Raw genomic sequence first — 144179 nt, 5'->3', positions numbered from 1 at the left:
TGTAGTCCTAACAGGCTAACTTTATTATTGTAGTAGTGAATATTTGTGGGTGTCATCCCCACCCCAGTCTTCACCTTGGAGGGTTTTTAGTTACCAAATATTTTATGTTCTATGTTTACATTTCATGGATGTGATGCATAATTAGATTAATTTCAACATATGATATTTCAAGTTATGTTATGCATAAGTTAGATATGAGATGGTTCATGTGGTGAATGTAGTTAAGTTGTTTTAAAGGATAAAAGTTTTATAGATCCTGATTCACCACCCCCCCTTAGTATCTCAGTTTCCCAATAAACTTCCAACATATTTCTCATGAGTTGTATTATAACATTGTGATAATATTTGATGTAATTATTTAATATTGGGGAAAATAATTAAATGTCCAATATTAAATGTGGGTTCAATTGGTTAGGTAGCACATGGTTTATGTAATAACACTTGGTGATTTTGTGGGATTGTTACTATATAAGTAGCCAAAAGTGTAGTTATAGAGAAAAGACAAATGGAAAAAAGGTAAAAACACAAGAGTTGAGTAGGACAAGGCTTGACACGTTAGCCAAGGGAGCATTTATAAAATTTGGAAGCATGGCATGGGATGTGCAAATTCATGATTTTTCACATGGATTTCTTGGTCGTGGCTATGACTTTGAAGGATTGCAATGGTATTTTGTTGAATAATACATGGTGATGGATGCTTTTGGAAGCTAGTTTTTTTTTCCTCAATGAGAATTTCTTAGAGTATATCTTCTGTCACATTTTTTTGAGTATGTTGTCCATTCTCTTGCATGTTTCCTTACAAAAGGTATCAAAGCCTAGTTTCATTGATGTAACCATAGATTGAAGTCATGGGAATGCATGAAAAAATGAAAGAAAGAGAAATATATGGGTTTCATAGGTTTTTTATTATAGATCTAGGGGTTTTGGATTTTTTGTTATAATGGGATGTTGGTATATTTTGGCATGTGAAATTGTTGTTCAAATACATTTTTTGAATGTTTCATTTAAATGAGGGTTTTTGTGGGGAGCTTGTAGAAATGATCTCTTAGGAAAACATAGACCTCACCGGCATCCGGATTGGTTTTTTAATAAATTTTGATATATGGGAGACAATGAAAAAGGTTTTAAGTTTCAATCCATGACAACCATTAAATTTAATCCCGTCAAAATTTTTGTCACAAAAAAAATTCATAGAGAAAGTGGTAAAAAGATTATTTTCGTAAAATGACCATAAATTTCACTTAGGATAATATATTTTTTACTTCTTATAGTTGTTGTAAAGCTTATTCAGAGCACTAAAACTTCATGGAGGTTTGATTCTAAGATTTGGAGATTTTTTCAAGTTTTAAGAGCCCAAAAGTTAGGTGTTATTAATTTTAAGCATAGATTTGGGCATAACTTGGACGTACGGAGTCAGATTTTGGACTTTAAATAGTCAATGGAAAACTCTTGGAGAGATCTACACATTGGTTTAGATTTGTTGTAGGTTTGGTATGGTTTATTTATTCATATGTTGATTTGAATGGTTTATGATATATATTGACTATGGTAACATTGTGAGTTTATGATATTGTATATTTTGGAGATTTGAGTTTGATGGCATTGTACACTCAGCTTATATTTTCACATTAGTCTCATGATGATATGCTTATTAGTATTTGGTTTAGATATTTATGATGACTTTTTGGGTCTACAAGTTGTGCAATGTTGTAAGTGGTCTATACTTTAGGTTGCATTTATGGCTTGGTTATGGGTTGTCTTTGCCCATTGATCTTTCATTATTGATGCATATTTAGATTAGTGAATTAGATTTTAGTTTTTTGTGCCCTAATTCACATGATTTGTTGATTTTTCTCCATTTAGAAGGGATGAGATGTTGTTACCAAGTACAGTCATGGTGGAGGATTCTAGTTGACTATTTTACGTTGACAAGTTAGAAACTTTGAATGTTAGATGCTTGGTTCATTGTTGTGATCATGGTGCCATGGATTTTGGCATGACATGATTAGATATACAGGTACATCCTTGATGTTCATTGGGTTATATTCCTAATTTGGTTATGGTGGTATATCTTCTTGGTTGAGGAACATGGTAATTTGGTTTCTTTTGAGAAGCTCATGATGTGTACTTTGAGTTATTTGATGGCTTGATGTCTTGGTTGATTCTCATGGTTAGAGGATGGGATTTTCATTATGTTTTCATAAACAGCATGGATACAAATTTTAGTGGGAGCTTTTGATAGTGATGATGTCGCAATGTAATATTAGTTCTAATTGGTTTGGTTTGTACCTTCTTGGTTTTGAGATCTTGGTTTTACTTGGTACCAAAACTTTGGTTGTGTATGTAGACCTAGAGAATCTTCATGTAGGAGGTGGATTTTATGATTCCATGGGAGACTCGATACCATGGCTAAGTGGGAGTTTTATGGTATTGATATATTTATTGAGTGTTTGCATATGTTAGAGGTTTATCTTAGATCCTATTACTGTAGAAGTTTCTTTGACATTTTAATGGTGTGTGAAGATGGTTGGATCTTAAGGACTCATGGGATTATTGGTTATCTTCATGGTGTGTGGAGATGCTTTTTCATGGTGTGTGAAAAAGGTTGCATCTTGAGAACTCATGGGGTTCTTGGTAAACATGTGGTTTATGCTTTCATTTGATATGTTACCCTTGGTGTTAGGAGAGTTTGATTATTATGTCATGGTATACTCTTGATACACATTTAAAATTTTGACTTGTGATGATATGTTCATATGGAGCATGTTATCTTGTTAGTAGAGATGGTTTAGATCATGTTGTCATAATTTTTTTTTCCTAAGGCCATGGTTAGAACTTTGACATTTACCTTTTTTTAGTTTCTTTTTATTGAGTACATTGATCATTTTTTGGATACTTAATGATATTGCTATGTTTCATTTGTAGTTGGGATGGATTGATTGGTTATAGGTGCTCATGGATACTTAGAGATGGTGGTGATGTTGATTTCTCTTAGATTAAAGAATTATATGTTGGAATAGTTGATGGTTATAGTAGGACTTCCAAGGGGCATTCTGTTAGTCTCAAATTGGTTTTGACATTTGAGTGTCAACACACTTAACCAATTCTCTAGTTAATGCCGAGTATAATATAGAAGCCAAGATAAAATGTATGTCAAGCCAGAAAATGCAATAAATGTTGAGTGAACTTTAGGTGCCGAGCAATCTTTAGGTGCCATCCAAAGTTCAAGTGTCAAGAAAAGTATAAATGTTGAGTCACTATAGATGTCGAGTGAAACAAAATTACTATAGGAGCTGAGTGAGCCAGTTTTCCTATATGTGCCAAGCATCAGCAACTAGTATGTGTCGAGTAACACAAAATTGGCATATGAGTTTGTGCCTTTACAAACTCAAATGTAAACTATTTTTAGAGCCAACATGGGATGAATCTCAAAGGATCTCGGAGATAAGATCGAATCTCTTGCATTACCTATGTAATCAACATGCAACCAATAAGAAAAATGCAAAAGGCGTGCAACCAATAGGAAAAGTGCAAGAAATGAGTAGGAAATGAAGATATAATATTGATAGTAGATTCATACCTAACCCTAAGTCTTTGAAATCTTTAAAAGGAGAATGAAACCCCATTATGTGTGCACAGGAGAGGATATGTATGGGTGAAATATAGTAAAGTGTAAAAGAGTTAAAGACTTAGTGAAGAATAGAGTAGTATAGAAGAATCCAGTTGTTGAAGAATAGAGTATCAGAACCTCATAGAGTGACATATCAGGTCAAGCAAGGATCAAATCAGTAAGAGGAGAACAAGGATCTAGAATCAACAATTGAAGATTACAAAGCTATCAAGTCAAAGGCTTTCTAATACTCTATAGTAATTGTATTAGATATGGAAATCCTATGGACTTACGTTGGCCTAGTAGCCATTTGTAAATCTTTTAACAAGGTGGCATTCCAAGTGAATGTACAAAAGTCCTTTAACCAAGCCTACTTTTAGCAGGGTAGTGAAATCCTTTAACCAAGTCACTTTTAATAGAGTGTAAAGTCTTTAACAAGACAGGCCCTTCATAGGGCAAACCATTGGAAGTGGTCAAACATTGTAACCTTGAATAGTTACACATTGTTGTAGTGATAATTTTTGGGTGTCATCCCCACCCCAATTTTACCTTCTCATTTTGGAGGGTTTCTGGGTCACCAAAATTGTGTGTTATCTATTTTCATGTATGTATTTACTTTCATGTTTATTAGATAAATTAGATGCATGTGAATGGTTTCAGTTAAAAGGATTTGAAAATGTTAAAGTTAGTTACTTTTGATTCACCACCCCCCCCCCCCCCCCCACTCCTCTCTCAGAAGTAAACCTTCCCACTTATTAATTCCAACAATTGGTATCAAAGCGAGGTTCTCACAAGGAGAAGCCTTACAACTTGGAAAAAAGATTTGGAAATGGAAGTCTAAAAACTTGGGAATATCATAGAGAATCAGGCAATTGGCATACAACTTGTTTTACATGCTTTGGAAGAAGCTATAGGCGAACTGAAGAAATCCTTAAAAAGAAAAAAGATTGCCATAACTAAGAATGACACACAGTATAAGGAGATTGACACCTCAAATATATTTTCAAATGGAGATTCCAAAGAGTTTGATGTAGAAATAGAAAACTTGATGGAGAAGAATAGAGCTCAAGCTAAAGAAATTAGAACACTCAAGCTTGAACAAGAATCACAAGCCATAATGCTTTGTGAGGTAACTAAATAGAAGAAAAGAGCCATTGAAGAAAAGGCTACGCTAGATGAAGACAAGAGAAACCTTGCCAATAGACTAGAAAAAAAGCCAATTGAGCTTGCAAGAATCTCAAACATGCAGATAAACACCCTAAGTCAGATGATGAATGCACATCATGAACAAAATGTCAAGGACATTGAGATCTCAACACTGAAGATGCAAAATGAAAAACTGCAATATGAATTGAAAAGAGAGAAGGAGATTGAAAAAAGCTTCAACAAACCTAATGAGGCCATCAAGTACTTTGAGCAGCTACTGAAATTACCAAGGGCTAGTAATGATACTTCAGGACTTGGTTACACTAGCATTGAACAAGGAGAGTCCTCCAAGACTACAGAAGAAAGGAGTAAAAAAAGTAAGAACACTAAACCTACTTGTCATTTCTATGATAAAAAGGGACATACTTCTAATGTATGTAGGAGCAAGAATGCCAATCAACATGACAAGCCTAAGAATACAAGTTACTATCATAAGTGCAAAAAGCAAGGATATTAAGCACATAACTATAGAACTAGGACTATCACAACACCAAAATTTGAAGGTCATTGCTACAATTGCAAGAAGTATGGACATAGAGCTTTTGAGTGCAGATCAAAACCTATGTGGACACCAAATCAAGGTACAAGGGAAGGTAACCATGATCATCACTACAATTGGGACTACAACACTAGGTATAGTTTTCATTAGTGTTAGGAATATTGAAACATTCCTAAAAATTGCATAAGGACACATTTTAGAGGGAACTACAATAGATGGTTGAGCCAAACCACATCTTTCAATTGCTTGAAGATTGGTCATATTAGTAGGAATTTCCCAACAAAGTCAAAGGCACCCACCTCAAAGAATGACAAAGGTAAAGAGAAGACAAATGTTGAACACATCAAAGGAGAAATGAACAAGATATGGAAGAAAAAAAATGGGAGTAGCACATCCAATGAAGGGATCACTTCACCTAATAGTTCAAGTGGTCAAACTTCATCAAACTAATTAAAGAAAAGGCATGAGGGACTGATTTACAAAGTTTTATCATACATCAGTTCCTAGAAAAGAAAGTACTAAAAAAGAAAAGATGCAAAGTTGAAAATTCAAAATTTCACAAGTGTTGCCAAGTTGTCCTCAAATGTTGAGTAAATACCTAGTACAAGATGAGTTGATTATCAAAGACTATAGGATCTGAATGATTAGTAGGAGTCAAGTTGGTAGAGGAAACCGAGTGAAGAGGAAATCTCAGTAGATGCCAAGTGAGTAATACTCTAGTGGAAGCTGAGTAATGTAGAATCCTTCAGCAGCTAAGTGGACAATTGTAAATGTACTGAGCATTAAATGCAATGAAAATAGGGTATATTATCATATTTTCAATCATAAGAAAGAGCGCAGAGTGAATCCTAAGCAGAGAATCTAGTGCATAAGAAGATTTCAATAGCATTCCAAGCATGATTCTATCAATTTTCAAGGTATTTACAATTGTGCCGAGCTATTCAATTTTGCATTTTCTTTGTATTAAAACCCTAGATTGTGTAAAATGGCTTCTAGCTCTAGAAAAACTTAGGAGAAGGAATCATTTGAAGTCAACCTAGTGTCCAAAGAGGTCAAGCAACCTGATTTTTGTCCAATTCCAGAGATTGCATACAGAAACGACCAAACTAGAGCCCTACCCATCATACCCCCTAAGGTTGTAATGGTTCAAGATGTAAGGAAATGCTATAATTTCAAGATTGGAGCCATAGGTGACATGTAAATGAGGGAGGCATATGAGAAATTGTGTGAAAATAGAGTGTTGAAGGAAGAATACAAAATTTTTGAGAGGAAGGGTTTAATGCGTGCCCTAGAATTCCCTACAGTATTCAAGATTGAATGGATTAGACTAGTGTTGAGCAAAACGCATGATGGTAGCTTATGGTTGGAGGATGGCCCTATCAAAATCACAAAGAGAATTGTACATAGAGTGATAGGGTACCCAACCCTAGATCAGCCAAAGACCCTTAGGAATGATTCTAAGGAGGCAGTTGAGAAGAACATAGGTGCAAAATGGAATAAGAGAGGGATGATAATTGACACTATTCAAGACCCTCTAGTCGACTTTGTTATTAGGGTCATTGCACAAAAATTCTACCAGTCTAGTAGACTCAACAATGTGCCTTGTATTGCAGTAGATGTAGGATACAAACTGGTGAAGAAGGATCATACATATGATCTTGCAAAGCTGCAACTGCAATAGATCAATGAAAATCTAGCAGCAATCAGGAGAACAAAGGGAGCCTAAAACAAATTTGGTGCCATTTTGATATGTATTTTCTTTTATGTTTAGAATGAATTTCCTTCTTTTGGCAAAGCCACATGGAAAATTGATAGGTCAATCATAGCTCAGGTCAATGAATACATAGAGTAGATGGTAGCTAATTTTGAGACCTTGATGACTAGTTATTTTGAGGATTTTAAGAAGACAATGAAGCAAAGGCTTAGAATTCTAGTTTCCTTAGTAGAGAAACATGTAAATGATGTATGTTTTCTTGTAGATATAGATTATACATACATACAAGCTGCCATACCAAGAGTGAGATGGTTAAGACCTCTTGGGTATGAAATAAACATAGATGAAGCATCAACAGTAATAATGGCATTATTGGCAAAGGAAGTTGACAAGGATGTACCACATTTTGGAACTTATGATGTGATGAGATCAAAAGTGGATATGGAGTTGAAGACTGCCTCTACTTTAAAAAAGAAAGATAAGCTAGTTAAGATGCTAAAAGCTAAAGTTGGGGAAGGCACTGCAGAAGAAGCAAAAGAAGAAGAAGATGAAGATGTTGAGGGTGATGAAGAAGAACAAGTTCAGGGGCCACTTGGCTTAACCCAAGGTATGGGAGAAGATGTAGATGAGGAGGAAGGTTTTGAGCAAGAAGCACCAAAGGCTGAGCCAAAGAAGAGAAAAGCTCAAAAACAACCAACTGCACAGCACAAGGGAAAGAAGAAGGCTATAAAGCCAAGTCTAGCCAAGCCAACTAGAAGGGTTGACACCAAGGCTACAACACAAGGGGCAAAAAAAAGGAGAAAAAGAAGGCAACAGAACAAGATGGACCTGTAGAGAAAAAAAAGAGAAGAAAGTATGTTGCACCTCTACAATCAAATGAGGAAAGGACAAAGTCTAATGAAGATCAATTTAGATTGGTAATTTGTTCTACCACATCCAAACTGGAATACATTTGCAATAATATTAGAGATAATGCAGATTTATCTAGTCTAAAGACTATAGATTTCAATAAGTTGTCAAAGGAACAACAAAACATAGTGGAAGAATCCATCTACACTATGATGGCTAAGTTCAAGACCACCCCACTTCAACTAGATAATTCAATGCCTAAGGAGCTAAGCTCATTAGTTGAGAATAAGTGGAATTAGTGTCTCAAAATGGAGAAAGAAATAAGAGAGTCTACATTGGCTCATGTAATGCTAGACCTTACTAAAGGTCAAATAACAAAGGCTAGTAAGAAGCATGGGAGAAAATTTGCACCCAAATATAGAGCCTTCAAAATTCTGCAGAACCAAATAGAAGATGTTGTCCAAAAGTCCACACAAATGTGGAAACTAATATATGGTTTGACAATAGTGAAAGAAGGGCAGGAAGACCTATTTGAGCATAGAAATGATGAAGAAGAAGAAGAGAATGAGAAAGAGGAAGAAAGAGAGAAAGAAAAAGATGAAGGAGAAAAAGAGATAGTGGAGAAAACACATGGTGAAGAGGAAATAGCTCAAGAGTAGCAGACTGAACAGAGTGTCCAAGGCACCCAACTGCCACCACCAAGTCCCCCACATACAACACCTGCACATAAGGTAATTGTTAAGGATGTTCCTGACACCTCAAGTTAGAACGTCAATCCTTTAACTACATAGGATCTCAAAAAGATCCTTCACCAATCTACATTACAAGCACAACTTTGTACAAATCCAGTTTTGGTTAGTGTTGATGAGTTACAGAAAGTTGTAGCAGAAATAACAAGAGAGAAAGAAAGCACACAAGAACAATCTTCAAAACCTCGCACAACTATAATAGATCAACCCAAAGACCAAGAAGAACAAGACAAAATTTCTAAGGTTGATTCTACAATAAAAGTGACAAAAACTACTGAGAAGCAATCAAAGGAACAAATAGTGCAAGATGTTCCTACTACACAAAGTCAAGGTGCACCTCCACAAATTATCGTTTTTGATCAAGGTAGTGGACAAGAGGAGAAAGATGAAGAGAAAACCCCTAAGGAATAGGAAGCAATACAAACATTGTTGAACTTGCCTACCTCAAGGACTCCTAATAAGAAGTTGAGCACCGATGTAGTACCATTGTAGATTTCAGCACCAGGCTCGAGCTCTACCAAGGTTGCAAGGGTACTCCACTATGGAGACCCTACACTTGATGAAGAAATAGTCATACCCTGTTACAACTCAAGAACCATGAATCTACAATAGATAAATGAAGCACAAGAGGCACTAGAGAGGAGGAAGAAACAAGAAATACTCATAAATGAGTTTAGGCAAAAGCAAGCACAAGTGAAAATCAAAGAAATATTTCTTGATGGATTCAACTTGCAAGTATGTGATGAAAGCCAGCCCATAATGGAGCAATTGTGCAACATTGTGGACCAAGTATAGAATGAGGACCTAGAAACTAATGTTAAATTATTAGAATGGTTAGAGAAGAAGTTTCAGATGAAAGTAAATGAGAAAATATCTAGTGAAATAGCACTTTCACAAGTTGAATTGGCAAAGAAGATTGAAAAACTAAAGAAAGTACTTGAGAATGTATTCTAATTGTACAATAAGTTGTGTGATTCATCATATTTCACATAGAAAACTATCCAAAGGATACTGAGCTTGGAGCAAACTCTAAATATTTCCAGCACTTGGCTACCCAAAGATCTAGCTCAGAGTGAGAAGCATTTTACAACTACAATTACCTGTATTGACAGCAGAAGAGGCCAATATTAAGGCCAAATTGATGCAAATTCAATCTTTCATTACTCCACATCTGGAAGTACTCCATAAGGAACAAGCCTATGCAAAAAATGTGCTAAAGAAAGATCCTAATCTTTCTACTTTAGAAGGCCTTGTTCATCTTGCAACAGAGACAACCATCCAACACAAGTCATTGGAGATAGCTTTAGATAATTGGGATGCTTCTCTCAAGATGATTATGGAGGTAAATAAAGCATTTTTGGCAAAATATTATATTTATCCTTAGGACCCTTTGATATAAGTGTCAAAAAGGGGGAGAATATACCTATGGGGGATATAATTCATTATTTATTGTATCTAATAAGAATGGGGAGATATAATTTTTTGGGGGAGATTTGAATAAGAATGGTTACATTATACATTCTTTGATGGAAGCAATAAAGAATATCCAAAGGGGGAGATATTCAAATTCACAAGGATGCAAAAATGAAAGTAGATGTGAAAAGGGAATAGATACAGAGTACAAGGAGTAGAAATGGGTTATAAACAAATACAAAGTGTAGACAAGGCAAAAAGGTATCAAATTGAGACACATTCAGCACAAGAATTTTGGATACAGGAATGAAAATGGCACATCAACTCGGGGGGAACTACAAGATTTTGAGGTATACAAAATTTTGAATAAGTTTTTGAAGTCTTGTACATATGCCGAATAGAATATGTAGTATACTCATATAGATCATATTCATAATGTTTAGTTAAGTGTTTTTTCCAATCATGTCAAAGGGGGAGATTTTTAGTCTCAAATTGGTTTTGACATTTGAGTGTCAACACACTCAACCAATTCTCAAGTTAATGCCGAGTATAATATAGAAGTTGAGCTATAATGTATGTCAAGCCAAAAAATGCAATAGGTTCTGAGTGAACTTCATGTATCGAGCAATCTTTTGGTGCCAAGAAAAGTTCAAGTGTTGAGCAAAGCATAGATGTCAAGTCACTATAGATGATGAGTGAAACAAAATTGCTATAGGAGCCGAGTGAGCCAATTTTCCTATATGTGTCGAGCATCAGCAACTAGTACATGTCAAGTAACATAGAATTAGCATATGAGTTTGTGCCTTCACAAACTCAAATGTAAACCATTTTTAGAGCCGACATGGGATGAATTGAAAAGGATCTCAAAGATAAGATTGAATCTCTTGCATTACCTATGTAATCGACATGCAACCAATAATAAAAATGTAGAAGGCATGCAACCAATAGGAAAAGTGCAAGAAATGAGCACAAAATGAAGATTTAATATTGATCATAGATTCATACCTAACCCCAAGTCTTTGAAATCTTTAAAAGGAGAATGAATACCCATTATGTGTGTGCAAGAGAGGATATGTATGGGTGAAATATAGCAAAGTGCAGAAGAGTAAAAGACTTAGTGAAGAACAAAGTAGCATAGCAGAATCCAATTGTTGAAGAAGAGAGTATAAGAACCTCCCAGACTGACATATCAGATCAAGAAAGGATCATATTAGTAAGAGTAGAACAAGGATCTAGAATCAACAATTGAAGATTGCAAAGGTATCAGGTCAAAGGCTTTCTAATACTCTCTAGCAATTGTATTAGATATGGAAATCCTATGGACTTAAGTTGGCCTAGCAGCCATGTGTAAATCCTTTAATAGGGTGGCATTCCAAGTGAATGTACATAAGTCCTTTAAGAAAACCTAATTTTAACAAGGTAGTGAAATCCTTTAACCAAGTCACTTTTAACAGAGTGTAAAGTCTTTAATAGGATAGGCCTTTCACAGGGCAAACTATTGGAAGTGGTCAAACATTGTAACCTTGAACAGTTGCACATTGCTACAGTGATAATTTGTGGGTGTCATCCCCACCCCATTTTTACCTTCTCACTTTGGAGGGTTTTTGGGTCACCAAAACTATGTGTTATCTATTTTCATGCATGTCTTTCCTTTCATGTTTATTAGATAAATTAGATGCATGTGAATGGTTTCAGTTAAAAGGATTTTAAAAGATTAAAGTTAGTTACTTCTGATTTACCCCCCTACCCCCACCTCTTAGAAGTAAATCTTCCCACGTGTTAATTCCAACACATTCACCTGATATGGACTTGAGAGGAGCTTTTTCTTAGATGACTTTTGGTTGGAGACTTGGATATCTTAACAAGCATTTTCATTCCCCATTATTGGTCTACTCCTAAGTTTTCTACTTGAGAGGTATAGTCCATTGTTTCTCTCATGTGCATTATGTTTATGTTTGTATTTCATGGATATGGATCTTGAGCTATGGTACATAAGTTAGTTATCAAGGGTTAATTTGTGATATATTTTAGCATTAGTTATCCCCATGTAGATATGTTGTTATGTTGGTTAAGTTTGGGAGATGATTTTATATTGGGCATCTTCCTTAGATTAGGAATGGTTATTCCTTGATTTAGGAATGGTTTATGAGTTTGATCTTCTTGTGAGAGGCTTACATCCATGATTGGTTATATGGTATGGTTTAGGTATTTTCCTAGCTTCTTGGTTGGGGTTTTATGAAGGAGATCTAACTTGGCATAGTTTACATCTAGAGGTGTGTGTAGAAGGACATGATACAGGTTATGATTTGCATGGTTTCTCTTTGGTCTTGGTTATCTTCTTGGATGTTTAATTTCACTTACATTGAATTTTAGATTGGTTAAATACTGTGATCACTAGTTTGTATTCATGTATGTCATGTGAGAGATGGAATGGTTATTCTTTTATCTCTTTTCTTTGTTAGTTGTGGAGAACTTGGGAGAGCATTCGAGACTTGTTATGAGATGTGTTCTTGCACATTATTCATTTATATATTTTGGATTTCCTTGATGCTACATGGATTCACATTTTTTAGATGTTTTGAGTGGATTGGTTATAGATTTGACATTATCTTTTGCAATGGGAGCTTCTTGGTATATATGTAGCAGGTATTTATCTTAAGACTTGTGATTATAGGTTACAGATTGGATATGTTGATGATGTGAGATTCACTTGGGATACTTGTTAGAAATTGGGAATACAAAAGGGGGGTGGTGAACCAATACTCTACAAACTTTATCCCAAAATTGGATATTATTAATTGCTTTATAACTTGCATAACAAAGTAAACTAACAATGTTGTCTAGTAAAAATAACCATATATAAAGACAACTCATAACACCATATTTTGTTAACTAGGGAAACCCTAGCTAAGAGAAAACCTCAGTGGGGATGGTACCTAAAAAATGATCCGCTAAACAGAAGTATCCGGGTTAAGGATATTGACCCTATTACGAATCTATTACATGCATATAGTGTCTTAGTCCTTGTCAAAGGACTGGGCCATGTTAAAAGCCTCAAGCCTATTAGGATTTTTTCCAACCCTATTAGGAGTTGATATATACAATTAAAAAATGTATTCAAGATGAGCCCACTACCCAAACATGCAATATACAATGTAGTTCCTTTATACAAAAGAGATAGATACAAAAACCTCTTTGCATTGCTAATATCTTCAATATCTGATCTTTCTTTTGTTTCTCTTTGCATATCTATGAACATACTGTAGGATTTGAGCAAATAAGCCAATCAAATCCACAAAGCCTTCGAATCCCTGCATGCAAAAACCTGTCACAGAAGAAAAAGACAAGAAGAGGCAAGGGTTTGCTAAAAAATGGAGATAGAAGAAAAGTTGCTCTCAAATGAAAAATGCATAAGAGATAATGAAGAAAGTACAATGCTCATCCTTATAAAGGTGAGATAGAAACCCTAAACTAAAAAGCTAGGTTGCACATTATTAATTAATAATTAATTAATAATGCACCTACAAGATAGCTTAAGCAAAATAGAGTAATAGGCAACTTAATTAATTAAATCAAAGTGATTTAATTAATAAGTGCAAACAAATAATTACTCTAACACCCCCCCTTAAGCGAAGCTCAGGAGGTAAGCTAACCTAGCACAGATATGAAAGCAAGAAAATTGGGTCCCGGCAACAAGGCCTGATCAGGTACCCAATCACAACATAATCTCTATAAAGAGGAGAAATAGAGAAAACCACATGGGAAAAACCCTACTCCAAAAAGAGATAGCAAAGAATGTTCCAGAAGAAGGAACAAAGAGATCAGAAGAGAATCACTGAAGCATGAAGAACCGCAAAACTCTGTCAAAATGCTAATCTGTAGAACCTCCATGGAAATAGAAGGCACGAACCGAGCGTGTCTATATGGTAGATGATCCATCTCACCGAAATGCATAGGTAGCCAGCCACTGCAATCGCCTAGTATGTAGGATCAGGTACTAAATACGTAGCTCACACCAACGAACCATCAACCAAAGAAGCATAGAACAACAATATAACCTCCCCTTAAGGCAGGTGAGGTGACAGGCAACTGAAAAGGTGGGCCAAAAAATCTCCTACAACACAGGAACCAGACACATCAAGAGTGAGGTACAGACACCAATAAAGGCACGTGTCATCGACACTGCATGAGGCAAAAGAGAGAGAGGGCCTATAAGCGGCAAACAACTATCCCCCCCATGGCACTTTATAAAATAGTGCGAGTACAACGAATCACAGTGATGAAAAGGATCCCGAAATGCAAGAGTGGCACTTTATCTCAGTGCGTTGCATAAAGATGCTTACAATGAATATCAACAATGATCAGAAAAAAACATAAGGCTGAAACAATAGAAGGTAGAGCCCAAAATGAAGCAACTGAAGCAACAAAATCGATCCCCAGACCTGAAACAAACAGGATATCCACCAGAATGCTAAAATGCAAAAGACTGAATAGGATGTGCTTGGAATAGAATCTGGAACAAAAACTAGCATCACTGGAAAGAGCACAGAAAGAGCTTTCCAGCGATATAAAGAAGTCCAAAATCGGAGATCGGATGCTCAAGATACGCCTCCCGGAGTGCAAAATAGAACATCCGGCTTTGACTGCCAAAACAGGCAACCAAACTGCATCAAAAACTCAAAAAAGCCTGCACTAATATCTCCGTCTCAGAACCAGATTTCCGGGGCATTTTTTGGATCGAAAAAATACGTCCGTATGCTCAAGTTACGGAGAAAAAAAACCAGGCCCTCTGAAATGCATGAAAAATTATTTTTTTTAATAAAAAAAATTTTAAAAAAATTAAAAACCCCGCACCACCCCCGCACCGCTGGCGGAGCGGCGGCCGGGCGATGGTCGGGCGGAGGGGGGGCGGAGCGCCGTTGCCGAGAGCAGGTGAGCGGCTGAGCGCAGGCGGCCGGCGGAGGTGCAGCGGCCACAGAGCCGCTGGCGGTCTGCAGGACCGCAGGCAGTAACCGCCGGCGGTTTACCGCAGCCGCTAGCGGTTTCGGTGACCGCCAACAGTTTTTCTAAATGCCGCGGCCAAAAATCGTGTTTTTTCTCAAAATTTTTGCGATTTTTTTATTTTCCCGCCTTGATCCGCGTGCCAAGGGCCGTACGGCCCTGTTCAACAAAAAAAATTACCTCCCAGATCAAAGTTGTCCAAATTGGACAAATTTTATATCAAAACGGGGGTTTTGATGCCTTCTGAATCCATTCGTGAGGTCTGTTTGGCCTCAAACTGCTCTGAAAATCAGTGAACCCCCTATTTTCTCAGAAAAAACCTGAAAAAACACCAGATCTGATCCGCCAAACCCTTGTTCTCCCTTTTTCTTGAAACACTGAACAAGCTACAGCAGATCTGGCTCTGATACCATGTAGGATTTGAGCAAATAAGCCAATCAAATCCACAAAGCCTTCGAATCCCTGCATGCAAAAACCTGTCACAGAAGAAAAAGACAAGAAGAGGCAAGGGTTTGCTAAAAAATGGAGATAGAAGAAAAGTTGCTCTCAAATGAAAAATGCATAAGAGATAATGAAGAAAGTACAATGCTCATCCTTATAAAGGTGAGATAGAAACCCTAAACTAAAAAGCTAGGTTGCACATTATTAATTAATAATTAATTAATAATGCACCTACAAGATAGCTTAAGCAAAATAGAGTAATAGGCAACTTAATTAATTAAATCAAAGTGATTTAATTAATAAGTGCAAACAAATAATTACTCTAACACATACATCAGCAGTCACATCACATATTGTTTTCATATCATTCATATGGATTTCTCATAAGTTCACATATCACTTACAACATTCACACAACTTCGCATATTGCTATCTTTCTTTTATACCTTTACAATTTACAAATCTGTCGAGACAGCCTTCAAGCTTTCACACATTTGGAAAAATAAATAAATAAATTCTTCTCTCTTAGATTTATAATATAGGATTTCATTCCTAATTATTCAAGTAATTATTTCATAAACAAAATAATTTCTTAACTCACAATTACCCATTTATTGTTATGTTATGTTCTTGTATACTTCCGTAATTGGTAAAACTGTCATAACTCCTTTCGTACTATATGTATTCTTGCATTCTAACATAAATATTCCTAACATTGTGTACTATTTTTACCTAGTTGTGTACATTTCAATAGTGCCTCTATCAACTATGCATACCAAAATTGTCTCTATTCTACCAGTTAAACTATCTAATACCTAGACAATTTTCACTTCTAATTGTAAAATCATCATCTATAAATAGTATCTTATTTACACAAAATATACGTTTCCATTAATGACAAGACTAACACTATCCAACTTACCATACTTATTTATATTTCCAAAAATATCCCCCTTTGGCATTGATGGAAACATATGGAAAAATTGGCTAAGTCCCAAAAGTTCTTCAAGATCGCCTTCAATCCATTCAAGATCCTTTGTTGCATCTTCCACATTCATTCATCTTCATCTTCTTGATCCAAATTAATTGGCGAAGTGAGCACACTACATTTGATTTGAGAGATCCTACTATTGTAATGTGAATTCATATATTTACTTTACATGTTATTTAAATTATTTCAATTAAAGGTTAATTCCTAAACTAAGGTTTGACCAAGGCAAATTCCCCATAAAAAGAAACCTTTTTTTAATTGAAAGTTATGGATCTTGGATTGATGAATAGGTTGCAAATATGAGTACCACTTTCAATTTTTTTAGAACTACAAAATTAGAATCAGCCTTAGACATAGTCAATTAGGGCCATATTGCACCCATGATGAACTAGTTCTCCCTTGATCAACCATTTTTCCCCTGAAGACTCTAGTTGACCCCTAATTGTTTGATTAGGTTGCATTGCACCCTTGATTTGACTAGGTTGCCCTTGATTTCTTGCGGAAAGATTTATGAGTTTTTTCTACAATGCAATTTTCAATTTGAAAGCATGGGAATCGACCCTATCGAAGGTCTTTTGATAATCTATTTTCTTCATTTTTCACAAGGTATATCATTTCTCCTCTTTAGTTTCAATACACTATGGCATTGCTCAATTATGCACTACACATCTATTGTGTTGATTTTCACAGATCTTTATAAATTAGAATTTTAAGGACCTTTGTATCCTTTCTGCAACCCTATAACTATTAGATATTTTTTAGCATTAATTTTCCTTTATCACTTGGTTGGAATTAATCTTCCTAGATCTAGTTACCTTAGAGTTGGGATTGAAAGGATCAATCTGCTTGACTCCCTCTTTGAGTTGTGTACGCAGGATTTGTGATGAACTTAGGGTTTTGTGTCCTTGTTTCACATTACCTCCTTAACATCTTTGGTGAACCTGAGCACTTTCTCTCCTTTGTTTGATTTTGGATTAAGATTTCTTCTCGGTGCATATTTTTAGTATTTAGATATCCTTGCATTTACATATAGATTGCATTTCATGTATTTGCATTTTGAAAATACAAAAAAAAATTGCATTTAGTCATTGCATTTTATTTCAATGGGATTTCTATCTTTATTTTCCAATTATTTGCTAGACATTTCATTTGATGCATATGATGATTCTTTGGTGTATTCTTTCATTGAGACTCATCTTTTTATAGACAATGTCAATCAACCTTTAGTGATTCATGATGTTCCTACCCTTGTTAATGAAACTATTTGGGATGAATCTCTAGATGATAATGTTGATTACTCACTTCCTCATGAAAAAGATGACATGGTTAACACCTTTCCATTTCAACATGACAAGGACATCTTTCATCTAGTAGAGATGAAGCATCAATGGACATTTAAAATTATTATCCTCCCTCTTCTAGCCAAAACCTTATGAACAATCACAAGATTTATCACATTACAATGGTCAATATTCATCAACCTTTTACTAAGCCTCTCATGAGTGTTAATGGTTTTCCTCAAATAACTATTAAGGGAAAATTTAGTGATCCTTTGGATTATGATGTGGTGTCTCACACCTATCATTCAAGGAACAATCCTCAACCCACTACCTTTCTTCCACCTTTTCAACTGTTTCTCCCTCCTCCACCTCATCCTCTGCACAATCTTGGGTTGGATTATGATTTGGTGTCACAATTATGTAATACTCCACCAATATTTCTCTTTGGGAACTTCTTCAAACATTTCCTTCATACCATGAAACCTTGAAAAAATCTTTATCCAGTCTCTCTATTCCACCTCCTCATCAAGATAACATCAATGCCTTTTTAGAATGCATGCATACTACTCTTTTCCCACCTTCAATTGTGTTTACTCATGAGGATTTTCCTTCTAAAGAGATTCATAATCATCATGGCCCTCTTATAGTTTTCATTTCTATTAATAAAATGATTATATGACAAACTTTGATTGATAATGGCTCTGGTTTGAATATTTTATTTATAGGTATGTTAAAGATGTGAATGTTGATCTTTCTACTATTCAACCAAATAACATTTATATTCAAGGATTTGATAACATTGAGAAAAAAACTTTGGGTATTATAATGCTACCTCTAAAATTGGATCTAGTGATATTGGATACTCTTATACATGTTATGCCCGAAACTCTCAATTATAACCTTCTCTTAGGAAGACTTTGGTTGCATTCTATACATGTTGTTCCTTCAACTCTTCATCGCAAGTTTAGATTTTTTTTACAACAACCATCTATATACTCTTCACATTGATGATGAACCTAACTCTTTTTTAAATGCAAAATATGCTTGGGTTTCTCCTTCTACATAGGAATTGAAGAAACATGAACCTAAAAAAGGCCATATTTCTTCCTCTGTATCCAAAGATGATTGGATTACATTAGATTTTAATCCAACTGCTATTAGATAATGTTAATTCAATGATCTTTCATTCATGATAAATCAAGATGCCCCTCTCTTTAATAATTGTGTTTCTAATTCTAGTCATGATGGAACTATCAAACCTAGTATGTCCTTAGATAGTGGGGGCATAAAATTATTCCAACATCATTTCCGCTCATATATGTGCACATAAAAGTGATTCTTTTTCCAAATCCTCTCCTTTACCATCTTCTTCAAGAACGTTAGACTTAGTGTAGAGGTACTACTACTGGCCAACCATGACCTGAGATTTTAAGAGGTATGTTGAAACATGCATTGTTTGTCAAAATTCCAAGGGAATATCTACAAATGTAGGGCTATACCAACCTCTCCCAATCCCTTATAGGCCTTGGAAATGCCAAAGCATGGATTTTGTGCTTGGACTCCCTAAAAAAAAGTAGGAATATGATAGTATCTATGTAATAGTAAATAGATCTAGTAAGATGGCTCACTTTGTGCCATGCAAAACAACACATAATGCCTATCATATTACCAATCTATTCTTTAAGGAGGTAGTTAGAATTAATGGTTTTCCAACACTAGCATCGTGTTAGATAGGGATTCTAAATTCATGAGCTATTTTTGGAGAACTTTTTGGCACAAGTTAGGTACCAATCTTTCGTATGGGTCTTCTTGTCATCCCAAAAATTGATGGGCAGACTGAAGTGGTGAGAAGGAGTCTAGGTGATCTACTAAGATGCCACACCAAAGAATATGGATAGACATGGGAGAAAATTCTACCATAGGCAGAATATGCCTACAATGACACCACAAATAGGACCATAGGAAAAAGGCCTTCTTAAATTTTTGATGGGATGAACCCAAGCAGAATATGTGAACTCGAAGATTTGGGAAAAGATGTAGAGAAGACTAGAGTTGTTGAAGACTTTTCTCTATCTATGAAAGAGATTCATGACACTATTAAGAAAACTCAATCTAAGAATATCCATAAAATGAAATAAAGAGCTGATGAAAGGAGAGATTTATAGTTCCAAGTAGGTGAATTTCTCATGGTACACCTTAACAAAGCTAGAATTCATAAAGGTGAACCTCACAAGTTGCAGATGAAGAGAGTGGATCCATGTCAAATTCTAGCAGAGTATGTAAACAACTTACAAAGCGGGCTTACATGAGGGTATAGACCTCTCTCCCATATTCAATATTACAGTTCTAGTTGCCTATAAAGTCCCTACACCAACACAAACTCCAAAAGATGTAGACCTCCAAGAAGTAGCTAAGAAATTGTCAAAAATTACTAATTTAATTCCATGGACTAAGAAGGTGTTGAGTTATAGATTGGGAAAGAAGACTAGGCATAAGGTCTACATGGAATACTTGATCAAATGGAAGGGAAAGCTAGATATTGAAGCTACATGGATACCAGTGACTGATTTCAAGAAGAAGGGGATAGATCTCAGCTTGATTTCTCCCACAGTCCCATGAGGACTTCTTTTGTTGGGGAGAATGGTGAAGTAGCACTCTAGGACATGTCAAGGTCCTATTGAAATTTTTTTGTGTTTGGATCTTTGATGGGCCATGGTATCTAATAATACATAAATGAAATCTCAAAGTCATATCCAAGTGCATCTTGGAATGTTTTCCAAGTCAAAATTCAAAAGTTGTGGAAAAAGATGTAAAGTTGCATTCCCTAGGTAAAAAGTTGTCAATGGATCCAATTGTCTCTAGGAGTATAGTATATGATCCAAGGCCTAGAATGGCTTGGAATAGAGTCTAGCCTCATGTGAGATTGGGGAACCATTTGGTAAGGTTCTACACACCTAGGTTGAAAGGAACCAAACATTTCCAAAAGTTGTCAAGAAATTGAAAAGTTGTCAAGTTGCAAGTTTGACAACTTTATGTGAAACTTTTGTAACTTGGTTCAATATTTTACCAGTTAATCACCCACTCCCAGAATTCAGTTTGGAGAAGGTTTAGGAAGGCTATTTAAGCCCATCCAAACTAGTTTGTACTGTTGGATGTTGTGTTTTTCAAGTACAAGCACTTGAATGCTAAGCAATTTTGACTGTAGAGCTATGCGATGGTGAACATCCACGATCATATTGATTAAAGTTTGAGTTATTTTACATTCAGTAGTTAGAGTACGTGGTCTTGATATTCTGTACATAATTGTGTGTATTCTTGATTATTTTTGTTGGGTTAATACTTATTATTTTGTACTCTACCAGTCACTAGACAAACCCAAGCAGTTTCAAAAGAATGGAGTCTAGATTCATTTCTTGTGGCTAAAAATGCATGGAATTATGGGAAATGAAATTAGACTCTATATACATTATGTAATTTTTTATTGGAATGGAGGAGTTGCAGTTTGCTATTGTTACTAGCCATCCCTAGGCGTGTCCTAGAGCAACCTAGCTAGGTGGCTGGCAGAGAAATGTGTTTGGACATTGTAGGAGTGGATTGAACTTCAAGAAATTAATTTGGATTATGTTAGGGGAATGTATAAGGAGTATGTAATATCCTTGGTAGGAATTGATCAAACCATTTGAAGGGGTATTAAAAGCCTAATTCAAGACGAGTTTGTGTAGACCTAGAAACCCTTGGAAACCATCACCTTTGGGTTTGAGCATATGAAAATATGAGTAGAGTGAGAGACTTAGGAAATCTAAAAGACCATCCAAAGAGTATTTTGAATACTAGTTTTTTGTTATGGTTGTTAAGGGATTTGGGAAGGAAAATCCCAAAAACTAGTTTACGAAGCCCAATTAGAGATCTAATAGGCCTAAAGCAGGATTTGAGAATGATGAGATCAATAAGAAAGATACATAAAAATGTGAATCCAAGATGATTAGAGGAGTAAACCAATCCTAAGAAACAAGCCCCCACACTCATGCAAGAGTTTTAGATGATCTTGGAGGCATGAAGCAAGTGAGGAGTGCAAGGAGATTATGATCAAGCAAGCATAGATGATAGGAAACCTCTTGAAGACAGATTGATTTCTTCTCCAAGAGATCTGATGCAGTGCAAGGCAGGAGAATCCCCAAAGGATATGTCCTAGCCCCCAAAAAATAACCACATAGCAAAAACACAATACAAGACACAAGATCTGATATGAAACACAACTCTTTATTCATAAAATTACTAATTACATTCAATGTGCCTTGTTGTAAGGCCTTCTGAGTTTTGGCCAGATACAACAACAATTACAAAAATAGTTCTACAAGATCCCTCAAGATCTAATCCCAATACTAGCTAGTCCATACCCACACTAATAGAAACCTTCAAAGAAGATCTAAACTTTTTCTTGCAAGCCCACCAAACATTCTTCTTATTTCCCAAGCCTCAACTACTAGCCCCTCTCAAAAATCACTTTTCAACCCCATCCTCTTCTCCAAGATGGATGAATCTGACTTAAGACTGTACAAGGCACCCCTATTTATACCCAACTAAGCCATAGGTTGGCCTAGCCCATTACAAATTAAAATAACCCTTACATTAAATATATGCATAAGCCATAAGTTGGTTGCAACACTCATTAAATACCTACAACCCAAATTAAATGCCAAAAGGTCATCTCACAGACAACTCAAGCAACATAGAAAACCAAGACATGATAGAGTGTCATAAACCACCATCAAGCATCAACAAATCCTCAAGCATAATTGAGCCCCTTCATTGATGAAGCCACTTGATCAACATAGCAATCGAACCAACTGAGCTCCTCAGTATATGTTGAGTTCCTCCTTTGGTGATTGAGTCACTTAATGACTAACCTACTCAGTCAACACTACAACCAAGCATCACCAAGTTCCCAGTGCATGTCAAGTGCATTTGAAGATCGAGCACCTTCTCCTTTAACCTACTTAGTCAACACTACAACCAAGCATCACCAAGTTCCCAGTGCATGTCAAGTGCCTTTGAAGATCGAGCACCTTCTCCTTTGACCAAGTCCTATAAGTCTCTCGTAGACTTTTTGGTTCACTACTCCTTTGATATCTTTCATACTAAGATCATTTGTTATGATATATCTTATAGTAGACATATCAATATGATCCTTCCCAAAATTATTATAAAGATCATAAAATTTGTTCATCTAAACAAAGTTTCCCTCATTTGCAATCATTCTATTTAACTTTTCAATCTTCACCTTCCATGGTTGTCGAGCTTTTCATGTTGCTTGTTGTGGAGTCACCTTTTCAACTTGTTTGATTTTTTGTTCCTCAACCTCTTCATCAATACTAGATTCAATTGTCAACAATTCTTTATGCTTCTTTCCAGGTCCTATAACTATCTGTTTGACTCTCTTAGTCTTTGTAGTTATTGCTTCAATTAATCTCTCTAATTTCCTCTTATGTTCACTGGGTTGAACATCGGACACTGCTACATATGGTATGCTTTGTCTCGAAGTTGTCTTGGCAACTCAAACTGAAAAGGGTTGTATATTTAATACACCTTGTTTCATAGTTTGTCTTACGGCCTCATATTCACTCACTAACATTCTGGCCTCAGATAGTGCCTTCTTCATAATTGATTCAACCTTCTTGTGAGATGCCTTCCCCAAAGTTTCTTGATGAGCATGTTGTGTGATTTGATCATACGTGCCAAATCTATATTCAGCTTTATCTTTCTCTGAATTCAAGAATAAATCAATGTAGCCAACTGCAACATCATCACTCAACTCATAGCTCAAAGGATCCAAGAATGTTTCCCGAGGTTCCTCTGCTTGAATGTATGTATAGTTAGTATCAACTAGAATACATATGTTTTCCTTGAACCTATCCAAAATTGCAAGTGAGATCATAAATCTTTGTTTCATCTCATTTTGGAATGTTCTCATAATCAAATTACCACTATCCAATATCTTGTCTGCAAGCTACCTTCTGCATACATCTGTAATCTTTTCCACGGTGCATTTGTCACTACTCATAATATCTATTACTAACAAGTAAGGAAATCTTTTCAACACATGAAAGAATATGTGATTAATCAATGATTGGAATGTAACTACACCATTCTCTGTTCTCTTAATCTTTGCAAGGTTTTCCAAGAGTTGCATTCTTAGTATTTCACTCAAATTAACTTGCTCTTTCTCTACACACATCATATAAGTTTCATAAATAAATCCAACCGAAAGTTCATCTATCTTAGAACTTGCACAAACTGAATAAGCAATAATTCTGCTAAGAAATCTCACATCATCCTGCTTGATGGAGCTGATTACCATAGTTTTTTCGTTGTATACTACCTTAGTGTAGCTTTCTACTTTCTTCTTAACCATCTTCTCTCCTATGGGTACATTGCCTTGTTTGCTAAGACCGGTTACCTCATGAATAAGGTTGACAGAAATGTCTACTACATTGTCTTGCATCCACAATTTTCCATCATGTATTCTACTCGGTATGATTTGAGTCCATTCATCTGTATCTAATTCATGGTAGAAATAATACTTAAACAAGTCTAATTCTTTGAAATGTTCAAATCCAAGCTTCATAGTCATGTCAAGGTTAAAGACCAATTCCATATGCTTAATCATATATTCACTACCAATCAACTCAAACTTTCAATTTAAATAATTTTCCACATCTTCCAGATAGGCTACATTATTCGAAGTGATAGACAATGTAGACTTAGGGTTTCCATCACTAGGTTTTATAGAAACTATCTTAAACTTAGGTCTATCATCATTTTCAACATTGTGAACAACTGACATATCCATGATTCTTTATCAACAATATCTTTTTCTAAACAAATTTTGCAAAAAAATGACAAAATACCTCTTTCCGAAAATAGGATTGGCTTTGAAATCGCTCTAGCAAGTCGCTTTGGAATGCTCTTCACTTTGAATGTGTTCGTAATGAAGTAAAATCAATTTTGTACTCCATTTATCCCTCAACTTGAGCTTGCATTAATTGCATACTTCGCAAATGTGAAAAAGCTGCTATTTGTGTTCTACAAGTAGATAATTGTCCAAAATCATCTATCTAATCTTCAAATGCCACCTGAGGTTTACTATAGCCTTCTTCCATCATGAAAACCATCCTCAAGAATTTGCATCACGAAATTTTATGCAAAACTTACATTTCATCTTCTGTTACAAAATCAATCTTTGTTGTAATACCAATAACTCTGAGTTTCATCATAACTTGTTTAGATGAGCTCCAAATCACAAGTGAGCTTAGGTACCATCTAAACATAACTAAATAAATCTTTTCCCAACTTCACTACCTCTAATTCAGTCTCTGACTGAAGTTCTCAAATTTTGATGTTGTAAACAGGCTTAATTCAACTTAGTTGAATTAAACTCGACAAGTGCCTTTGATCTTTCTATCTTATCATCATTTAACTTTTCTTTTGAGATATTTTTTCCTTTCACAAATGCTTCATTAAGTTCTTCTCAAAGTTCACTTACAATGTTTCTTTGTTCTTCACTGTTAGATATGGAGTTCCTTTCATGGTTCCTTCTATCATTCCTTCTATTTCTGAAGTTTCTTCCATTGTTTCTTGTCTCCAAAGTTTCTATCCATTTTGCAGTACTTCGTTGCGTGTCCGAAGTTATTGGATAACTAACATACAAGTGCTCTGCTTCTAGGATTTTGTTGATCATCAGGTGCATGACAATTTCGAGCAATGTGTCCTAAGTTGTTACACTTATAACACACAATTTGTCTTCTTTCTTCATAAGATCTTCCTTCTCTTGAGGTCTTTTAAGTAGATCTTCTTCTATCTACAGGGTTAGTATATCTAGACATTCTATTGTTTCTCCTATCATTATCATACTTAGGTTTCCTACAATCAATTGCATTATGACCCATAACATGACAATTATGACAATAAAAGTCCTTAACATGATTGAATGACCTATTAGCACAATCTCTTTTTATATGACCTATTTCATTACATAAAAAACACTTACCTCTAAATTGATACCTTGTTTCCTTAGGAGTTTCCACTTGCTTTGGTTCATCCAAGATTCTAGCTTCCTTGTTTTGCTTAGCTTCTTTAGGTTTCTCAGAAGATTGACTGAATTCAATCTTATCATCAAATTTGTCTTTTTCTTTCGGATCTGATCTGATCCCGAGTTTCTTTACAAACATGTTAATTAGATAGTCAAGACAAGTCTTGTCATAAGAAGATCTCTATATAGACATTGAGTTATCAAGCTTTTCTCTGCTAGAATAAAGTTTCTCAAGTTGTTGTTTACATTGTGTTAATTCACCTTTCACAATAGCATTGTACTTGAGGAGTTCTTCATGATCTTCTTTCAATGTTTTGAGTTCAGATGTTTTCTTTGCCAAACTTGCTCTCAAATCTGCATTTTCAGTCTTTAAATCAAATTCAATTTTGCTAGGATCATTTCTGAGAGTCAACTTCAGATTTATAATCTTTAATTCATGCTTCAAGATCTTGTATTCTATCTTCAACTTTGAATAGCCATCATCAGTGGTTCCTGATTTAGTAGATTCGAGCATGCATTTTAGATGTTCAACATTTTCTTTCAACTGACCAATATATATTTTGGAGTCCTCATATTTGTTCTTTAGCTTATCTCTTTCTTAAGTAAGGAGATCAATTTGTTCAAGATCTTCTTCAAGGTTCTTCAACTGTTCCATATCCATAGGGATCTTACTTAAGTTGTTAAGCCTCTTCAAAAGAATTGTTCTCTGATACCAATTATTAGAAATAAGGATTACTTGGGGGGGTGAATCAGTAATCTACAAACTTTGGTTGCCAACTAGATATTATTACTTACTTTAAACCATGCATAACTAAGCAATAAAGTAATGTTGAACAGTAACAATAGCAATGCACAAAGAGTATCATAACACCATGTTTTGTTAACTAAGGAAACCCTGGCCAAGGGAAAACCCCGGCGGGGATGATACCTACTAGATAATATACTGATATATACATTTCTTGTTAGAGGTTGGACCCTATTAGGAGTCAATGAGAAAATTTAGTATAAGCAGTCCCTAGTAGGAGACGTTAAAATCCCTATTAGGAGATTCCAACCCTGTTAGCAGTTGTAGAATAATGTATGCAAGAAGAGCCCACTGCCCAACATGCAATTTCAACTACAAGAAGAGCTCACTGCTCAAACAAGTAATCTATTGTTATTTGCCTTCCTTGTCTGATCTCTGATCTTTAGTTTGATCTCGGATCACCAGATAATTCATACAAAACTTCGCATATATCACTTTCACAAAAGTTCACTCAATTCACAATAACATAAACTCACGAGTTCGCACACTTCTTATTACAAGAAGTCCTTTGCATAAATACCATGCCTTTACATAAAATACTCCTGGGTCGGCTAAGACCACAATTCACTTTTCCAAGTTAGATTAAACATCTAGGATGTTGGCCCTAATTGGACAAGTAATTGTTTTGTAAACAAAACAATTATTTCCTTCTATTTCACTGTCATGTTTCATCAAAACACGATTAACTCTGTTTTGTACAGTCTGTACAAGCTTCCAAGGTTATACACGTCATCACCAACATGTATACTATCTCCATGTAATTGTGCTTGTCATAATATGATGTCTGCAATATGTTATAAGCAAAACAATACACTGTTGTAAACCAAATTCTATACTTAGACAATTTTCTGATAACCAAACAGTAGGTATCTTTATTTTCGAGGTTTCCTGTCAACATGTACATCATGTGTTGCCATTAATGACAACAATTAAAAATCACTATTAGCCAATTGTCAACATTACCACCTTGTTAGAATATCTCAATGTCATATTTTGCAACAACTCTTTTCAGTGATTCACAGTAGGGTGGACACTCTACTAGGCGAGATAATCATTCCCCTTCTCTCTCTACTTCTTTTGAGTCGATGATTTCTCTCTTATTATGTTCTTGGAGTTATGAAGGGCTTAATCCCTTGGGGGCTTGGGTGATTCTTGGTGTCTTGATTGTAATAAGATTATCTCATGTCTTCTGCTCTACTTTACCAAGAGTTTGGATGGAGTCCATACTCTCACTAAAGTGGGGGCTACATGTATCGTCTTAAATTGGAAGCATCCCAATTTAATGAAAGTTTAGCATCCATTTAATGCAATTCTATCAGTTATTTACATTTATTTACATTTATCTTCTATTTTTCTCCATTTAAATAATTAATTTCATCTCGTTGGACCTTTTATTTATTTAGAATTAATATAAATGGGTTAGACCTTTATTTTTCTAAAATATTGTGTCCTCGTTTATTTATTTATTTAAATTAATATTTAAAATTGGTCTTATCTTAGATAATATTTATCTTCCCTATAAATTAATGTGTCTACTCTTGTAGTATAATTTGGGGTAGACCTTTTATCATTTTATATTAATAATCCTCAATTTACTCCCCTAAGGAATCTCATTTAATGCTCCACTTTAAGATGGGCCTTACCTCATTTTAAAGTTCAAGGCACTAGGCACTTTGAGATCTCTATAAGAGGGCGCCTTCTCATTTCATTTTCATATCATGCATTCACAAGATCAAACGCTTGCGCTCAAGCACTCAGGCATTCAAGTCTTCAAGCATTCTTCAAGCTATTCCTCCATTGAAGATCAACGATTCGAGCATTCAAGTTATTGGATAGCCAAGGCCCTACTTCATTTTTTACCCACCACTTCCTGATCCGTAGAGGCAGTTGCCTATAGAATAGTAGGGGCCAACACCCCATAGCCCATAGAATTACAGGGTAGGGGCCACTCCAATCGAATGGATACATAGGAAAGTCTTGGCTCTCCTTCGTCTGGCTCCAAATTCATTCGGCGGGCTTTCAAGAACTATAGAAGTGCGAAGGCACCCTATCTGCTCGAGAGTTTTGGAAAGGAAACTGCACTTTTATTGGGCATGGAGTTGTACTAGGTCATTCCTTAGGCCCATGGGTAGCTTATTTTTTTAAATGATTCACTTGTAGAATCAACGGCTGCTAGTATCGAAGGTCATTTGACAACCCATATTTTAAGGTCTTTCACAAGGTATATCAATACACTTTATCATTGCTCAATTCTATATTGCACATCTATTTAGTTGCTCTTCATAGATCTTATTAGAATTAGGGTTTTAAGGACTTTTTTATCCTTTCTCAAACCCTAAATCTTTGTGTGCATTAGTACTCCTTTATCACTCGATTAACACTAATCTTCTTAGCTCTAGTTACCTTGGAGTTGGGATTGAAAAGATCAATCTCCTTGACTCCCTCTTTGAGTTGTATAAACAAGATTTGTGATGTACTTAGAGTTGTGTCATTGTTTCAAATTTCTTTCTTCACGTGCACACACCTTCTTTTAGAATCATTTGTAAATTATATATATATTAGATATACATATATAATTTAATAATATATTTTCTATATATTAAATCATTGTCATATAATTGTATGCTTATATATATATATATATATATATATATATATATATATATATATATATATGCTGTTTATTTAGCTAGAAATTATATATTTAGTTTCTATAATTGTAATCTATTTGGTTTAGCTTTGTGGTATAAATTACTTTCTGTATGATACTTTATATATAGAATATGTGTCATTATTTTTATTTATAATTTATTTTTGAGATTATTTGCTTTGTCTTATTTCTATTTTCCTTGTCCTTTCTCTTTACTTTTTTTTTTTCCTTCTCTTCATTGGTATGTGTGCTCCTTATCCTTTTTCTTTTAATTAAGCCTGAGTCTACATTCTATTATTTCTTTACATTTTTAGCCCTCATCGTGATGATAGATCATTAAGTATGCCCTGAAATATTGATGCTAATAAACTCGCACACAATCATACCCAAAAGTATGAATATAAAATCATACTTATCCAATTATGCTTAATTGGTCTCTAACTGAGAAAGCCTATCTTCTGACTTCAAAAATAGATAAAGAATATTGTTTTTATTGATCTGAGCTGAGTATTGTGAAACACATTCCCTTTGTTTTCAAATACAGTACCAATTGAAATCTAAAAAAATTTCTATAATGTTCTCTTTAAGTTAGTCTTAAACAAGGAAGGTTTGCTTATATTATAGGCATCCATATTGATTCAATGATTGCGAGCATCACGCATTTTCAACTGTATGGATTAAATTATTGTCCTCAGTGAGGCAAAAAGCTTGGATCTTAAACCAGTTGGAAACTCTAACTAGTCAACATCAAGGGAATAATTTTGAAAAGCTCAAAAGCATGTATCAAGAGGGCAATCGATCAAAGTTTGGAGGCTTATCACTAAAATCAAACTTGCTTTCTCTGCCTTCTTGGATAGCTGATAATTTCTGGATGTCCGTAACATCTGGATTCTTCTCAACATCAAGGATGCCACTGAATAAAGCATCGAAATAGTTTATCGAAGTGGTTCCTTGTTCTCAATACTAGAAAATCTTTTAACAAGGGAAGTTTTGTGAAAACACAAAATAAGAATAGACAGAAATGTTGCAAACGTAAGGCCATGTACCTGCCATAAAGATCCATTCTATCAGCTGGCTAATTGTGGATAATTAAGTACCAATTATTTAAAATTGCTTGACTGCATGTAACTAGTCAGTTCCAGGATAACATGCCAACCCCGCAATCTTCTTTTATAGAACCAAAATATCATTTTGCAGGGCCTTAAATGATTATCTTTTAAAAGCAAGCTATAGGTTGCCTAAGTCACTCTGTGTGAAAGGCAAACAATGGACAGCTTTAGCTTTTCTCTGTACACAGATATTATCCTTAAATTATCATGCCACAGGCTTTGAAGTAAAGCCTGGATTAATTTATGTTAAAATTAGTATCTATTAAGTCTACAACACTGCCAGAAAAAAAGATTCTAGCAGTACTCTATTACATTGCTAAATCTCCATCCCTCATCGAATACAAAATAGAAATATAAAGAAAAACCCAAGCCCTGGTGTACATGAACTTGAAAAGAATTGCAAAGGAATAGTAGAGGAAACAATGCTGGCCATGCACATAGTTTCCTCTCTGCATCAATGATTTGACTCTCCCTTAATTTGTATCTGCGTGAAACAAAACTCATGTCTAAGCACCTTTCTTTTGCTTGATTTCTATGCAGTTAACCCCATCTCACAATGGCAGACCCCCATGTAAGTCCAGCTCCAAAACCTGCAGTTGCCACAACATGACCACTTTGCACTTTTCCACTTCGAACAGCCTCATCAAGAGCCAAAGGAATAGATGCAGCACTTGTGTTGCCATAATCAGCTAAGTTTGATATTACACGATCAGGTTCAATATGCAACCGTTCAGATACCGCTGAAATAATCCTTTGGTTTGCCTACAGTAATCCCAAACAATAAGATGAGTGCATTCTCGTTGGCAAATGCCTCATAATGCACAAACAAACAAAAAAGTCTTGGTCTAAAGTATTTTCAACTTCACCTGATGGAGCAGTAACCAATCTACATGTGATGCAGTCAATCCAGCTTCTTCCATAGCTGCTTCAATTGTCTGTGGCACACAACGTACTGCAAAACGGAAGACCTCTTTTCCATTCATTTGAATACAAGAATAAGATGAACTGCTTGGGGGTACAAGTGCTGCACCATTTGAACTACTTGCATCCTTCACTGCACCACTTCCCTTGACAGCCACATTCAAGTGCCTGCACAAAATGATTAGAATTTTAGGCCTTCAATAGTGATAACACATTCAGGTGGTGGTATTTAATGTATAATTTTTTTACTCCAAATAGACCCAATAAATTTACAAAAATCTTCAACACTATTAACCTAATATTTGCATCAATCAGCAAACGTTAAGCCTTTCCACAATACATTATTGATAACTATATAAAATGTTAAGCAATATGATCATTTACTTTTGGCCATGCCCGTCACTATGCAGATCAAACCCAAGCAAACCATCCTCATGTCCATCAGCTGCCTGCGGATTGTTCACATACACAAGAAAACAACAGATTAGATCAACCCTGTCAACTTTTTTTGACTCGTTCCTTTCCCTCTTTCTATTCATTGTATCCCATGATGACATCCCTAGTACAACATAAATAAAAAAACACAAGCATGGAATAAAGACTTGATATTTCCACAGTCCATTACTTGTGAATTGAAGAGCTTCTGGTAAACAACTGTTTATAGATTTTTGTTTATGGTTTTGGATCACAAAAATCTTTACAGTTGTCTATCATAAGAACTCCAATTCACAACTATGGATTGGCTACTCCGTCTAGGAGAGATTGTGAATGGGTATGACAGAATGGTAGGAAAAATAATCAACTTGGAAACTAAGGAAACAAAGAGACCATATTGTATGCATGCTTACAACGTATAAGTTTTGCCAGTTTTGGTTTCTCTGAAGATGTTGAAATCTTCAAAAGAAATCTATTGTTATAATAAGTAAAAATTGATTTTCAATAGAGAATACAAAAGCTTAAAAGTTGTTCATAGTATTCAGGGCAACGAGAATATCAAGATCTTAATACATTTGAAGCCGTATCAGTTTTTGGCTTTACAATGATAACACTATCAAAATGAGATGGAGAGTAAAGCAAAGAACAAATACAGTTATGTAAATTGACAATCTAGAAAATGAAGGGCATAAATTTCAAGTAGCACTATTAGATAATATGTTTTTTAAACAAATACATCAAAAAATAACAGAATATTGAAATTTTAAGTAGGGACGAGTATGCAAAGAAACAAACTGAATTTGAAATGTAAAGCAAGTGGGTTTTCTTCAGTATCTATGCGAGTGTACTGTTATCATACATGCTTTCGGTAATTGCAGCTATTTTGCTGTCTGTACATGTCATGGCATTCATTACTTATACACTTTAAGTCAGTGTAATGACAATCATGAGCATTGAAAGAAAGTCGAACTCAGGTTCCATACCAAAATGAGAACAAATTTCATCAGCTCTTATGTGTATCAAAGTAATTCTACAAGTCAGTGCAAAATAACAGATGGGAATTGATTGTGGATAAGTTACTACATCAGATTTTGTGTGTTGATATTGTCATCTAACAATAAATGCCCCTTCCTCTCACTTCCGAAGAACAAGATCCAAAAAATGTAACACTAAATTGCTCTACAAAAATTAGGTTGACTCAAGTGAACTTTTGGCCATGAAATGATTGTGAAAAGAAAGCAGAGACTCTACTTATGTTCACGAAATGATTGTCCTAAGAACTGAGAGCACGAAGGACGATAAACTAATCAGGCAGCCATTCTTCTCTGGCATTCAAATGCAATTTAATATACACATCTCCTTGTGTTTCTAAGCTTTTGACTACAAAACTCAGACTTTAGTCAGGTTTTAGACTTTCAAACCCCTGATAGAGCAACAGAGTGCATTATTTAACATTTGCACATACGCCTTGAAAGTTCTTGAATTGTTTTTTCATACAGGTCTCACACAGGAGTACATGAAGAAAGCAGAAAATATAGAATTTTCTTGTTTTGAGGCCACTGCAGATAAGTGCATATTTCCTAATGAAACCCAGATAACTTTATGTTGATGAATGAGCTAATAATTTTGAATTTTTATTTATCGGATCAATTTGACATCAGAAAAATGTTGTTTTGCATTGGGAGTGGCAAAACTTGAAATCCTTTTAGCCACTAACTTGCATAGTGATAAATACTAAAGGTTACCTAAACAGAAGGAGAAGTCAATATGGCAATTAACAGCAGAGATAGCAATTAAACTAGCTACTTAAATTTGTACAGCCTATTAGAAGAGCCATCACATAATCTGTGAAAGCATATTGAACGCCACCAATATTAAATACCCATGAACAGTCTGCAACTGAACGGTCCAAATTTGTGCAGTTTTAAACCATTTAAAACTAAAATTCGAGCATGTGGTGTTGACCGTCTTAATTCTGCCTAATAAGATTATCTGGCACATATCCATTAGTTATATGTCATTCTTGCAATTGATTCGAAGGCAGGCAGAGAATGGTTATTAATGAACACAAGGATTTCCATGCAATAGAAAGCAAGTATCGATGAGTTTCAACAGGTAGTGAAGGGGGTGTTTTTTCAACCCATACCCAAAATAAATCTGTCTCTCTAATGGTATCATCTGAAAGAGGACAAAAACAAGACGAAAGGCAGAAAGTTGAAACACATACCAATAGATATGTTTGATTATCCATGGAGATTAAATCAGTAAAGGACTGTCCGCTGAATGAAAAGATCAAAGTCACAATAAAACTTCCGTGGTAAAAAAGTACTTCAGAATCTCAATCAGCTATCTTGCACTACATAAATACTCCGATGTTTCCCTATGCAGCATCCCACACCCACATAACACAAAAGCAAGTGTACTTGGCTGCACACTGGTCTCAATTGAAAAAACAAGACGCTCCATATCCATCTTTACAATTTTTTAATGTAGATAACATATTATTAAAATTAGCTCTAACTTCACCATAATAATAAGAAACTCAAAAAGTTAGGGAAAACTACAAAAGAACATGTTAGGAAATACATAAATGTTATGCTGTCCATTATCAATATAGTAATGTTGTATATCATATCAAGTGGAAATTCTTGGGACCCATTACCTATTATAGCTTATTTAGCTTGCATGCGACTTCGTATCCTTACTAACAAGCCTATTGGCAACCACAAAACAAAATCACATGTGTAATCTCCACTAAAAACACGTCACTCTCACATGAAATGAATTCATTAAGGAATCTGTATGGAAAAAAACAGATGAGATGATAGCATGGTTGCCAATTTACCATAGTAATTTGTGATAAATTACATTTTGTATTGCTTTGTATGCAGTAAACTACAATTATCAAACAAATAACACCATTTTCAATGCAAAGTGGGAAAAGATTGTGGTAGTAAACTTGTACACACCATTAGTAATCATGCAAGGTCATGTGAAGATGATTACCTGTAATAACACAGCACCTGCTGCATCTCCAAACAAAATGCAAGTGCCACGGTCAGTCCAATCAACATATCTAGAAAGAGCATCTGCTCCAATCACCAAAATATTGTCGAAACCACCACCTGTCATCATTCCAAGAATTTTCAGCAATAATAGAAAAATGAAGCTTAAAACAAATCTGGGAGTGGCCAATTACAAGCACCAATCACCTTTTATAAAACGTGTGGCTGTTACAAGACCCAACACAAATCCACTACAAGCAGCAGTGATGTCAAAAGCCAGTGCATTTGTGCAACCTAGTTCCCTCTGCACCTGATGCCAACATTGTGAAACATTTTACCGTGTTATTTATTAAAGCATGAATATGAATATAAGTATTAATTGCATACAAACTTTTTAAAAATATACATTCTAGTAAAAGATATAAGTATATGCAGAATGATCAGGTCCCTGGCCAACTGTTTTGTTGCAGGAAGTGTTTTACTTTGAAAACAAAAATAACAAGATCTATGAAAACACACTGTTAACTGCTATACCTCATAATTTACATACATCATACATGAAATAATAATACGGATGGAAGTGTCTAGATATAGGAGTAACATATATCTTTATTAGCTAATGAATTCATTACAGAGAACAGGACCAAAGATGGTCAAGCAAGGATTACAATTCATCCAACTATGCACTACTACCTTCCTTGGCAGTACACAGCATATTTACTAGACCTGGCAGTTGCCAAGAGACATAACTGTCAACAAACCACCACTTACAACTACCCAAGAGTAATAACCAATGGACAATTAGTACATTGATGGAGAACCAAAATTATCAAACATAATAATAGGCATTGCACGCTGACTACATCATCCCTCCCAAAAGAAGTCTTCTTCTAGATAACAAATATACATCAAGTAATATTTGGGAAGACAAATGGCAAGAGTGTACAGTCTAGACAGTAACTTGTATTATGCAAACTCAACCTAGTAGTATACTCCAGAAATCAAATGGGGGTCTAGGAGCAGTGCTCCCATCGGGATAAAGGGGCAGCACCCCTGCTGACAAGACCAATTTAACACCTTCAGAACCACAAAACTCCATGGCATGCATCTTTTTCTTGATTTTTTTAGATGCCAAAACCAATACTAATAAAGCCCAAAAATAGATGTTCTCCATATTTGACCAATGTATGTCACATTTTTTATCAAATCATACTCCCCACTTCAAAGCCGATTGTTGCACTAGTTGTTGTAGGGAAATCGCATTTGGTACAACCTGCTATAGTCACACTGAAGAACTGAGAAGCGTACAACGGAGACAATGAGCAAACTACCCTTGAAGATGTTATGCAGAATGCCTTGAACCACACCCATACGTTGTCAAACCACAAGCCAAAAACATGTGTTATACGTCATACAGTGCGCCAAGGGCCTGCCATGTTTGTCCTCTGATAGTACATTCACATTCAAGACTCTTGTGTGTCATACAGTGTGCCAAGGGCCTTCTATGTCTCCTCCGATAGTACATTCACATTCAAGCCTCTGTTTTCAATCATGCTTGTCAACTCTTGTCCCATTATCTCCATCTCAATTAAAGCTAGCTTCCTTCCAACACTCACTGTCAACAACACGGTGTCAATGGCCAGGGTGTTGGTTGACTTCTCCCTCAACTTGTCAAGCTCATGGCGGAGTATGTTGATACCAACAATGTTGGTAATGGCCATCTTGAATTGCAGCATGGTTTGCAGAAGGTTGGATGCATGTACAGGTACAATTTCTTACAACATTTGTCTCATGATAGTTTCCTCATACTCTGATTGTGGTGAATTACTGGCAGCATCATTCAAGACCCTTCTCTCCTCCGTCATCGCTCAGTCAACATCAGCTTTTGCTCCCCATACTCTTTCCTTCTCTGTATGGGAGTCGGGATATATTGTTGTAAGTACCCAGTTTTGCTCTAGTAAACTATAAGCCCCCTTTCTGAAAAATTAAAATAAAATACCGGACCATTGCTATGCATTAAATCAAGTCTGTATAGTTAATTAATCATTTATCTTTGATCAAATCATCCCATGATCATTTATCTGATTATATCCTAAAGTTTGACCACTTTATCCCAAGTTTATTTAATTAAAAGAACATGCTCCCTTGTAATTAAATAATAAAAATCCCCTTTATCCAAAGTGCACATGAAAATCACTTTTCTAAAATAAATTAAATTAAAATAAAAAGAAAATCCATCCACTTAAAGTGCACTTTCCAATGAGATGGAATCTTTTGACTTTTCAAGAAGGCTTTTGCCTCTTTATCTCAACCACTCATTGGTTTGCCTCTTAATCTTAGCCTTTGTTTTTGCCTCTTAAAGACATGAGCACATAAATCAAGACTTAATCTCCACCATTCCTCATTATTTTGCCTATTAATCTTGATGGTTTGCCCATTTCCAAGTTTCTTTAAAGGGAGGCTCTCTCCTCATTCTCTCATCTTCTTGCATCTTGGCTCATCCTTGCATCTTGCATCTTGGATTTCACATATAGGAGCTCTCATCTTGCATCTTGCGTGTGCAATAGAGTATGTTGATTTGTGCTAAGGTGATATTGTTATTTTGTCATATGATTTCTTGAGCACTAGTAGAGATCTTGTATCATCATTTAGCTTAGCTTTGTTATTTCCTTTCATGCATCTAGCATAGAGAGTTTCACTTAATTAGAATGGCATAGTAACCTTTCATCCATGTTAGCTTAGATCTTTCTTACATTTTGCTTGTAGCTTTACTTGTTATTTATCATACATGCAACCATGGAGATCTTTGGATAAATGCATGTGATTTCTTTGAATCTTCCATTTCATAGTGCACTGGAAAGCTATAAGCCACCTTCTAGGACTCCAAATTCATTTAATATCTTGGAATCAAGGTTTATAGAAGTGGTCACATATTTGACACACAACTGCCATCTTAAATTGGAGTATGGTGATCGCCCATACTTCCTCATCTAGCTCCTTTATGTCCAACATGTTGACTCCCTTCTATTTTGGGTAGTCAGTGTCGTCGTGGTTGCCTAGACCACACCACTTGCACAATAAACTCCTATTGTGCTTCCCACTTTGGTAGTCTTGTGCAAAGTAACCCCACTCGGTACACCTTCAACAATTATGATAGGACGTCCTCTCGAGTCACATTAATATTTGATTATGCCGTTGATTTCCATAATTGCCTGGCTATATTTTTGGGGTTTTGATGGAATGGACTCTCCCTTGTGAAGAGTATTTGCTTTCTTTTATTCTTCAAATTATATGGACACTCCATTGAATGACTTGTCATTCGGCAAATCTCACAAAACAACATTTTAGGACAATTACCTTTTGTGTGCCCTTCAATTTTGCACTTCGTACACCATAGTTCATAACTTTCTCTACTGATCCCTTTCTCATCCTTTAGATCTTTAATCATTCTCATCATTTCTCATCATAGGGCCTAGACTATTGTTAATTCATCATTGCTACTACCCTCAATACCATCATCATCTTGTGTCTTCCTCTTCCCTCAAGAGAATGTCTTCTTTTCACTCTCAATTTCAATTGCCCGACTATAGGCATTAGCACAAAGGATGGAAGCACCACTTTCATCTTCTTGCACAAGGAGAGAATCAACCCCTCAATGAACCGCCCCTTCTTCAACCCATGGGCTAGCTAATTATCCAAATTGCCCTGCAATTCTTTGAGCTTGTGATTGTAAGCTCATCCTTAAGTTCTTTCGTCTTTTTTCATTGTAGAACCTAGACTATTGTTGATTCATCATCGCTACTACCCTGAGTAATATTGTCATCATACGTCATCCTCTATACACTCTCATTCTTCCCTTGTTTGGTATTATAAGTATTAGCAACAATCTCATTGTCAGTTGGAAGCAATTTAAACTCGTACTTGAACACCCTCCTGAATGTTTCCCAAGAGACTATGGATGAAGCATCCATTCTATGAACCTGTCCATGGTTGTACCTCATAGCATTGTTGGAAACACTCTCAACCAATAGTCCTTGTCAACCTGACCATTTGCTACCCAAATAGCCTCACATCTTTCTAGTGCCTCGTACGATCTTTTGAACAATTCCCTATGAACTTTGGCAATTTATGCTGATCTACATTCGGACTTATCGGAGGAGTTACCATCTTTCTCACCTACTTGCTCCCTTGTGCATTGGCCCTGGGTGCACTGTTCTGACAGCTGCATTTGAGTGCTACACATCCACCTCAAGTGCCCACAACACCTCGAGTGTTTTCAGGCTTTGTGTCTTATTTGTACTCCCTCTATCCAAGGGTCTTCAGTTCAAATCCTCTAATGATGGATCCTCCTAAGATTAATAGATTTTCAATGCTGTGCAATGTCCATCAATTCAAGATTTCCTTCTTCATGCTCCTTATCTGATAGTGTCTATACAATGGTTGTCTTTACTTAAATCAGTAAGTTTTTACTAATTTCTTGTAATATTTTTCTTCGTTCTTATTCTGCAAATCTTAAAGATCGCCTAATTACTTGGGCAGCCTCTTCTCGCCTTTATTGGGATCCAAGGACATGAATCATGCAATGTTGAGCCAACTCTTCTTAAGGCAATGATGCCAAATGTGTATTGTTGGACCTAGTAATTAACATAAATGAAATAGTAATACAAATGGGGATGTGTACCAAATATAAGAGTAAAATATTTTTATTTTAGCTTGTGAATTCATTACATATAAGAAGACAAAAGACGGTCAGCCAAGGATTACAATTCATCCGCCTATGCACTACTTTCTTTCTTGGAAGTACACAACATATTTAAAGGACCCAGCGGTTGCCAAGAGAGATACAACCAACACTTACAACTAACTGAGAGTAACAACTAACAGAGAATTAGTACCTTAACGACAATTAATACATTGACAGATAACCAATATTATCAAACATAACAATAGACAATGTATGCCAACTACACACGCAAAGCCATGGTGCTACATGTAATTCACTAGAAATAGAGACAACATATATTGAATCCAAGTTATCAAATCTTAATAGTTCCATTACCATGCAATTTCTTCATCAATGGGATCATTAGCACATCATCCTAGTTGTATCAAACTCATTTATCACATTTGAGGTCCTCCTAACAAAAGGCAAAACTGGAAAAGGACAGGCTCAAGTGATCTTCCTCAAAAATAAATGCCAAGATCATCAGTAAATAACAAAGACCTTAATTATGACTCCTGACTCCTTGGAAGAGGAAAATTTCCATTCAACCACATAGATGTATCTCCCCACCCCCTCCCCCCAACACAAAAAAAATCCCTTAATTTCTAGAAAAAAGATGTTTTTGAGGCATAGGGACTAGGGGAAATATCCTCCTACCACACCACCACCACTACTAGGACATCAAGGACACTTGGGATGGCAAGACATAACAAGGACTACCAAGAGTCCCTTAATAATCTTACGAGGCCTATAAATCTCCGTAGCCCCAAAACCCCACAAGAGGGTGTTTCCCCTCGACCCCACTATAGTAGACCCCTAAACCCTGTTGGAAGCATTTTTCGTTGCACCAAAAGCTCGAATTATTGATGCCTGATATGCATGCCAAATTGAACCTGATCCATAGCACGAATCTCCAAGGAAGTGCTGACCACCAAGTCAAAAATCTCCTCTTCAGCACCAACTGAGCCTTCAGCACCCAGTGAAGAAAGACTCAAACCTATGACCCAAGGCTCTGATACCACTTGTTGGAAGCATTGGATGCTGCACCAAAAGCTTGAACTATTAATGCCCGATAAAAATGCTAGATTTAACCTCATCCACGACACGAATCTCCAAGGACGTTCTAACCACCAAGTCAACAATCTCAACAACACCTATCATCAAACTAGCAAAGGGAAATTATGAGTCCATACTCATAGTTGCACTAGTGAAACCGGGAGGAAGATCAGCTTGGGATAATATTATAGACCATGTTGTAGGTGTAATTTGTTATAATATTGATTTTGATGCTATATATGTCTATCGGGCATTGAGTGTCCCTGTGCACTTTGGACTAGACTTTCGGAAATGCATGGAAACCCTCTCTCTCCATTCCCAAAGGATCCTACAGCAGATTTTCTTCTTCCCCTTGGTCATGCAAATCTTATACCATTTGATGATGATGTTAATTCTGTAACTTGTTAATATATACTGGTCTGAGAACAGATCAGTTCGATCTGAGATTGCATGATATATATAGGAGAAATTGTTTGCATTGTCTCCTTTATAAATCGGCGCCTATCCTTGGGATAATTGTTTAAGACTAAACTAAACTTAGTTGTGAATGTTTATAATTAAACTTAATCCTCCTCAGAAAGTCGCCGACTTCTAGAGGGTTGGGCAAATAATTTTGGAAGAGACATGTCCTTTCTAAGGACATGTCCCTTGACTCCTATACATATAGAGGGTAAGGATGAAGTCTAAGGACACACAAGATCAAATAAGTCTGCTCCTTAGTCATTACTACCTTCATACAAATAGCAGAAGTAAAACTCAGAATTCTGATTTACATTTCCAATCGAGTTGAAGGCAATATTCTGAAATTATTCACAGCAAGTATAAAGAAGATAGAGAGGGCAGAATTTAATCTATATTCAGTCCAAGGAATTTGCAGAAACTTTACAGATGATATATTTAGGGAGCTTGAGTATACTGTTGGTCTTGCATGTTCCAAAGAATCGAAGACTTGTATTCATGTTCCCACCCCTCACATTGAGACACCATTTCCTACTTCTTTAGAGTCATCAAGTCCATTGTTCCCTTCCAATTTCAGCTTCGTAGGATTGTTGGCAAGTGACCAGGCATATAGTCGGTCTTGCATGTTCTGAAGAATCGAAGACTTGTGTTCCTGTTCCAACTCCTAACACTGAGACACCATTTCCGACTTCTTTAGAGATCAGTTTAGTTCAACAGGTTCATTGTTCCCTTCCAATTTCAGCTTTGTGGGATTGTTGGCAAGTGACCAGGTATGAGGGCACAACTGTTGTCATTGATGGCAAAATATTCATCTAGTAAGGTTGCTTGAAGTAACAGTCAGTTTTGGTTTTGGTTTATTGAGAAAATTGACTAAGTACACTTCAGGAAAACTGCCAGCAGTTAACTTCTTTTGTTCAGCGAGCTTAGCAGATTAAGTATTATTGGCCAAAACTTTGGATATAGTCTGTATGATGTCTGGATATGATGTCAGTATGTTCACTTGAGTTAGTATGGCAGTTAGCACATGTTTTGGCTAAGGAATGTGAAGACAGGTTTATATCAGAGATTACAGAATAAGTGACAGAGTTTGGGCATTTTGGCCTAAGGAATTGAATTGCCTTGTCAATTCAATTACTTGGCAATGTACGGATGGCGTCTTACATCATAACCCTCAGTTAGCAAGTTTTGATAATTAATTTTGGAATTGTGCTACATGTTTCATCATTAAGGCCGACTGGATAAAATGTTTTGAAGGGTACATAAAGGGATCAGTTTTTACATAAGAAGTATGAAAATGATATGCGAACTTCATGCGAGCTTTACGATTGATGCTATGATGATGTTTTGATGATCAGATGCAAGTTTTATTGTATGGCCAGAATCAGATGCGAGATATACAAAAGACTAATCAGATATCAGTACAGTCATTTTGGTATTGTATCTATTACTCATTGTATAGGTTTGATATCATTGTAGAGCAGTGAACTCTGATTGTAATACAACTAGTAATAGGGTTGAGGCCTCTAACAAGGTCTAGTCCTCTTGCAAGGATTAATGTACTAAATGATGGACATATTGTCATTTATGTCAACGGATGAAATAAACTATAAGCATCATCAATGTCAAAGGGACAAAAAGCCAAAGCGTAAAGGTTGAACTGCAATAAAAATAAGAAGCTTGAGCAGCTAGTTTATACAATGAACAATGATAATAATAACTACCGTGGGTCTGAGTAAATTAAACTAATTGGTAAAAAAAACTACATTCCAATGACCTCCCAATAGTTGAGATACATAAACAAATGATGGCAGTGTACAGAAAATTCCACGATACATAATATCAGGTGCATAAGAACGCATATGGGAGTAGCCTCTAATAAATAATTATGTGTAGTGGATGGTGAGACTCAAAGAAGAGGAGCCAGCCATTTTTGGAAGGGAACAAATATATTCTTTGTCAGGAATAAGTCATGATATTCATACAAAATCAATTAAAATGTATAGCCATTCCTGCTAAGTCGTGTTGGAGGTTTATAAGGATTATTGATTCCACATTACCTTGAATAGCCATCGCAGGTCATCACAAATTGATCAATGAAAATGGCAATCAGAATATTTGGAATCAGTCAACACACACAGATATAATTGGGAGCCAAGATGGAATTCTACGCAGCAGGAGTCTCTATCCAGCGGTTGAAGATTTTGCATCAAAGGACAGGCAAAAATACATAAAAGTATCCATAAAAATAGATGCATATAATGGTATTGAGAACTTCCATATTTACAATGTCGGAGTTCACAAAAAATAGATGCCATAATAAGTGTCAGTGATAATCAATTATCGAAGCAGCAACCAATATTTATTTGGCTACATATAAAGAAGGGCATCGTGTAAAAGAGACATGCTCCTGTCTGAAGAAAGAAAGAACTGCGACTTGCTTTATACGGAAATGATTATAGTGAGAAGAATCTGCAATTATATTGTGAAGTGGAAATAGGATTGAGGACAAGCCTGTTATATTTTGGAAGTCTCAATAAAGCACAAAATGGGAGGACAATAATTGAATGATTAGAAGCAACAAAAACTGCAAACAAATATCAACCACCGATTAAAAGACAATGAATGATGCTATAGAAGACCAATAACCTTTTGATCGATGAATGTTGCAAATGGACGCATATAAAAAAAATTTTATTTGACAATATCAGTCTGCCAATTACAATATCTGTCATATGATAAGCTTTCAAATTACCCCACATGTGCTACTGTGAAACAGGACACAACCCGTCAGTGGCAAATAATCAGTTTGTAGTGTTGCTCTCAACAAATACACGAACGATTCCACGTCAGAAAGGGTTCTGTGTCAGAAATGATTCCATAAAAAAGGGGAGGATGCCATAGCATCAAAAATCATTATAAACCGTGTCTTTATTTTGGCCTGATCGTGTACAGAGTCTCGAAAGGCAAATCAGTGAATTTATCATTATAAACAAAGTTTAGTTTCACAAGGCAGTGTGATTAATCAAGTGAATATTAAGTTAGCAATAAAATCAGTAAAAGAAAATAGCTGTTGTCAAAAGCTGCAATATAAGGGTACATTCATTAAGAATCGAAAAGTCATGTCTTTCGCAATTATAAGATATAAGGACATGTATTGAGTGAAATAAAAAAGTGAAGGGATGAGTAAGTCAGCCGTGTGAATAAGAAGAAACGTACAGGGTGAAATGAGCAGTGAACAAAAAGAGAGGAAGTTGTGCTTAATGGAATATATGCATATACGTTCAGTTTAAGGTACAATGTGCTGAAGTTATATATATATATAAAAGTCAGCCGTGTGAATAAGAAGAAACGTACAGGGTGAAATGAGCAGTGAACAAAAAGAGAGGAAGTTGTGCTTAATGGAATATATGCATATATGTTCAGTTTAAGGTACAGGGTGCTGAAGTTATATATATATATATATATATATATATATATATATTTGCATATGGTGGTCAAAGAAGAATGCAAATAGGTAATGAGCGAAGAATGGTGGGAGGAATATATGAAATAGAAATCTATACAGAAATTAAGATATCTATACAGATCTAGTAATCTGATATATAAATTTAAAGAATGAAATAAAATAACTGTATATACATATAACATTATACAAAGTGAGGTAGATATAAAATAAGTAAGAAAGAAAGAATATGCAGACCTAAAGAAGTATGAAAAGTTTGATTAAATCGTCCATCATCAATTGAAGTAAGCAACATCATCAAGGTGGAGAAGCTGTTTTTTGTGCAGTGGGTTGGTGCTCACAAAGACGAGCAGTGGGGGTTGGTGCTTCCAGTAGGTTGGAGCCTATGAAGTGGGGGAGTTGAAGCTTCCAATGAGTGGGTGCTCATGAACATAGAGGTCGTAGCCTCTAGTAGGTTGGAGCCTACAAAACATTGTAAAAGAACAGTTTATTTAAGAAAGCATTTTATTTGCTGTGGTTTTCTCCCACATTGGGTTTCCACGTAAATCATTGTGTCATTGTGTTCATGTGCATAATTGTTTATTTCAGCATTTGAAGTTAACTGTTTGGATTAAAGTCTCAAATTGGCAAAATCGCTATTATTCTGATTCACCCTCCTCCCCCATCTCAATATAATCGTGTTCTCTTCACTAAATATATGTCATGACTCCTAACAGGGTCTAAACTCCCAAAAGAGAACTTTTAGATTAGTACATTGTTGTGGGTACCATCTCCACCAGTTTTTTCCCTTGGCCATGGCTCCCTTAAAAACAAATCATGGTGTTACGAGTTTCTTATTGTTGTGTGCTTTACTTTTCAGTAATTTCATTTGTTGATGCATATGGTTAAGTTTTGAAATATATAGTTGATGTAAAAGAGTTGCAATACTGATTCACACCCCCCCCCCCCCTGCCTCTTAGTATTGCCTATTTGTAACAATTAGAATGACTTCTTGCCAGATAATGCAAGGTAATTTGTTGAGTCACACATTGCATAAATTGGAGACATATTTGAGGATCTTCACTTCCTCTTTGATGGCAATTTGAACAAATCTAGTCATCCCATCTTTAGTGCCTTTAAGGTTGTTCATTAGGTATCTTCACAGTTGTTTTGATTTTCTTTCGTTAATTTGAAAACTTTTGATTCAAACATACGGACATTTGACGAATTTCTAGAGGCACACACAATTTGGATTTGGGTTCATTGTAATACTCAATACTGTGGCAAAAGCAGGCCTTTGGGGATCACATTAAGTCCTTTCCTTATCTCACTAGTGCATTTCTTGTGTTATCTCTCTTTTGGAGAGAAGTTTTCTCCCTCTGGGTTTCTCCCTTTTTCTCCATTTGTGAGAGATTTCACTCATTTGTACATGGGTGCCAAATTAGGCCTAGTTGCCAGTACCTATTCATTCTTGCATATCATGCTTAAATTCTTTTGCTTCTCCTTATGTTTCACCTAAGATGAGGTGTTATAGCATGCATGTATGTTGCAGATACATATAATTTTTGCATCACGCACACTTGCATATGTTGTAATTCATAATCATGTACGTACTCAAGAATATTCTCTTGCATAATTGAGCACATGTTTGCAGATGCATGTCTAGCTTAAGTTCACTTAGTTGAGCCTAATTTAGCTTAGTTCAATTTAATTTGGCTCTAATTTGAATATCTAGCTCTAGTTTTTCTTTTTCAGTTAGAGTTGGCATTTTTTCTATTATTGGGGCTATTGATTTCCATAAAAGTGTGCCACTCATCCCAATTGTAATCCCAATTCATTGTGTGCAATCAATACAGAATTCTCAGGATGCAAAAATCATCTTGCTTCCTGATCTTCTCTTTGTGACAGATGGTGTGCTTGCAGATGATCTCTGGCTTGTAGGTTGATATCATTATCAACTCCTACACACACTTTGGTGATTGTAGACATTTTGGTAGTGTTTGGGTGTGTTTCAGGTGTTCCGAAAACTATTTGTACAAGTGATGTTCCAGTCAATTCCCCAGCTATCCATTCCTCATGTTTAGCATTGGGAAAGAGGGTGATATGTTTCAAAGTATTAAAATATACACCAGCAGTGCTTGTCAACCCTACACGGGCGCATTTGAGGAAATTCTGAGCGGAATGCAGGCCTACACAATTTCCAAGGAAGGTCATACAAGTGTACCAAGCCTCACGAGCTCATTTCAGTCGAGCATGAGCATTATTACTCCACGCGCTGCCTCTTTGATTGATATTGATCCCTGTTGATAGCACCTAGTCCTGGTATGACTTGTAAATTACTGTTAGGGGTGCACTTCTAGGCCAAATGCCACTATTGGATGTCATACTATTCATAGTACCAGTGATACATTTTTCCAGCTCTATTCATTACCCAGATTTACATAAAAAATCTATTCAAATTCAAAAAAGTGAGTAGAAATGTGATTCGAGGTGTTGTTTAAGAGATACTACACTTTTGAATCCATATGACATGCCTTTGGAGCATCTAGAAGCATGTTGGGTGTGACTGAATATTGTTGCACACCTGGATCTAGTCCCTTCTTATCATTTGGAGAGTGAATGACGGTGTTGGACTATTGTTGAGTGTGTGGTGACTTTCAAGTGGAATCATGTGAGAATGGAAGTTGACTCAGTGGAATTCAATGCTGCCAAAACCTGCAACGGAAGAATTACAATTGGGAAGCTAGTTCCACATGACAGTTTACACTTCTAACATGCATCATCAACTCTATTTCCAAGGGGTGGTTACTACAAATGGTAGTCCTAAAATGCAATGCAAATATATCATATTAAATAGAAATGAGATATTAAATGATTCTTAACCTGGCGTAGATTATGCTGCCACGAAGACACCCTAGACAGAGAACTGAACCATAATGACAGGTGTTACAAATGTGATAATCCCATGATATTTAGAGGATAATTCTAAAAGTATTAGTATTACTATGATTGCAAGTCACGACATTAAATATGACCAACTTGGATAGATTAATCTCTCCTATTGAAGACAAAAAGCTTAGTGACAAGTAGGTTGAAAAAGTAATCATGGTTAACTTTCTGCTTAAGGGATAATGAATATATGAAGAGATTATTATACATAATTATGCCCTCATAACTCAGTTCGACTTCAGGACTAACATTTTCAAAGAGTTGAACCAAGTTCACAAACTTATTGGCCACAACATGGTGCGCCTGATGCATGGCAGTCAAAGGGGGATCATGCAAGGATTCTTATGAAGTTGACCATGGAGGACATAGAGGGGTTATATGTTGCTTTGGTCCAGTTGAAAGAAGAATAGATGGAGATTTTATTGAGCCTGTGGAAACAATGGCACTAGTAGTATAGAAAAAATGGTGCTATTACAAAAATGGGGCACGTGTAGATGTGCCATTGGATGTACGTGATGTGATTTTTGTAGTCCCTATTTGTTTACTTCGGGTGCAAGAATTGGTGAAGTTCAATCAAATGGAAGGGTTTTACTCTGAATTCATATGTTGGTAGATCCAAAGGTATTGCAACCACTTTAAAGACTGACACTAATCAATGCATACAAAGGAGTCGATTACCTTTACTTGTGGATCAGATTATGTGTGCAAAGGCTGTTGATGGTGCTGTTGTAGTCTCAAACCTATATGGGGCAGCAGGTCCAACCAGGTACAGGCCTGTCACAAGAAGGTAAGCATCTTCATTTGAGAAAGATGAGAAGTATGAGTTGTTGTGAACCCTTCACATTGGAGCAGCCCTTTTCATTTCAATTTCGTAGATGTGATACAAGGATAAGTAAAGAGGCATGTTGGTGCTCGTGATTAGTTCACCTATGCATGAAGAACAGGTTGGCTTGTGTGTTGCCAGGACTTGTTGTGAAGAGTTCTTATGTTGGTATAAGGACTCAAGATCTCTTCATTTTAGTGCCAAAAAGATCCTATTGGCAGATGCATGAAAAGAAAAATTATGTCTAATCTCTAAGCAAACTAGACTGTTGGGATCAAGGTTTCTACATTTGCAAAGAAATTGCAACAGTGTAGGTGATGGATTCCATCATCAAAAAAAGAGCAAAGTGTTTGTCGTGACGACCAAGAGATGGAATGGGAACATCTCCAAACATCATCAATCAAAGTTACAAACCTCAGAATGACCCAGGACAACATGTTTTTTGGGATTGTCACTTGTCTCGTGTGGCCAAGACACCAAATGCCATGGCAATTGTGAGTGACCCTGGCAGAACTGGCAAATTTAAAACTATGCAGACAAAAAAGTGAAATACGAAAAAAATTTAATCATTTGATCTTTCAAATGTCGATTTCACATGACTTGTGTGGATTGTTCCTCATTCTATGGTGATTTTAGTCCATCTCTTTGACCATTGTATAATCTCCCCAAAAAATTCTAAAGTAACTTAATTAAATTAATTGATTAAATTGTCCAAAAATTAATATTATTTCAAAAGGGATGAATTTAATCAACTAATTTAATTTTTAAAATAGTGAAAATAATAAAATACACTTCATTAAATAAAGTTCTCTAGTTGTGACAAATATTTAATGAGGCCTTGCCAAAATTAAATGCATCCTAATGTTCTTAACCGAGTTTGGAGTTCTTTATAAAGAGGCTTCTTGGGCTGTGGTAAGCATGCCTTTATTGATTTGTTATGATGAATTTGTATGATGATTTATGATAAGCTGGGGACAGAAACCCTCCGTACATCAAAAAAAGAGTTAGATATAAACCTGACTCTTTCTAAAGATGGATTTGTGACGGAATTCACAATTGGGCCAAATTTGTGAAGTCTCTATCGGAAACAAATTTGTGGGGTTAAGGGGTTAAACGTTTAATTCAGAAATAAAGTTACTTCTTTGATTTTCAGATTAAAGTTATTTTGATTGAAAAATTAATAATATTATTGCTGAAGAATGAAGTTTGGCACTGGGTAGGCAATAGCCTACAGCACAATGGTAAGTTGTAAGCCTTATTATGGATGTAATTAGTAGGTATTTGCTTAATATTAATAAAGACAGAGAAGTCAATCTATACAAAAGAATGAAACAATGTTTCCCTAGTAAACGATCATAAAGAATAGAAACTTTCTATTCTAGCTGGAAGAAAACAAACAGTTATCTACAGCCTAATTAAATATTAGAAACATTCTAATATTTACAATAAATTACAAATAGATAACCATTAACTAATAATAGACTCCATCTATTATCATAATACCCTCCCTTGGTTGATCTATCCACAAAACCAAGTTGTCCTCTGAATTTGACAAACTTATCAGGACTAAGAGGCTTGATGACAATGTTTGTAGTCTAAACCGTGGTAGGAACATACTGTAATTCTATTGTCTCGTCTTCAACTAATTGTCATATATAGTGACAGTGAACATCCACAAGCTTGGTTCTTTCATGGAAGACTGGATTCCGTGCTAATTTGATAAAGTCTTCGTTATCAACAAAGTGGTCAGTCTTGCTAGTGACATCTGTATATCCTCAAGCATCCAATGAAGCCAAACAGCTTCACAACCTGCCTTGATTGTCCCTCTGTATTCAGCCTCTGTAGAGGAGAGAGGCACTGTCTATTGCTTCTTATTAGTCCACATGACAGATCCCAAACTGAGCACATATCCAGAAGTCGACTTTTTATCATCAACAGAACTTGCCCAATCTGAATCTGTGAAACCACTGAGTCTAGGATTAGAAGTTTGCGAGTAAAGAAGCCCATAATCTAAAGTGCCCTTCACATAACGAAGCATACGCTTTGCTGCCATCCAATGATTAGCCTTAGGAGTTGTCATAAAGCGAGAGATGTAACTCACGGCGAAGCTGATATCAGGCCTAGTAGTAGAGAGGTAGATGAGGTTGCCTACTAGTTGTCTGTATGTAGTATCATCAATGAGAGGAGAATCGGACTTGGCTGATAACTTGAGACCTTTCTCCATGGGTGTAGATGTGGACTTGCAATTCTGCATACGAAATTTGTCTATTAGAGCCATGGCATATTTGGACTAAGAGATGACTATACCAGAAGACTATTGCCAAACATCAACACATAGGCAATAGTGCATGAGCCCAAGGTCAGATATATCAAAAGACTAGCATAAACTCTGTTTGATTCCCTGAATCAAAGATGTCAAACTCTCAGTGATGATCAAATCATCCACATAAATAACCAAAAGAATGATGTAAATATCGATAGTCATGATGTACAAATTTGAGTCTGAAGAACTCCATTGGAAGCCTTGATCACTGAGGTGCTTATCAATTTTCATGTACCATGCATGAGGGTCCTACTTCAAACCATAGAGGCTTTCACCAATCTGAGAACCTGATGTTCTTTACCAACCTTAATACCAAGACGCATTCACCAAGTACTCAAAAATGTTCATGAGGTATATGCACGCGTATCCTCAATGATACTTATCAGAGGAAGATTCATGGTGTATTTAAGGAACTTAATCCACCATGCAAGATATAATCTATCATGATCTACTTAGACATCATAAGATATCCGTCATAAAAGAAGATTAAGTTATTGCAAGATCATCACCTTTCAATAACTTCTACAAATACAAGTGATGATCATTTGGAAGTCGTCACTTTTTCATGACGTACACAGGGGGCGGGCCCATTAAAATCATACAGTCACACATATGACATAAAAAGTTTACATGAAGTCAAACTCCCTTTGAATCTAATATTAACTTTTCTGACCTTATCATACATGGTTGCCTATGATGAAGTGTCAGATTCCCTCTGAATCTAATATCAATCTCCTTGTTCTTGCAAGAGCATCCCTGGAGAGAAAGAAATGGATCAAGGCAAATAGCTCTTATAGTACGTATAGAAATACAAATAAGAGATTAACTACGAAAACATAAATAAAGGTAGTTCTCAAGATATAATAATCAGAAAATACTTATCTCTTGTAGTTAAAGGATATGAATTAAAGAAGATTCTTAGGCTACTCCCACTAACATAGATGCATAGCCTTCAAACAATAACCTTCATCTCCATACACTTTGAACATTATAGCATGTAATGTGCTTATGAATTCTCTAACTCTTGAGTCCTTAGATACACACAAGTCTTCGGAAAGAACAAGCACTTTGTTTTGAATCCGGACCCACACCCCATGTTTGGGTTTGTAATAGATCTTTACCTTTGTCTTTGTTAATTTTAATCAACAATAACAATATTGTTGCCTAATCTTATTTGGTTGGCTTAGGCACATGAATTAATAAATTATAGATCACACAAAGTGATCAAGTTCCTTGTTCCCTGTTTGCTATCCTTCCTTTGATCATGTTGGTAAACAGATTTGTCACAGTAGAATTGCCCAACGGAATGTGTGGCAAACCGTTCACAACAGTTGGATAGGCCCTTGGTATGCGGCCTTCCTCTGCGTTTTGAGGGGCAGCTCCCTCGTATGATATAATTTTTAAAAGGTTTTTCGATTAAAGAATCTAAAACTTCAAAGTTCAAGACAAAGTCGTGGAAGACGAATGCACCACACGCCCTCACAACCTTCTGTGGTTAACAAGATCGATAACAGAGGTGCTCAAGAACTACGCTTGAAAGCAACCTGTATTATTAAGCACATTCATTATCATCCGTAAACACTCGCATAGCACCATGAGAATGTCCACTACAACGTATAACAATTTGGATTTTAAAATAAGAAACGCAAAGCAGATCTCATTTCATTTCATTGCACCAGGAAAAACAATAGAGATTTTTCAATTCAGAGACAAAAAGTGTACATACTTTCCAAAATTTATCCCTAGATCAAAATTTCAGCATAGTGTTCCCTTATTTTTCCAACCAAAAAGTCCCTTTACAAAGCCAAAAGGTGTCCTTATATAGACAGAGGTTAATAACTACCTCTTCGTGGTTAATAACCACCTCCAAAATACGTAATTTTGGAAGGTTAATTAACCTCAAGAAAATTAACCTATACAAGGAAACTTGTAAAAACAAAACTTTAGCTAGAGTTCCTAAAGATATTTGCATATACAATCACTGATTCTTCTAGCTACTAATTCTATCTACCCGGACACAATTGATCTATCTCGGAAAGCCCTGTAAGCATCTAGGATGATCATCATTGATTCATAGTTCGGAATGAACACATTTTCCATCCTGAGTTTGGCTGTGAAGTATCTATCTTGAATTTCTTCTGACTCCTATTGATAGGCTGAAATGTTACAATCTCCCAGCGTGACTGCAACCAGGCTAAGCTTCATCATAGTTTCAGCATCTGATACATGGTTCTCTATTTCTGAATGAATCTGAACACTGAAGGAATCAAGGAGAAACCGACAATCAACATGTTGAAGATCACTTACCGGCACCCCACCTGTGATAGTAGAGATTAATTCATTTGTACTCTTTATTTTCAGTTGCTCCAAAGAAGCTATTAGCTTTTCGAACTCAGTGATCCCTTTGCTGATGTTTATCACCTTCCAACCAATACTTTTACTTCAGATACGTATTTGATTGTCACTTGGATCAACAATAATTTTCTCAAGAAGTAGGGTGCTCGCATCCAGCTTGGCCATTTCTTTTAATTCATCAGCTACTTTTTGCCAGTTGGGTTTTTGTTCTTTGCTATTTTCCAGCTCCTCAGAAATTTCCTGTATCTGCGTGATGGCTTTCCCATATATCTCTTTCACTCCAGTTATAAGTTTTGAAGCGTCTTCTATCATCCTGTTTATCCAAGCCTCGATCATCATACTATGTGACTTTTGTTGGCCGATTCTTTGAACAACAATATGATCTAAAATACTATCAAGCCCTGTTAGAACCGGTGGAGTGACCACGACTTGGGTATTAGAAGGATTGCTGATTGAATTAATATAAGTTGTCATCATCTAAACTTGTTCTTTGAGTTGCTCTTTGGCTCTTTTCTCTTTCTTTGCCCTTTGCAACATCTGAGTGGCAATCAGTTCAAAATTTTAAAACTCTCTTTCCGCATTAGAAGGACCAAGGTCAACCTTTTCTAGAATGAAATCTGATTCAGATGCTTCATCAACATTCTTTTCAACTATAGGCTTGGCTAATTCCACACACAAATTGCCTGAAGTTTTATCAATAGCTAACCTGGACATCACCTTGGTCTTTTTCGCCTTAGGAGGCTTCTGAAGAATGCTAGAGATCATATCAAATGGAGGTGGGACCATTTGTACAACTTTCTTCCTCTTTTGAAGACTATCCTGGAACCACGAATGTGTAATTTTTGAAGCTTGTACGTCACCTGTTACATTTTCAGCAACCATCATTAAGTCTTCTGAATTAGATAATGGGTTATCTAACTGTGTGATGTCTATTATTGACATATCAGGAGGAGGGAGACTCAAATTAGGAATCACTGTATCATGAGGGGATGTAACAGGGACATGTGATTCAGCAATTTGAGGAGTTCTTTGATCTTTTTCACTGGATTCATTCCATTCTTGATTCATTTTACCTTTCATTCTTGTCCTTTTTCTTTTGACTGTAAACCTATCCGGCTGATTCAGATCTTCTTCCCGATCTTGAGCACCTGTATCCAGTTGTTGTGTCGTCTCACTAGAAGTTGCCTCTATCGCCATCTGAGACGATTCCCCTATATTATTTCTCCTCTCTGTATTTTGAGATTCACCAGTTGCTTTTTCGGTTCTGACTTTACTGATCCAGTCTCTTGTTTTTTTAAGAACATAGGAAGACCTCTCCTTCAAGCTTTTCAATTCAGGAATTGACCAATCAATAGGAGGGAGCTCTAGCAATTCAATTTTCTCATAATAGTAAGGATCGACCAAAGAAACCTCATCATCATCTACGCTTGTCACATCAATGTCCAATCTCTCTTCCTGACTTTGAAGTCATTTTCACAATCCTCCCAAAAGTCTTCTAGAGCTGGGAAGTGACCAAGACTAGGATTTAACTTTAATCCATTCAATGCATAGCCCTTACTGTCATAAGGGAAACGCATCGTGTAAGGATGCAAATTTATTGTGGCAATAGATCTTTCAATGTTCCTGGCATCTGATGCAGTGTCACAACTATAGTATCCGATGCCGATAGGAAAAGCTATTTCATCTATCCTCCTGTTCCTGCAAAGTTATTGATTTGACTAATTTGCCTGCACATTTCAATTAAGACTAGTTTATCATCAACAAATCTAGGTAACATCAGCGAACATCCATCATAGGCAGCTAGCCGGATATAAGTAAACTTCGGAAATTGTATAAAAACACTTCCATATTTTTGTACTTTCATCGCTGCTTCTGGTGAAATCCTGAGTCCAATGTTCCCCTGAATTTCCCTTACAGTTAGCATGGTGAACGCATCATTCACTCTTCTGAAATGGTGTAGGCTGTTATCATACTGAATTTGAGGAAGATGATTATAAATGATGGTTGCGTCATCATAAACGCCCTGCCGGTTAAGTCCTGGCCAACTTTTAGTGCTTGCAATAGCATAGAAAAGGTATGAAGTCATATAAAAGTAGTCATTTTCTTGAAGTCCCATGAGCTGTCTATGCAGTGAGTCGCTGATAATTTCAGCCCAATCAATGTATTGTTTTCCTTCACAGACCATATTAATGAATAGAAACATCCAACCTTCGAACTCGTGTGAATCCCGAAGACCAACGATCCTACTCAACAAAGTTACCATGTTCGCCGCATCTTCTTTCAGTGATGATCTGTGAATGGATTTGCCTAATTGAGATTTTCCTCTTCTTGGTTGGAAGAACCACGATCTTGCCACAGTATTTAAACATTGGGTTTGATTGGCAGTAAAATATTCCTTGGCAGTTCTCAGGTTAATGCTGGCATATTGCATCCTAGTGGGCAATCGAAAAATGATAGCAATAGAGGCGGGGTCCAGACGGACAATTGCTTCATTGTTCGGTGAAAGAACTTCTCTAGTGTTGGGATGATAAGCCTTCATGCACTCCAACACTAATTCTGGGCATTGTACGGAAATGGGATGTCCGCCTGCTTGAGCCAAGCCACTTTCCAATATTTTTCCAGCTAATGGAGTCTTTTCTTCATTTACAAGAGATGACCAGAAGTCTTGAAGGCAGATACTTCCTAAAATGGTATCACCGATATCTGGAAGCGTACTTCTTAAAACAGGAGCATAACTCGGCCTCTGGTACTTGTACTTCATGGTTTGATTTCCAATTTTTCTTTCAAATATGGTGGATGTCTTCAACCCCGCACTGCACTCTTTATTTCCAGCTGAATTTGAGTGACGTAATCAATGAGGCTTCCATGGCTACAAGTTAGGAACGAGCATTTCATTTTGTCAAACATTTTGCGTGCTTCCCTAGCACTCTATATGTCATGTTCATGCTCATCACCCTTTCTTTTTAATTTGGGCATTTTGTCAAATAAGTTAAGAGCCATCTCAAGTCTTGCACATATTCCGCCATGAAAGTTCTTAAGAAGCCTTCCCTGTCGGCACCTTCAAGGTTGAGATCTGGCGATAGAATGAACAGGTGACACAAATACTTTAAGCAATCCGTAGGCTCAGTTCGCTTTGCTTTAGACTATCTCCGCCCCGCTAGCTCAAAAACGATAACGCACTCTATATGTTCTGTTTGTGCCCACCACCTTTTTTTATCTTGGCATTACGTCAAACAAATCAGGGGCGATCTCAGGAGCTGCTTGCATTCCTCATTACATGTCCATGGATTTGTATTTTGTCTTCACCAATACCGGAGCTAGATAGTTCTCCATTCATGTTTGCAGATGGGCGCTGTCCACAAATTATATTTTAAATGACTTTAGGAAATTTGAAAGCGTTACGGGGCTGAGTCAATATGTTATGCTTTGGGTCTGCGGCTGGTACTGTACCCGCATATTTTCAGACTTAGCAAAGGCAGTATAAACTCGGGTTTTAATATCATACCCACTGCTCACCAGTTGACATGTTGGTTAAACAAACCAAAAACGCATTTGATTCTTCAACGTATCCTTCCCTTGCGCACGTGGACATGAGCATAGACTCCTCTGTATCGCTCAAGCACTCATGCGTGAGGTTGGCTGGCAGCGTGATCGTTTGATTAATCACATTAACCAATGTGCATTTGAACTTGTGCCACGTTATGGCCCCATATGGCTTACAAAATTTTGAAGCATCTCCCACTGTGAAGGAAAGCCGCTGCTGAAAATGACCCCAATAAAAGTAGAATCGTGGGTTGGCAAAGCGTTGAATGAGGTGGTGTGAAGTTGTTTGATAAACGTTCTTACCCTGCACTGCACTCTTTATTTCCTTATCATTACGACACCCTCGACACCAGCATTTGCTACAGCTGCATATGCACAGGTCTGAATTGTTTGCATTCCAATCTTCTATCCGGCTGTTGCATTATTAACAATGTTGCATATATCACCTTAACAGGTTAATAACTACCTTATAGAGGTTAATGAAAACGTATTTTTGAGCATTATCATTAACCTTTTGATAGAGGTTAACGAAAACGTGTTTTTGGTAGCTCTCATTAACCTTTTGAGAGGTTAGGTTAGGAAAAACGTGTTTTTGGGTGTTAACATCAACCTTTTTGTTTTATGAGGTTAAGAAAAACGTATTTTTGAACGTTATCGTTAACCTATTGGGAGGTTAGGAAAAACACGTTTTGGGTGGCGATCATTAACCTTTAATTACTTGAGGCTCAGGAGTCGGATTTCAGCGATTTCAAGTGATGTGCGGAGCTGCTAACGAGCAGGAGACATGGAGGCTTAAAGACTCGCAAATTTCATAGATAGAATGATCAATTTAAGGCTTAAAACCAGGCAAGTTTTAAATATTAACCATGGCTCATAAAATTTAAACAAATTTTATAGTCGGGCAACAGATCATTGTCCTCTTTCTTTTCTCTGATCGATGCTTGGTCATGAACTTTGTCGCTTATATGACAATCTCAAGACAATATTCACATGGGCATGTTTACTCTTGCATTGACATAATAGTCTTCATATAATTGTCAAAAGAATGATAGTCTCCATTGAGAGGGAGCTTACACAACAACTCAGTCGATTGTCACTCTTATATATGATTACTAAAGCCCATATTGACAAACTGCTCCTTTAAGAATAATCCTTATTTTCTATGTTCGCTATATCACACTTAGACATCGATCTGTTAATAATGAGAGGCGTCGATTGCTAATATTTTCTGAAAGCTTCAAATTTCATGCATCATTATAATATTGTTGAAAATCAAAACTGTAAATGCCCTTTGTATAGAATCCACAAAAGAACTCTAGATGTAATGCAATCAAACATTTTGTGACTAGTATCTCTATATGAGGCCATTTTCGGGTATATTATTCTAGGGTTGGAGGCAAATCTAACTGATAATTAAACAGACTGCTATAATTTACAAGGTTTTGATCAATAGCTCCAATCAACATATGTGATGAATAAATCTGACAGTTAAAAAACACTTATCTATAATAAGTTTCTCCACCTTAAAAATGCATCAATTTGCATAGATAATGACTACTTCAGTACGTTATGCATATACGTCACTTTCTTGATTATTTCATTTGGTTTGATTCACAACAATCTCTATCCAAAGGAATTTGCACTAGTTGTTATGATGAATGAACACTCCATGCAAAGTATAAATGATGTTGATTAGCCAAAGGTCGTCCAATATAAACGTCTTTGTGTTAAGCAATTGACAACTTCCATTCAATCAACAATATTATCGTTGGCTCTCCCTCTATTATGAATTTGTTCAATCTTAATCCAATATTAGAAGAATTTCTTCCATAACTTTTGAAATTCGCCCCCACATAATTTTATCTCAAAACCAAAGTGGACATAATCTTAATATTGTCATTTACAATCTATGAAATGTTCTTTATTTAATGTAGGCCTAGTAAGGAACCTGCACTGATACCATGTTGATTTTGAGATCGTTGTGGATGTAATAGCACTACCTATGTTTTTATGTGTTTTTCAAATGCAATGAACTCTCTTCCATTTATATTGTGGATTAGACAAGGAAAGACATGACCCTTCATGGGACATGTCTATTCATTAACACACCGTTTTATTATTTTATGAATTTAATATAATAATAATTTTTTATATAACTATGCATACAATTATATATAGTGTTTGTCTCATAAGAATTATCCGACTAAAGATACAAAACATCAACACTGAAGAAGTGACTTAATAAAAATAGATGCACACTCCAACATTCTTGGAGCCCAAACTAGAAGCCAAAATTAAAAATTGCAAGCATTATTCAACTTCTCTCACTCACTGAGCTCATCGAAACCATCCATTGACTAACTATAAATAGTAATTGCCACCTAATAAAGTCATAAGTCCCATCAAACGATGTAAATAGTAAGTCCCACCAAATAAAGTCATAAGTCCCATTAAACGAAGCCATGACCCTCGAAAGGGTCCTCTAATCACCAGTATTGGCCTACAAGGACCCAGTAATAGGCTAAATCCATCCACTATCATTGTCATGCCAAAAAGGGGACATTACAGATAACATTTCAATCTTCCCTTCTCAGCTGACTAGTAATAGAACCTCTCTCTCTCTCTCTCTCTCTCTCTCTCTCTCTCTCTCTCTATATATATATATATATATAAATATATAAATATATGTACATATATATTTATTTTAAATATATTATTAAGAACATATGAAGATATAATTTTGAGTTTATTATTATATTTGTACATGTAGGACCATATATGGGTCCTCACTCATAACAGAATTCGGATATAATATTCAGCAATCAGAATATATTTATTTTAAAATATTTATTAAAACATATGAAGATATAATTTTGAGTTTATTATTATTTTTGTACATGTAGGACCATATATGGGTCCTCACTCATAACAGAATTCTGATATAATATTCAGCAATCAGAATTACTCGCTGATTGCTTGCCAGCCATGCATCTGATTTGCCAAAATGGCCAACACCCACTGTTGATATGTATTTCTTTTGTATTCCTTCTGAATACCGAATAAATTATACTTTTCCTTTATTTATGCTAAGTAATAATTTTATTTTATAATCTGCTATTCTTCCATAGAATAGCAGAAATGACATATGTTAAATAAGAAATGTCCGATCATGCTGAATGGGGTGGGAGAGATCTAATTTGTATATCTCCAAAATTGAATGCTAAACATCCTTTGATAATTGATAAGACACCTCTCTCACTCCTCCATAAATATTAGTTTACAAAGAATAACAATTATATTTTTTTATTATGATAAAATTTCATAAATTATCATTAATATATTAAATTGATTTATATTATTTAGTTATTATTAAAATCAATGAGTACTTGATTATTTTAATGTTGCATTTATTATTTATTAATTGTTATTTCTGCAAGGGGCCATGACAATTTGTTGTCAAAAATAGAGAGTAATTGTTGTGGTGATCATTAAGGATGATTAAGGATGAAATGGAACATTTCCAAAAGTGTTTGATCAAAGTTGCAGACCTCAGAATGACATGGAAAACACATTTTGGTGATAACATTGCTTGTCTTAAGTGGGAAAAATATAATCATGTAGGTGAAAATATCAACCAATGCAGAAAATGCACAATTGCCCCTAGCCAATTCATAAAATTCACCATAATGCAGACAGAAGAATTACATGAGCCTTGTCAATTGACTTCTAATTTTTTGAGGATGACAGACTCAAGAGAGGCTATATGTTGCTTTCCCACAAATTTAAAAATAGCTATCATTTTCTCGTGATTTTAGTCCTCTGCAAACATTGTGTGTTCGTGAGACTATCAAAGGTCAGAGTGTGGCTGTGTTAGGAGCTTCAATTTTTTTCTGTGTAAGCTCGTGGATGACATATAGACAATTAAAAATCTGTATCCAATTGATAATTATATTAGAACAAGGAGTATCTTCTGTCTACAGCTAGAATTTTCCATTCGATCAAAAAAAATCCAAGGACAAGGAAAATTGTGCTTCAGTTTGTTTAGCATATTTATGTAACACTTGTAACCAGTCAAATTTAATAGTGAAATGTGGAATATTTGCCGTCTAGAACTGGATTTTTCACCCAATCAAGGATTTTTCCACAACAAAATTACGTTTCGATTCGTTGTGTATATCTATTAGTTGATTTTTTTAGTGGTTTGATGAGATCATATCCATTGTCTTTTGACATGTACACTTGTCACATTGTTTAATTAACCATTAAAGATGATTGTTGGCAGATTAGTTTAGTATGGTATACCATACTTGATTTTGTGTCATTCGTAATATAATGGCTTTGATTGAAATCTGAAAAACCAGATGTAGCTGAAAGTGGAGAAGTAGATCAACCAATCTGCATATTCATTTATGAATGTCTTTGCCTCTTTCGAATTCTCAGCACATAGATCGCATATATAGACTAGATCAAGTAGAAAATAAGTGTCACTGATTTTCTTGTAATGGATGCGTGACAACTACTATAGCTAAGCAAGAAAGCTATCTGTAGACCCAAGATGACCTTCACCCTAGCAAGGTCTCATATAATGTATAATATCATATAAAATGACTTTTTCTCATCACCCCACATAGTTGCCAACAAGTGGAATCGCTAAACTTGCCCAATCTACATTTCCTTCTGTAAAAGCCAATAAATTTCACGTAGTATCAGATGTATTAGTGTCTATTCATCACATTAGCCTTTTGAAAAGGGTGATCATCCCTTCCTAGTATTCCAAGAACTCCTTACCAATAACCTCTCCAACATGCCAATTATTTGCAAACCTAATTTTGACATTCATCCTATATATTATTCTGTTGGGTCATGCGATCTTCCAAGCATAGTTGTATTATTTGTCCTAAACATCTGCCTAGAAGAATTTCATATTCCCTCTGCAGTTTGTCTTGCTAATAAATGTGCATGAAAGCTTCTTATTCTACTTTCTCATCCAGATGTAAAATCTAGAATAAGAAAGCACTACTTCAAGACTTTAGGCAAAATCCAAGAATGTGGCCACATGTGGTAGACCTAACCCACAAATCTCTATGCATATATATCCTAATTCTTAGACCTACCTTGTTGCGGCTATTGACTAGTGCACCATGGAGATTGCAAGAGTACCCTGGTATTGGTACTTCATCTCAAACAATCCCAAAGACATTAGAATTACTTTTTGGTTGCCGATATTGATGCCTTGGAAAGTGTGCAGCTTACATTAAAAGCCCTATTTCAAAGAGTTTTACATCATTCCAACTAAAAATCGTACTTTTTATAAGAGGAAGGAAACAAATTAGTAGATCAAGATCAAATGACACTTGCAAGTAATGGTAGAGATTTACCGGAGACATTTGCAAATGTGATGATGAAAACAATACTTCCAGTACATTGGAAAACTCTTGTTCTCATGCAAACCACCTCTCCTCAAAACCTAGAAAGTGCTAATGGAAAAAATAGTTTCCACAAAAATCTGGCCTCCAAGGAACTTTGCAAAACACATTTTTAAACTCTGGTTTTCACTAGCAAAATATTAAAAAAATTTGGAAACCAATCCCAAAAATTGAAGAACAAAATCTCCCTAAAATACACCACTTAAGAATCAGATTTTTCTAGAAACCCTAGTTCACTTGTGTGTGCAGAATACTCTTCTTATTGGAGAGTTTGTGATTGTGAAAATAGAGGAGAAAAGATCCTTTTTATGAATTCCTTTCTTTCTAGGCATGCTTCTTGTGTCCTTTCTTATTTTTGTCGAGACATGAGCACATCTAGCACATATTTTTTATCTGTTTTGCAAAGTTGACAAAAGTTTCAAAGAGGCATGTTAGAGTGTCCTTTTTCCATCTCCCTTTTTTGCTACTTATTTGAATGTTTCTTTTAACACTATTTAGGCAGAAGCACGTGCTATGCATGCTTTTTCCATTTAATCAAAGTTGCAAAGCAGGCATGCTATGTGAACCATTTTATTTGTCGTCCATTTTTCAGCTTTCAATACCCTCAGTTGAAAGTGGGCATCGACCAAGTGTCAAAAAGAGCCCAAAATGCATCATGTTTTTTGGCCGATTTTCATCATTTTTCTTTTTTGAATTTTTTGAATTTTCTTTTTCTTTTTCTCTTCAGTCACTTGATTTGACTCTGTCAAAACATCGCTTTAGACCAGTCCCAACAATATTCAGCATATCCACATGCATGGTTTGATTTTAGAAACATCACTTAAATGATATAAATCATGGTGCTAGAAGTGAATACTATCCAGGACCAAGATATACCACAAGAAGCTTAGATATTTGTTAAAAGGATTCAACATATTCAGTCAGCAGAGATGTAAAGCACGGCAAGATCAACACCAAAGGGCGGTTAAGTTTTGAGTTGAGTAAGATTATATTTAACAAAAATTGGCTTTAAAAGGACCAAGATTTTCAATCAAACAGGCATAAACCCTACCAAACCATCAAATAGTTTCACGTCAATGTTTTTAAGTCGAATCTTCTTTACTATATTTGATATTCCAATTTTCAATTTAAAACACTTCAGTTTTCGAGCATCTAATTTTGGATGACCATGCAAATCAATGACACCACACTGTAGCTACTTCAATCAATGAGTTGCTTCATAACAAACATAGATTGCTTCCTCATGACAATCTTGTAGGCCACATAACAAACTCACAATATTAACACGTAATTTATCTCAAATGATTTAAGGCTATGCCGTTGTGCAAGGACAGCCGCATCTCTAAAAAAAAAACTTTAACAAGAGATCAAACCAGCAGCAACCCCAGCATCAAGTATTGAGAGACTTATATTTTATTGAGTAGATAAGCGTGATTTAGAACATAGAGATTTCCTGCACGTCATCCTAAAGTTGGTGACAAGCCCCAAGACTTGGCATATTGGCATCATGTTTTGTAAAAGTATCTAAAAACACAAGGTCATTTGTGCCAGTTACAGTGGTTATTGCCTCAGCCGTCAACATGAATAAATTTATACAACTTCTCAATCTGGCATCATTACAGAGCACTCATGTAGGACCAAGTTCAATAATTCATGATATAAAAAAGTTTCAACATAGAAGACTTATTCTGCAAAGATTCAGACTTGAATTTTGAGATTTCATCTATAGATCAATATTGACCAGTTCACTTTAGTTAATTGCAAGAATACACACTAGACTCAGATTTTTTATATGCATGTCCTTCAAGAAGCATCATCACACAAGAACCAATTTGGGTCAGACTAAGCATCCACAAACACATATTACTTAACTATACTCCCAATGACCTTGCAAGATCCTATGCATCCTACTTCTATCATAAAAATAAAACCTAAAATAAATTCTGCACTATGGGAGTGTAAATGCGTGGTTAAATTGTTAGAAATTCGGAATGACACTTTGCATATTTCTACCTTCCTCGAGTTTGATGCAAACATTCAAAATTCAAATAGATGAATAACCAGGTGCACATAGACCATTTTGTAAAATATTTCCAAATCTTAAAAAGTGAAGGATTTTAGTCATATAGATCAAACAATATACATAGAATGCTTACCTGAGGAGCACTTCCAAATAAATCATCTGGGCTAGAAGTGCACATCAAAACCAAGTGGACATCTTCAGGCTTGACTTTGGCCATTTCAAGAGCTCTTCTGGAAGACTCTACAGCAAGGCCAGTCAGTGTTTCATCACCTGCAAAAGACAGTGTGCTTGTGTCAAAATTGTTCCTATGAAAAGTTTTAGTTTTTTTCAAGCTACACAAACTCTAATTCTAGTCATTCAATAGCTAGCAGATCAATCTGTTCCTCTCTAGATCACATGGAAGAACTTATGATAGATAATGCCAAATATTAACATAACAACTGATCAAATTAAGGGTGGTAACTTGCCTGAAAGAATTCGGCGATTGCGGATGCCTGTCCGAACAGAGATCCATTCATCTGAAGTCTCAACCAATTTCGAAAGATCATCATTTGAAACAAGAAGTTTTGGCACTGCTGAACCAGAACCTATCAATTTGGAACCTCTCCCAACAACTCTGAAATGCCCAATGGCAAGAATAAAAGTTATGAAATGTTGATTAGTGACTAACACATCTGAAAAACATTATGTGATGCTCACCAGCACAACCAACTAGTCGAAATCTTCTCTAGCAGTCCGTTACTTTTCTTCTCAGACCTCAAAAATAATTGAGCAATGAAATTTCAATGTTGATAAAGTTCATATCATTAGTTAAATCTCCTTTCATCACAGTGAAAATGAGATTAATTGTCAGAAAAGTAATTATTTTTGAAAGTGAACCATCTACTCCACACACACTGTCACTGAGAGAAGTGACAAATGGTGTATCTATTATAAGTACTCGATTCACTGAATCTAATTTTTAATATGATGGATTTGGATGGTAAAAAATTCTGTTGTAGAATTGGATTTAACCAATAACAAGTTTTGGGGAAGAATTGGATCTAATCATTAAAAAACTCAAACGCATGTGGCAAATCAGCTATAAAATTCAAAATTTCAAATTAACTGCTCATGATATCCTGTGGATTAGTTCTCTCAAATTTTGAATGGCACACAATATGTTGTTCAACTATAAATAAGAAACCAGAAATACATTGATGTCCAAGTATGACAAAAGTAGGTAAGTAGGACTCAAAATATATATCAAATTAGTAAGTTACACTATTTTATCAAGATTGATAAAAGGAAACCCAATAGCCAAAATAATGGTATTAGAGAATACTAGGAAAAACGTAGTAATTTGCACGAGTTCGCCATAGCAAGTCAATCTGAAATCTTCGGTTTCAATGCAACTAATTACAATTTAAAACTATGATAGCGCTGTCACTCAGAAAGTGCAGTCATCGATCTTGTTAGAACTGAAAAAAGTCGGCTAAAATGTTGTGTTTTGCTCGTCAAGGTTTTCCGTGCCTGAATTTCATTTTTCCTTCATGAGTTTTGCAGGTTTGAGTTGGATTGTGTCTCTGCATTATTGTCCAGGTGTTTCATTGTGATTCGTTATACTGGTTCCTCATCGTGATCAGCATCAGTAATTTGTCTTTTATGTTTTCGTCTGTTTGTGGGTCAAAAGTAGTCAACTGTCATGTAACGTGTAAAGCCACGAAGGGTCAAGTTTTATATTTGACGCGCATTCGCAAGGTTAGGAAACACTAAATCCTGATGGTTGTGATCATGTGAAACAGTTATATCTTGAAGTTTTATGGTTGTTCGCAAGTTCGCAAAAGTGAAATAGAGTTATGTTTGGCACTTGTGAACTTGTGCTGGCACTTCAATTTCATACATTTCTCATGTTCACATGGTGCTTGACAGTTAGTGATTTTAACTTGCAAACGTGTGATCCTAACCATTGATGTCAAGCTTTATGTCATTCACATTCTCACAGGTTATTTTGAAGGTTAAAACTTGTAAAGAGCAAACATGCGAATGGTCGCCACGTGTCTAGTAGGTCCCACCAAGAAGTGACCAGTTTTCAATCTAGGGCATAATCATTGGTTTCACTAAAAGGAGTTCTTTATTATTGCGATCATGTTGTTAGTTGCCATGTGTCTGATCTAAGAAATAAAGGCAAGGGTTGTTCGCATGATCGCAAGGGTATTTTTAAAGGGAATATTTGAGCTGCGAGTAAGTGAGATTGTGCCACGTGTTCATGGAGATAGATCATTGGTGCCTGCAACTCTGCAAGATGATTTTGCCTTAGTGTTAGCAGTTTGCCATGAGGCGAAGATATTAAAGGGATAACTGTTGCGCATGTTTGCAGGTTAACTGCTAGGCATTACTTAAAGGCTATGATTGTGCGAAGAAACTGTTGCTGGTTTGCAAATGTTCACAAGTTTATTGGCGGGTTACTTTTTCTGGTGTGCAGCGATGCGATAATGTGACACATGAATCATGCTAACAGAATTCCCAGAGTACAGCCCAGTAAAGGTATAAGTATAGCCAATGAAGTTTTGACATGTTGGAAGTTTCTTTTTTCATGTTACGCAGTTTGAAGTATTTAAAACAACCGCCAGCGAGTAATGTATTCCAACTTTTGACATGATTGGTTTCTTCCACAAACACTATAAGTAATTGGCATGCAGGAGACAACAATGTCGAGGTTGATGGACAGTTTGCATATATACGAAGAGTTATAAATTTGCATGATCATTCATCATTGTGTATCTAATTTTGAACATTGTGAACTGTGGAACAGTTCGAAGGTGTTTCTCTGCAAATTTCAAAAGTGTGTGGTAAAGGGGTGTGTGTGTGTGTGTGTTGTGAGGTGTTTTACTATGAAGGGTGATTTCGTTTTTCAGACATGGTGCAACCGAGTTCTTCTACTAAAACTGGCGGTGCAGAGAAGATCATGAAAGATAAGTTTTCTATATAAAAAGTTGGCACATTTACTACCTAGGATGTCAAAATGCACTATTTGCAAATGACCAGGCCTGGAGGGATAAATATTTCAGATGCAATGATACTGAAACTCTGGGTTCGACTGGCAGGTCTTTAATCATGTATTTCTACAATAACCAGGTTACGGATGTGCCAATGTGCAACCCATGGTTCCTGAACTTAGCAAAGTTGATCGTTCCTGACATATTTGTGGGCGTAGACCTGGTCAGGGCTCTGGTGAGGAATTGTGACCCCTTCAAAAGGTGTATCAGATGCCAAGACAAGTCAACCATGGTAAAGATTGACAGAGCAAGTGCTGTGCAAGATTTTGGTGTCACTGGCACTCTGAATGTGGATATTGATTTGGAAAATGAGAAAGCAATCTATAATGCGCATAAGGAAGTGTTGAAGCAGGAGGCCATACCTAAATATATGCCAAGAGAGGGAAGGAAACCCATTCCCATTCCAAAGGACATGCATCCTCCTTTTAGTTTGCAGGCTTTTCATAATTATTTAAAATACACAGATCACGGTTTGCACAGAGTACTTGGGGTGGACAGAGGAAACATTGTAATTAATGATGGCCATGGATGTTCAGCACCCCCATGCGAAAAAGGAGTATGAATGTGGGGTATATCATCAACAAGTTGCACAATGATTTGGTGGAAATTCAGAGCAAGCCAAGTGAAATTGATTTTAGGTATTATTCCTTTCTGTTGCACCTCATTTTATTTCATAATGTTGTTCATATGGATAAGGAACTAGACTTGATGAGGGAAGAAATGGGTGTGCCACTGCCAATTCAATTGTGGACCAGGGTATGGGAAAGTACCACATGTTTCTTCTTTTGTGTGTTTTGACTCTTGAGAGCCGGATTCTTTTTCCCTTAGGAGAATATTAGGTGTAGTTGAGGACAGAATTCCTCCAATGCTAAGATTAATGCTTAGACTTCACACTAAGCTTGATGGCCCTATTAGGCATAATTGGGGGAGGGGAGGTTGATGCATTTTTGTTTGATAATTGTACTATCATCAGGGTTTTCGGTTGTCCTCAGCCACCCCATATATTACCCAAGTATGTCCCTTCTAGGATTGGCATAGTGGAATTTATTTGGACAGGTGACATTGGTTGACAAGGAATTCCTGGAACCAAAGAAGAAGAAGGGCACTTTGACTCCTAGTCTATGGATAGTTGATGATTTTACCATTTGGAAATGGACGTTAGATCCCATGAATTCTTTCCTTAAGCATTATAGAATGGCTACAGCTAGGTGGAGGTTAACTGACCCAGAAAGGTTTATGAAGAGAACATTGAGGGAAATGGCAGGTATGCCCTTGCCTGATCACTGCCAACTGCTAGAGGAGGATTTTATTAGGAATTCAGCTATTCCTGATGTTTTGAATGAAAAGAGAAGGTGGAATGATATCCAGAGGGTGAAAAATGAGTTTAAGCAGTTGGATTCCTCATTTCCCAATTTCTATCATGAATTGGATTACTGGAATAGGCTTAAAGCCTTATTTCAAAATTATGATGATATTATGAATAAAATTCCAAATGTTCCAGGAGGTGCAGAAGCAAGAGTCAATCCAGAGGATGTCAAAACTTCGCATGGCAACATCCCTCCTGGTGATGAGTATGTTGTTGTTAAGCCAGGTGATGAGGTAGAGTCCTCACAAGTTCTGGCTGCCAAGAGACAAAAGATTGAGCCTGTCACTCAAGTAGTCAGGGATACTGCCAAGGCAGTGATCACAGAGTAGGGGCAATATTTTCAAGAGTTAAGAAATAGTTTGAGGGATGCTCAGGTGCCACCTAAGGGTGATAGGACTGATGAGAATGAAGTTGCGATTGTGACACAAATGGATGACAAGTTGCTACTGTCAAATTCTTTTGTTCAAGATGATGACTCCAGCAAAAACTGATGACTATTAAGAGTCTTCTGATAAAGTTAAAAGAGAATTAAAAATGTTGATGGGGCCTGATGAAGATGACAGCAAAAAGGAGGAGGTTGTGATGGCTTTGCAACAATATGATCCTGAGAGTCGCAATTTTGCCGAGCAGACTACGGAATTAGTCCATCATAGTGGTATGTTGCTTGTACCTGGATGGGATTTAAAGTCACCTTTTGTTATTGATCAGACCAAGAGTCAACTGGACCCAATTTTCACGTCTGAAGTAGAATTTAGAGAATTCATTCGTGGATCGGGTTTTGATCCAAAAAGCAAAACTTTGGCTATCTGGTCACTGGACCCAGCAACTCACAAGCCCCACTTGATAGATATTCACAGGAAGAGATGAGGAAATAAAATGATATGAAATATACAGAACACTAGCAGCAATCTCTCACTTTTCATTTTTGGGTAAAGCCAAGGCTGAAGATCTAGAAAGAAAGTTGGCTGAGTGTTATACCGGTCTAAATAATGTTGCTAAACAGTATGAGCAGCAGCTCATGATTAATTTTAAGTTGGAGGAAAAAATTGCAGAACATGATCAGAAGATTACAGAGCTTCTTATTGCAATTCCAAGAGGTTGCAGATGCTGTAGTTGAAACAGAAGGTGATCTCCTTCCCCTCACTTCCAGTGTTGTTATTTCTACTGTGTCACAAGGAGCTAAAATTAAAGAGTATGCCGGGAAGATTGAGGAGTTAGAAGAAGAGAAAAATACACTGGGTGTTAAGGTTTTCTTGGAAGTTTTGCAACACAGGGTTGATATACTAAAAAGAAAAATTGATCTGGTTCATGGCTCACTTTTGACTCTTCATAGAGTTAACGACAAATGTGTCGATGCCATTGCTATGTTAACCCCTCTTCATGTTTTATGGTTTGGAAGAAATGTGATTATGGAGAAACTTATGGTTGTTATGCCTTATAGACCAGACTTGCCAGACAAGATTTCATAGGCTTGGGACATGGTTAAGAATGTAAATATGTTATTTGCACTTTTCACAGGGAAGGCTCAGATCATTAAAGAGAAGATGCACTTGTTTGTCAAGTCTTACAGCGCATACATCCCAGTTATTTGCGAAAAGGAAGGAAGGTGAAAGAGGTGAGCACATAGACTGCAGAGTTTGATATGATTATTGAATGTGGAAACATTATTGCAATGTCGAATCATATTGATATTTCCACTTTCAATGAAGTGCTAGATGGTTTGTTTACAGCAGAAGTCGATATGGTTAAATAAATCTCTGATGCTAGAGCTATTACAGATGCATGTTGGAATCATTTGGTGTGCCAGTTGGAGTTTGTGCAGATGTTTACATGGCCAAAAAATAGGGAAGTTGCATTTTGGAAAGCCACAATGAATCAGCCGAGGCCAGCATAGCTGTTATGTTTTCTCTTTTGTCCGTTTGCAGAAGGTTTGACACATGGCAGCCAGCTAGAAAGAGGGAGAACAACTACTTTATCGGGTACTTTGATTTAGCTGTTAAAGCTAAGAGTGACTCACGAAGATTTAAAGAGGTGTATCTGATTACCATTAAGTTGGTGCCATAAGTCTTGTTGCAGTTCCAGGGTTGCTGTTATTGTCTATTAGTGTTATTCAGTTTCTTTTCAATTAAGCAGTTATCAAGTTTTTGATTCCCTAAGTGATCCTTTGCTTGTTGTAATCCTTATTCTATAAAAGGATTTTCAAGATCACTTAGGAGGGGCTGAGAAAAAGATTTAGAATCTTACGTATAGGTCTAAGTCTCAGTCAGGCATAGGGCATGTCATGAATTATTGTATGACTATTTCAGAGCAAATTGAAGTTTAAGATTTGAGTCCTATTGTAGTTAGTAATCTTTTCAAATGAGCAAGCTAGATTGTAAAGACAACGATTCAGAAGTTTAATGGAATATGGTTTGAATTTGGTGCCCTGCTACGTATCAATCTTTCAAATTGTGAATTTAGTAATTCAAAGTTCTCACTACATTCATTGCATTTATTTCAAATGTGTATGTATTAATTTCTAACCTTTGATCAAAGATCAATTAAAATGCTGAAAGATTAATTCATGGGTTCATAAGATTGCACAAGGATCATTATAATAAGTCTGATTTCAAATTACTTGAGAAGTACTACTGTAATGCAACAGTAATAGTAGCTAGGAATCATTTTACAGCATATGTCGTTTACATGATAAAATTTTCTTTGTTTTGATTACCCAATTGATAAGGCACTAATCTAAGATACCTGGAATATTATTGTGTTGATTCTTTCTGTCCAGTCATACGAAAATATGAATTAAAATCATTTTAGTTTTTTGGATGTGTACGGTGTATATCTCATGCTCCATGACAATTGAGAATCAATGAATAATTAGCCACTATTCAGTATTTTCATGTTATTGTTGAGCCTTTTACGAGATAATCTGTTTTAGTGATTCAGGGAAATGTTGTTGAACTCTTACCAAATCTAGGTGAACCAGCCTTGGTTTTACAGAGCCAGAAGTGTAGGAGGACCTATAGTGAATATGCCGGAAGCTTGTAGAGCTTAAAAACCATTTTGGGAACCAGCAGGTCTATTAAACCAGACATAGAGAGCACAGCAATAGGAAATAATGTGACTCGGACATGATCCACAAAACAACCTCCCCGACTTTTAAGGCCAGTTCACTGTAAGATTTCAAGAAGTGCTCACTCATATTTTGCAGACGAATAGGCAAAAGGAAAAAGCAAATGAACATAAAAACTCAATCTAACAAGGGAGATGTTCCAAGATGAAGAAAGCCTCTAACTATTTCTGGAATAAATGAATCAATAGTCGACAAACAACAATATATGGACATTGCTAATAATGCAAAAGGTAAATACTAAATATTCATCCACAATGAGAATGGAAGTGTGGCAGAAAGAAATTAAGAATACATTGTCACAACTTGATGCATTAAACTGTCTTGATAAGGTACACATTTGCAACTTAGAAATGGTTTAAATGATAAATCCCTAAACACATGTAAGAAAGTACCAAACTCAACAGATAAAGAAAGTGTGATTAAAGTTTAGACTTGTAACATGCTTCAAAAACGAGTATAAATTCCATCCTACTTTATGCTGTAATGTCTTGATAACATACATATTTACAACTTAGAAAAGGTTTGAATGATAAATCCCTAAACACATGAAACAAGGTTTGAGTACCAAACTCAATAGATGAAGAAAGTGTAATGAAAGTTTAGACTTGCAGCATGCTTCGAGGATGAGTATAAATTCCATCCTAAACAATAAAGCTCCTATTATACAAAATAAGGGGAAGGAACAATCAATTTCTTGTTGGCTGCACTCAAACATTCCTAAGCCAATCACAGGATACAGAAGACTTGGCTTGAAAAATATCACATTGAGTGTATGCAACCACGAGAATTCAGATTCATGCTAGGCATGGTTCCATGCCCTAAATACGCAAAGATAGGAGATACGTCAAATGCATCCAAAGATAGAATTGTCAAAACCCAAAGCAAGCCCCAATCTGCATTCAAATTTTTTTGGCTTGCAATCTTGAAGAATCATGGCTCATTGATCTGAAAAATATTAACACCCTTTCTCTATTTACAATTGCTCCCAAAAAGTCTAAATTGTTGATCAAAGCTAATGGAATAGCTAGTGGGCACTCATACAAGTTTTCCCTTATGTCACCCTTCGGCTCTTGCAACCCGTTGATATAGAGATCCAACAATTGGTAGAAAGCTTGAGAATGCAAACCTTCAATTTCCATTGCCTCCCACTAACCATTTGAACTGCCATGTTGCTGCTCAATAGCTTGAGACATACCAAAACAACTTGCCAAAATGAGTGCCCACCATTGAACAAAAGTAAAACCAACCAATAGTTGGTGCCATTTAGATATCATTTTCCTTCAGTCCTCCATGGATCAGTAGTTTATTGAGTTGGATGATTGATGCAGAGCATCCTCCAAACAAGCCAATCAATGGGATCCATGCTGATCCCTTCAACATCCATTAAATAATTCCATTGTTAGAGGCATCTCATGAGGTTAAAAACAACATGTTTCAACACATGTTTAATATTCCTCCATTCACATTGCCTGATTTCTATTCCTGATTGAGTTGTTCATATCTTATGTTCTATACATCTTCTTGAAAATCCTCCTGGTGGACATGTTCAAAATTAGTCCTTCTAAAACATATCAAAATATGATCCCAATCCAACTATTCAATTAAGATTTATGGTCTCTACACCAATACCCATTTTCACTGTCATAAACCAGAAAGAAAACATGAAACCCCTCCTAGGGCATCCAATATCTTGCTCAAAACAAATCCCAATGAAACCAAAACAATTTCAAATTGACCACTTGTGAGTCTAGTTTCACAATCTGTAAGCCATTAATTTCTGAAATCCATAACTCATTATATGAGCACAAACCATTCCCTGCAACTCACCATTGAATGTATTCAAAAACCCGTTTTTACTAAATGAATCACAACTTTCGCAAATATCCATAAAAGTGACTCAAACAAAAAGGAAATCAAAGATGATTCAAATATCTTTCCAACGAATCCATTTAGAGGTCATAATTCTTCCACATGTATTCATACCAAACTCTGTAATATGACTGTTGTTAGGGATTCTCAAATCTGCAAACAACCATTTTTACCAAAAAATACTCGTTACTTCTTCAAAACTTAATGAAATTACTCCAAACCAAAAAGAGAAGGAAAATTATTCATCAAATTATCCAAATGTACAGATTATACATGGTTTCTAGGTTATACATGGTTGTACAAGACCTAGAACTGACACAGAAACTGAAAACCCAATCAAAATAATAAGAGTAGATAGCACCAAAATTCCTCAAAAATGTTTCCTTCTTCTCCTTAATGATTTGGAACAACCAACACAATGATTTTATAATGGTTGTGGTGGTTTATAACTTACCAACCACCTTTTAAACCAACTCCTTACATTCTTTTAACCCTTTACAACATTATGCATTTGTTTTGACAACATTTTAAGCATTTTATGCTCCTTTGCATTGCAACTTATGTATAAACCCAACCTAAACCAAACCTATGACTCAAATGAATTTATATGGATATAAATAGGTCCACTCACAGATAAAATAACAATTTTGACATTACTGACCATATTAAGACCTCCTTGCACAATTTTAACTTGTTACAAATGGCTTCTCTAGCCTTTACATCTTGACTTAATGGACTCAAATACATTACAAATGACTCAATTAAATTTCAACTTCTCATATAAGGACTCTTAGCCTCATTTTGTTCCTGTACATTAGGTGCTCCTGCACCAATGATCAATAAAAACCGTAGCTTCAAAAGATCATAATGAACCTAACTCCTTGAGGGTTGTTAAACAAATGAGAAGGGTAGCTTGCAGGGGACCAAAACTAAAAGTGATACGATAGCATCCAAAACTCTCATACACACCCAAAAAAATATTGTTCAAACAATTTTGGTTTTCTTTCTAATTTCATTTCTTTTGCAGGTCTTGTTTGGTGTTTACATTTTCCCTATCAATCTATGCGGCGTCTCTCTTAATCATGCTCTTACACTAATGTTGGTAATACATTTCTACCATTTACCTTGTTGATTGCCTATCCAAGATCCTAAATTCCCCTTGTCTACTAGGATCCACAAATTCACCTTTGGTTGGGTTTATATTCCACGATTCGCATTCATCCTAGCTGCTATGGGAACCCTCTTGGATTCCAACACTATTTTTATTGATTGAAGTGCATTATCAAGGTGGGCTTTACCTCATCATTAATTACATGAATACTCCTTCAAACACAAATCCACATATTTAAGTGCCTTACAATTAATATTTTGAAATTAAACTTGGGCAAGTGGTTTCCTTGATGATGAAGCACATGTGTTGTCTCCTCAATTGATGATGGGGCCCATGTATCATCTTGTCTCCTTTATTGCTAGGACCTACCAACATTTCCTTCTACATTGAAACTCCTACTCCTTTGTTGTGTAATTAGCTTACATATCTTCTAATTTCTATTTATGTGACAGTTTTTCTAATAGATAACTTGTTGGTAAGTGTCTAGCATATCCCCTCGAGATCTATGACATGGTCAAATAATCTCATGTGAGATCTTTAGCTAAGATAGTAGCGGTCTCCTAGATAGATGCATCTTTTGGGACAAATGGCCAGCTCAACTCGCTTCACAACTATGTATCTATTGGGTGGCAACTTCTACCAAGTATTTCCTCTTGGACTTGCATAAAGATCCCAACCGACTAGGCAGTTACAATCTTGACTTGCACTTCATCCATTCTTGAGTGACAATTATCTATTCTCTCTCACAGGCAATTGTTAGACAATTATTATAGCTATTACAGAACCTTGACGCGGTGTTACACTAGGGATATCAAAGTTGCCTATATATTAATGTTGGTGTTGCAATTAAAAAACCTGGATGTATGGGACAGCTGTGACAGCTTGTCCACTTGTTGAGAATTCATGATACCTTTCATTAGCATTACTACTTCTTGAAGGTGCAACAAACTATTTTGGCTTGTTACTTTATAGCTGGTCTCTTCTCACTTCTGTTTAAGGCAGAGATGTCTCCAAATATGTAAAGTAAAGGCTATTAAAAAGGGTATAGAGGAGCAAACATTACATATTTTCCTCCTTAGGTGAAGAATGGAGATGAGAGAATACAGAAGAAGGTTGTAGGAGGAGGATATGGAGGCATCTATTGTGAAAGCCTAATGAAATCCTATTCTTGATTGGGTTAGAGTGAGAGGTGAAGGTAAAGAAGTTTGTAAGCCCCTGTTGCCTATGGAACAAATAGGTAATCTAAATTTTCAATAATAAGGAAATTGTTTGTTGTTATTGCTTCCATAATGGGAGTTAGACATGACTGCAAGTTCTCCCCATATATCAGTGGACCAATGGTTATGAGAGTGTATGTCTATGGTTGTTGGAATTAATTGCCCCTCATTGGATACTAGATCCTACACTGCATCAAGTTTTATCAAAGCAGATCCGCTTGCTAGGATGTGGTGGAGATTGCATCAATTGCATGAGATGGTTTGTATACAAAAAATTAGCTAGAAGGCTTATTAGAAGGGTCTAGTGAATTTTTGTTGCAGACATCCGTGACTATTGAAGAATGCATGTTTAATTAATTTGTTGCAATAATCATCGTGAGAAGCAACTAGTGTACCTGAAACGGTTCTGTTGTTGGATATAAACTGAATACTCTGGTGCGCTTGCTGCAAGTGTAACATGCAAGAGGTGTCATAGATGTGAACAATAATAATGGCGTGTCAGAGAAAAGAATATGATTCATTTGCCTTATGGATCCTTGAGAACATGGTGAGAATCTGTTTAAGATTGAAAATATTGGAAGCTAAGGAATGTGGAAGAATTTCCATAAATGTGATTGCTAATAATGAAGAATCTCATATAGGTGGCATGACAGGAGATGAAGACAAATGTTATAGTGTAGTAAAGAAGGCATGGATGCATTGGTGCATACAGTTGTTGACAGGGTAAGGATAATAATAAAAACTTTGTTTTGTCTAGCATTGTTTTATCTGCATATATGGAGCAAAGTGAAGACAGAGCAGAGGACGTCCCACGCTAGAGGACAATGCAGAAGAGAAGATGTGGCAATAAAAACAAATCGAGTAAGTAGAAATTACAAAAGAAAAATGTGTCGTTGTGGAAGTTCCTTTCAAGGTAATAGCTAATTTGAGAGATAAAACGGTCACTTGTTAAGACCCTAAGTTCAATCAGGAAGTTGATGAAAAGAATCTTCCACTTGAAGAGAGATAAAGAAGATTGAACAATTGTTTAGTTTGTATGATTCTTCCCATGAAGCTTTTGTTGCAGCAGAGGATAACAAAGATAAGAAAGCAACTGATTTTCTTTAGTAAATACTTTCCCTAGTTTCACAGCATGACCTAAAGTCACTACCAAATCACTTTAGTCGCCTATTCTGGCCGTCATCTTCTTCTCATCCATTAGCTGATCATTGAGAACAAAAGAGATTCAAGAGTTACCATCTTTATACAATTTGTTACACTTGAAATCCATGATTTTGTCAACAGAGGCTTCTTTGATCTAGTTATTACATGCTCTAAGACACCATATGTCCCATTCTAAGATCCAGGTGATCAAAAAGTGGAAAGGATTATGCATTGCATCTTATTATTAGCTAGGAGTTAATTTTAAAGAAAAAACTAAGGGTGTATATTATATTAGAAACTCGTGAGAAAAAGCATATGGTATGAACTGTTACTTTTCATATTTGTATTTATAACTGTCATTAAATATCACTACTATTTTGAATCAATCATAGAGTTAAAAAAATTGTCAAACATTTATGCAACACTCCTTGAATTTGCGAAGCACAAAAACTGACGCAGTCCAAGAGGGGAGAACCCCAGAACAGGATGTAAAAACCTTGTGGCTAATAACCATGGAAGCAATACACAGATTTGAAAGAGAAACAAAACCAGATCAATGGATAAATTCAATAAGTACAACCATATGCCGGGTTGTAAGGCCTTCCCGGTGACGGCAAATACATGAACTAAACAACAGATCAAAAATGATCCTTCTCCAAAGTCTATCACCCCGCAGGATGCCTATCCTGAATTTCTAACTCTAATCCTTGGATCTCCAGCTCACTCACATTACAATGGTAAGCTACAACTATAAAATTGTGCCTTAAGCGGCATTCAGTCTGTTACATATCCCGATAAGCCAGTCGGCTGATTGCTGCAAAATAAATCCCTAAAGGGTCTGTTTGGTTCATAATTGTAGAAATCAAAATTTCTACAAATCTCAATTTAGCCAAATCAAGCCTTCGCAAATCTTAAAAATGTTTTTTGCAATTTTAGTAGAACTGTTTGGTTCATCTGGAAGATGAGTGGGAAAATTACATTTTTGTGTTTCGTTCTTCAAATTAGAATTGGAATTAGGAATTCTTTGCATGAGCACTAGTATGCTTCTATAATTCAATTTGCATGGGCATTAGTATTGTTACATCCCAATTTTTGGCTCAATTTTAAAATGTTCATATAATGGTTGAGGTTTCATGTGAAGTCAGTTGACAGGTAAAACTAGTTATGATTATGTGAAAGGGTAAGATGGTTAATCATTATAATTTCATATGAAGATGACATGTTAGTTAGTAGTTATGATGTTACCTTGAAATCTCGGAAAGTTGGTTATTCATAATGAATTCATGGAAAGTGAAATGGTGGTTAGTCGTTATGATATTTTATGAATAATAACTTGTTATAGTAATTGTGATTATATTGAGAAATATGATATTATTGTGGAGATTTTCTTCCTTGCAGGAGCACATCAAAGGGGGGGAAGTATTGCCAGAAAGGAATTGGGCATGGGGGCACCACCTATCACTAGGCAAACACGTATGAGTCATGAACCACCATGGCTAAGGGTAAACAAATAGGCAAGCAAGAGTGTACATTAGACAACCATGAGCTAACCAGTTAAATTATATATCACTTAATAATAAAAAGAATCATTGAGCATAAATTGAACTATGAACAAGTTGTTACCTTTTTATCTGAAATTATTGTGGAGCCTCCTATTATGCTTTATATACCAACACCATGATATCAGGATACCTATACTTGCACATGCATGTATGTACATGTGTGTGTGCGCACACATAAAGCAATATAATGGTACAAAAGAAATAATGATTAAATTTATGCACTTGTATGTATATGTGTACGCACAAATAGAGGTGGCATAGATACCATGATGTCAATATATATTTTAAATCATTTGGAAGGAGAACCTTTATCATTATTATTGTTCCTAGTTGTTTTGAGCGATTATCTTTTTCTTAGGGCATATATTTCTCAAATGTTCTTTTCAAATATTTCAACCGATGGAGTTTAGTTATTTTTTAGCCGATGAAAATGTAATTCTTTATGGAACCAATGCCTAGCTATGTGTACACCACCTCAGCCTTTCTTGTAATCGAGCATGCTTTTGCAGACTGTTTTATATATCTTCTCACCATAACTTTGTGGGCATTCTTCCAATTTGAGCTCTACGGCAATAATTATAAGCCATACTACGAGCATTGTAGTCAATATTACGTTCAAGCTATCTTTCAAGAGTTAAGCATTATGGTTTTTAGACTTGCCAAATCGTTTCAGCATCCAACTTCTTCAAATTTCTTTCATCTACCAAACGAGGATTGCAATTTATACCCGTACAAGGTAGCGCACCTCTTTCTAGCAGTACAGTAAGGTTGTGCATTTCATTATTCTTTTTATTCTATAGGAAAAATGTAATAACCCCAATAGGTTATAACTTCTTCAAACACCAAAAATCTTTGTACTTTAGTTGTTTGACATTTCGTCAAACACTTTGCAAGCAAGCTCTGATACCACTATAATAACCCTCCTCAAATCTGCCCTAAAAAATGCTGATGAAAGCTCAAGGAATTTCATCAAACAATTCACATGCAAGGGACATATGACTGATATAGTATTTTAGCTAGCTACAAATGACTTTTTCTTCAATTTGCATCAATGAGAATCTTGTGCTAGAAGACTACAATGGACTACACAATGACCTAACATGAGTGTGCTACTAATTTTGACAATATTCAATGCATGTATATGATCTAAGCATGAGAAATGAACACCTACAGCCAACTGGCATTTTTACAAACAGTTGGTATGCAAACTAACTAGCTGATAAATAATGATATTAAATTGCTTAAATGACACCAGCAACTATTATCTTCTTAATTGCAATGAAAATTACAATGCTCATGAAATATGGCCAAGACTTTGGCATTTACATGGATTACAAAATGATAATGCTGGTATAATGCACACTTACAGCTGAAAGCTTATAACACCCTAAAAAACAATACTAACAAAAGAACCTGGTTGTAGATGGCTGTAATAATTTCCTTCTATGCTGCCCCTTCTGCTTTGCTTTATTCGAACTACTTTTTCAGCCTGCTTTTTTCGGTTCTGCTTTTTCGGACTGCTTTTCCGTACTTGCTTTTTCAGCCTGCTTTTTTGGTTCCACTCTTTTCGAACTGCTTTTTCGTACCCGCTTTTTCAGCCTGCTTTTTTGGTTCCGCTTTTCCGGACTGCTACTATGTTGAATCTCAAGACCATATTGTCAAGATTTCCAGCTTGAAGGGATTTCGTCCTCCAAACTATTGAGACATAATCTCCAAAAAATTTCCCAATTTCTTTGATATTTCCAAGCATGCATAAAAGAAGCTCTTCCATTTCTTTTATAGTGTTCTCACAAGAGCTCCATCCTTCGTTTTCTCAATGTGGGATAAAACATAACTCCCTTTATGTAACTTATGTCTCCAATGTGTTATAAAATAAAGGGGACTCTTTTAATTTAAATATTTCCCACAAACTATAGTCTATGCATTAATAAAGTTAAATATTTAAATTTAACTTTATAAAATAGCTTTATCAATGCATAACAAATCTTATCAGTGATAAACAAGTCTTCTTGTCGATTTTAAGCAATTACCATCGACATATCGTTGCCACTGGATGTCCGCCCATGCCCAAGATGACTTACTATAAATAGTAAGTATGCCCAAAGTTGCCTCAAAACCCCTCAAAAAGACCTGCCACTGAAACTATCTAGGCCAAATGGCCTCTAAGTCCCTTTAATGTCCTGGTTAGCCTACGGGACCGTGGAGAAATAGGCTAACGACAACATCATGCTATGAATGCTAAAAAAGGGGACATTACAAAAAAGATCAAATGATGATATCATAGATGTGAAATTCATATGTTGTCAATGTATTACTGCAAGTAATCCGCCATGCATATGTTCCTTACAAATTCTGTGTATGATATGATGTTTTGAAGCACTAAAGTACCTTAGTACACATTTGTTTTAATACATTGGCTTATAAAAAGGTGTCGGCAATATGCCTCTGAGATAAGTACAGTATTTGTTGCCATAATTAAAATATGTATATGAATATGATATCAGAAATGCAAATTGATACCAGAACTGAAACTTTACTAAAGGGATCTACCATAAGGACCAGAATGGTCCAGATAAAGGGTGGGAGGAGAGAACATCCCTATAATAGAAAAAACAAGATGAATCAATTATATATATATATATATATATATATATATATATATATATAACAGCGTTGGATAATTGAGTCAGCTCATGGTAGTCCAATGTTTAGATCTTGTTGTCAAGTCGGACAGTGGTTGATACTCGAGCACTAGGATGCTTAATGGCTAAATAGGGTGTCCCATGTCTATTTCCAAGTAGGGAGGGCTTTTCTCGGTTGAGATTGTGTGGGGATACTTAAGGGTCTGCGGTTAAGCCCCTGACAATGCTTCTCCTCTCCACCAAATGTCGAGACTTGCACTAGACAAAGATACGATCTGCATCCAAATATCTTCAGATAACAAGTATTTTACTTCTATGATATTTGTAATTACAAGTTGAAGATATGTTAGATGGTTAATAACATTTAATCAGTTATACCCTTCAATGCTTAGAAATCAATTTCCTCTTCAATGTATTAGGAAATTAGTTAAATCAGTTGATTTTTCAATTGAACATGAAATGTAACTGCATGCATGAGATAGGCTAACTTGATGGTTGTTATAACTTACCTTCAATCATGTGAATATAAATATGAATAAATCTTTTGATTACATTTAATTGCCACAATTAGCAATGAAAAAAGGGAAGTTACAATGGTTTTGTTGCCCTAAATGGTATTGGTAATTAGGATACAATGGTATAACTTTTGTGACCTAAGTGGTATATGTGGACTAACCTAGGTTTTGCAAATGCTACGCTAGGCAGATTTCAATTTCGGAATTTAGTGTACAAACTTGAAACCCTCAATTTAGTTTTATCTGATTATGTCTTAATTGTAATCAATCTTATTAATTAGTTATATGGATTAAACTAAAATTTAAATAGCAATATATTCATAGGCATGGCAATATTTTGTTTACTTGAATTAATTTTCAATTTTTATCCACTCATACTGATTAAATACTCCTTCAATTGTTAGTTATGGTATTTCAGTTAAATTGATTGTAACTGTTAATCTCTTTCATATGAACATGTAAAATAATAGTTATAACTACCTTCTCATGAATATGAAGTAGTAACAGTATTTCAATGATATGTTAGTTGTTAGCTAAGGCTCGGGAAAGGGGGTTGCTACAAGTATGCTTCACTTCTCACCTAGCTGACCTCTGATCTCTTTGCATTTCTACGTCCATTTCAAGTAGAAATCAAAGAAGCCATTGAGGCAAGAGCATCTTGAGTCTTTAAGAAATCTTACACCAACCAAAATATTTCTTGTTTCTTGTACCAGTCTGTTGTTCACAAAGTAGTCGTTGTTGCTTTTGGTTTCCTATTGTGCACACTTGATATCATGTCGAGGACCGATCCTCGATCCTTGTCCTAAGTGCATGAGTTCTAATGTTTCATATTTCTAGGATTATGTACCATTATTTGTGATCCCTGTTTTCCTATTGTTTTCATCCAGCGAGGTGTATTGTTTCATTTGGTACAATTTCCTATGCTTACGTGGCATCTTCTGCAGTGGGAGCCGACTCCTAACACACGTGTGGACCTATCTTTATGTGAGCGTGACTAAATGTTGTCATTTTCTTGGATTTTGGTTTGCTCTTCCAAGATTGGACCTATATTGTAGTTAAATGCTTGACTAGCCGACTTGAGGCTTAGCTAGCCATAAAAGAAGCTTGGATAGAGGTAGGAAGGCAATTTTTAAGGAAAATGAACATTCTAAGAGAGACTACAAGATGGAAGATGAGAGCGTGGACTCTAAATTGTAATTCTTATTCTGTATAAGGCTGCAACACGGAAGGCCTCACAGCCAGCCATGTTGTTTTGTATGTGAAGTTAAATAATTACACCTATGAATATGTTGCATCTGGCCTTGTGTTCTCTGTTGTTATCTGATTTTTGTGTATAGCTTCCGTGTGCAACTCTGGGCAGGGGTGTGTTGGTAGGTTTAAGTTGAGTTTATTCCTCCCATCGCTTTATCCTTGTGTCAAGTGGTATTAGAGCAGAGTTCTTTCGTGTGGCTTGGATCATGGAGAACCTTGTTGAATTTGGTTGTAGGGTGGCAGATCTGAAATCTGACCTATAACTTATAGAAAGTTACGATCTTGTAGGAATTGTCAAAATGGTTCACGGTGGAGGAAATGTTGACAATGCTATAATGGACATGTGAAGGTAGCTTGCAGAGAGACTTGAAGTTGTTGAGACAATGTAGAGAAGAGGTGCACATCTTGAGGATGCTAATGATGATGAAGAAGCAGCACCTAATCCTAATCCTGAACCTAAAGTCGAAAAAGATGAAGAAAGGCTTTTAAGAGTTTTCTCTAGAGCCAACTCTAGGCCTGTTGTTGAAGTTGCTTGCTATGATGGAAGACTTGAGACTAACGAAGCATTGGATTGGATCACTGAGATGGATAAATACTTTGAGTATGAAAGCACTCTTGATAACACAAAGGTTAAAATAGTAGTCACAAAGTTAAAGGGCCATGCTTCGCTTTGGTGGGATCATTTGCAAATTGAGAGACAAAAGAGAGGAAAGGAAAAGATCAAGACACGGGCAAAGATGATTGTAAAGCTGAAGAAGAAATTTCTCCCTGCTAATTACCAAGTTAATTTGTTGAGGAAAATGCAAAATTTGAGGCAAAAGGGCATGAGCGTAAAAGAATATACTGAAGAATTCTACAAATTAATTATCAAATCTGGACATGTGGATGATGAAGTGGAGAAAAAGGCTAGATATCTAAATGGTTTGAGGGCATCAATTCAAGATGAGATCAGCTATGCTAAGATGGTCAGTGTGGACGAAGCATATCAATAGGCTCTAAAGGCTGAAGAGAGATTGGTGAAGAGACATGATCAAAGACGGCACAAAAGAGGTGACAGGTTTCAAAGAAGCAGAGGCTGAACATATGGAGAAAGTAGCAAATTTGATAGTGTGATGCAAGATAAAGGAAAGTCAGAATGAAAGGAAGAACCTGCTGGTAAAAGAGGTAATACACTAGAGGTAGCTACACTAGGTACTGTAACAATAATAATGGTGGTAAAAGAGAAGAAAGATCCTAGTTTAAATGTACTTGTTATAAATGTGGTGAAGAAGGACATAAAGCTTTTGAATGTACTAACCTTGGAAAGAAGATTGGAGGTAATAGCAGAAGTACTTTGGCTTGTGAAGCAGTTGTTGAGACACCTAATGAACCTGAAAAAGGTGAGAACCAAATGTTAAGAAGGATATTGTGGAATGAAAAAGTTGATGGAGAACCTATTTTAAGAAGAAGTTTGTCCAAAACCAAATGTAAGGTCGCTGGAAAATGTTGCAAGATAATCATTGATAGTGGAAGTTTTTATAATTTGGCATCTGAGGAGCTGGTTAACAAATTATAATTGCAGAGATTGAGACATCCTAAGCCTTATCATGTTGCTTGGATCCAAAATGAGCATAAATTACTTGTAAGTGAGCAATGCCCTGTTAAATTCAAAATCAGAAATTATCATGATGAAGTCTTGTGTGATATTATGCTAATGGGTTTTCATATTCTTTAGCGTAGACCTTGGCAGTATGATAGACAAGCATTGCATGATGGTAGATTGAATCGGTATGCTATTGGGGTTGATGGGAAGAAAAAAATATTGTTCCCTTTGGTAGAAAAGCTTGATGAGAATAATTGTACCATAGTCAGAGTATGTCTAGTTGAAGGTAATCAATTTGTTAAAGATGTGAAAGAATAGAATGTTTGTTTTGTTTTGATTCTTAGAAAGACTAAGAAATAAGTTGAGTTAGAACATGCACTTGAGATTGAATCCTTGTTAGCGAAGCTTCAAGACAATTTTTGATAATGTACCTGATGGTTTGCCTCTTGTAAGAAGCATAAGTCATTGTAAGGATGTCATAACTAGAGCCAGTTTGCCTAATAAACCACCGCATAGATTGACAATTGATCAAAAGGCTGAATTGAATAGACAAGTGCAAGAACTGTTTGATAAGGATTTGATTAGAGAAAGTTTGAGTCCTTGTGCAATACCTAATGTGTAAGCACCTAAAAAGAATGGAGAATGGAGAATGTGCACTGATTCTAGAGCTATAAACAAGATAACAATGAAATATAGATTCCTTTTGCCTAGGATGGATGACATAATGGACAGTTTGAGTGGAGCGAAGTATTTTACAAAGATTGATTTGAAAAGTGGATATCATCATATCAAAACTAGAGGAGGAGATGAATGGGAAACTGCTTTTAAGACTAGTGAGGGATTGTATGAATGGTTGGTTATGCCTTTTGGTTTAACTAATGCACCTAGTACTTTCATGAGGCTGATGAATGAAGTTTTGAAGAGATTCTTGTGTAAATTTGTAATCGTATGTCTTGATGACATCCTGATATTCAAGAAAACTAAGGAAGAGCATCTTGAGCATATCAGACAAGTAGTACAGTAATTGAAAGAGGAGAAATTGTTGATGAATTTGAAGAAATATTGATTCATGAGGTTTTGTCATTTCAATTGATGGTTTGACGATGGATCCGGAAAAGGTAAATGTTATTCTTGATTGGCCTACACCTGAGAATGTTGGAAAGGTAAGATCATTTCATAGATTGGCAAGTTTTTATATGAGTACATCAAAAATTTTGGTTCTATTTGTAATGCTATGACTGAATATATGAGAGGATATAAAAGGGATTTCAAATGGACACAAGGAGCACAAAAGAGCTTTGAAACATTGAAACAAAAAATTGTTGAATTACCTACACTTTCTTTACCTAATTTCAATAAAGTTTTTCAAGTTGAATGTGATGCTAGTGGAAGTGCTATAGGAGTTGTTTTGAGTCAAGAAGGAAGGACCACCAATAGCTTTCTTTAATGAGAAATTGAATGATGCTAAGGGAAAGTATTCAATTTATTATCAGAAATTCTATGCTATTGTTCAAAGCCTTGAAGAAATAGAGACATTTTCTGATGCCTAAAGATTGTATGTTGTACACTGGCCATAAAATTTTGCAATATTTGGGAAGTCAGAATAAGTTGAATCCAAGACATGAAGTGGGTCGAGTTTTTGCAAAGCTTTTCCTTTTCATTGAAACATAAGAGTGGACAATAAACAAGGTTGTTGATGCTTTAAGCAAAAGAAGGAATTTGCTGATAGAAATGAGAGTTGAGGTACTTGGTTTTAATGATTTGAAGCATTTGTATGAAACTAATCCTAATTTTGTAGAACCTTGGAAAGCTTGTAAAGATCAAATGATGAGAGATAAGTGGATTGATTACTTCATTCACGAAGACATGTTGATTAAGGGAATTCAATTGTGCATAACTAGGGATCTATGAGAGAGAACATTATGAAGGAGAAGCATAGTGGTAGACTTGTTGGACATTTTGAGATTGATAAGACAGTAAAGCTGATTTCATATAGATATTTTTGGCCACAAATTTATAAGGATGTATTCACCATTGCCTATACCTGATAAGCCTTGGGAAGATATCAGTATGGATTTTGTCCTTGGATTGCCTAGAACTCAGAGAGGTGATGATTCTATTTTGGTAGTAGTTGACAGATTTTCAAAAATGGCTCATTTCATAGCTTGTGAGAAGACATCTGATGCAATACATGTAGATGAATTATTCTTTAAGGAAGTGGTAAGATTGCATGGTTTGCCCAAAACTATTGTTTCAAATAGAGATACTAAGTTTATTGGTTATTTCTGGAGGAGACTTTGGAAGAAGTTGAATACAGAGTTAAAGTTTAGTTCTACATTTCATCCGCAAACAGATGGACAAACTGAAGTTGTGAACAGAAGTTTGGGTAACTTGTTGAGATACTTAGTTGGAGATAAGCCTACTAATTGGGATTTGGTTTTGGCACAACCAAAGTTTGCATATAATAATTATGTGAACAGAAGCACTAAGAAGAAACCTTTTGACATTGTTACTAGAATGAATCCTAAGGGAGCTACTAAATTGAGAAATTTAAACCTTGCGACGAAAAGAAGTGTTCAAGCTAAGGAATTTGTAGATGTCATGAAGACTTTACATGAGGAAGTGAAAATGAACTTGGAGGGCAGTAATTTAGGATAAAAACAAAGCGCAGATAAGAGGAAGATGCATAAATCGTTTGAAGTTGAATATGAGGTTAAGGTTCATTTGAAGAACAGATTTCTAGTTGGTACTACAATAAGCTGAAAATGAAGAAGTTTGATCCTTGTAAGATCCTAAGGAAGTTTGACAGGGGAATTGCCTTTGAAATTGGAGTACCAGAAGACATGGAAATTTCACCTATATTCAACATTGCAGATATCTTTGAGCACTTTGAATTGGATGATGAGCTGAAAACTAACTTGGATTATCCTAAGAAGAAGATAGATAGCATTGAGAGGATCTTGAATAGCAGAATAAGCAAGAGTACCATAGGAAAAGACTACATGGAATGCCTAGTTCAGTGGAGAGACAAACAAGGTGAGTTGGATCTTTATGATTAAGGTCAAAATATCAATAATGCCTGATGTGGACATCAGTTCTTTATTAACCCCACGCGACTAATGCAAGAGCATCTTGGGTCTTTGAGCAATCTTGCATCCACCAAAATATTTCTTCTTTCATATACCAGTATGGTGTTCACAAGGTAGTCATTGTTGCTTTTGGTTTCTTGTTGTGCACAGTTGATATCATGTCAACAACCTATCCTAGATCCTTGTCCTAAGTTTCAAGTTCTAATGTTTCATATTTCTCAAGCTATACACTGTTATTTGTGGTCCCTATTTTCCTGTTATCTTCATCCAACAAGACATGTTATTTCATTTGGCACAGTTTCCTATGCTTATGTGTCATCTTGCGTAGATGGGAGCCAACTCCTAACACACATGTGGACCTACCTTTATGTGTGCATGACTAAATGTTGTCCTTTGCTTGGATTTTAGCTTGTTGTTCCAAGACAAGACCTATATTGTGATTAAATGCTTGACTAGCCAACTTGTGTCTTAGATGGCTATAAAAGGAGCTTGGTTAAAGGTAGTAAGGCAATTTTTTTAGGAAAAGGGTTATTTTGAAAGAGACTAGAAGATGGAAGATGCGAGCTTTCTGAATTGAAATTTTTATTTTGTATAAGGCTACAACCCAGAAGGCCTCACAGTCGGGCATGTTGTTGTTATGTATGTGAAGTTAAATAATTACACCTATGCATATCCTCCATCTAGTCTTGTGTTCTCTGTTGATATCTGATTTCTGTGTATAGCTTCCATGTGCAACTCTGGTCAGGGGTGTGTTGGTAGGTTTAAGTTGAATTTAATTGTTTCGTCACTTCATCCCTATTTCAGCCACTTTTGGCACCTCAGTCTAGGAGACATTGTCATGTTCTAGTCTTGGATGAATATATTCCTTCTTTTGTGCTGAAAGTTGGGGTCTTGAGTGAAGTTTGAGTGTTTGAGATTGTTTCTGTGCTAATTCGCAAAGATTGTGGAGTGTTTTTTAATCAATGATGAAAATTGAAGTTTTGAGTGAATATTGAGTGTTTGAGATCATTTCTATTTTGTTTCTCTGTAAATTTGCAAAGATTGTGGGTTATTTTTTTTGAGTGTTGAAAGTTCAAGTTTTGAGTGTTTGAGATCTATTATGTGTATTTTTTTGTGTGAATTTTTAGAGATTGTGGAGTGTTTTTTTGAAATAATGAGGGGTATTTAAAGCTGATTTCCAATTCCAGAAAGAAACGTACATGGGCATTGACTTTTCTATATTTGGGGTCCGTCTTTTACATGTTCAAAGTTCTCGGAAAAAATTGATTTAGAGTTAGATAAACTCATGTGGCTGATTTGCCAAAAGAGAGGATGGTTAAAATTTTCACGGGTTCGAGGTCAGTAGACACACTTTCCTTAAATTAGCCTCACGTTTTGGCTCATGAGGGGATTTTTCAAGATTTCAACTTTGCGTAATCCACATATAAGAGCAGCTACGAGGCTTTCCAAGATTCAAATTATGCTTCCTGTTGTGAGATTCAAAGACTTTTCTAGGTAAACAATGTTGTAGCTATGAGCGGACTCCAAAAAATAATCCACTCTAATTTTTTACGCTCCTTAAAAAAGTGTAACCAAGTTTTGATTTTTCATTCCAGGTAGCTAGTGGGAAATCTGATAACCTGATTTTGAGGTAAAATTAGATTTTTGCAATTCTAATTCCATTTTGAAATTTTGGACACACTCAAAATTTTCCTATTCCAATTTTTGCAAAAGCCAATTCCGGTCTAATTCCACGAACCAATGGACCCTAAACCTAGAAACTTCTGAAATTCACCAAACTAAGAGATCAACCTCAAAAGAATTGCCACAAGAATCGAACCAAAAAGCTCCAATGGTCAAATTCCATGAACACAATAAATGAATAGCTTGTCGGCGACGAAAGCTACTAATAAGCCAAGAGACTTCTGATAAGAACAACAAACCAAACTGATGAACTATGAACCAATAAGGACCCAGAGTAACCAATGAACAAACAATTCATAACCCAAACAAAACCAAAGAATTGATTCTCTAGATGAACAGACAATTGATACCCCAAACATAACCAAAGGATTGAATTGAACCCAAGATGCTCTTGCATCAGAAACCCAAGGTAAATAAAATTGATTCTCTAGAATCAAGAATGTTGTCCAACCCAAGCTGAATCCAAACGATCCAACTCAGATTACAAAATCCACGATGAGCCTTCAATTGGTCTGTCTTTCCACTATAGTAAATACTCAATGTAATCTCTTCCTCTTGTACTTCTGCCAACTTTAGTGTCTAAAATTTGCTCAATTCCTTCAATCTGCTTCTTAAGATAATCATATTGAACATTAGCTTCATCTGACTCATGATACTGGCACAATCTAAAATATTAAAGACGAGTGAAATATCCATGTCATCCAGTAACTCAACCTCATATGCATTTCTACCATCAAACTTCTTCAAGATCTTACAAGGACCAAACTCCTCCATTCACAACTTGTCATAAGTACCAACAGAAAATCTACCTTTCTTTAGGTGAACCATACCTTTGTCTCCAACTTAAAATGATTTGTCTTCTCAACTTATATGTTGTCTCCTTGTTCTTCCAATTAGCCTTCTCTAAACTAAGTTTTACTTTTCTCATGCAAAATTCTTGCCTTCAGCACTCCTCTTGTCTGCAAAACCAAGTGTCCTCAAATCAGATATTCCTTTAGGATGCATGTCAGTAACGATCTGAAATGGTGGTTTGCATGTACTCCTATTCACCAAATTATTATATGCAAACTCGGCTAGTGACAATGCCAAATCCCAAGTGCCAAGTTTAACTCCAACTAAACATCTCAAAAGTTACCCAAAACCTCTGTCTATTCATTAGTCTATGGATGAAAGGTAGAACCAAATTTCAAATCTGTACCCAACTTCTTCCAAAGTGTCTTCCAAAAATAACCAACAAACTTACTGTCTCTATAATAATACTTCTTCGGCAACCCATGCAATTGGACAATTTCTCTAGAGAAAAGCTCTGCTACATGAACTGCATCTATCGTTTTCTTACAAGGAGTGAAATGTGACATCTTTGAAAATCCATCCACCACCACATATATAGAATCATTACCTCTCTGTGCCTTCGATAAGCCAAGAACAAAATTCATGCTAATGTCTTCCCAAGGTCTACAAGGAACAAATAACGGTGCATACAACCTAGTATTCTAACTCACTCCTTTTGCTACTTGATAAATTTTGCAACTTCTCACAAATTTATGTACATCCCTATGCAATTGTGGCCAAAAGTAATTTCTTTCAGCAAACTCAAAGTCTTATCAACACCGAAGTGTCCTACTAATCCACCACTATGCTTTTCCTTGATTAAATTACCCCTCATCGAACTTCTCGATATACACAACTAAATTCCTTTGAACAACATACTTTCCTAAATAAAATAATCATCCCACTTACTCTGTCGATCAGTAATCGGTGTCTTCCATGCTTTCCATGCTTCTGCATAATTAGGGTCAGCTTCATACAAATCCTTCATTTCATCAAAACCAAGAACTTCAACACTCATCTTGGTCAACAAAGATGTTTTGCTCAACACTTCAGCAACTCTATTCAACAATTTCAACAATCCATTCCTATGTTTCAATACAAATGTGAAATTCTACAAGTACTCAACCCACTTCATATGTCTCTAATTCAACTTAGTCTGACTACCAAAATATTGTAAAGCTTTATGATCACTGTATAACACAAATTCCTTAGGCATCAAATAATGTCTCCATTTCTTCAAAGCTTGAACAATAGCATAAAATTCTAATATCTCTTGTTAAAGTTCTACTTGCATCACAATCAACTTAAAATACCTAATTGAAGTCGGGCAAAGCTAATATTGGTAACTCTGCAACCTTTCGCTTCAAAGTCTCAAAACTTTTATCAGCACCATGTGTCCACTTGAAATCCCTTTTATCTCCTCTCATTGTCTCACTCATAGCATTACAAATAGAATTGAAATTCCTAATAAACGTTTTGTAGAAACTTGCCAAAACATGAAATGATCTTACCTCTTCAAGTTAATCAGCAACTTTTCTTTGTTCAACCTCTATAATACCTAACTCAAATGTGCCAAATGCTCTTCTCTACTTTTGCTAAATATCAGAATATCATCCACCTATAAAATTAAAAACTTACCTAGGAATTTCTTCGGAACTTCATTCATCAACCTTGTAAAAGTACTCAATGCGTTAGTCAAACCAACGGCATAACCAACCACTCATACAAACCTTCTTTCTTCTTGAAAGCAGTCTTCAATTTGGCACCTTCTCTAATCCTGATCTACTTCAAATCAATCTTGGTAAAATATCTTGCTCCACTCAAGCAATCCATGGTATCATCCATTCTCGGCAATGTAAATATCTTGCTTCACTCAAGCAATCCATTAAATCATCCATTCTCCGCAATGGAAATCAATACTTCATGGTAATCTTGTTTATAACTCTAGAACTGGTGCACATTTTCCATTCTCCATCCTTCTTAGGTGCTAACACAGATGGAACTGCCCAAGGACTCGAGCTTTCTCTGATCAAACCCTTTTGCAAAATTCTTGAACCTACCTATTCAGTCAATCGTTCTCAGTAGGGGTTAACCAATGTACTGTCTTATTCAATAAACACGCTACAAGAATAAAATCCATGCAATGACTTATACTTCTAACCGATGATAATCCGTCAAATACATTATCAGCAATGATTTCCTCATATTCTATCAGCAATTCTTTCACGTATACAAGTGCCTCTTTTCAATCTTCAAAACATGTTTATTAGAAATCCAAGCATAATAGACATCACTTCTTTTCAAATCCTTCATAAAGTTTCTTCCTTCCATCAAACGAACTCTAATAGTAGTACAATTCTCACCAGTAGATGCTTCAACCAAAGGTATCAATATTTGTCTCATACCATTAACAATAATAGTATACTTATTCAGTCTACCACCATGCACAGCTTGTCAATCATATTGTCAAGGTCTACCCAATAAGATGTGACAACAATCCATAGGCATAATATCACCTGTAACTTCATTGTGATATGTTTTAATCTTCAATTTCACAAGATATTGTTCACTTACCATGAGTTTATGTTCATGTCTAAATCCACGAAATCTATTAAGGTTTAGGATGCTTCAATCTTGGTAACTATACTTTTGAAACCATCTCTTTGGTAGCCAAATTCTCTGAACTGTCACTATTTGTGATCACCTTGCAGCATTTTACTACGACTTTGCATCTAGTTTTGAACAAACTCTTCCTCATCGGGTCTTCATCAACTTTCTCATCCCACAATGCTCTTCTAACCATCAAATTTCCTCCATCCTTAAGCGTAGCCTTCGGATTGGATGCTTCTTCCTTCACCAATGCATTTCGATTACTACTACCAACTTTCTTATCTCCATTCGAACACTCGAAAGATCTATGCCTTTCTTCTCCAAACTTGAAACAAGTACCATTAAACCAACTCCTATCATCTATTTTATGCCAATTGTAACCACCTTGCCAATAGTCACCTCTACTTCAATATGTATTTTCTCCCTTCCATTTTGTCTTGCCTTTGTCCTAACCTGTATTATTTCGTTCAGACCTACCATCATCACCATAGGACTTGTCTTTGCCTCTTTGAAACCTTCCACCTCTACATCTTTGCCTCTGTTCATGCCTTTTGTTCAACTTGAACTCAATCTTCAATGCAAATTGATAAGCCTTCACAATAGTATCTATCTTAACCAAACTTCTTTCATCTTGAATAGATGCATGTAAACCATTCAAATACCTAGCAAATCTTTCAACCTCAATCATCTATATGTCCAGATCTAATGCCTAACCGATAAAATTCCTCAGTACACTCTTTCGCAGAACTATCATTCCGCTACAAATTTTGCATTCTCAATAGACTTAACCTAATAATCGCAAAAACTTACCTTTCAACTTGTTAATCATCTTATCCCATACCTTGATTTTCTCTTTTCGCCTTCTTTGCCTATTGGTCTACAGATGTTCCCACCATAGCGATGCATGTCCTTCCAATTTGGTGCTTGCAATCTTCACCTTCTTGTCAGCTGATATGCTTTCATAATCAGAATACTTGTCCATCTCTGAGATCCAATCCATTGACTCGTCAAAGTCCAATTTACCACTATATTCAGGAGGATTGAAATGAGGCTTGGACCTAATGCATGTCAAAGCTCTTAGGAATCTCCCATATCCATCTTTCAATACCAGTGCAAGTGGTGCTCCTTATATCTATGCTTCCTCAACTTCTTCACTTTCATCATCAATAGGTCTTCCTCTTCTCTGCATTATCTCAACAGTTTCAAGTCTAGCAGAGATTTGTCTCAACATGATCTATCTCTCTCCAACCACGAACCATCTTCACAACCCTCTACAATTGTAGGCCAGGTCGCAACCTGCCACCCTACAACCAAATCACAAACTAGGGCTTGCAAAGAAAACGAGCTTTGAAACAGACAATTGATAACCCGAACAAAATCAAAATGTTGCAAGATTGAAATGAACCCAAGATGCTCCTGCATCGAAAACAAACATCATACATACACAAAGGAATCAATAAGCTCAACAAAACAAGCAATGTGCTCATTGCTCTCAAAAGTTTGCAAATAAGTAGAGTTATCTAGGATTGTTAGCTTTATGACCAGCCAAAAATACTACTCATTTAGTATTAGCTAAACAATAGGCTGAAATTGGTGGCCTATTTCTACCATTTGATCAGCATCCACATTCTAGGCTCTAGGAATGACTAGAAACTCATTGTATTAAATGAAACAATCAAATCTCAAACCCTATGTCTATGATTTCATCAAAGAGTTAGGTACTAGATAGTGAAACCCTACTTGTTTGATCACCAATTCAGTCTTGCTAAAGACTTGCAACAACATGATGCCTTCCTTTTTGCAACCTAAATGTCATGATTCAAGGCCTCATACCCTACCACATTACTCGAACTATTTGCGATCACATATCTCCTTTGTGAGAAATTAAATGCACATCAACTATAGCTCTTGTTTTGCACTTAACATCGTCAAAGAATAGATTATGGATCCCCTAAAATTTATCTTCCTCTATGTTACCTGGGTACGCGTTTCCAGCAAAAATTGACCCCATCCCCACATCCCCCCGTCCCAGAAACTCAGAAACTTCCGGAAACCTTTCCCTTGGCTGTCCCATAAAATTAATGTTTCAATTTTGATAATTTGTTTGATTTCCACTCTCATGTGAACTCTAAAAGTTAAATTATTTAACACAAACATTATATGTTAAGTAACTATAATTTATATAAGCATGCATTGTCCATGTTTTTCTATGAATATTTAAAATTTCATTGTATATTTTAAATTTTCCCTACTTTTTATATAGCTGTCCCCATTGCCGTCCCCTACTCTGAGAAAAAAAAATCTATCCCGAAAACCCGTTTCCCCGTCCCCACATCCCCCCATTCCAAAACCCTGGGGTAACATAGATCTTCCTTCTTCATAAATTTGGAGAAAACAAAATTTCTTTTTATGGATTATGTATGTTAACACGCGAGTCTCCTTAGAGGCATCATAGGGGTCACTGACCTAAATCTCCATTGCCCACTTGCTCATTGCACTTATTTCATCCATAGATGTTGATTGCTCTCCCTAATCAATGAACATTAATTGTGCTCAAAATGGACATGCACTCTTCTAAAGGCTGAGAATGGATCGTTAAGTGCACATGATTCAACATCATCCCAAGAAATAAAGGCTAGATCAAGGTGGAAAAGTGTGTTCCTATAGGCATCTCTTGCATCTAAGCATTAAGAGAATAGACAATGTCTTAAATTTGAATTGGCGAGTTTTGTTGACAATTGCCTTAAGTGCAAGCACTAGGGGTTATGTACAACCACATGTTTGGGTCCAACTTGTTGAATAAGGCATCTCCTATATCATTCCAAATATGTATTGAATGAGACAACTTCTATAGTAGTCTAGTACATTACAATTTAATAATGCAACAACCAGCCTTAAAGCCACATTTTCCTCTTATATTATGAATGGCTCAATGGTTAACAAAGTTATGGAGATATTCAACAGGTGTGGTTGCAATGTCCCCTACAATACAAGGAAGTGACCTTAGTGCTACATCTAGGATTGATCCATTACACTAAAGAAATACATGGAATACTAAAGGAGCTCTAGTCTTCCAAGCAAGAGGAGGATGCATCTCTATTGAAATCGTTTCCCATGTCTTTTAGAATTTAGTATTGAAGTCATCAGTGATCTCCATGGGTGTCTTATCATCATTGCAAAATGATGCACTATCTTCTTTCTCTTTGAAGAAGTTGAATAAGAGATCTCCTAGCTCATTTCATGTATGTATTGTATAAGAAAACTTCTATATTAATCTTGTGTATTATATTGAATAAGCCATTTGTTGCCTAATCCAAATGTGCCCTATACCCATGCTACACAGAGTGCAACAAGGGATGTTCTATGAATGTGGAAATTGATCCATAAAGCAGCCTTTAAAATTTTGAAGGCCAACTCCTTGTAAAATTCTCCACGAACTCTCATGACTCTCTTGAAAAGAGATGACGAAAAGAGGAAGTGCATGAATATAAAATTTTAATCAAGTGGGATAGTTGCCCAATCTATCACTAGAATGAAATGAGACAAACGAATCAATGGTCCACAAACAACAAAATAAGCACATTACTAATAACACAAAAGGTAAAATTCATCCACAATAAGAACAGAAGTAGGAAAAAAAAGGCCAGATTATCACAAGTTCATCTATTCATGCTTTCAATCAATAAACATGCACAACTCAAAAAAGGTTTGAATTCTCAGACAAGTGAAACAACTGTGTTCTAAATCTAAAAAATAAATGTGATAAAGTTTACAATCAAGCCTTGCTTCTAAGCATGAGCCTACAATATTCTGTTTTGAACTATGAGCGAGAAGCTCCTATTATCAAAAAGGGTAGACAACAAACTAACATGGTCAGCCCAAATATGTCCCATAAGCTCCACTCGATATTCCTTAGCAATCCACAAGATACGGAAGTTTTTGACTCTAAAACAATATCCCATCAGGTACAGACAACTGCAAGAATTCATGGAAGTCACCAAAAAAGTAGCCGCATACCATGAATCCATAAAGAAGTAGGTAATATCATTGACGCATTGCCAAATATTAGATTTCCAAAATTCAATCAGGACCAAAGCTATTTTCAAATTTCCTTGGCATGCACTCTTAAAGAACTGCAAGTTGCTGGGCTGAATACATGTTGACCGCCAAACTCCATTTCTCTATTTGCATCTAGCTTTGGCTCCCAAAGACTAACCACTGATCAAAGTTAATAGGGCAGCTAGTGGGCATTCACAATAATTTCCCTCAAGTTTCCCTTTGACTCCGGCAACCTGTTGGTCTAGGGATCTAAAGGCTGGCAAACCACTCAACAATGCAAGAATTCAATTTATTGCCACCCAACAGCCAATAGAATTACGAAAATGTTGTTTTGCGGCCTATACGACTTGTCAAAGTGATGGCCCACCACTAAAACAAACCAACCAATAATGGAAGACAGTGCTGATGGATTCCATTTTCTGTAACATCCTTCAAAGACTGTTAGATCATCAAGATGGACAGTCCGCAGAGCCCTGGCATCAGAAGAACAAAATGAAATTTGCTCCTTCTAGGCCGTTAGATGAATAAGATGGACAGTTCACAGAAGCCCCAAAACAAAAGAACCCTTCTGCCTACACATGCTTTAGACATATTGAGCAAGGTGACCCTTGGCAACATTAACCCGAAATTGGCAATATTGTTGAAATATAGTGATTTCACACTACAGGTGGGAGCTATTTAGTCAATGTAGGGAAAATAATTCATGGCATGCATAAATTTGAGAATTGATTTAATGTTCCATTCAAAGTTTTCCCTAAAAGAAAATGCAGGTGAGTTTGTCTGACGTATAATTTGCAAATCCTAGCACTACATGTACAATCTGCAACTCCTTGCACTACCAGTGAATATCAATGAATCATGACCAGTATAACTGATTGTGTAAGTGAAAATATCTCATATTTTGCTTGAGTCAAAGTGGCTTATATTTTATTTCTATTTTTTACTTATATGGTCCATGATACATAAAAATGCTTGTCGATATCAAAATAACTAATCTTTCTTTGTCAAGACAGCTTACAATTTAAAATTATTTAAACAAGAAGTTTGGCCTTCAATGTTTTTATACATTGAATATTTAGCAGTCTATCCCATAGCTCAAACAAACAATTATGCACTGCCCAAGCTTTAAACTTGAGGGAAAATTATCATGAGAGGACAGCTCTTTACAGAAAATTTCCTAGACTTAACTCAAGTAGCTGATTTATGAATCTCTTAAGTCTGTTACTACTGCAGGGGAATGATTTGACATGATCTACTCTATCCCTGAAGAAGGATCCATTGGTCAGATCCATGACATTGGACACTACTTCTCAAATGTGATTGTTTCCAGAAATGTCTAATAAGGATCACTGCTAATAGCAAATTTAATAATTCTTTCAATATCAATCATCTTTGATCAACAAGACTGCTTGCAGAAATTAAAATGTCTCACCTTGCCAAATGCAACACCATTTATAGCTTTGAATCATGACTGCCCACTGCAAGACTCTTACAGATAACTTATTCTACAAGGAAAAAACAAAGAAGCCTGATTATGATCATGCATTGCATGACCGGTACTACTTATACCATGTAACATTTTGATCAGTCTTTCTTAGAAAGTATTTCCAAGTCTAACTGTTTTTCATTGTATTCATCCCTTGTTTCCAGTAGAACTGGGACTCAGTTGAAACTGACTGCCCGATAGCTCATGTAAAATATCATGGAAATTTTGCCAATCACTAGTTTTTAAATAATCAACAAAACTGTTTGAGAACAGCAAAATGTGTCGTCTATTATATCAAAAGCTATTTATAAGTTCAACTCATTAAAAGCGACCGCAAGATCCCACCTAAATTATCTGAAACAAATTTGAGGCAATTGCATCCAAAATAACGAAAACACAAAATTCAAGCTTACAATCCAGCTCTAATGCCAACAATTGGTGATCCCTGCACATTTAAGAATTCGTTTGAATTCGTGAAAATTTCGTGCTAGTTTTGTTGAATCAATTATCTGTAATAATCGACAGAAACGTTTTACCTCATCATTTAAATACAGAGCTGCTTATAGTCATAAGTTATGAGAGACTGCAGCGAGATCTCTGCAAATTTGAAGCAACATATAGGCATTCGAATTTCAGGGCATCTCATTACGATACTGAAAATTGATCCGAATAAAGAATTCAAAATTAATTGATCCAAATAAAGAACTTAAAATTAACGCAAAAAGAAAAACCAAAACTAGCTCCAGAGCTACTGCAGGGACTCGGTTAGCAGCGACTCGGTTAAACATAATCAGTGCTCGTTGTGAATTTCAACCAAAATCATGTCCATTTCAAATAAATTCATGATATTTTAAGGTCAATTTAAGTCAGTTTCATGTAGTTTCTTGTCTAAGCGCCGATCTGTAATGATCAGCCAAACTGTTTGCAGAAATAAAAATACCTCGTTGTTTAGCTGCAACATCTTTACGAAAATGAAAAATAGCATAGACTTCAAGTAATATACAGATAATCCACAAACAACATAAACGGTAAAAACAAAAATATTACTAACCAGGCAATCAAATCTAACTCAAAGACAACAAAAACATCATTTACTAGCTAAAAATTATTACAATACAAAAATCCATCAAATATAAAAATAGCTAAATAAGTAAATGAAAAAAAAGGCAAAGATACCTGCGAGGCGTCCGAGCAGAAGGCGAAACGCTTTCGCCAGCAACTTCGGCCATGGTGCATTTCACTGAGCATCTTCTAGCGGGAAATTTGACAGGAACACAAACAGCAATATGCTCTTTTAGAGACAAAAAGCCTCTTTTGCTGGCAAGGCAGTAAGAAGAAGAAGGCAGAACGCATGCCCTCGCCATTTTTTTCGTTCTTGATTGTCTCTAAATTTAGCAGAAATTTGAAAAGAGTATTGTTTGAAATTTATTGAGCTAAATAATTAAAGAGCTGGCCGGGTAGATGGAAATGCACTTGGCTTTCATTAAAAGAGTTGAATTTGGCGACATCACCAACTCAACTCGTATTTGGTTGTGTCTTTGGGGATTCCGCAGGAAACAGTTTGCAAAAACTATATATCTTCTGCTGACCTACTCCATTGCATATATTAATTAATTAGTTGGTGGAGGAGGAAAAGAGGGGGGAAATCTGGAAATTTCTTTGGGTTAACATCTTATACAAGGTCATGATTTGTATGCTTATGCTTAAATATAGATTGTACGTTCCGAGGGTACAACTTTTGGAAAAAAAAAAACAAAAACATGTTTGCTAAATGAGTTGGATGTGTTTTATTAAATCCATGCTCGGTTGACGTTGAATTTGGATCTTGGTTTTTAACGTTAGGATGCAATGTTGGTATTTATCTTGGTGGATTTTATTTTTATTGAAATAAATGTAAAAGGTTAGAAAGAGAGAAGTAGCAAATGCAATTTCATGGTATGATTTGAAATATTGGTTATTTGGATGTTAAAAATATAAACACAGTTAAATTTATCTCTTACTTATCAATATAAACACAGTTAAATTTTGAAACTTATTACTATTTGGAGTGGATTGTGGAAAATGCATATCTATGATTGTGTATTATTATTGAATATTTGAATTCACAATCATTTATGTGTTTATTATAAGAACTATGGTATTTAATCAAATAAATTATTAATATCACTTTTTAATAAAAAATTGATAAATATTATTTGGTTATGTTGTTTACATTAGCAGCAACCAATTAAGGGGGTTGACCCAAATTGACAACTATAAAGTTGTCAAGAGAGCAACACCACAAACTAGTGTGCTAGAAAATACAAAAGAAGGTCGCTAACCGCACTTAGTCAGCCAAAGTTTTATAAGAGATGTAACTAGGAGTATGCAAGGCCAAGAGAGGCCAAGTCCAACAAGGAGCACAAGGCTCCCACTGACCCATAACATTACAAGTGTTAAGAAAAGCAATTGACAACACCATTGCAACCACCACAGCATGGGGCACATATAGAACTTCCAGTGAATAACAATACCCTAATCGTCGATCTCAACACCAGGTGTGATCTCCCTTTACACCTTAATAGCAACAGGGTTCACCTCGATGAGAACAATAAGGAGAGAGATCAACACAACAAGGTACAAATTGTTAGCCCACCAACCATCACTGTGTCCGCAACAAGGATCCCAAAACATCTCCACCTCAATAGGAGAATGTTCCACCTCCATAGGAACTGTGAAAGAAGAAGTAGAAAGAGTGTACCAAGCCCACCTCCTAAATAATAACACATTGCACATAAAGAAAGGGTCGGTGATAGGGAGGTTGGATGAATCAATCACTGATTCATTCTTTGGGTCTTCTTACAAGACTCTTAGGGTGTCTTTCGCAGACCACTTGCCACCTATAGGACCTTAATTGTGTAAGGATCCCCTAGTCTCTCTAGCCAACCAAACTACCAAGAAAGATTCGTCAATCAAGTCAAAACTTGATGCATTCTTGTTTCACTCACCATAGCCCTTGAAGCATCATAAAGGCTCTTAACCTCCAAATCTTGAACTAAGCCTTACAGAGGTATGGAGGTATTGTCAAACACTTCAATTCAACCAATTAGGTGTGTTGGAAGTCCCATCATATTCATCTTCTCATTCGATTTCTTCATTTCTTCACAAATAGGCCTAAAAGGCTACTAGCCCCAATTAGGTCTCCTATAGCAAGAAAATAGGGATTTTCTCCCAATCCTTCCAAATTAACCCTACAACTTTTCTTAGGATTCTTGGATCATGTGCCAACCTCTCAAGGATTTTTCGAGACTTCGAGTCACCACCTTCCATATAGTACCCTGATCGAGATTGAGTGAATTTAGGGGTTCTTAGGCTCTAACTGGTTGTTCTACAAGTAGGGAAGTGTGCGGCTATCAACTAAATTGGTATCACCACACCCTCTTCACCATACCTTGGCAAGACTCCTATCTTCAATCTCCAAGTGGAATCATGGCTCTAACTATCCACCTCTGTAAGTTATGTTGATTGCACCTTGGTCTTCCCTAACCAGACTCACCACAAGATCGCCTAGTGAAAAACTTTTTAAATGGCTTCCCTGCATTTGAGGGCCCTTGCTTCTATACACATTGTGTGCAAGGAATCTACTCACTATTCCCAAGAGGTCGTATAGATTGGACAGTGGGAAAGTGAGTTAGAACTCCATCTTTGCCAACTGCCTGGACAAAACCAACGATAGTGCAACACTAAAACAATTTCACAAAAGAAATGCAAATTGGTCAAAACACCTATCTAATGCCACACAGAATCAAGAAAATGAATAATTCACAAGATGCACAAGTTGTTGAATTAACTTTTGACTCCTAACTACCTACTGCCATAGAAAACAAGAAAATTGCTCATTCAATTGCTCCAAATGTTGATTGCTCAAATACGCAATCCATACAATGGGCATCCAACCTTGTTCATAGATCCTGGCATGCCTTATATAGGGTGATCAAATAGTTATCACCCCTTGAGGGTTCCTTGTTAGCGATTGTAACCATATGACAATATTGTCTGAGCAACATATCGAAAAGTTGCAAAGTTGAAAAAGGCAACTTTGCAACTATTTGACAATGTTTGCAAAACTTCGTGAAATAGCTCCAAGGCTTCCCAAACTTAGTCAAACACCTTGATTGTGGTTGAAACACGATTTCAACCTCTTTTAAACCACATTGACCTCGTGCTAACATCATCACACCCTTTGGGCCAATCAGAGGGCTTTACAACTTGCTAGCCCCTAATTGCACCTGGCAAAAGGTTCTAAGACCCTGTGAAAAAAATCCCTATTGTACTACTACCAAGATCAATATGACCTTATGCAAATCACATCAAAATTCCCTAAGGCACACACACACACACACACACACACACACACACACACAACTAAAACAGGAAACATTTAGATGCCTAAGCAATTCTTAGGTGCTCCTACACCATTCTCCCCCTCTGTACAACTTTCAAGGAACATGAGGAGAAATCAAGGACATGTCAATGCCTAGCTTTTTGAAGTTAGCTTCCTCTACCCGTGTAGCTTCAACATCTGGTTTTCCTATCCAATGAATCAGATGCTTCATATAGGTCTTGTGTCTAGCTGACTTCTTTACCCTAGACTCCAAGATCCTTTCAACTTGTTGCTTAGTCTTGGGAGATAAGATCTCAATACTAACATCCTCCAGTAATTCCTTCCTATTTTAGCTTGTCTCTTATAGTGATCTCTTGTATTTAACCAAATCAGTCACATTGAACACTAGTGAGATGTTCATATCTATATGAAGCTTCACCTTGTAGTCATTATGTTCATATTTTACTAACACCTTACACGAACCCACTCTCTTCATCTGCAACTTTTTTGGTATTCTTTTTTGTAGTCTACATTCATTTAGGTGGACCATAACATAGTCTCCCACTTCAAACTGTATGTCCTTTCTTGACATGTCTACCTTGGTCTTCAACTTTTCAGTAGCCTCGATTATAGTACTCTTCACTTGTTCTTGTATCTCTTTCATGGTTTGAGAGAAATCTTCTGTCCACTTCTATACTCCATAGCTCCTAGATTTCTGAGTTCACACACACCTCTTGGGTGCATTCCATACACAATCTCAAAGGGATGCCTTCTCGTGGTCTTATTCACACTGTCATTGTAGGAATATTTAGCTTGTGGGATGATTAGGTTCCATGTTTGTCCATACTCTTTGGTTAGGCATCTGAGAAGGTTACCTAACACCCTATTGATCACCTCAGTTTGACCATCAGTTTAAGGATGGTAAGATGAACCAAAAGACAAATTGGTACCCAACCTACTCCATAGAGTCTTCCAAAAATGACTCATAAACTTCACATCTCTGTCAAATTCTATTCTTAGGGGTAGTCCATGTATCCCTACAATCTCTTTGAAGAACAGATGAGCAATATAGCTAGCATCATGGGTGGTCTTGCAAAAGATAAAATGACTCATTTTGCTAAGTCTATCTACCACCACATAGATACTATCCATCCCTATCTTAGTTTTAGGAAGACCTACCACAAAATCCATGTTGATGCACTCCCATGGTCTATTGGGAATAGGAAATGGTTGGTACAAACCTGTATTGTTAGCTCCTCCTTTGACTTTCATACATATTGTAGAGACCCAATAATTGGCAAAGACCTAAATCACGCAATTCTGATCAATCATGTCCAAATCAAAGAGAAAATCAGAAGAAACACAACAAACTTTCAAATCAAAAATCACATCAACTCATTAATCACTTATCAAATCGACAAGACCTAAATCAACTTTAAAAGAGGTAGAAAACAATTCAAATTCATAAAATTAAATTCAAAAAGGGAGGAAGAAAAAGACAAAGTGTTGAAAATAAATAAGACATTTACTAAATCAATAAAATCATTTATCCTCACAAGATTGAAATCTCCCTTTTTCATTTTAAAAGAATTAGAAATATCCTCAATTATCCTCAAAATCAAGTCTGTTGGACTCTTCCTCTTGGTCTCTTATTAGATATTTTTAGTTTCACTTTCACCCCTAGTCAAAGGTGAAAATCCTAATTCTTACCCCAACCCTTTCCAAAATCCTATAAATAGGAGGGAAATCTAAGAGGCAAGGGACCCAAGTTTTTATGCATTTGCACTATAGGCACATTTGAACTCATCATTTTAGCATTTTCATTGTAGCAAGTTCATAACATTTTAGCATCATTTTGTGTCATTTAGCATCATTTATTGCACATTAGTTCATGGCATGATCATTTCAAGAGCATTTCTAAGAGTTGTATTTCACATATAATATGCATTTTAGTCATATATCTTGCATGTTTTCATTGTAGATTTGCATTTTTAGCATAATCTCATACTGGAACTGTCACTAAGATGTTGGTCTGAGAGTTATTTTAGTAGTTGTAGTTAGAGAAACGCGAGATGCTTGTAGAGACTACATTTTGATGATGATATCTTGGGTCTAGTATAGTTCGTCGTCAATCCATTTGCATTCTACACAAAAGTTTCATGAATACGCGTTCTCACCGTGTACAAAATGGTGCCCATTGAGGGGCTGAACTAAAAGCCTCTCTATTTTCATGTTTTTCAATCTAATCTTTCATTTCTAGTATAGATCTATGTTTCTTGCTATTCTCTTGTGCAGATTTGATCAAATACAGATTCTAAAGCGTTTGAGAGACCTCATATCAACAAGAATAGCATTCCAAAGCCCCCCCATGCATACAAGGGCTAGATCTGATTATTCTAACACTTCTGCTCTCTATTTGAATGCTTCCAAGAGATATTATAATGCTTATGAACTTTTTTTTAATGCATTTAATCTTTCTGTAGTGCATATACATAGTTATGTAATGCATATACATAGTTCTGTAACACATTTACACAGTTTTGTAATGCATTTGCATATTCTCATAGCGCATATGAAGCATATTACAACGCATCTAATTTTCTTGTGGTGCATTTGCATGATAAAATAGCACATGTAAGGTTTCTTATAACGCATATGAGCATTTATGTAGTGCATCTGGTAAAAATTGCAATTTTTTGAATCTAACTTCTAGATCCGAATATCTTTTGCTTATAGGTCCCTTCTGTGTTAACAAAAAAGCCTTTAGATTGCAAACAACATGCAATAGGAATGAAGACCCTCATAAATGCACCCAACCTTTGCTAGCTTCGAATAAAGTAGGTGGACCTCAGCTCTCATTGATTAAAAGTGTGGAATTTCTAAGTTTTTAAACATACCTTAATAAGAACGTTCAATCTCGCTAATCTTATAAAGAAGTAGGCCTATGCTCTCAACTCCTTCGAGTTGATCAGAATGCCCAACCTTCTATAAAGATCAATCACAATTGAACGAGGAAAGAACCCACACATGGCCTAATTAGGGGCCCTTCTGTCTTCAGTAGTATAAGGGCTAGTAATTAAACCTTTGTGTCTATCATGTTTGGGAAGCCAAAACAGTAGGGATATGCTCTCACTCTTCTCGAGTAATTAGATTCCGAGACCTATTTGTGACTTCCATTTCTCGCTTTTCACTAGGTAGGATTATCTAGCCATAGAAGGGCTACCTTCTGAGTTGCCTTAGCAAGGCCAGTGAGAGGGATTGCACCCCAATCCTGTATTCATAATTGAATGCAAGCCGCCTATGTTTGAAACATAGCCTTCCTCTAGTAGTCCCACAAGGGATTGTGCCAAACCTCCCTGGCATTAGTGGCAAGCTCTTTGTCACAGGAGAGGTAAATCTGAACACAGTTAGAACACTAAGACCCACTAGTCACCGGCTTTAGATAACCTTGATAGGAAGCCATTTTTTTCTTTCATTTTCTAGGTGCATGCAATTTTTCATTTTGTTTTGGTCTCACTACTATTGTGCTTGGAAGTGCTTTAAAACTTAATAATGAACACCAGTGCGGATCACAAACCTTCCAGAAAGACAAACCTCAAACTGGTATCAAGAAACCAAGTCTAAGACAAAGACATTGTTGAATAACCCTTAAAGTAGCGCATATACTACATAAAATAGTGCTTCTGAATATTCTTGTAATGCTTTTGATTTTTATTATGATGCATATACCTATAAAACAATGCATATGAGCCTTGAAACAATGCATTTGATTCATGAAACAGTGCATGTGACAGTTCAAACAATGCATGTGAGTATTTAAATAGCGCATATGAACAATGGAACAACGCATTTGATTACTAAAACAATGCATCTGACCATTCCTATGGCGCATCTGAGCAAAAACATAAAATAGAGGCTATCTACATGCATAATAATTATGAACAAACAATAAATTTGGATACCCTTTTCCTTGCTGGTAATTTATAAAACCTAAAAAAATTTGTGTCTAACTGAAGACATCTTTTGAAACAAGCAAAGCTACATCATCATCAACCCAACAGTTACCATTACCTCACTTCGCACATCAAGCTAGAAACGTTCGAAGACACACATTTGTCCCTTTACCTGACTTCGCAAAAGTGAACCTTATCCTATCAACATTGGCAAACACCTTTCCAATCTAGCTTGTTGCTACAAATAAACCACGGTCAACGAAAACCTTCACTTTTTGAAAAATGCCTAAAAACTAAAAGAATCCAACTCACTTTTCATGTCACTACGCAAAATAGGTGTACTAACAAAATTGAATCAATCACCCATGTGAGTGAGTGTGAGGATAGCAAGTAGAACCATCAAACGCACAAAACCTCTTAACCTCCTCAAATCTACTACAACAACAGATTGTGCGCAGAACACAGTTACTCCCAAGTCACCCTTATTCAATCAAAATTCAAAATCCTTAGCCATAATGGGTTCATCATGGGATGACAGAAGTATCGAAACTAAAATTGAAGATTTTCAACAAAATTTTGAACTTGTCAATATCATGGACAAGATACTAGAGAAATACAAAGAACGCTACATACTCACACTGGCACAACAGGGTGCAAAATTGACATCTGACTTTGATGTGACCAATCTGAAACGAGATGAAGAAGAGTCACCTTTCGATGTTGTCACACAAAAATTGCAAGACTTACAACTAGGAATGGAAAAGATGAAAAGAGGGAAAATACAACCCGTAGAGTTTAGCCTCGAAAAGGTGTGTCCCCTACCATTCAATAAAAGCATTACCTACATAGCTTTCCCTCCAAATGTGTAGATACCAAAATATGATAAATATTTTGGTACATCAGATCCACAAGATCACCTTAGGAAATTCTATACACTAAGTATGGAGTTTGTCCATGACACAACGTACCTAATGCATTTGTTTCCTACGAGCCTCGGGGGGCAAGCCATGGAGTGGTTATCCAAATTACCCTCCAATATTAAAACCTTTGATCAATTGGCCTCCATTTTTATCACCCAATATTCTTATAACATTGAAAGAGAAGTTACAATGATTGATCTATGTAACACAAAACAACTCCCAGGTGAATCATTCAAGGCCTTCCTACAAAGGTGGAGGCACATGTTTGCCAAATATCATAGAGACATACTCTATAAAGAGAAGACAAATATCTTCATCAACAGTCTCTCAAAACCAATGAATTATTGGCTCCAACTCCAAGGGCCTAAAGCTTTTAAAACCACCTTAGAAAGTGTCGCTAAGGTGGAGGAAACCTTGGTAAACAATGACATAATCAAATTATCTAAAGATGGTAAAAGTTTCTCCAACAATTCCACACAGACTCACAATTCCTCTAATTGGTCTAGTGACAAACATAAATTGTGGTGGAGAAACAATAACAAAAACACCACAAATGATGGGGTAGTTGAAGCCAACCATGTCAAAACTCAAACTCAACCCCCTTTAAATCAACTAGGTCCCATTGTCGCACCTCAACAAAATAATGCTTGCCCATTTTACCGACGTAACACAAAGACTCCCTCTACATCTAATCAACAAGTTGCTTACAATCAAGCTCCTCCCCAACAAAGATATCATTCTTCTAATATACTTAAGGAGTATACACCCATAGGGGTGTCTTATGAGAGTGGTTTACAAAAACTCTTGACTGATGAACTCATCGTGTTACCTGAGGCCAAACCATATGAACCCCAAGTCAAGCCGAAATGGTGGAATGACACACACATTTGTGTTTGTCATTGAAATTGGGGGCATTTAACAAACAATTGTTTTGCCCTTAAGGGGGTCATCCAAAAATTAATAAACAATGGAACTATTGAAGTAAAAAATCTCAGCAATAATGAAGACCATAAGGCCTTCAAGAACCCCTTCATGAGTCATAAGAAGGGAGATTCTTCCAAGGCCAATCAAAATGCACCTCCTCAAACCAAGGTTAATTATGTGCATCACTACGATAACACCATTAGCATGATTTTCAAATTTGATGACACTATAAATGTCATCATAATTAAAGATAAAAACAAAAAACAATCCTCAAACACCATTACTCGAAGTCAAGCCTCTAAAATTATCCTACCAAGACTTATGACAAATCTTGATTGAGCAGCTCCACCTTCCTCCATGCCCAAGTACAACTTGGTTAGCCGTACTTAAAACTCTAGCCCACATCTCCATTTTTTAACTATTGCAAACCTCGTCGGAGCATAAAGAAATACTCACCAAAGCCTTAGTGCCAAATGAGCTAGATGTGAGTAGATTTTAGAACATGGTCAACAATCTAGTCGCCCCTCACTACGTGTCATTTTCAGCTCAAGATGACATGTCTATCATCAAACCACAAAATTCTCCTTTGCATATTGAAGTATTGATCCATAGGAATTGAGTTAAGAGAGCACTGGTTGATGGCGAGGCTAGTCTTACTCAATTTAGTAAAAGCCCTCAAGTACATAGTGGATGATGTTGACCCAAGAAAAAAAATTACCATCAAGGCTTATTACAATGAAGAAAGATCCTCCAAAGGCATGGTTATATTACCAATCAGTGTAGGATCGGTTGTGAAAGAGACTGTCTATCAAGTCTTAGACCTACAATTAACTTATAACATCCTATTGGGAAGACCATGGATTCATGACATGCAAGTTGTTCCCTCCACCTACCACTAGTGCCTTAAATTTCCTTACATGGGTCAAGAGGTGACCATACTCGGAGATCAACACTTTGCCCAGTATTGTAACTCACTTGTCCCTCGCAACAGGGAAGAAACTGACAAATCGACAAATGACATCAACCAATCCACAACTATAGACACTTCACACTCTACTAACCAAATGAGTAACCACTCATCAACATCAACTAAGGGTAAAGAGAAAGTAGTTTGTTTGGGTCCTTCCACTCCTTCACCACCACCATCATCAAAAGATCCTAAACAATCACACTATGAAGAAATGGATAAACTGATGAAAGAATTTGATAGAAAGTGTAAGTTGCACCATAAAGGGGTAGGCGAGTACTCAGTCTCCCTATTTGATCCCCCACTTTCTCTAAGGTCTTATGGAAAACCATCATCCACCAAGCCATATCATGCACATTTTATCAAAGCAAGTGGCACACCTCGAAACTCAGTGGAAGACATCAGTCAACAGAACATTGACATCTCCTCCCACCTGCATGGGAAAGGCTTTGACCTAATGAAAAAGATGGGATACATGAGAGATGGTCTCTTAGGGAAAGGGACAGGCATCATCGAACCTCTAATGGCATAGTTCAGGTCCAACAAGTTTAAAACAGGGGTAGGGTAGGATAGACAAGACAAGGCACAAACCTCTTTCGAAGCTCACTTGAAGCATAATGATCCTCCCTCTTCTACCTTGGTGTGGGTACCCAAACAAAAGGACAGTTATAACTCAGTAACAACTGACATCATATATGTGAATTTGTCCCTCTCAAATTCACATTCCATAGAGGAACTACCCATAAATACCTCCAATAATGAAGATGATGAAAATTCTGCTAAATGGGAATTTGAATCACTATCTGAGGAGTCTCTCCACAATAAAGAATGTGATATTGTCCACATACCCACCCCTGACAGTTTGGCTACATAAAGAACAACTTATAGTTCAAGATCTGCTTCACCAAGAAATAGAGTACACTAGGGTGGCTTAGAAGATGATGAACACATTGAAGGGTTTCAATTTCAAACCTTATTCCTTGACTTCTTTCCAGTAGAAGTCGAAGATGATTACAACGAGCTTCTTGCAAGCTCTACTTTCCTCGACACTCTAGAAGAAGTCCATGTCATAGATCTAATAGATATAGTGTATGATCCATCCAATGAAATTATGTCTTTAAACCCTGCTAAACCCTTCCCATGCTACAAGTCATTTTCCCTAGTCCATCCCAAACTCATTAACTGGGATACAATCGAGCCTCATCACCTTCCTCATTTTGACATAGATCATGAAGTTTTCATCTACCTTAACGCGGTTGAACCATCTCATCAACGAAGAATGGAAGAAGAGCATATAGTCGGGTTGGGTATCAATCACCTCAGTCAGACTAAAGCAGGGCAAGCATCCCGCAACCTTAGTGACCACCACCAAGTTGTGGCTAATCTTGACAAAAAAATGGAAACAAACAGATGTGACACATCCCAAGGTGAAAACCCAACTATGGCACCCATGGATGGGGTGATTGATACTTTACCCAAACACTCTAAGGAAAAATCTTCTATTTTGATTGAACCAATAGAACTAATCAACATCGACATAGAACAAAAACCAAAGCTCATTTATTTGGCACAATCCTTAAGCACAAAAGAAAGGAAGGCATTCATTGAATTCTTCAAAGAAAGATAGATAAACTTTGCATGGTCTTACGTTGACATGTCTAGCTTAGACCGGCTGACCTTAATCCTCCACCATCTTAACATTTCTCTAGAGGTCAAGCTAGTAAAACAAAAACTTAGAAAGATGCATCTCCATATAGCGATGTTAGTCAAAGCAGAATTGGAAAAATTAATCAGCACCAATTTTATCCAGCCCCTACTGTATGCATCATGGGCATCCAACATTGTCCCCATATCAAAAAAGAATGGCAGCATACGCATCTATATCGACTTTCAGGATTTAAACAAAGCATGTCCCAAAGATGACTTTGCCCTCCCCAATATCGACACCATTGTTGATCTCATAGTAGGTCATTCCATGTTTTCACTCATGGATGGGTTTTTAGGGTATAATCAAATCAGGATACCACCAGAAGATTAGGAGAAAACCGCTTTTACTTGTGCATGGGGCACATTTTGTCAGAATGTGATGCCCTTTGGTTTAAAAAATGTTGGGGCCACCTATCAATGGGCCATGACCACCAACTTTCACAATATGATGCATATCTTTATGGAAGATTACGTGGATGACATTCTCACCAAATCCCATAGCCATAAAGAACATCTCCCTATATTGGCCAAGATATTCACCCATCTGGAAGCATTCAAAGTTGGGCTCAATCCCAAGAAATGTGCTTTTGATGTCAAATCACGCAAGCTTCTAGGATACATTGTCTCGGCCAAAGGGATATAAGTTGATCCCGAAAAGATACAAGCCATAATCAGTATGCAACCTTCAAAGCACATAAGTCAGTTACACTCACTTCAAGGTATGCTTCAATATGTTCATTGGTTCATTTCTCTGTTGGTGAAAAAGTGTATACCTTTCACACACTTGCTACATAAAGACATAAATTTTAAGTGGGATGATCAGTGTTAGAAGACTTTTGAAACACTTAAAACCTATTTGATGAATTCACTCATGTTGGTACCTCCAGTATCACACAAACTATTACTATTCTACATTTCTCTTATGGATAAATCAATTAGAGCTCTCCTAGTGCAAGAAAATGACCAAGGAAAAGAATGAGCCATTTACTACATTAGTTGTACCTTGGTCAACTATGAGCTCAATTACTCTTTCATTGAAAAGGCTTGCCTAGCCATAGTTTTTGCTTCCCAAAAACTACGTCATTATCTTCTAACACACAAATTCAAGCTCATGTCCACAATTAATCCTTTCAAATACCTTCTTAGAAAGACAACATTAATGGGTAGATTGGCCAAATGGGTGATGATTCTAAGCGAATTTGACATTGAGTATGTTGATAGGAAGGCGATTAAAGGACAGGCCATTGTCGATCAATTGGTAGATGCACCTATAGAGAGTTCCAATCCTATCTTAGTTGACTTCCCTGATATGCACATTCTTCAAACATAGCCAATAACATGGAAATTTTATTTTGATGGTTCCTACACACACCATCAATCATGCGTTGAATCATGCCACTTGGTGTTACCATCCCTAAATCTTACAAACTGCTCTTCCCTTGCACGAACAACATGGCTGAATACGAAGCTTTGGTTTTAGTCTCAAGCTCGCTTTAGAATGGAAATTAATAGCACTAGAGGTTTATCGAGACTCCCAGTTGGTCATCAATCAGGTCACCGACACTTACCAGACCAAGGATGAAAAATTGTTACCTTATAAATAAATGGTTGACACACTTAAGGTGTGTTTTGTTCACATTACTTTCAAACAAATTCCTAGAGAGAAGAACAGAGCAGCAGATGCTATGGCCACTTTGGCCTCTTTACTCCAACTCCTAGAGTAGCATGAGTGGTACGAGTTCTTAGTAGAAGAGGTGGTTCAACCCACATTTACTCAACCCAACTCCCTTATCATTTGCTACTTAAACACTCTTGATTCCCTTTGGTATAACCCCATCATTACCTATCTTTGTGATAACACCATCCCATATGACCTTTCACATAACCAAAAGCAAAATTTCATTCGACAAACCTCATGCTACTCCTTGGTGGCTAACACATTGTATAGGAAAGGTCTTGATGGTACTTTATTTAGATGTCTCGAAAAGGATGAGTCTAGAATCACTCTGTAGGAAGTCCATGCAGGGATTTGTAGGTCACACTCTAGTGGGTTCACACTAGCAAAGAAGATTCTTAGGATGGGCTATTTTTGGCCAACCACGGAAAAGGATTCTATTGACTATGTCAAAACCTGCAAAAAAATGTCAGATCCATGGTAACCTTGTTCATGCACCAACCCAAGAGCTCAACCCTTTGGCCACACCATGGCCTTTTTATCAGTGGGGCTTTGATTTGATTGGAGCCATCCATCCACCCTCCTCTAGTGGGCATAAATGGATTATCATCGCTACAAAATACTTCACCAAGTGGGTCAAAGTGGTGCCACTTGCCGACTTTATGGGAAAATAGATCTCTTCTTTTCTTCTCAACCATATCTTTTGTTAGTTTGGCACACCTCATGCCATTCTTACAAAAAATGCCCTATACTTTAAAAATCAAATAATTGATGAATTATGTGAAAAAAATTCACATTATACACCACTCCTCATCAATTTATTATCCCCGAGGCAAAGGCCAAGTAGAGGCCACCAACAAAACCATTATCAACATCCTGAAAAGAACTGTCAATGATGTTTGTAGAGATTGGTATTTACAGTTGAACCCCACCCTTTGGGCCTATAGGACGAGTGTTAGGATGCCTACAGGCATGACACCCTTCTCCTTGGTTTATGGCTGTGAAGCTATTCTCCCTTTAGAGGTTGAGATCCCATCCTTGAGAGTTACTCTCTGAGATGTCCTATCAGATGAGGATTATAGAGTGGCCCATCCAAAACAACTAGATTTGTTAGAAGAACATCAGCATGCAACACATAAACATCTCAAAGTGTATCAGAATAGATTATCAAGACATTACAACAAAAAGGTTAAACCCCATGTTTTTCAGATTGGTGACCTAGTGCTCTGAGAAAACCCTAAGAACTAAGCAGTGAGGGAAAAGAAAGGAAAATGGGAGGCTAGTTGGATTGGTCCTTACCTTAGCACATAATCATTTGGAACAGGTACTTATAGACTTTTAGATTGCAATGGTACATAACTAGCAAAACCCATTAACAACATCCATCTCAAATGGTTTTACGTCTAAAAGCTTTAGAAAACACATCCAAAATTATCAACAACAAAAAAAATGTACAGAAGAAGTGAGAACGCCACCTTTGGTTTGAAAAGGGATGAGAGACAACACTTTTGGACTTCCCTAAACAACACAAGTCCTTCAATGTTGAAAAATAGTCAAGACAACCCTTAAGCAACTATCTTTGGACAAATCTTGCTTGTTTCAAGCACCGTCGAGTTAATTTCACACATACCCAATTGAGAAACACTTGTGGGTTCTAGTTCCAGGGTCTTTTGGCATCAAATGCGGTTCACATCAACAAAAACAACCAGTATGACAATAGAAATAGAGCAAGGCAAACAGAGCCCATAATAGCAATAATAATAACAATAACAAGAGCACGTCAAAGCCCTTTTCCTTGATTGAATGTACACCCACAACTTGTTATGTTCATGCAATTGCCCCTGTCCATACCACGAAGCAAAGACTAAACTAGAACTAGAAGTGGGAGTAGTAGGAATCAAGAAGCACTTGTGGGTTACAATTCTAGGGTCTTTTGGCATCACATATGGTTCACAACAACACAAATAGACAATTTGACACCAACAAAGGAGAGCACAATAAATTCAGCAAAATAGGGAGTTTGATTATGTATTGAGATACCATAGACATGAATTGTAGGAAAATCAATGTACATCTCCGCTATCCACCTTGGTCAATGATCTCCAATGTTTATTTTAGCCCTTAGTCAACCTATTTGATGTCATAAACTCCCTTCATTGCCTCTTTAGGTACTCACATGGTTCTAGTTACCCCCCTATTCCAACAAATCTCATTCATCCTCTGTTTCACCCCCACAGACCCACAAATCATCCAAAATTACAAAAAAAAAATCAGAAATTGCATAAAATTATCAAATAAATTCAAGAATTGCCTAAAACTACCCAAAAAAAATCAAAATTGCCTAAATTTATCAAAAAAATTCAAAAATTGTCTAAAAATATCAAAAAAATATTAAAAAAAACACAGATAGCCCAAAGCATTAAAAAGGGGATTGTAATTGCCAAACATGGCTGTGAAAGCTCGAAACATTAACAACACCGCAAACTTCCTGTCAATTCCTGCCTCACTTTGGCTTAATTAGGCTATACAACAGGACATTGGATATTTGAACCCCACATGCCTCATTGATATTAAAAAGTAGTGTAGTAATGTCCTGAAACATTTCGCAGGATTGGAAAATTTGACACAACACAGATAGCGCAAGAGGTGCTCCTGTTTCCTTCTTTTTATCAAGAGTAACAATTGGCCATGGATCATTAGTCTTATTTAAGTTGCAGTGGTCATGATTAGTCTAGCCTCCTTCAACAAATATATCAATGCTATCTCAAAAGCCCAGATATCCGTCAAACTCTTTCATCCTCACTCAACCAGGGGCACATAATAAGTAAGTGTAAGCGTGAGAGCTTGGCTCCCCCCTCTAGCACCTTTTTAGGCCCAAGTGCCTCTTTCAAGCCCCTCTAGCGCCTTTTTAGGCCCCTCAAGCACCTTTTTCAAGGCCCAAGCACCTCTTTTAGACCCCTCTATCACCTTTTTAGGCCCCTCAAGTGCCTTTTTCAAGGCCCAAGCACCTCTTTTAGGCCTCTCTAGCACCTTTTTAGGCCCAAAGTGCCTTTTTAGGCCCCTTAAGTGCCTTTTCCAAGGCCCAGGTATCCTTTTTAGGTCCCTCTAGTGCCTTTTTAGGCCACTCAAGTGCCTTTTTCAAGGCCCAAGCATCCTTTTCAGACCCTTCTAGTGCCTTTTTAAGCCCAAAGCACCTTTTTTAGCCCCTCAAATGGATTTTTTGGCCTCAAATGCCTTTTTTGGCCCCAACACCTTTTTCTCAAGGCCTCGTTTTGCCTTTTTTCAAGCCCCAATGTCTTTTGGGCTCCCAACACGCCTTTTTCAGGTTAAAGCACCTTTTTGAAATGTCCCTTTTCTGATTTTATATGATATTTCAAGCCTCGGTCAGATCTTTAAGATCAAACAACCAATATTTCAAAGATCCACCAATTTCTCAATAAACTCCAAATCGGGTATGCCGAAAATAGTGCCAAAAGCTTCACAGCTTCACCTATTATTAATAAATCTGAAAGTGGACATTTTTACAGAAATTTGAGTAGCATAACAGCCTATAAAATGACATTTCTAGATCTTTATAACATGCAAACAATAGCTCCCAAACGGAGGACAAAAACAATGCTCATCGGGCTCCCGAAAATAGCACAAAATAGCCCAGAATCACCACAAATACTTAATAATCTATCATAGAATTATAATCATATCCAAATACATATATTCAACTCTATTTTAACATTTAAAAGTCTGATATACAACAGAAACCCAAACTAATATGAAATACTCAATCGGAAACACCAAACTCTTACAAAAAAATACACCCGAAAACTCACAAATCTGCACTGTTTAGCATAAAGGAAAAATTTGCATGAGCATGCACATGGAATGGCTTCAAACTCCCATCCTTAGCCTTCCTGGAAACCTGCAAACTCCCGTTCTTGGGTCTCTTTCTTCATAGGTTTGGCAGCCTCTGAAGAACAACAAAGTAATGCGCAAAAATCAAGTTTTGGATTCAGCCCAAAATGCCTCCAAACTCCTTAAAAGAGGGAATAACCTTAACTCATATTCAAGAGGGGTTAATAAAACATATTTTAATAATAATTCTCATTTATTAGTCCATTAGCTTCCAAAGATTATCCCCTTTTTTCGTAACTTCACCTTTTTGGGCCTGCCTGCCTTAGAAAAGATTATTATTTTTAATTATTTGAAAAGGGGACATGACACTTTTCAAGGCCCTATTTCACCTACTTGAGACCCAAGTGTCCTCTTTTGGGCCCCAAACGTCTTTTCATAAGCCTCAAGAATGTTTGTCTTGTCACACACCTAGAGAAATGTCCCCACATTGGCTTTATTATTATCTATAATGGTTCTTAATATACATTCTCACCTACCAGTCATGGTTATCCTCACTCTACAGATTGTATTGTTCCTACTTTTACAAGAGTTAAACCATTCCAACATTTATCACAATAACACAAAAACATTCAAATATCTACCAAACATCCCAAAAACATTTAAATATTCAACAAAACCACAAAAACATCCAAATATATTTTGAAAATACCAAAAATACACATGACAATGCATTATAATCAACATTAGTTGTCCCTTTGATGACCACAACACCAAGCACAAACTTTTATTCTCCTATGATGACAATGACAACATTACATTCAAACAATGTCTAGTGGATTATTTATTCTGGCCTCCCAAGGGAGGTGACACAATAGGGTGTCCAATCAATGGTGTCTCTTCTAGCCTAGCTCTAGACGAAGAAGCTCTTGGTATCAACCCCCTTCGTATCCACACTACATCCATGGGAATTGGAAACCTCCCCCCGTGTAATTGCATGTTCAATAGATGTGTAAATTCCCTATTTATAAATTGCATCTCTCATCATTCCTCATTCAATAATGCCTGATAATAACATCCTATCCAATAAGTGGCTTCCCAGTGTACCTTTACTATTTGGTGCATTTCCATGAACACATTTTCCACCAACTTACTCACCCCTTGTGTAGTGATTGCTCGTTGGGCCACATCCTGCTCATATTTTATCTAATCAATCATCATTCACCAATGCTCGACATCGGCTTTTGCCTCACCCAAACACTACTGTAATTACCTCACCTTCCCCTCACTTACCGTTAATTGCTCCTGTAACTTCAATGCTAAGGAGTTTGGCTTCACAATCACCTCCCTAAATGACTCAGACTGTGACTGCAATAACACTAGCTCATTCTGAGCGCTCTCTAAACCCACCTACGTTATTTTTAGTGATTCTTGCAACTGTTGAGCCCACGACTATTTAGCCTACATTCCTACATCACTTCTCTCTGCTCGCGCATGTTCCACACACAATTCTATCTCTAGCAATTGCACCTGTTCTTGCTCTGCATCTACCACTGCATGTAGTCATCTTGCCTCTATTTGCGACCCATCCTCTCGCACCTTCTCCATCAATCCCATCAAAAGTGCGACCTCCTATTCTATGTTCTCTGCTTGAACTCTCTCTACAACTAATAGTCTTCATAATCCTTCCACATCCTATGATGATTGATCTCTATCTCCCACCTCTAGTTGTGGCTCCCCCACATTTGCACCACTCGTTCCCCCTTCTGTTGACCCTCATCCCGAGGCTAATCCATTGATGCATCCCACTCATTACTTCACCACCACTAGCACCTCCCACATCCTTTGAAGTTTCTCCCATGGACTTTTTAGGAGATTTTATTTCCCTGACCTCCTCCTCCACTCCCAACATACTCTTCATCTTCTCAAGCGGACTATCCTCCACCTATATCATTAGCTTGTCATCTACTACCACCTGCAATGCCTGTTGCATTGTAGTCCCTAATAACATCATTAAAGTTGACAAGGGCATTTCTTTTGCCTCCATCCCCACCTCTTCAGGTTGTGCTAGCGTTTGTCCCTATTGACTTGCCTCACTTGAACCTGGTATTAACACTTGAAATTCTAATTGATCCACCCACTCCTCGAAGGTTCACCGAATGCACTTCGCTCTTTGCCCTTGCCTCATCCACCTTCCCTAGCTAGCATCACTCTCCTACTACAACTGATATGGTGAGCCCAACATACTTTCACTTGCATGATTCCTACAACTTGTCAATACATCCAATAATCGCATTCTACTCCTCACTTCACCTTGATTCATTCCCATACTATTTGCCTCCTTATAGCTGTCACTCACTCAAGACTTGTTTTGTACTAGTCTTCCATGTATTCACTCTCTGTATCTTGCCACACTAGTACCCGATGCACTTGACCCTTGGCTTTGACATTCAGCCACCCAAATTTTTGTCAATGCACACCGACCATCAAATTCTACTACCAAATCACCACTAACACATTCCATGCCTTCTCATCTGCTTTGTACAACAAGTTACTCCCTCCTAGACCTAAACAAACTCGACACTATTACACACAATTGGAAGCACGTCCAATTTGCAAATAATGGTTTTCTATGCTAGCATGTGCTTTTAGTACCTCAATGATGTGTTTGACTAGAGGTACCAGAATGAAGTCATGATATTTTTACTGGTTTTTCACTATTTAACTCCTGTGATCCTTTGGTTTTGCACATTATTGGTGTCTACTTATAAGTGCCTTCTCTCGGATGGAATGCCATGTGTGCCTCAACCAATTTTGTGTGCTATCTTAGGTGAGGTCTTTTATCTGACATGTGACTAGTTGGCGTGCCTATTTTTATTATCATGTGGCTATAGCTTCTATTTATTAGTGGTTGTCATGTTTTCTTGTACATTGTTTCTCTTTGCTGGTACTTCTCGGTGTGACATAGTATTCTTATCACTATAGCTAAGCTAGTGGTGGTTCTACTCAATCACTTTTTATCACATGCTCTATAATGACAATTAGTTTTCATCTCTTTAAAAAAGTGACAGTTAGTTGTGTTCATCTAGTTTGCAATTTTTCATCTTGGGTTCCTTGAAAACAAATAGTTGGCATATAAATTAGGATATAATTCACCAACATTAATCAAAAACTTCATGACTGGTTATCAACAAAATGGACAAGAATATCAACATAAACCTAAAGGCGCACTTCTAAGCACTCAACTATCATGGACTTTGACTCTTCATCCCATCCACACCAGCATTCCACTTCATGAATTCACCTTTCCACTCCACTCATTGCATTATGTGGCCTTTGAATCTCTGCCAATTCTAGTCCCTACCAAATTTGACTACCTCATCGTCACCTTTGAATCTCAAACAATCTCGTTTAACCACCTTCCATTCATCTGATTCATTGCATCATCTTTTCTCATCCTCCATCTCCTTTATTTCACTATTTCATCCATTCATTTTATGGCTTTTGAATCTCAAAAGTTGACACTCCATCTCATAGCCTTTGAATTTGTCCTTGGTGGCGGTGGTGGCCCTGGTGTCATTACTGCTATGAATGTCTATAAGGTACTCAACACCTCACCCATCGAAGCTTGGCACTCATCCGAGCCTCCAAATCATTTGATCCCCCTAACTTCCCTGGTGGCAGTTGTGCCTTTGGTAGTACTAGTTGTTGCACTTGGTGGATCTCTGATAGGACCATGCACTTGTGGCCATTGTCGACAGACAAACTGTACATCCTCTAGCAATCCTTCCCTCACCTACTCTACTCCATCATGTTGAACAACCATCCCTCCTCTCAATCATGCACCACCTCAGTCGTAGATACCTTTGACCCTCTCTACACCCACCAGTCCTTGTACTGGACCTCGTGCCACTCCCCTCTTTGGTAACACCATAACTACCTGGCCTCATCTCCCCCATGCTCTGCCCATTCTGACCCTGGCTTGTCATCTCCCTCTGCCTCTCCCAGGACCACCCTCATCATCATCATCCTCTCCCCCACTCGACGACTCATCAATCCCTAGAATTGGCTCAGCTGGATCTATGTATCTAGGGAAGGGATGATCTCAAAACTACTGTGCATAATCTCTCTCCATCCCTGCATCCGCTACCCCATCTTGCAAGGTCCAAGGCTATGTTGTGTCTATCATCTATAAAAATCCCTCCAGATAGCCCTCATACTCTAGAGTTGGCCCCTACACTGCTCTCTTTGTCTGAACCCAGGCATAATGTGCAATCCCTTGTGGTATGCCCTATCGTCAACCGAACTACCTCACTACTTGTCTAAAGCAAAACCGCTCTATCACAGAAGGAATTTGACCAAGCAAATAGTTTAGGTTGAAGAAATACACCATCTCATCATCATCCTCTACCCATGGCTCTGTAAACTTGTAAGGTCTCCATACAACCTTGTCAATATCATCCTGAATTCGACGCTAGTACTTTGTCTTGCCCAAATGGGGCTGCATGATTGGACCATAATAAGTATACATATATGGCATGCCTTGCAGTTACTATTGTACACATACTAGACAAGTAATGGGCAAATGCTCCCATGTCCATACTTGTAATAAAATGACCCTTGCTAATAATGACGAGGCCCTAGAATATACAACCTAGTGTAAATCATGATACAAATGAGCCAAAATATAGCTACCCCATGCAAATCTCGGTGGCTCATCAATCATCTCCTGAATCTATCGGCCCCATCCAACTGGACACCCTTGCCCTCGGTTATCTAGCAACAAAAACCCTCCTATCAATCTTGCCAACACTGCTAGCAATGCATCATACTGCAACATCTAAAACCAGGACATGTTGTCATCACCAATACTGTCATCTTCAAACAAATCTCAGAATGCCACCCCATCAGTAGTCTGATCATACTAAACCAAATCCCCTATGGTCAGGATCTGAAAAATCATGTATACGTCCTCAAGAGTCACTGTCATCTCCCCCATCAACAAATGGAATGTGTTGTGGTCTGAGTGCTATCGCTCGGCCACAACTGTTAGTAATCCCCTATTCACTCGAAACTAGGGCATCTATAAGAAATATGTGAAACCACATCTATCTATCACCTATCTATCTACGTCGAACAATTGGCCCACTACCTCTAATGGCCATAGATAGAGTCCTCGTACCATAAGTTTTCACCCATGCACCTATAATTTATCAAACAAACACAACCCATCAATTTTTTTCACGTAGTGATCATCAAACGTCAATCTCATAACTACATCTAGCTATCTAGCTACTGGTTCTATCTTGGACCTAATGCTCATCCTTCTCTATCCTGAGTCAAACTGGTTTGTCTTCCCTACTCTGTATCCTGAGTTGGGGCATCACCTATCTATTATTAGATTGCTCCTACAACATTACTTCATGAATAATTGACTCCTATTGTTTACTCATTATGACCATCCTCGGATGATAGACCGAGAATCTAGTCTTTTGCATTATCTTACGCTAAACAGAGGACCTACACCCAATTTTTGCCCTTCGATAATATTTTGCGCCATTTCCTAGCCATATGCGCTAACAAATCAATTGAATGCATTATGAAATTTAAATGTGTTACTATTCCATTCAAAGATGCCATTCTATATCTCATATGCACTATAAGATAAATATGTGCTCAAGAAATAATCATATGCACTATTTAATTATTCAAAAGTGCTATTACTCTCAAAAGTGATAAAATATTAGCCAAAAGTGCTACAAGATATCTCCTCTACGCTATAATATGTATATGCGCTAATACAATTTTCAAATGCACTATTCCAGTCATCAGAAGCACTATATTATTTGAATGCACTAAAATATAGTGAATGTGTGCTATCGAACAATGCATATGTGCTAAAACATTTATATGTGCCATTAAATACTGTATATGCACTACAAAAACTACTCTATGTGCTAATCAACCGAATTCCTAGGGTTTCCTATGCATCGAACAACCCCATGTATGCGCTATAAGCCTACTTAAATGTGCCAAAACATTTCATATGCGCTAAAAGAACATTCATATGCACTAAATTTCTAAAATCACCACATTACCCTACAAATCCATGCAAAAATTCCAAAACACAAGTAAAAATGCTAAATCTCAAACAAAGAGGATCTTGACGACTTACCGGGGCATTGTAGTCTACTGAGCGCTTATACCGATGACCCCTCTTGAATCTATGCTCTCGTACTAGAACCACCATCCTCGTTAAATTAGAGCTCCAAATCACCAAATACAAAAGGAAAGAGTGAAAATGATAAGGGTAAACAATCTTTTTGACCTATTTAACCCCCCCAAGTGGCATTTATGTCCCCCTTTCAAATTATTTACCCCCTATTGACATTTTTTTTGCTCACCAAAATGAATTGGGTAGTGTATCAACCCAACCTAATTTATTTTTTCCACTGAACTCCCAACATTTCAGAAATCAAATTAGAACCTACTCACTTCCATATTTTCTTCCAATTTCATTTCTGAGGGGGCAATATATCTATATTAAACCAGGGCATCCAAGCTGGGGCATCAAAATTTTCAGAAACATAAAAAATGTCCTACCCTAGCCAAAAAAATTCAAACATCAAGCCTACCAAAACCAAGGTATCCAAACAAAACTATTACAACACCAAATCAACATCGCAATCCAATCATCAAATCAATGACAATCAAAACATCAAATCATCAACGATCAGACATCAAGCCATCAATAGACAAAGACCATAACAATGAAGAAATGTTAGAATATCATCGAATAGACATCCAATCATCAAAATTTGACCTAAAATCAGAAAATTAAGATAGTCTTTGAACTAATATGGTTCACATATTAGCTCAAAGAGGGGCATTTGTAGACACCCAAAAATTGGCAAAGACCTAAATCATGCAATTCTGATCAACCAAATCGAAATTAAAGAGAAAATCAGAAGAAACACAATAGACTTTCAAATTAAAAATCACATCAGGTCATTAATCACCTATCAAATTGACAAGACCTAATCAACTTTAAAAGAGGAAAAAAACAATTCAAATTCATAAAATGAAATTCAAAAAGGGAGGAAGAAAAAGACAAAGTGTTGAAAATAAATAAGACATTTACTAAATCAATAAAATCATTTATCCTCACAAGATTGAAAATATTCCTTTTTCATTTAAAAAGAATTATAAATATCCTCAATTATCTTCAAAATCAAGTCTGTTGGACTCTTCCTCCTAGTCCCTTATGAGCTATTTTCAGTTTCACTTTTACCCCCAGTCAAAGGTGAAAATCTTGATTCTAACCCCGACCCCTTCCTAAATCCTATAGGAGGGAAATCTAAGAGGCAAGGGACCCAAGTTTTTATGCATCTGCACTATAGGCACATTTGAAATCGTCATTTTAGCATTTTCAATGTAGCAAGTTCATAGCATTTTAGCATCATTTTGTGTCATTTAGCATCATTTATTGCACATTAGTTCATGGCACGATCATTTCAAGAGCATTTCTAGGAGTTGTATTTCACATATAATTTGCATTTTAGTCATAGATCTTGCATGTTTTCATTGTAGATCTGCATTTTTAGCATAATCCCATTCTAGAACTGTCACTAAGATGCTGATGTGAGAGCTATTTTAGTAGTTGTAGTTAGGGAAACATGAGACGCTTGTAGAGATTACATTCTAATGATGATATCTTGGGTCTAGTATAGTTCGTCGTCAATCCATTTGCATTCTACACTAAAGTTTCATGAATACACATTCTCACCATGTACACATATCACACATTGTTCCGCATACCTTCTAACATCTCTTGGCAACTTGGGCCAATAATAAAACCTTTGTACCTACTCTATTATCTTATTGATACCAAAATGGCCACTAAGACTACCATTGTGCTTCTCTTGGATGAGGTTCTCTCTAATAGAACCTTGAGGAAAACACAATTGATTCCCTTTCAACAAAAGTCCACTTTGTAGTGTATATTCTAAGAATTGACTATGAAAATGGTTTTGGAAGTTAGAACATACCTTATATGCTTAAGAGAAGTCTTCATCATCCCTATAGAGGTCTTTAAAACTCTCTATGCCAATGCTTTGGAGTTGTATTTCTTGGACTGTCAACATCCTCCTGCTTAGTGCATCTACCACTTTGTTCAACTATCCCTTCTTATGATAGTAAATGTGAAAGCTTGCAAATACTTCATCCACTTCACATGTCTATTACTCAACTTCTCTTGTGTGTTGATATAACTAAGTGCTTGGTTATCTATAAACACCACAAATTCCTTAGGTAGTAGATAATGTCTCCACTTCCTAAGTGATTTCACTGGAGTATATAACTCTAAGTTATAAGAAGAGTACTTTTTCTTGGCTTCATTGAGCTTCTCACTAAACAAAGCTATGGCTTTGCCTTCTTAGCTTAGTACTCCTACTACAATTGCACTTGCATCACACTCCATTGCGAACAACTTATCAAAACTAGGTAACAAGAGGATAGATTGGGTAGCCACTTCTTCTTTCAATTTATCAAAAGCTCTCCCTACTTCAAGTGTCCATTTAAACTTGGTTTTCAATCCACCCTTGATGGTATCTAATATCGGTGCACAAATACCACTAAAGTTCCTTATAAACTTTCTATAAAATTGGGCTCACCCATGGAAACTCCTTACCTCTTTCCTTGTTGTTGGTGTTGGCCAGTTCAAGATAGCCTCCACCTTGCTTGGGTCCATCTTCAATGAACCTTGTGACACTACAAATCCTAGATACACAAGTTCTTGATTGAGGAATTCACACTTTTCTAGGTTGATAGACAATTTCTCTTCCTACAATCTTTTGAGCACAATCTCCAAGTGTTTCATATGTTCCTCCTTTGTTTTGCTAAAGATGAGTATATCATCTAGGTATACCACCACAAACCTCCTAGTGTAATCCTTAAGCACTTCATTCATTAGTCTCATGAATGTGCTAGGGCAATTTGTAAACCCAAGTGACATAACTTGCCACTCATACAAACCTTCAGTAGTCTTGAATATTGTTTTCTACTCATCTCCTTCTTGGATCCTAATCTGATGGTAACCACTCTTTAGGTCCAACTTAGTGAAATACCTAGATCCTCCTATAGAATCCATCAAATCCTTAATCCCAGGTATGGGAAACCTGTATTTGATTGTAATCCTATTTATTTCCCTAGAATTAGTACAAATTCTCCACTTACTACCTTTCTTGGATGCCAATACCACTAGTACTACACAAGGGTTGATGCTCTTCTTGATCAAGCCTTGGTCTCATAGCTCTTGCACTTGTCTAGCCACTTCTTGGTTTTGCTATGGGGTAAGCTTGTAGGTTGCCTTGTTTGGTAAAGAAACCCCTAGGATAAAGTTTATCTAATGACTAATAGACCTTTTAGGAGGTAAGGTTGTAGGTGTCCCATCACTTATTATGTCCTTGAATTTCCCAAGTCTTGTACTTCTTTAGGTATATGTGTCTGCATAGTCTTTCCCTCTTCTTTATGTTGCACCATTATAGAATGCCCTTCAATTCCTTGTTGAAGAGGGTTAACAAACTCCTTGCCGCTACTTAATAGGACACTATGAGTCTTTGACTATGTTTCCTCTTCCTCTATCAATGACTGTATTTTGAAGGCCCTTCCATCCTTCTTGAAAGAAATGGTATTCTCCTTCCCATCATAGATGGTTCGTTTGTCATATTGCTATAGTTTTCCCAATAGGAGATGACATGCATCCATAGGAAACACATCAGGAATCAACTTATATTTGTATCCTCTAGTGGATAACTCCACCCATGTTTGTTCATTCACAAGGACACTTTGACCCTTATTCAACCATGTCACCTTGTATGGATTGGTATTGGGTATCTTCTCAAATTTGAGCTTCTTTACTGTTTCTTTAGAGATTATGTTATATGTGGACCCTGAATCCATAATAACCTTGCAAAATTTGAAAAGTATTTTACAACTTATTGTAAATAAGGCTCTCCTTTTCTTTGGCTCCTCCTTAACTGGTTGTCTAACCAAAACCCTTATAAACATTAGGTTCTCTCCCATCTCTAACTCAATATGGTTAATCTCTGGTGATTTGACACTTGGTGTGTCCTCTTGAACATATGTTACTCTCTTCTCATTATTTGAAGAAGATGATTTCTCAAGGAACCTATAGGTAGGGTGACCCATTTGTCCATAGCTATAGCACTTCATGCTAGCAAAGTATGAGTTACTTTTGCCTACACCCCTTCCTTGTTAGATCCACCTTGAGTCTCTCTACCTTTTCCATGACCTCCTCTAGAAGTAGTCTCATTCCCATGATTTGTAGACTTAGACTCTCCTTGATTTTTTGATTCAATCCCTCTACCTTGGTATCCACCTATATGATCTCTTTGGTCTCTTCCTCTACCTCTTCCCTTAGAAGTCTGATCATCATTCCTTTTGCTCTTGTCTTCAACCTTTATGGCCAATTGATAGCATTGGTGTATTGTCTTGGGACTAAGAAGAGTCATCTCTTCTTGTATACTCCATTTCAACCCATTCAAGTATCTAGCCACCTTAAGATTTTCATCTTTAGCTACATTTGACCTCATGCATAGCTTTTGGAATTCCTCAATAGAGGAATTCACATCAAGATCCCTTTGTCTAAAACTTTGTCTCTTTTGATACAATTGGATTTCATAATCCTCTGGCATGAATGACTCTCTCACTTTGTGAACCATTCCCTTCCAAGTGTTTCTTACCTTCCTTCTCTCTCTTTCCCTGGATGAACTTCCACCATGTCAATGTAGAATCTCTTAGCCTTGACTTTGCTACCCTCACTTTTTGTGCCTCAGTGATTCCATCACATGCAAAATGGTTTTCCATCCCTTCTATCCAGTCCATGACTAGATCTGCCTCAATCTTCCCACTAAATAGTGGTATTCCCTCCAATGCCTTCCCACTCATGGCTTTCAATGCCTTTAAGAATGATTCTTCTATAAGGATAAGACCAAGTGTAGATTCTTCATCCTCTATTGCCACCTCTTTCTTCTTTCTTTTAACCTTGCCTTTGACTTTCTCAATTGTTTCCTCCACCTGATCCAACTTTTATTCTAGTTGGGCTAATCTATTTTTGAGTAATCTATTTTCTTGCTCTTGCTTAATCACCTTCTTTTCTAACTCTACATTTGTCAATATTGTAGTTTCTCCTATTGATTCCTCAGTCTGAAATATTTATCCACGAGCCTAATCTTTTAAGGCTTTAATAGCGATTTGATAGGGAGATTGGATGAATCAATCACTAATTCATGCTCTGGTTCTTCTTAGAAGACTCTTAGAGTGTATAGGACCTTAATTGGCTAAGGATTTCCTGGTCTCTCTAGCCAACCCAACTACCAAGAAAGATTCATCAATCAAGTCAAAACTTGATGCATTCTTGCTTCACTCACCATAGCCCTTAAAGCATCATAAAGGCTCTTAACCTCCAAATATTGAACCAAGCCTTGCAGAGGTGTGGAGGTATTGTCAAAAACTTCAACTCAACCAATTAGGTGTGTTATAAGTCCCATAAAATTCATCTTCTCATGTGATTTCTTCATTTCTTCACAAATAGGCCTAAAAGGCTACTAGCCCTAATTAGGGATTTTCTCCCAATCCTTCCAAAGTAACCCTATAACTTTTCTTAGGATTCTTGGATCATGTGCCAACCTCTCAAATATTTTTGGGGTCTCTGGGTCACCACCTTCCGTATAGTACCCTAACCTAGCTTGAGTGAATTTAGGGGTTCTTAGGCTCGAACTGGTTGCTCTACAAGTAGGAAAGTGTGAGGCTATCAAATAAATTGGTATGACCACACCATCTTCACCATACCTTGTTAAGATTCCTATCTTCAATCTCCAAGTGTAATCATGGCTCTAAATTTCCACGTCTACAAGTTATGTTGATTGCACCTTGGTCTTCTCTAGCCAGACTCACCATAGGCTCACCTAGGGAAAGACTTTAAAAATGGATTCCTTGCATTTGAGGGCCCCTACTTCTATACACATTGTGTACATGGAGTCTACTTACTCTTCCCAATAGGCCCTACAGATAGGATGGTGGGAAAGTGAGTTAGAACTCCATCTTACAAACTGCCTGGACAAAACCAACGATAGTGCAACATTAAAAAGATTTCACAAAGGAATGAAAACTAATCAAAAGACCCATCTAATGCCACACAAAATCAAGAAAACAAATAATTCACAGGATGCACAAGTTGTAGAATTAACTTCTAACTCCTAACTACCTATTGTCATAGAAAACAAGAAAATTGCTCATTCAATTGCTCCAAATGTTGATTGCTCAAATACTCAATCTATACAATGGGCATCCAACCTTGTTCATAGGTCTTGGAATGCCTTATATAGGGTGATCAAATAGTTATTACCCCTTGAGGGTTCTCTTTCAATGATTGTAACCATATGACAATATTGTCCAAGCAGCATTTTGACAACTTTTGCAAAATTTTATGAAATAGCTCCAAGGCTTCTCAAACTTAGTCAAACAACTTGACTATAGTTGAAACATAGTTTCAACCTCCTTCAAACCCTACTGACCTCTTGTTGATTTTATCATACCCTTTAGGCCAATCAGAGGGCTTTACAACTTGCTAGCCCCTAATTGCACCTAGCAAAGGGTTCTATGACCCTATTAAAAAAATACCTATTGTACTACTACCATGGTCAATATGACCTTATGCAAATCACATCAAAATTCCCTAAGGCACACACACACAAAATTGAAACAAGAAACATTTAGACTGCTTAAGTAATCCCTAGGTGCTCTTGCACTAGTTGGGAGAAGACCCTAAACCATTTACAAGCTTCAATAAAAAACAACACCCCTGAGTGAGCCTTTATATACTATCAAATTTTACCCAATCACAAGAGAAAAAGGAACTGTTGTCCCAAATGAGAAAAATGGGCAATCATGTATAATGGAAAAAACAAAAATCTCTGCCCATCACATCAAGGAGAACACCTCAAGATATAAGGAGCTTGTCAATCAATTAATTATCCATGTGAAGAGAGAACATCATTCTGTAGAACTCTAGAGAGACAACCCTTAAAACTTCACCTCATAATATTAGAATTAATTCCAACTAGGGTAGCTAGAAATAAGCTCCCCCTCCAACACTCTCCATAAACATGGAGTGTCCTCAAAATCTTAAGTAGCATCTTCCATGTGCACAATTTAACCTATAAAATGCAAGGACAACCACATGCAGTGCAAGCTAGTTCTATTATCTAAAAATGGAAGCACTTCCTTTGTAATACCTTTTAGTCCTCCCTTTAATAATCTCCTATATTCATGAATGCACTTATGCTCCAATTGCTCCCATTCTTGGGTTTTTGCCCTATTCATGGTGACCCTTTTTGCATCCTTGAGACCTAAGAGGCCATTCCAAGGCCCAAAAACCTCCTGGGGAGGGGTAAGGTCATCACTTACCACAAGGTAAGGGATGAGTTCATCCCTTACACAAGAGGTTTTCCTTGAATCTTGGGCCTATTTTTTGGGTTTTTCAATTTGTTCTCCCGCCTAGAGCAATTGGTTGTTTCAATTATGATTTTGCAATCGATATAAAAAGGGGCTTATTCACTTCATTTCTCCATACAGACTCCATCCATGATTTCTAAGAGCATCCATCATACACACACAAGCATTTCATCTACCATTGAGATAAGATTCATTCAAGTTATCATCCATTCAAGCAAAATTTCAAGGAGTAGTTCTACAAGTATGTCTTCATTCATGGTCGTATGATTTGGTTTTAGTGGATATATTTGCATTGTAGAGATATCCTACATCATCATCTTCTTACAAGCATTAGTATTTCTTTGTGGAGAAAGTATTCAAATCCTTCAATGGAGATTTGACAAGTGAATTGAATACTTACATTTTTCCTAAACTTTACATGCTTTGTATCTTTAAAATAAATTCTTCAACTAGGGTTTGACTAAGGAAGCCCCTCTCCCCAAAAAAACCTTGTTATTGCTTACAGGTGTGGACTTGTAGGTTTCAAATCCACATAACTTAGATTTGCATATTAGGGTTTTAGGTTAAAGTTTGTATATGGAGCTTTCAATTTTGTGTAAAGCAGGTAAGGGACAACCTCATCTCTTATTGATGTAGGATCATCCTTAGTATAAGGGAAATCTTTCATGACCTATAAAATATTATGTTTCTGTCTCAAAAAGGGTTGTTTCAATGTAGAGTTGTAATTTACTATTTTTAGTAAGTTGGTCATACAAGCTCAAAATCTTTTGATTTCATAGGTGGAGGTTCATCTAAGATATATTAGTTTACAATTTGAGTTTCAATGCCATACCATATATATTGGTGAAGTTTTGGGGAATTTTTGGTACAAAATCATTGAGCTCAATTTTGAAGGCTTTAGATGCTAAGAAATGAGGTCAAACCCTAGCTAACAACACTTACATAGTCATTATGTTGTAGATCAAGAGGTTTCATTTATGAAAAGTGGTTATAATAGCCAATTGGAGACATGGTTAAAATGTTATGGCCTCCAAAAGTTGGGTTGCATAAAATTATAATTTGAAATTGTTTCAAGCTGAATATAATGTAATAAATATGAAAAATAAGATATTTTTAGGATTGGTCTACCTCAAGGGCCAAGGCTAAATTTCTAGAACATTCTTGGGTAGTAGAAAAATTGCCTATATTAAGAAAGCACATAGGATTGTCTAGGGTAGCTTTTGGTGGTGGGTTCTGGCTTTGACTTACAATATATTGTAAGGAAACTCTCATGTGGCTTTGCATGTTGTAATTCTAAAATTTACAATTTCATACCTTTGGAGATAATGTGAAGCCCATTTTTTGTTCTTGCAAGTTATTGTTGTTTTGATATTTCTATTGTGTGATTGTGCTATTAAGGGGAGCACCCTTTAAGATCCTAAATCTTAAACAATTCCATTTTGTGATAGCTTATGATTGCAGTTTTCCATATCTAAGTGGATTGTCCTCTTTGATCTCCAAGGTGATTTTTTACTTCAATTTTCATTTCATAAAGTCTATATGGATGCCTTTGATATGATCATTTTAGGTCTCTTTTCTTTCATACAATTTTGTTTATTATTTGCACCTCAATTGGTTAATTTTCTTACACTTTATAATCACCTAATTCAAATCAATTTACATCATTACAAATATAGAAAAGTACTATTTATGGAAAAAATGGAGACACTTTAATAAGATGTAGGCCTCTGCTTTTTACACTAAAGCATTCAAGTATGTATGTGTAGGGAAAGGGAGAATCTTCAAATATGATTCCTTTTTGGATCCAAATTAGATTAGCAAGGCCCAAAAGGAAGGGTATCCAATACTAAATTTGAATTGAGAAAAGGAATGCAATATAGGAAATACTCTCTTTGGCCTGTGTGTGATAATGTGTATGTAAAACTAAACTAATTGATTAAGTAATGTAAATCTATATGTCAAGTGTATGCAATCAACCCAATTAAGATACAAAAGTATGCTAAAATTATGAATTGAGATGAAAGATAGAAGACACACCTTGAAATGCATAAAAGAAGTTATATTTTAGCTTTGAAAAGTTTGGATTTGGACTTGTAATTGAAATTTTGGTTGTAGATCCTTGAACATATTTAAAAATCTAGAAATCATTTTTCCCATTAAGGAGCAGAGAACAAGTTGACTTGGTGGTAATTATTCCATATTGATTCTCATGATGTCACTGTATACCTAGAGCACTGTAAAAAGGTTGACCCCAAATTCATCAAAAGGCTTTTAGAGAGTTATTTACATATCTGCAATCACAATTTTGTTATCCAGCTCATGCACACATGAAGCAGAGGTTTTTGTTGTTGGGTTGATGAAGGCTTGCCTTGGTAAAGCCATAGATTGAGGAATCTTAAATTGAGAAATGTAAATGTATATAACTAAAACAAGATAAATGTAAGTATTCACCTTACTTGTAGAAACCCCTGTTAATAAGGATTTTTCCTTATTGTATGTTGTAGATGTAAGTGTGCATCGACGAAGAAGATGATGAATGCCTCAATATAGATTTCCTTTCTTGATGATCAACAATACGCTAGAACTTGCAGATGAAATGCTCATAAAGAATCCTTCAATGCTCGATGAAAAATCCTTTCCTTGAATGCTTGAAATGCTTTAATGCCTTGAATGCTCATATGCCTTGATTGCAAAGTGTAATTGTAGCTTACATGTATGTCAGGTTTAAATCATGATTGCAAAATGAAGCCTCCAAGTCTCCTTGTATACTATTTTTTGGGTGAGAAAAATACAAGCTAACTAGAGAGCGAGAGTTAACAATTTGGAACCTTGAGATTGTTATGGCCCTTAGACCTACAATCATTTGGGGAAAAGGTTGACCTGGGGTCAACCTATTTCTAGAGAGGGGAGAAGATAGGCCTCAGAAAGTTTAGGACAAATACGTATCAAGAAAAAGGTGGAAGAAAATGGGAGAAAGAGGGCATCAAGGATAAATCCATCCATGGTCTAGGAAGTCACTGTAAGTGTTGGAATTATAGATGGAGTAACTGAGAGGTGGGGGGGGGGGGGAATCAGTTACCACAAAAAAAAATCCACAGATCCCTTAGATGTCTTAAATACCTCTTTACTGTTGATACTCAGTAAACACTGTAAGATTGTTGTAACTCAATAGATTAACTATTTACTGATCATCAACATTCATAATTATTAATATGCATGCAAAAGTTAAATAAAATGAACATAAGAGACATCAGATTTAATGTGGAAACCCAATATGGGAAAAACCACCAAGTAATTAGCTACCGATTTTTCACTCTTCTGAAGTGAGCCCTGTTAGGAGCCAACCCTGTTAAAGGTTACAATACACACTGTTAGGTGTGACCCTGTTAGAGGATTTAATCACCCTATTAGGAGTGGCCTTGCTAGAGGTCTTTAGAACAATTCAACTAAACTGTCACCTTGTTAGAGGATTTACAAAATGGTTGTTAAACCAACTCTGTTAAGAGATTTGAAATCACTACTACAATGATTAGAAAGTAACAATGAATTGACCTGAATAGGATGCAACTGAGTTTGCTGATTACAGAGCTCTATTCTGCACCATTAGATCCTCCTTGATCAAATATGGCTTTGGTACTTCTCCATGAACTCTGATCATCCTTCAAGATTCGCTCTTACAATAATTAGTCTTCCTTCTCATTCATACTTCATCAAATGCATCCTCACACTTAAAATTTGCAACTTGACCTCTTATTTATACCATTCAAATTACCAAGTTAGCTCATTCACATGTTACATTTACCAATAAACCATACATCAGTTGGCTACAAATATTACTTTGAACAAATAAATGTTATTTCATAAATCAATGAAATCCTTCATTGGCCGACCCTGCTCGGTAAATACTGCTTTTAGAAATAATTTCCTGAGTTAACCGTCTTGACTCGGTTAACATTGCAACATCTACAAAATCCTTTGGCTTCTAAGTTTACTCAGTAAGAACTAAATTCCTTCACTGTCAATGAGAGTTCGGTAAGAACTATTTCTGCTATATTTCCCTTTGATGACCGAATGGGCTTGGTAACAACTGAATTTCTTTATTTATCCTTGAAAGCTCGGTAACAACTGTCTGCTCGGTAGACACTGTAAATCTTCTTTGCTAACCTTCTGAGCTCGATAGACTTTGTCTTTTGCTGACCATCTGAGCTCGGTAAACTCTATCTTTTGCCTTGCTGACCATCTGAGCTTGGTAGACTTTTTCTTTTGCCTTATTGACCAACTGAGCTCGGTAGACTCTGTCTGATGACTAATATGACATTTGTGTAACATCGAAGACAAAACACAATTGAATAATTGTATCCAAGAGATAAGTACTAAAAGGTCTCAATTAATGAGTGCATCCATTTTAAGATGGTACAAGTACATCATTAGAAAGTTGACCTCTAAGTAGAGATCTTGATTAATGATTTATATTTGGCATTGACACCCTCACTTAAGTTGTGTTGATTTAGTTTGAGCATTCTTGAAGGATTTTGCTTGAAGTTCCTTCTTTCACTTTCTTAAGGTGGCATATGAATTTACACATAATAAAATAAAACACATCAAACCAAACATTAAAAAAAAATGCTACATTTTGGTGAATCGAACATTTTACCCTCCATCTCAATTTTTGGTGTTAGATTATCTTTTCTTAGTTTTCTATTACATTACATTATTGTTTGCACTCTTTTTATTGCATAGTTAGATTATCCTTCTTGATCTGGTATTTCTTCCTTCTTGATTTGGTAGATCTTGAATTCATTTCATCTATAAATTAGCTTTATCATTACTTTGCATCATTGAATATGCATTGCGATTTTTTGTATTGTGCATGACCTATATTACTTCGAGTCCCATCCATAGCATCCCAGTTATAATAATTTTTAGATTGATGGGTTCCTTTGATCCTGAATCATAATTCTTTCCTAGGACTCTTGATGAGACCACCATGCTTCCTAATGATCCTAATCCTACCATGGAGTATAATTTCTTTCATTCTCCCCATGACAATTATGATACTTTATATGTTCCTCCTACAAAAGCTTAATGATGAATTGGGGAAAATGGAAAATTGGCTAGTGCAAGAGAATCACAATCTCATGATTATTTCTACTATAGAAGTTATAAGGAAGCTTAGTCAAAATGACTAACATGGTATTAACCTTTTGCATGTTATTTCCTAACTTGTTGATTCCAATGTCAAATCCTTGATGGATAGTCCTCGAGAGATTGGATGCATTCTCCCTCCTACGAGTGTTGAACTTTCCCTTCCCATTCCTACTTCCATTCCTAGTATTCCTACTTATTCACCACCCGTTATGTCAACTTCCCTCCAATCTTCCAATCCTGCCTCCATAAGTCTTCCTAGACTTCATGAGTGTCCCAAGTGTTTCATTACCTCCATTTATGCCCTCTCACAATTTTGTTCCCTTTACATATTCCAATCCTCCTCCAATTACTTCCACTATGATTCACACCTCATCTAACATTCCTTCTATGTCCCATAACTTCCCTAACACATCCAGTGTGTTTCTTCCTATCACTTTCTCTATCAATCCAACCATTATAACCTTATTAAAATAATTTCTTCCTTGCAACAACAACTTTCTTTATTCGCACTACCAAAGTATAACATCTTTACATGTGGCATTTCTAGTAGTTTGTCCTTGAACATCTTTCATGGCATTGTACCTACTAACATTGAGATTCCCCATCTTGGCACTTATAATGGAAAGAGTGATCCTGTGACTCATGTGAAAACCTTTCAAACCTGGTGTAGTGATTTTCCTTACAAGTATAGGTTTATGGCTAATTTATTTGCTAGAACATTTGGAGACAAAGCCTTGCAATGGTATTATTATTTGACTCCTTATTCTATTATTTCCTTCCAAAAGCTTGCCAATGCTTTCATCCAAGAATTTCAGAACAATATTGGTCCTAAAGTTTCTTTGAGTGACTTAGTGCATTGTAAATAAGGACTTAAGGAAATGATTAGTGACTTCATTCGTAGGTTTAAACATTCACATTCTCAAATTTCTTATCATATGCTTGATGCAGATAAATATTGTATCTTAGTTTGTAATTTGCAAAAGGGCATTAGAGATAAGATTCTTCTTACAAAATATACTTATTTTTTCACAATTATGTGTAGTGCTTCATCATTGTCAACTACAAGTGATCCATTTTTAGAGAAACACTCCAATGGATAATGTCATCATTGATAAGAGTGGTGCCACATCTAATCCTAATAAGTTTTAAAAGGCTAACAATTGCATTAATATCAACAAATCACCTAATGTAGTAGATGACCAAGTGGTCACAACGTCTAAAGTTGTATTTCCCTTGTCTTTTATTTTTAGATCTGATCATTCTTTTACTCATGTATCTAATTATTTGCATAATGCGATAAAAAAATTACTCAATGCTAATATTATTAAACTTACCATCATTAGACCATTGGACACTAATAAAACTCTTTCCAAGTCTAATGATGTTAATCCTTATTCTCACTATCACCATCAACCTGGTCATGATATTGAAAGATGTTATTCCTGTGTGCTAAAATGTTGACACACTTCTATGAATAATTATATCCAAGATTGCTTAAGAATGAGGTCTCAAATGGTGATCCATACCTCTCTATTCATGGAGTGCAAGGTTTTATAATGGAGGCCCTCAGTTTGACCTAGTTTGTGCCCATGCAAGTACACCATAAATCAAGAGATTCAAAAAGGAAAAGCAAGAATGCTAGTCTTCATGATCATCAAATATGCATCCAAATGAAAGTGCAAGCTAATCTATATAATAACAATGCAAAGAAATGCAAGAAAGGAAATGTAATCTATGAAAGGAAATAACAATGCAAGATTAATCTATGAAAGAAAATGTGACCTTAAGCTAATATGAAAATGTAAGGATGAAGCATGATGATGGAAGCCATGGATGCGTGAGAGAAGAAGACAAGAAGAGAGAAGTTTCAACGAAGCTCCAATTTCTAAACCCTAAGGCTCAAACCCTAATGCTCTTTCCTTCTCCAAAATTGTTCTCTGAACTTGCAATATAACAATATTATAGCAACTAACATCTCCAAATGAGAAGAAGAGGGCTCCTTATATAGTCAATTGTGGAGGTGGGAGGCTTCTCACAACCAATATGGGATAATAAGGCCCGATTTGTGTGAGACAAAATTCCACCAATAAGAAAAGAGTTGTGTTTGACAAGGAAGTGAAAAGAGGAAATTAAGGAATCCCACTTAGAAATATGTGCATTTATGTGTAGAGAAAAAGGATTTTATTTATTTTTATTTGATTTATTTCCTTTTTTCATCACAAAGAGATATTTAAGTGAGGATTTTATTTAATTAAAAGGGAGCAAGTTCTTTTAATTAAATAGGAGTTATTTTACTTAATTAAAAGATAAGTTTTCTTTTAATTAAATAAGACTTAGAATAAGATGATCAAACGTTAGGAAATATTGAAATAATTAAATTATTTGTAATTTGATCAAGAAAAATGATTTGAATTAATTTAATAAAATATTGCAATGTATTGAATTAGGAAATTGATAGATTGAAGAATTTGGGCCCATAGTCTAGGTGTCCATTTTAGGGTGCAAAAATTTGTCCCTCTTTGACTAATGTGCGACCATTTTGAGAACACATGTAGTCCAATAATGCAGTTGAAGTGTGAGGTCGATTTGGGATCACAAAACAACACATATGTGTGGTCAACTTAGGAACACATCAGGACAATGAATAAAATTTTTGATAACAATTTTGCCTTGACAAAGACAAGGCTGTCCCAAGTGGAACAAAGATTGATAAAGCTGAATCAAGGGTTAAAGTTTGATAGGAACTACCCCCTCATGATCAAAATCGAAATGAAATAGAGGAGAAACAACAAATTGATAAATTTGATCAAATCAAACTAAAGATAAGGTTCTTGATGTAAGATGAAAGATATAAGGATCACATAACCAAAGTAGATCATCAAGCATGAAAGATGTTAGAAATGGAAAAAGAAATCTATAAATAAACAATACCGGGAAAGAATCTAAGTGAGTAAATGCATGGAAATATATTACCATAAAATAGGAGAGAGAAAGCTTCAAGCTCCAACACCATGAGACAAGATATTTGGAAAGGGGAAAGCAAAGAAAACCCCTTGTGATATTATGAATGAGGCATCAAAAGCCTAAGAAGGAGGAGAGAGAGAGCAAGAGAGCAATTGCTCATACAATATTTGAGAAGATGAAGAAACCTCATTGTTGTTGAATGAGAGAGGAGGGTCATCTCTTAAATAGAGATGAGAGAGAGGAGTTGGAATGTAACTCCCATGTCTATGAATGCCACCATTCATAAGTGTGTGATGCCAAGTGTGAGATTCCTCTTAAGGAGGAATAATCTAAAATTAGAAATTACAATATGTATTTGTTCTCACATATTCCACTAGATGACAAAATAAGATGTAGTGGAAAAAGGACAAAAAAGAAATATATTAGGATACCTTGGCTTATATCCTAATATATTACAAAAATAAAGAAAGGAGGTCTAACCTTGGTTTATAAATACACCAAGGAAAGATTACAACTTCTAACACCCCCCTTTAATCTTTACTTGGGGTAATTACATCAAAAGGTATTAAACCCATAATTTACAAAAATCTGCAACTTAATCTTCAATATGAAGTAATTTGATTGTCTTCAAGCCATATGGAACATTTTTAGATCCAAGAGAAGTACATGAGTCCTTTGAATGTGATCAAGTGGAAGCATAGACACCTCTTCATATGTGGAAAACCAAGAAGGTTCCTTGATGGATCACCTGAAAAAAAGAACAAGACAAATATCCACAAGTAGAATGCCATCATATATGCAAATTGTTAGAAATGAAAATTCGAAATCCTTTTGAATAAGGATAATAAAAGTCTCATAGAGAAACAATGAGTAAAACATGTTACCATAAAATAATGGAGATAACCTGATATCAAGATAAAGTATATGCTCAAGAAATTGTCAACAAGGACAAATTGAGTAGAAATAAATGAATGTGTTCACCCACATGCAATGGAGTTAACAGGATATCTAACATAAGTCATAAGCTCAAAAATGAGCATAATATGGGTCAAAATGACCAATCTTTATGCAATAAGTCTCTCATGAAAGAAATATACTAATGCACTAATGACCACAGACAAGGTCAACTAATGATACTTGCATCAATCTTGCATCAATCACGTGGATATAGACAGTCCACTTAATGAATCATCCCACTGCAAGCTAATGGGGGCGTCCCTCCATAACATGCATGACTCATGATCTAAGCAATAATGTATGCAGATCATTATCACATTAATATATGAAAATAACATAAAGGAGAGACATGCTGATCAAAGTAGAATTATCATGATTTGTTAGGATAATCAAAAGAATGGATTATGAGGATATAACAACATATTGCCTTCAAATTGGATCAAAATATCTGAATTTGGAGGGGAAACTCCAATAATAACATCCTCTTCATTGAGGAACAACATCATGGAGGGAAACTCCATAAATAATAATCTTTCAAAATGGAACCAATAGAACCAAATGGAGGGAAACTCCATATAAAATGAGTGCATACCAATATAGGATGGAGGGATACTCCATGGGCCAGATAAGGAAACTATGTATCAGTTATACTGAGGGGACCAACATAGTTATCCTTGAAAAAATTGGCTCCCTATGCAACTCAAAATATCATATAAATCATGTATATCAATGTTATAAAACCATAAAGTGCCAACATGGGCATAGAACAATGCTATAAAAGCATAAAAGTGCAACTATGGGCACATCAAAATATCAAAATGAAGGCAAATGTGTAAGATTACTCATAATCCAATCAGAATAAGATGATTTGAGGAAGATCAACTAAATATAGATATCAGGTATAAAACTCCATTAAGGGTAAACATGGATATGAAAATTATAATAGCTGGTATATTTATCTTGGTATATATGTGTGCACCCATATATACTTGAATAAATATACTTAAAAATCATAGTATGAAATCATACAATTACAATTATTAAATGATAGCTTGATGCTAAAAAAAAATGATTTCCCCTTCTTTTTTTATGTAAAATTTGTTACAACTAACCCTGCAAAAAAGGTTAGTAAATAATGATAGAGTTCAGATCTGGCAGATAAGAATATACTAAAAAGAGTTAAAAAATGTTTCTAAAAAAGTTTGAAAGAAAGAATATTACACTTGTCTGATAGTGAATGATTACCTGCCAAAAATAGGTTGACAAGAGGCAATAATAAAAAATAAATGATGCCTCTGTCAAGAGCTCAAAAAAGAAAAAGAATCTTGCATGAAAAGACAGGCTGCCTAAATTTAGCATCCCTCATTAAATTAAATTCTTGAGCTTAGTTGTCCTTCTTCTGGTGGCTTCGGTAGTCTCCAAATGAAGCACTTCCTGAACATAGTATTTCGTTGATAAAACAAAAACCTCATAAATGAATTGTTGAAACTAACAAACACAATAATATGCCATTCATCTTCCTGCGAATTCTCGCACTAAATGAGCCTCAGCAACAAGAGAAGAAAGATAGCATCACCTTGGCTTCATGTGACAGAAATACCCTTGAGGCTAACGCTAGAGGTTTGATCAAATCTGGCCAATGCGGGAAAGCCAGAGAGTTTTTACTGGTTGCAAAACACTCGTTATGACCTCAGTGTTATGGTGATACATTTCGATCAGGAGCTGTTGAACAGCTTCGCACTCAAGCTCAACGGCTTCAGATTCCTATATTTGAGAAATAAGACATTGCAAATATTGAATACCATTGTGGATTATCATATCGAGTGGCGTACATACTATTTTCTCTTGTAGATCTCTGGACGGCAATAGCGGTATCGAATGCGGACTGTAGGGATTCAATCCTGTGGCGCAACACATCAGGGAATCTCACAATCAGCGGTGTGTTCATTCCTAGCCCTCCATTGGATTTGGGGCCTACAGCCTTCTTGACGACCTTCATGAGATCGATCTCCTCCCATGGAAGAGTGCGGAGCCCGTGAGGCCTGACCGTGACATTGCCGCTCTCGCTCACCTTGAAGTAGGGCACTCCCCAGCCGTCTACTCCATTTTTTAGCTCAACGTTAACTGTTTCGATATTTAACTTCATCAAAAACCGTACAAGCTTCATGGTTGCAAATGTTGCAACGCTTAGTTTTAGTCGACTGTTGTCCTAACCATGCAGTTGTGCTGCACACTCGAAAGTAGTAAAAATAATACATTCGATACCTGGTTTTAGTGAGGTCCGCCTTACAAGTTTCGAGCCTGGTAAGTGGGAAAAGGCCAGATACAGGATTAAGAATGCCTACCCCAAAGCATGGATTTTTTGATACGAAAAAAGTCATCCATGCTCCACATCCTGCTGTACAAAAGACATCTCTATCCAGCATCGTCCCTGCGCCACTGCATTTTCGTTTCACCTCTGCGGCAGCCATGCGAGGTGCGCTAGTGAAAATGGTGCAGGATCGCTGGGAGAAGGAGCCTTCGATTTCATAATCCACGCAGGGTTTCCAAAAGATGCCGCAATTCATAAATACTTGAACGCACTCTTTCGTCGATAAAATTGACGACTTTCTCACAGTAAATAGGGGTTTTAGCTACACCAACAATGGAGGCCAATGCCCGTTTGCCGAAGCCCAGCTGCAGAAGCACAACATGCGTAAGCAGGAGAGCACGGCAGGTCTTCGGGGACATGTGGGTGCCGAGACGACACCAGGCGAGTCGAAGGCTGGCCGAAGCCAGTGGAGGACGCACAGGGAGGCCCGAAGGGCCAGCAGACAAGGCGCCATGGTTCAAGAGTGAAGAAACTCTAAAGGGCTTGAGCCTAAGCTTGATGGAGGCGGTAGCAAGAAATGCCCAGATCGGGCCAAAAAATGCCCAGGGAAGGACGTAGCAAGGCTAAGCAGTTGCTGCAGTTATTTGAGGAGCGATGGAATTGAATTAACACAGAGCACATTGAAAGCAAGATAAACTCGAGATATGGAAGAATGCAGACACCTGGCGCAAGTTGTAATGAGAAGAAACTTCCTTTAGCAGACATAAAAAGAAATATAGGAAACCAGAAACTGCCGGCGGGCCATCCTTTTCGGTGATCAGACCGATAACAAGCAGAACTCCAACTGGCAAAAAAACCAAAGGCCAAAGATCTCCATAAACGTGCTATGACTTTAGATGAAAAGCAAAAGTTAAGTGCAAACCTTCAAAATTTGCCCGCAGATAGAATGGAGCTTATAGTTCAGATTATAAAGAAAAGGAATTAAAAGTAAGAAGTATCCTAATGTAAAGGATAAGGCTCGAGAAAGTGAGGAAGAAAAGGATTATGCTTGCGCGGGAGCTTCGGGGCTAATGATAATGAGGTTTTCGCCTAACTTTGTGAGGCAGCTGAAGATAAAGAAACAAAGTTGAGTAGGAGTCTTTTATGCGAAGAACATTCGTGTACATCTGCCTTGATGTGCTTCACGGGCTGCCTCGGACTTGCATCAGATTCCCTTCGCGAAGCAGCAAAAGCAGCCATATATGTTGCATACTGAGTTGCCCGCTTCCTTTTCATAACCATGCGAAGGAAATCAACAAGATATGAGGAGCTATCAATTGACACATCAACAACTTCATAATAAAAAAGTGAATGGTATTAGAAAAGAGTTGAGGAAGCTGCAACAAATTATGTGACTGATGTTGCTATTCTGTTTGCTACTGTAGCATAATGAAAACCCTTTGGCGGCAAGCCTTCCAAAGGGGGTTAGATGAAAACTAATAGAAAATAAGAAGTAACCTGCACAAATTAGAGCACACAAAAGTTAATCGGGTTTGGCGGTAAACCAGCCAAATCCAAAAAAAAAAAAATTTCAATTTCTTCCATCTTAAGAAGATTAAAGAAGAAATTAGTGAAATCTCTCTCAAGAGTCTCCTTCGAATCGTACCTTCATGCAAACACTCAAAACAAAGATTAAACTGCTCTGATACCATGTTAGAAATGGAAAAAGAAATCTGTAAATAAACAATACCAGGAAAGAATCTAAGTGAGTAAATGCATGGAAAGATATTACCATAAAATAGGAGAGAGAAAGCTTCAAGCTCCAACACCATGAGACAAGATATTTGGAAAGGGAAAAGCAAAGAAAACCCCTTGTGATATTATGAATGAGGCATCAAAAGCCTAAGAAGGAGGAGAGAGAGAGCAAGAGAGCAATTGCTCATACAATATTTGAGAAGAGGAAGAAACCTCATTGTTGTTGAATGAGAGAGGAGGGTCATCTCTTAAATAGAGATGAGAGAGAGGAGTTGGAATGTAACTCCCATGTCTATGAATGCCACCATTCATAAGTGTGTGATGCCAAGTGTGAGATTCCTCTTAAGGAGGAATAATCTAAAATTAGAAATTACAATATATATTTGTCCTCACATATTCCACTAGATGACAAAATAAGATGTAGTGGAAAAAGGACAAAAAAGAAATATATTAGGATACCTTGGCTTATATCCTAATATATTACAAAAATAAAGAAAGGAGGTCTAACCTTGGTTTATAAATACACCAAGGAAAGATTACAACTTCTAACAAAAGATTATACCCCAAAGTTGAATTAGAACAAAAGAAGTGGGGTGAAAGAAAATGGAAGATAGAAGTTTGGAAAAGGTGGAAAGAAATGGAAAGAAAAAAGATAATTTGCCTCAAGAAAGATAAAAATTCAAAAACAATCAACTATTTAAGATAGAAAATTTCTATTGAGATCATGAAAGAAGACAAGGAAATGAAGATCAAGACAAAGTCCACAAGAAAGATGAAGGAAAACCCTCTCAAACTCATCATGCAACCTAAAAATGCAAGCTACATGAAAATGCAAAGGTGTACTTGTAACATAGCAATTGTACATAGGATTTTGTGTTCATCATTCATTAGAGAATGTTAAGGAACATATTTTCATCATTGGGCCATTATTAACAGACATTAGAAAATCACACAATCATTACTAGTCACAAGCACAACTATGAAGATATGAATGTGATTTATATTGGATTGGAATGCGGAAAGATTCTAACATAAGCATCAAAGACATAAAAGTCAAGATGACTTCAATGTTAGCTTACCCAATTTAATGTAGCAAAAGCACACTCG

At 36.4% G+C, this 144179-nt stretch overlaps 1 protein-coding gene across 2 annotated transcripts; it reads right to left on the bottom strand.

Moving 5' to 3' along the window:
* Positions 1-30433: 30433 nt before the first annotated feature.
* Positions 30434-99745, bottom strand: LOC149564520 (3-ketoacyl-acyl carrier protein synthase III). 2 transcript variants are annotated; one of them, XM_089818075.1, is made up of 8 exons: positions 99244-99745; positions 64357-64505; positions 64023-64159; positions 34975-35077; positions 34769-34887; positions 31712-31776; positions 31273-31495; positions 30434-31168 (listed from the first exon to the last, which is right to left on the bottom strand). In XM_089818075.1, exons 1-8 carry the CDS (start codon positions 99429-99431, stop codon positions 30947-30949), a joined length of 1206 nt encoding a protein of 401 aa, XP_089674201.1. In that variant the 5' UTR covers positions 99432-99745; the 3' UTR covers positions 30434-30946. The 2 variants fall into 2 exon arrangements, with proteins under 2 accessions (XP_089674201.1, XP_089674202.1); XM_089818076.1 differs by having other exon boundaries at positions 34769-34851; positions 99244-99610.
* Between the last annotated feature and the right edge of the window lie 44434 nt (positions 99746-144179).

Source organism: Cupressus sempervirens, chromosome 3, assembly GCF_028749045.1.
Source record: "Cupressus sempervirens isolate cs-2001-9-10 chromosome 3, ASM2874904v1, whole genome shotgun sequence".
NCBI classification, from domain to species: domain Eukaryota; kingdom Viridiplantae; phylum Streptophyta; class Pinopsida; order Cupressales; family Cupressaceae; genus Cupressus; species Cupressus sempervirens.
Note: the sequence above shows the minus strand (reverse complement) of the source record. Positions and strands in the feature narration are given on the sequence as shown.

Excerpts from the sequence above, each read along its gene's own strand:
- LOC149564520 (XM_089818075.1), bottom strand. The coding sequence starts at position 99,431 with ATGGCGAGGGCATGCGTTCTGCCTTCTTCTTCTTACTGCCTTGCCAGC. Across the intron at positions 64,506-99,243 it reads TCTGCTCGGACGCCTCGCAG|AGTTGTTGGGAGAGGTTCCA; the intron begins GTATCTTTGCCT and ends TGGGCATTTCAG. Across the intron at positions 34,888-34,974 it reads AGCCACACGTTTTATAAAAG|GTGGTGGTTTCGACAATATT; the intron begins GTGATTGGTGCT and ends GAATGATGACAG.